Source organism: Triplophysa rosa, linkage group LG5 (genome assembly GCF_024868665.1).
Source record: "Triplophysa rosa linkage group LG5, Trosa_1v2, whole genome shotgun sequence".
NCBI lineage: Eukaryota > Metazoa > Chordata > Actinopteri > Cypriniformes > Nemacheilidae > Triplophysa > Triplophysa rosa.
In genome coordinates, this window is record NC_079894.1 from 527547 (window position 1) to 654314 (window position 126768).

Here is a 126768-nt window from a genome sequence, read left to right on the forward strand (position 1 = left end):
CCTTGGACCACAGTGACGGGTAAAAATAGATTATGACGGATTTTTTATGAGCCTGTTCGTCAAAATGACGGACAATGAAAAAGTCTAGCGCAACCTCTGCCGCAAACCTCTTCGTCACTCCGTCAGACTGCCATCTAGTGGTAGGCCGTAGTTTATGCACGGTTGTGCGTGGATCTGAAGTTGTTTGTGTGTGGATTGTCCAATGCAAAACCGCGTAAAGAACGTCTCAAAATCCGAATGCACAGAACAGGATGAATGGACGCGCGCATTGCAGGATAAACAAATGCACAACTTCTCGTTGGTATGCGCAAAATGATTATACATGAACACAAAATAAAACATTGTATTCACAAATCTGTCTCTATTTGTACAAATCGCCTCATGTTTATTACAATCTAAATTTCACAGATTCAAACCATACGGCATTTGTTTGTGAATAGTAAAATACAAGTTTAACTTGTATCACGTTCACGGATGACTGTGCATGCATTTGTTAATCATTTCGATATTAAATTCATCCCATAATCTCGCCTGTGTCGCCTGAATGTCTCATAATCACAAATTGACTTTCTCATACGCGATTCATCATGAACACATTGGGGGCTTGAGCCCAGGCCCTTTTTCTTCCTCGAGAGAAAGTGCCCTTTTTTCTGGGATTTTTATAAATAAATGAATATATGTGTGTGTGCGCGCGTATGTGTTTCTGTTCGCGCACAGCTTTCCCTGTCAAACAAATAGAACATCTCAGGTCAGGTCGGGAAATGTTGCGAGTTCCGATGCCTTTCTTCCATCCGCGTCTCCACGCAGGCGCGCAGCAGCTAGTGATGTTTCGTTCGTGAACGAATCGTTCTTTTTGAACGAATCTTTTAAGTGAACGAATCGTTCTCGTTCACGAAATGCAATGACTCATATTTCTCGTTCACTGAAATCTCTCCCTCGAGCACAGAGCGTCTTGGCTTAAAAGAGTGTCTAATGCACGAGCCAATGACGTTCGAGTGTGAGCTTTGACAGAGCATATGATTGGTTGAATGTACTGCACGAATACGCCCTTCACTGAACGAGCCTGTGTTTGAGTCTGAACGAGACCCGCTGATTCTCGTTCGTGAACGAGCTGTTACTTCTGCCTCGTAAACGAAAAGAAAGATGAGGTCTCTTGTTCAACAAGTACAGAAACGGAGAAAGTAGATCAGAGACACACATTTTAATAAAGCCTGTAATCAGTTTATACGTCCATTAATACGTTCGTTGACATAACACAACTCTTTTTCGCCACCTGCTGGTGTATTATAGAAATGGTCACTGAACGAATCAGTGAACGAATCTGAACGAATCATTTTGGTGAACGAACTGAAAAAGAACGAATCACTCAAATGAATCATAATTCCCATCANATGCTCATATTTATGACTCGGTTGATGCAGCAGATAATAAAAACTCAAGCACAGGTAACATAATGATGTCATTTAATGTTTTTCATCTCATGACAGTGAAATAGTTTTAAAGGTTTTAATGGTGAAATCATGTTTCTTTAGCAGTGACTGTGAGCAATACCAGTGATGTGCTGTATTCACAGGTCGACACCAAGAAAAAGAAACCGAAGAGCAAAGGTAGAAAGAACCAGAAGAGTTAAATGAAACACTGAGAGGATAAAAGTCTTAATCGTGTCTTTATTCTTTATTGTAGATCATGTGAGTGGAGCAGCTGATGTCACCTATGCTGACATTGAACTGAAACCTAAGAAAGAAGTGAAGAAAAAGAAAGAGAAGAACGGTAAAGCAAAAATCATCAGAGATATTCAAAATGTTTTTATGTATATTATTCACGATTGTTTTTTTTTATTGTAGCTCTCTGTTGTTTTAATTGTATTACTTGGAATAAGATTTCTGATTGCTTATTTCAGATGCTTTCATAGTACAACGCTGCTAAACAAGAAGTTCATATTAGTTCATATTGAGTAACTGACAGTTAGACAGCACTCCTCAGAGCTGGAATTGTTTTTAATGGGGTTTCTTAACATATTGTCAGTTTTAGGGAATAAGAGTGAAAGTGGCAACACTGTGTACTCTAAACTGAATAAACAGAATCTCAGTATTTAATAATTTTTTACATTCATTTGTTGTTTCAGATATTTCTTCTGGATCGAATGATGTGACTTATGCTCAGATAAAATAAAACAAACAGAGGAGAAAAAGACAGCAATAGTCAAACCTTCATGTACATCACAGTAAATGCTTGATCATCTTTCTTTTTTAATAGCCACATGTTTTCTGTTATAATCACCACTGCATTGATTTACTGTTGATTCAGTTCATTGGCTGGAGACACGTGTATGACATGTATCAGGGATCTTTTCACAATCTTTTTATTAACTTTTATGGAATCTGGTTGAATCAGAAGACAACATTTATGTCAAATGAAATATTCAAGCAAGTTATGATTGATATGATTGTTTTCTGTGAGTATGAGTCTTGTAAAAAATACTTTTATATCGCTGCTGTGCTGCAGTAAAGTGTCTGTAAAAGCACCTTTTCACGACACGCCAGAGGAAGAGAGAGATCATGTTCTTCAGATTTAATAATGTCAGTGCTGTGGGTTTGTGTGAGGGTTATGTTTATAGTAAATATAGTAAATATCATGCTCCTGTGTGATATTAGAAACCATAGCCACTGTATGCAGTATAAAGGTCTTGAATGGTATTTGTATGTGAGATAAACAAAATGCTTTTTATTTTCATATAACAACAGGTCGTTTTGTTAGAAGATGTGGTTGTATGTGAAAATGTGTGCATTCGGTGCACAATCTTACTGGTCTGTAGTTTGTCAGCGAGGTCTGTCTGTTTCATCTTCTTCAGGACGTTCAGTGTGATCTTCAGAAACATCTCTCTGACTCTGATCTGATCTTCATCATCCTCCTCTTCTCTCTCAGAGCATGATGGGTAATCTGGACTCAGTAGACTCTTGAAGATCTTCAGCTCTTTCTTCATCAGAGAGATGAGTTTGTGCTCAAGCTCCTGAAAACATTGTTCAAACACAGAGAGATTTATTCAGATGGATTCACAGCGGGGGAAAATATATTTGTTCTTGGCCTCATATAAATCTAAATGAGAGACCACAAGCTCAAAGTTAAACAGTTTTTTCTACATTAATAAGACCCATTTCATGAAACAGATAAATAAAACAAAACTATAAACAAAAAATCAACGATGAGCATTCATTACACACTTAAACCGATAACTGCTACCTTTTACACTATCTATCACGGCTGGCGTGAAAGAGAACCCAATTGCAGGCAGGCATGACAGAATCCACGAGCCAGCTTGAACCCAGCAGGCAGCAAAAATGGACAATGCAGTGTCATCCCTACGTTCTCGCCAAGCCCACTTGCTGCTTGGGTTCCGTCAGGGGAGTTACGGGAGCCGGGAGTTCGCCAGAGCATTCTCGGCGGTGGCTGAGGAAACCGAGTTCAGTGAGGCAGAGTTAAAAGTGAGTTTTGACTGCTGCCTCACTCGGCACCTCACGCCGTCAGAGAAGAGGCTGCTGGGTCCCCTAGGGTTTGCGGATATGGTCAGGTACGTGGCCAACCGGGACACTCCCGGGGGTGAGGTTCCAGTTGGAACTTCCGCCCCGCGGTTGAGTTTACCGGAAGACCTCGTCCTGGCTGCCGTTACCCGGGAGGACTCAGTACCCTCTGGCTCGAGCTCCATGGCTCCCGGTCCTCCTGGCGGCGCCCGTGGTGAGTGGGGGAGGAGAGATTCGGGGATGACGTCTGCGGTCTCCTCCGACGCAGAACTTTCTCCGGTCCCCACGGTTCAGCCAAAGTTGGCCACGGACCCAGTGGTGCGGAGAAGGAGGGAGAGACGTCAGGGAGGAGCGTCCGGTCCGGTGCAGCAGCCGGCGTCCAGTCCGGTGCGGCCGGTGTCCTGTCCTGTGTCCTGTCCTGTGTCCAGTCCTGTGTCCTGTCCTGTGATCCAGCCGGCGTCCAGTCCTGTGATCCAGCCGGCGTCCAGTCCGGTGGTCCTGCCGGCGTCCAGTCCGGTGGTCCTGCCGGCGTCAAGCCCTGTCCAGCCGGCCTTCCAGCCGGTCCCCAGCCTTGTCCCGCCGACATTCCAGTCGGCAGTTCCCCCCAGGACTTTCTCCCCCAAGTCCCCCAGGACTTTGTGCCCTCGAGCGCAGCCGGGGACTAGGACTGTTCCCCCCACAAGCCCTTGTCTGACCCCACCCCCCCTCCCATGTTTATTGTTTTTATTATCCCATCCTAGTCCTGTCATCGTATTGTCATGTTTACCATTGATCATGTTTTCACTGTATTGCCTTGTCTTGTCTGTCACCCAGTCCGCCTTGTCTCGTCTGTCTACCCCTTGGTGAGCACCTGGAGGTGCTCATTAAAGGGGGGCTTCTGTCATGGTTCTGCCTCACCTAGTCTTGGATTTCCTTGTCTTGAGGCACAGCCATGACAAAGTCTTTGATTAGGTGTGGAGAGAAACATATTATTGTCCTTTTGACAATAATATGCGTTCTCTCCAGTGTCTTGTCATTGGCCCCGCCCCTCTTGTCTCATGTATTGCTCTCCTGCCGTGTCTAATGTTCCCCACCTGCCCTCGTTAATTATCCTTCTTTTGTCTACCCTTTAAATAGTCCTCATGTTTCATTGTCTTGTTGCTCGTGGATTACGTATGTTCGGTCTGAGTTCTGTTTGTATGCGTTTCATGTCCTGATGTTTCCCGTATTGCCTCTGCCTCTTGTTGCCGTCTTCCCCTGTCATAGTAAGTGTTAAGTTTAGTCTATGTCTAGTGTATGTTTCTAGTTTAGTGTTTAGTTAGTTTTCGTCCCTGTTTACCCTTATTATTATCTTGTCTTGTTTACACCCCCTCGTGGGTTTTTGTTTTGTGTTTTTTGTGTAAATAAAGTCTGTTGTTAACCCCTTCAACCCCGCCTGCAATTGGGTTCTTCCACTGTATTTCATGACACTATCATTATAAACAATGTTTATAATGTATAAACAATAAAACAAAGTTTTATTGAGATTTTGCATGAACATTACTGTATCGCAGCAAAATTTGTGATGTTAAATTAAACACTACTGGGGTTTATATGGGAATCCCCAGCAGGGTGTTAAAAGTAACACTGAATCAGTGTTAATTGGATACTTAAGTGATTGAGTAATGATTGTTTGATTATTGAAGACAACTGATGATAACGAACAGAATCAGTAAAGGAATGAGAACTACAACTGAAACAAATTAGGCCTAATTGCAAAAGCAAAAGAAGCTAAAAAGTATCTTACCTGAAAAATTGAGTCCTTTGATCCATCTGTTGTGTTTCTGTAATTTAACAACTTGTGCTTACATTCAAACATATAATAAAGTAAATGTAAACATGTGTTTCTCAGTAGTTTGACAGACATCAGCAGGGCCGTGCAGAGACCTTTAAAGGGGCAGGTGCTCAAAGTATAAAAGGGGCACATGGAACAAGGCTTTAAATATGGCTGTGCTCAAAACATCAATACAGCAATAGTGTATATTGCGATGCATTCCTTGCCGTGTACGTGATATCAATACGGATGCTTCTGTAATTGATAAAGCAGCAAATGCCATGATGCTGGGATTATAAACTTAAGTGAATAAAGTTGTCCTAAAACCTGTCCAAAAAAAAGGTATAGTTCACCCAAAAATGAAAATTCTTTCATCATTTACTCACCCTCAGATTATTCCAAACCTGTGTACATGTTTTTGTTCTGTTGAACACAACAAAAGATATTTGGAAGAATGTCAGTAACCAAACAGATCTCATCCCCCATTTACTGCCATGGTATAGGGAAAATAAATACTATGGGAGTCAATGGGGGATGGATCTGTCTAGTTACTGACATTCTTCCAAATATCTTAGCTAATGTTGAGGGGGCTGCTGGGGATGTTGTAGAAAAAATAGTTTTGTCATATTAAAAATATTATTCTGATAATGATAATAAAAAAGCGTTGATAAGTATAAATCGGAGGATGAGAAAATCAGAATAAGGCCATGTTCAGACTTGACTTCTTTTTTGAAGCTGCTAGCGTCTGTTTTACATTATAATCCTATGTAATAAACCGTGTTTTCCAAAAAAGTGCTGAGCGCTTTTTCAAACACCAGCGCCGGCGTCTCTTTCTGCAGCTCAGAGCGTCTTTAGAGGTTGAAAAAAGTTCAACTTTTCTGAAAAAAAAACGCCCAACGTCAAGCTCCCTTTTCACAGCAAACCAATGATAGAGACCTGTCGTTTCCATAACAACATGCGAGGAACGTGATTGGTCGAGAAGGCTCAATCGCGAAAAAATAAAATGGCGGCCGAAACGCCCATTGGAGCATAGTTTTGTATAAATGTAAGTCTTATTTTCACTTTCAGCAACTTCTGATGGCATTTCTAGCGAGAAATAAGTAATGTAGTTTTTAAATATGCGATTAGTTATTGCAAGACGAACTCTGTTTCTAATTCAAATAGACTTCTGTTACGCTCTGTTTCTCTGGGCTGCCTCCGAAGTCATGGCGTTCTGCTGATATTTGTATTTTTTTACTAAAAAAGCGCCTTTGTCAACTTTTTCTTGTTAAAAAAGAAGTAATGTCTGAACATGGCCTAAGCCTGTTTTACCAGTGTTACAGTGATACTGTAAATAATAATAATACTTCAAAGTGTTAATAGTTTTAGTCAAACAATATAAAAAGACCTGATCCCTCGACGCCCGTGAAACTTTTCTCCCCCAAACAGCAAACATCGATTCAAGAAGTGAACAAGCACCTTTGTTTATATCGCTGTGTGTAGAAGTAACATTAGCTGCAGCTAACGTCACGTCAGTTCAGAGCAGGCTACACACACAACAGCCGCATGCTCTCTTCGCGGCGTTCTTGTGAAATACTACTACTTAGTTATAATAATAATAAATACACTAAGAAGTAAACAAGCACACCGCTCCCCTGAAAACACCACTTACCGGCAGCCGCGAACAGTATGTAGATCCTGGAAATGCGCTAATCTATTGAAGGCGTCTGAACGTGAGGAGTCCTCCCAGATGAGGTCATCAGGTGAAAGGTCATCACGGGAGTGATTTATTTAGGGTTAAATTATTATTCATTAATTTAACTAATAGTTAGATTGAGCTGGGTTTCACAAAATGGCCTTTTATTACAAAAAATATATATTTTTTGCCTTGCACCCTCCGCACCCAACCCCCCCCCTGCACGTGCCTGGACATCAGACTGTCCTCACCTCACATCTGCATCACAACAGTCTCCTGAACTAAACTTAGGTGGGTCACCCATTGATCCATCACTCCTCATGGACACACAGCTGGATTCAGGAGATCCTCCACCAGTCAAACTAAAACAACATTTATGTCATGAGTTTCTGCAATGTATCAGTAATGTGATAAATTACTATAGTATATTAGAATAAATATAGGATATATGAACAAAAGTTATTTCTCATGCAGGCTCAGATAATAAAGGTAGAAGTTATTTCTGCTGAGATAAACTATTATAGTTCAACATGTTTATAAGGACCACTAAATTGCGCACATGAAATATATATTTTAAACAGTTTTGCTCAAATCTCATGAGTCCCCGTTTGAAGCAAGAAAACAAAAGCTGTCTGTAGTCCAACCTGCTAAAATCACTCTGCAAGTGACATAAAATTTCATTCCTCCTCTGTGCTATAGTGAGATATGTACCCTGCTTATCTAAAGAGAATTGAATCAAACGTACAATCAGTGTTGGGTAAGTTACTCTGAAAAAGTAACTAGTTACTAATTACATATTCAATAGTGTAATTAGATTACTGTACAAATTACTCTCTCCAAAAAGTTTTTAGTTACTTATTACTAATTACTTTCTATATCCTACATCAACCCTGATTAGTTAAGTGATTCAAAGATAGGCATGAAAGGGCTCTTTTAATTCATTCAAATAAATAATATTAAACTACATAAAGTACTTTTATTAACTGACCAAAGTATTACAAATGTGAGAATTATACATTAAACACGGATTTTAAAGTTAGACTTTGAATTTTGATGTCAATTCCACTATTACACACACATATATTACACAAAGTATTTAGTTTAATTACAGTACATCAAAAGTAACTGTAATTAAATTACAGAAAAAATCTGAGTAATCCCTTACTTTACTTTTTCAAGTGAAAAGTAATTAAATTACAGTAACTAATTACTTAGTGACTAGTTACACCCAACACTGCATACAATAAAGTAAACCAAAGCAACCCCACACAAACCAATATTAATTTGTTATGAATTACTTTGCATGAAGCTATTAATCCTAGATCACAGAGTTGTTTTCAGTATTAACTTTGACAGCTACATATCAGACAAACCAAATACAGATGTAACACATTTTTCAATTACAGTTAAAAAGGACAATATTTGTTTATTCAAATCTTTTAATCATCTCACCTTTTAGGCTTTCTGTAGAGACTCATTGTTCCTGCAATAAAAATACTGTGTGTTAGACACTTTAAATCAGTCGTATATAATGTATAAGATGCACATTTCTTCTTTTAAACAGTGAAGTGTCTCAGATTATTGTTGAACTGCCCTATTGTGCTTTAATTTCTAACATGGACTGACCTACTGTCGACTTTATTCTGTTGCCACAAAATGGTGCAGGACTGCAATGAACAATTCCACTTTCACTTATACAGTATATGTTGTGTTTTCACAATAAAAACAGCAAACAAGTCACCTATTACTATTTTAGTTTATAAAACTATTATTATTATTTAAGTTCATTTGAAAGGGACCATGTACAATTATAACATTCATGTTTCCATATTATGCATTGTACCGAATTTAATTTCCATCCGCAGTGCCTCGGCAGGTAAACATATATTTAAAACACACATACATACAAAACACTAGAGCAATATAATATAGTTACTTATACACATCCCATCAGAGCAAGAGAGAGAAAAAAATCTAATCAATAGTCACAAAATTGTGTTAATTTTAAATAAGATTTCAATTTTAATTTAAACAAATCAATAGTAATTTTCTTAATTGGTAAGAGCTTTCACTAAGAAGGAAGAAAGTCCAAAAGCAGAGCGATGAAGTGGAATCACACAGTCACTATAGAAGACACACACTTCCTGATTCCAAGTATAACACACATTTCTTAGAAAGTTCTTAACCAATAAACGTGATGTACATTAAGTTAAACAGTCAATTGAATCTACTGAATAAATGTATGATACTCACGGTATTCTTCTTATCTTTAATAAAAACAGATATTTTTCTCCCAGTAAAATGTCTGCTGCTGTAATAGTTTCACTTTCATCTGTTGCCTGTAAAGGAGGAGGAGCCTTAAAAGAGCTCAAACATAATGTTACACACGCAGTGTGGTGTTAAGTGTTTCCTTTAGCTGTCGGCTTTTCAACTGGAATGATAGTTTTACTCAAACATCACAATAATACTTCTGTAAGACATATTTAGTTTGGTTAAGAAAACAAAGATGATGTGAAATCTGGGGCCGGTTGCACAAACCGCTTAGAATTAACTGTCTTACAAGTTAGTCATCTAGCCTAACTGTTTTTTCTTTTCTTTTGTGTCTTGTGTCTGGATTACCCCACATGATGTCATCATAAATGGATTGAATGTAAATTGAGTTTCACTACACAAGTTTGTTTTGACAATTTTTTACTCCACTTATTTTTTGTCTTGATTAAAGTATATGTAGCTATTTGTAAAGTAATAGACTACTTTAAATGATTTAAATATTAATACTTTTATAAACAACCTCGTATGCTAAGTACATGTATGAAGCAGTCAAAAGACAGCAGTAGTATCGTAAGGCTTTGGCGACCTCTACTGGAGACTTGATTCAATGACACATCTGCTCACTCGAGTCGAAGCCGGTGTTCTGACAGGACTTGCGTCGCATGAATTTCGGTACGTCACCCTGTGGACTACAGCTAACTCGTTCAGACAAATATACCAAGTTAAACGATTTTGTCAGAACTACACTTAACACGCGATATTCACCTTACACGATGATTATAATAACAAAGCTTTTCTGAGGTAACGTTACATATGAGAACCCGGGTTGTTTTGTTGGTCATTCAGAGACGACATGGATTGGTTTCACTGTAATAACTGTTTTCTGAGAGGAGGAAAACCATTTGTAGTGTCCAGCTGTGGTCATATATTTTGTCAGGACTGCATGAACACAAGTGAGTGCGGGATTTACTTCGGGATTACTACATGTGATTTCACTTTTATTTACTACCTTCTTTAGCCAGGTAACAATGCCTCGTGAAAACATCGTCGTGTATGTTTGTCTTACAGAGTTCAGTGGTCAGTGCAGAGTGTGTCATGCCAACTGTAACTACCTGACAATATCCGAGCAGGTGAGTGAAACTAAAGTGAGAAACTGCATCTGCAGCAGAACATCACAATCAAACATTGAGAGTTATTGAGTTCATGTGTGATGTCTGGACAGAGTTGCTCTGTCACACCTGCCCTGCTGTGAAAAAGGACAATCGTTTGCAAATCTGCACAACAGCTGACAGCCTGAGTGAACGTTTTCTTAATTTATCCGCTTTTTCCTTCTCGTCTCTTTTTTTGTTGCCTGCACATTCCTTTCATTTTTGTGAAGATGAAACCTCAGGAAAAGATGTTTTTCACAGATCCGGTGAAACTCCTGCAGACTCGACTGGAACACATCGCACAGGTATCCGTCATTTTATCAGCCACTTATTACACGGCTCGTTGGAATGCTCGATTCTGATTGGCCAGTCGCGACATCTGCAGGTTCGTTATTCCCAGATAACAACCCCTCAAAACTAATAACACAGTAACCCGGATGCAGCAAATCATCTTGATAGGTTTTTTTGGACTAATTAAATATAAATCTTTCTTTTAATAACATATATGACGTTATATTTACAAATGATTAAACCTAAATGCTTATTTCTGCGATAACAACCGGCTGCCTGTACATTATCCCTTACTTATTAAATGTACTTTCTTACCATTCATTTATAATCGACGTTATATTGAATAACACCTCTATTTGTTTTTCTTGACGACATGAAACGATCGAATGCCACACTGACATCAAGCCCTAAGCAAACACAGTTCTGCCTATTGAAAGTTCAGACGTGTTTCAGGTTGCTGTTTTTCAGAAAAGGCAGAAGGAACGTGTCATAGCTTTCTATAGAAGCCAGTCTGCGGAGCTGGAGCGAAGGCTTAAAGAAGTCAATGATCAGCTCTACAGGTGCTCATTCCTTGATGAATATCTGAAATAGTTTCATCGTACTTCAAAACTGCATTTTGATCTATTTGTGTTTTATTAAAGGCAAGTGTCTGAGCTGAAAAGAGAGAATGAAGAGCTCAAGAAACCTCTTTCTCAAAGGAGGGTGAGAAATATCAGTTTACTTTTGGAGATGTATTCGCTCTGGACTTTTAACTTACATTTTATTTCAATGTTCATGTGTTTTTGCCCCCACACAGACATCTCCTGGGAGGTTTCAGATTAATGGGTAATACAGATTATTGTCTACGATCATATGTGTGGCCATAATATTGTTGAATATTGCACAGAATTCAGGTCTTTTTCCATATATAGAGGTACTCCAAGGATGACTCTTCCGGTGGCTGTGACATCACCAGGTACTAAAGCTTCGTAACTTGAGAAATAAACTGCACTTATTAAACTCAAAGACTTCATGTGTTGTGTTTTTACTTCCCACAGTCACACCGCGCTCTAGAGCTCTCAGGTAGATTGTATTGTAGAATCTTAACCATGTTTATTTAGTATACCTGCTCTCCCCCAAACATTATAACATGTGGAACTCTTTCCTTATCTTTGATCGGCACACAAGTTCGGGTGACACTTTGGAGAGATTTAGACATTCCAGACTTGGCATGACAGTGAGTTGATTTCTCTACTATACTCTTAGTTTTCCAGTTGTTTGTCAGTTATTGAACTGTAATAAAATAATCGCAATCTTTTTGTGACTGTGTGGTGCACATTTTATTTATGTCTTAGACTCCCACAGGTTCATCCATCTCTGTGTCAAGCATGAGTTCAATACATGAACAGACTGTCAGTAAGTCAAGTACAGATTTTATAACCTATTGTTTTGCTATCATAAAGTATACATTTATGAACAGTTATTCATATTGACGATCTCATGGTTTACGCTGATGTTCTCCTCTTATCTTAAGGGACACCCAGTTCAGTTCACACCCCCACAAGGTGACTTTTTGTCAGAAAATAAAAAATGATACATGTTCCGATGTCTGAAAATAGAAGCTTCACGGTAAGCAATTTTACCTTTCATCTGCAATTTGTATAGGTCCCAACATACAACCCCAAACAACTTTCAGTTCCAGTTTTTGACTAGACCTTCACTCCAGTCACCACGGCCATAAACATCATTTATTTGTAGCTTATTCTTAGAAAATCATTAGATTATTTACTTACAGTTAAAAAATGTAATTTACAGTTAAAAGTGGATATTGAATTGCAAATAAGTGAAAAATTAATTGCTGGTATTAAAAATATAAATTTACTTTTTCGTGTCACAGTTACACTAAGGATGTGAAAAAGGTACAAGATGTAATGGAAGTGAGTTTCATTCACGTTTATTTTCAAACAAAAGAGAAACAAACATTGTGAACAGAAAGATGAAGAGCAGTACACCGTCTCTCACTGTCCACTTCACTTCTGACTTCATCGTGCTTCTGTGGTTTGGGTAAAGCTCCTGGCAACAGAGGCATATTAAGACCTCATGGTGCCCCCCCATCCAACCACACGCAAGAATCCACTCATTCAAATATTTATATATTCAAAGATTTTATAAGAATGAAACTCGGCAATTTACAATATACTATTTTACAAGAATTACACATGAACATGACACTTTTGTAGAATAGAACACAAAAACAACTCAAGTATTTTCATCAAGTAGGCCGACTGTAGTTAAGGGGAACCTGCTTTCTGTTGTAATCTTACATTTCTTGTTTTGATGTAGTGAAAATAAATCACTAACCATTTTTTAACAGCTGTAAATGTTGTGCATGCCACAAAGTGGATGTACAGGGACACATATATATATATAACCTATGTATAGTTTGCATGTATGTATTCACATTATAGGGGGACAAAGAACCATGTACAGATTTTCAGGACTTTAATTCACCAAAGTGGCATTCACCAGATTACAATGTATAGCAAGATTATTTATAAACATAACATGAAACGTTATCATTACTATTTTAACTGCTAGAGAGACGCACGTAACAGACGGGTTTCATTGCACATACAGCTGTTCAAACGCTCTTTTTAAGCACAGTATGTGTCTATTCTTCTTACAGACTCCTAACGATCACATAAGTACTGCGATAAAAGTGTACTCCACTAAAAAGGACACATATGAACTGATTGCTATAGTGATGACACCGTTCTTCACTTTCAGTTTGGACCTTAAATAGTGCCCTTACCTCCACGTACTATTAGCATACATTATCGGCACTATAACATCTTATCTCTGACGCATGCCATGTATATATATACCTTTATTAACCAGTGCTAATCCCCGCATTTTCAGTCGTCGCTATACAACAATGCGCTCTGCACCGTTCCCGCTTCCATCTGTTTGAAGATTAAAGTGTACACGAAAGACGACTGGCCTCATAACACTCACTTGTGATTGGCTGAATGTTACTCCACTCAAATCTATAGCTGTGTCTCGTTTCGGAAGGCTGCGTCCTGCGGAGGTCTCATTTGAAGCCTGCTACGTCACCGAGGCTGTCTCGTTTCATAAAAGCAGGTAGGACACTCCGTATGCACCCTTCTAATGCGACCTACTTTCACCAGAATTTGGAGGACACGTGAGGTGTATCCTTCAATGCTAGAGATAACCCACAATTCTTTGCGTCGGCCAACGTCTGTTATTTGAATAAACGGCCACAGCTGCACATTCAAGCAAATATGTGGTGTTTAAATGTGAACAGTTTACAATTTGTGTCAGGTTTTTTAATCTTAGCAGCATATGTAGTAAACAGGTTTACAAGTGTTTAGTGATTTTAAACGTTTAAAACAGTAAGGCAAAATGTTTTATATTTGTTTAACTCTTTTGGCATTGTTTAGGGTAGAAAGTAACCAACTTTTTACCTCTTAAAATCATGTAGAAATCATTTGAATTAATTTGACAGGTGTGAGTGCAACGTGTTGTCATAGCAACGTGGTGCTTCCTGTTTCCTTTTCTGCCAGTATGTCCTACGAAGGACGTCTCGTTTAATTCTAAATTGAGGATTCTCTGTATAGCGCATCCTTTAGAGCAGGGGTGTCAAACTCATTTTAGGGTAAGGGCCGGATGGAAAGAAAAGTGACAATGTGCGGGCCGAATCACCTTTCTTAAACCATATTGCACCAAATTACAAATTAATGAGCAAAAAAATAGAAAATACTGTTCTGTAAAAGGTGCATTTAATAAATCCTCAGAACTGTTCAATAACACTCTTATTCCTCTTTGAAAAAAATAAAATGTTGTTTAAGTAAAGGCAATCAAAACCCTTTCCTTTAAATATGAATATTTTTTGTCAGATACTTTTTAAACTAGTAATGACAAAATAAGAAAAAATGCAACAGACTCTATTTGTGTACAGACGCGTTACATTAAATATGAACCATACAAGCTATACAATATAAGTCACTAACTAGAAAAACTGCCTTAACATATTTAACAACTCAGTAGTACAGTAGTACAACTTCACTTTAGATATGAACATTAAATATATACTAGAAATTTCCTTTAACAAAGAAAAATATATAGATCGCATCTGTAATGCATTAAGTTTGACTTCATAAAGCAGACGCATGATTTTAATTCCTCCTTCCTGACACCTGACATCTCTTCTCTTCAACCAGTGCATCCACATCAGCAACCAGTTTTTGAGCAGTTGCCACTCTCATAATGTCATTTAGATGTCTGTGTGTGAGTCGAGAGCGCAGGTTGGACTTGTTAATGTTCATTACCGAAAATGCCTGCTCACAGAGGTATGTAGTCCCGAACATGCTGAGAATTTTAGACGCAAAACCTGTCATTTTGGGGAACGTCGGTCCGAGGTGTTGGTAAAATATATCCACAGTGACCGTTGCGAATTTGTCTTTCAAAGATGTGTTGCACTGCAGTTCGATTAGTTCCAGTTGGAGTTCCTCCGGTACATCTGTTGCGCTCGCAGTAAACGGTGAACGGAAGAGAGAGAATTCCTTCTCAAGTTCACTGAAGACCTGGAAACGATGCTGAAATTCATTCTGCAGACCAAGAATTTTTTCTTTGTATTTGTCCATGTTGTCTTTGTCGTGAGCGGTGTGCACAGATTTTAAAGTGGGAAAATGAGCTGGGTTGCCTTGGGAAAGCTGCGTCGCCCACAGATCTAGTTTCATCTCAAATGCGCGAATGCAATCGTAATATTCGGTCACGACTTTGTTGCGGCCTTGAATCTTAGTATTGAGCACATTTAAGTGCTCAGTTACGTCCACCATAAAAGCAAGATCACGAACCCACTGGGGTTCATCCAGCGCAGTCACAGGTTTTCCCTTGTCTTTCATGAACTGACTGATTTCTGCGCGCAGTTGAAAGAAACGTTTGAGTACGGCTCCCCTGCTCAACCAGCGAACTTCGGTGTGGTAGGGTAGACTGTGAGAAATAGTTTTTTCAGATAAAAAGGCCTCAAATTGCCGATGGTTGAGCCCCTTTGCTCTGATGAAATTGACCGTTTTTATTACCACATCCATAATATTGTCCATTTTTAGGGTTTTGCCACACAAAGCTTCCTGGTGTAATATACAATGAAAATTCCAGAATTCCTGGGTTGGGTTCTCTTTTTGAATTTTCTCTTTTAATTTTGTTACCACGCCTGCCTTTTTCCCGACCATGCATGGAGCGCCATCCGTTGCCACACTAACAGCGCGACTCCAATCAACCTCCAGTCTATCCAGAGCACCAATGAGGCTGGAGTAAATGTCGTTGGAAGTAGTCCTGTCTGTCATCGGAACCAGCTCGACAAATTCTTCAGTGATGTTCAAAGATCCATCAACTCCACGAATAAATAACCCCAGCTGAGCTACGTCGTTAATATCAGTACTCTCATCGAGTGCTATAGAGAAAGCAATGAATGACTTAACTTTGTCTTTCAGCTGACGGTTCAGGTCTCCTGCAAGGTCCTCAATTCTTTCAGCCACAGTATTTCTTGACAAGCTAATACTGGCAAATGCCTGTTTTTTCTCAGGACACACAAGCTCCGCCGCCTTTACCATACACTTCTTGACAAATTCTCCCTCTGAAAACGGCTTTGACGCCGCTGCGATTTCGTTAGCAATCAAATAGCTGGCCTTTACAGCTTCATCCGTCCCTGTTCTTTTTGTGAACATTGATTGCTTTTTTTTCAAAGCTAAAGCTAAATTATTTACTTTTTCTGTTCGGAGCTGTCCAGTGTATTTATCATATTTCTCTGCGTGTATCTCATAGTGCCGTTTAATATTGTACTCTTTTTGCACAGCCACGGCTTGTGAGCAGATTAAACATACCGGTCTGCCGTTGACCTCACAGAAGAAATACGTCTCCTTCCATTTCTCCTGAAACATCCGCCCTTCCAGATCAATTTTTCTTTTTTTGGACATTTTTAAAATCACGAATCCTTGCCGCGCAATTTAGCCGTATGTTTTCGAAATTTAGGCGCCGCTTTAGAATGCGCATGCTTGTTAGGGGTTCCGGCAGAAGCCCAATTAAATGATCAATGATAAAATAAAAAAGGAATAAAACCAAACATAATATGGCAGCGAAAAACTAGCCATAAACTTTATTTAATAAAAAGTAAAAAATAATAATAAACTTTTATTTCATATTTGTATTATTTTTCAAATCATCCCGTGGGCCGTATTGGACGTCTTATGGGGCCGTATTCGGCCCGGGGGCCGTACGTTTGACACCCCTGCTTTAGAGGAAGAGACCTCCGGAGGACACAAGGACGCAGCCTTACGAAACGAGACACAGTTTATGTAACAAACCAGATAACACGGGCGAGAATGTTGGCGGAGGTGTGTCGAAAAAGTGCGGGGGACAGAAGCATTTTTATCTGAAAGTGGGGGGTATTCCCGAACACGGTGCCACGCCTATTTAGCTCAGATGTGTGACTTAAGTCTTAAAAACAAGTTCTTATGTACATTTATAAAAAATATATATTTTGTATTGCTGGTTTATTTGGTGCCCCTAAAGTCTTGGTGCCCCGGGGCACTCGCCCAATTGCCCATATGGTTCATCCGCCCCTGCCTGGCAACAGAAAGCAATATGCTCTGGTCTGCACAAATCAGATCTGAAGGGGGGAATTTTCCCTTTTCCCCTCATGGCACTAGGCCTGATAATATTGTGTTTCTTTGTAAAAAGTTCAGTGAACAGACATTGTTTCTCAGCATAGATTTGCCCGTCCGAGAACAATACGAACTGTGATGCGTGCTGTGATCAGACTGCTTATTGGCCTTGTAGCCACACCACGGTGTGTAGATGATCGTTACCATCAAGACTCAATACTGTAAAACATCAGAGAGATCAGATATTAAAATACACTCATCGCATTCATTATCTTTAGACATTTCAGAATTATTTAATCCACAAATCCAAATACACACAAGTATAACTCACAGTAGTTTGTGTAGTTGACAGTGTGGATCCTTCAGTAGATCAGAGAGCAACTTCACTCCTGAATCTCCTGGATTATTACATCTCAGATCCAGTTGTGTCAGATGTGAGGGGTTTGATCTCAGAGCTGAAGTCAGAGCAACACAACCTTCAGATCCAATACTGCAGTTACGCAGACTGAAGAGAGAAGAAAAACTCACAGTCACAGCAAATAAAGTCATGAATTATAATGAAACGGTTGTGACTATTATGAGCAGTATATATAAATGAGTTACAATTGAAAGCATCTTTTACAGTGTAAGAGAGATGACTTCATGGGCTTTTATGTGAACTCTATTCAATTTACAAACACATGTTTAACTGTATTGCTTTAATGATTTTCTTACTTCAGTGTCTTCAGTTTACAGTTTGTATTCTTCAGTCCATCAGAGAGCAGCTTCACTCCTGAATCCTGCAGTTTATTGTGACTCAGATCCAGTTGTGTCAGACTTGAGGAGTTTGATCTGAGAACTGACGCCAGAGCAACACAACCTTCAGATCCAATACTGCACTTAAACAGACTGAAGAGAGAAGACAATTAAATGAGATAAATTATAAAACGGTCAGTTCTGGTCCTTGATTCTGATTTCCTGAGCGGAGTTCTAAGCCGTTATAAAATACCTCAATATATAACGGCTGACCGCACCACATAGCCTAAATATCATTTTATTTACTTTATTTTATGAAACCTTGCTAAGCATATGGAATAACCGTTTTATAAAAGCAATAAGCCCCACGAAGCAGTGGGTTACAGTGCATTTTATATAATGTCGTTTTTAGAATAATACCAAGAATAGCTTAATATAATATTCAGGTTATTTGTTTAAAGATTTATAACAGTATGTTTTTGGTAAAAGTGTCTCATAGTAATTTCTAAGGAATTTCATGATATGTCTTTATGTTTTTGATCTGTCTTTATGTTTTTGATCATTATTCACTATGTATTGCTCTTCGTTTTAAACACATTTGTATGAGATTCTGAAAAGCACCCTGCACAGCTGTGTTTTTCATGTCTGGCAGTGTTTATGAAATCTGGGGACTTTTTCCGGCCCCAACCCTACAGTATGACCAAATCTGGGCATGTTCCGCCCCGTTACTATGACTATGACTATAATCTACATTGAGCAAGGCCACAGTTTTACCACAGGAGGTGAAGAAGGGGAAACAGGTCATGATGACCATTACATAATTGTGGTGGGTGAGGATATATAAAAATATATTAAAAAAATTAGGTAATAGCCAGCCTACCACGAATAAATACGCACCTTGTTGCCTGGGATATATTGGTGGCAGAAAATCAACAATTGGTTAATAGAAATAAGAGATAACGGGAATCTACTTGATTGGTTTTAGAAAGGACCACCTTTCAGAAGTTTCACTATAACTGTAGACTGAAAACACTTGGTTTTTAGATGACTTGGAACATCTCACTTTGTTTGGCTCGAGCATATAAAGTTAACTCCTTGACACCCGGACCTTCTTTGTCTGAGAGATTTTTTGAACTACAAGACTGATATTTTTCCACAACAGGGGCAGGGCAGGAACCGTCCCGGATCGACCAACCAGTGTGGAATGGGTGGGGTCGGGCCCGATGGTATTCTCGATCTCCTCGGTGTCTTCCCATGAGGGCCGCTGCTTTTGCCGCGGCTGCTGACAGGGCGATGGTCTCCTCCTCGATGTACCTTCCGGAGGGCCGCCTGAGTGGGGGGCGCCAGAGTCGGAGGGCGTCGAAGAGGACCAGGGCTGCTGGGAAGCAGACGGTGCATGGGACTCGGCGTCCGAGTCACGGCGCGGGAGGATATGCTTGATATCCTCTGTCTGCTTCTTTACTGTCGAGAACTGCGGGTCAACAGTATCACCAAACAGCCCCCCCCCCCTTGCGAGATGGGTGCGTCGAGAAAGCGGACCTTCTCGGCGTTACTCATCTGTGCAAGGTTCGGCCAGAGGTGTCTCTCATGGACCACAAGTGTGGACATCGCCCGACCCAGGGCCCGCACGGTCACCTTGGTTGCCCGTAGAGCGAGGTCAGTGGCGGCGCGGAGTTCCTGCATAAGCGACGGTCTTACCCTCGTGGAGCTCTCTCAACGCCTTGGCCTGGCAGGAGCCATAGCGCGGAGAGAGGAGGCAGCTTGGTCCGCCGCAAATGTAAGCTCTCGGCACCAGAGATGCCGAGACCCCACCTGCTTAGGACGGGAGTCTAGGTCGACCCTCCAGGTGGCCGCCGCCTGCGGGCACGAGTGCACCGCGGCGGCATACTCCACCTGGGGGACATCGACGTATCCTCTAGCTGTCTCACCCTCGAGGGCAGAGAGGGTGACAGAACTCTGTTTGACGTGAACATGCCGGAAAGGGGGCGTTCCAGGTCTTACTAAGTTCCTCATGCACCTCCGGTAAACACGGCACTGGGGGCGGGCACCATGTAGCCAGCCACGAGCGCTGGGAGAGGCAGTGGGCGGGCACTGTAACCCAACGCCCACAGCGGCCCGGGAAAGCATGGCTGACATTTCGACGTCCGCTTCTTCCTGGGCTCAACCCCCCGAAGGAGGGAGCCCGAGGAATCGTCGGGAGTCGGATGGCAGTACGTCACCCCCCCGATGCTGCAAGAGACATCTCATCATCACACATCGTGTCCGAATACGTGGTTGAGGAACAAGACGGTGGGACCGTCTCCTGGGGAACGGTCAGACGAGCGAGACGAGGTGCGAACAGTCCGTGAGCCAGTGGCTGGCGGATTATCGCTCACAGTGATCCTCATATCACCCTCGCTGCTTGCTGTAGCGGGCGGCAGGGCCGTAGTCCTGCCGTCACGGAACGGGGAGCAGACGAGGTGGTGGCTGAGTCCCGTGGGAACACAGCCACCCTTGACGCAACGTCTGAATCGACAACCGCCCGCAGTGCGGGCAAGACGTATCCACAACGTCTGCCCCAGCATACTGGAAGCAGACATTGTGTCCGTCCCCCTCCTCGATGAGTGTGTTGCACCCATGAGAACAACGGGACATGCCACGCTGAAGAAATTTGCTTTTTTAGAGAAAAAAAAACTCGAACTCTTCTGGCACTGCCGAGACGCCCAGGGGAAGTCGCTGCAGGAAGGGACAGTCCGCTGCATACGTCATAAGGTTCCAGCAGTAATTCGGCGTAGAGATGACGTCTCGAAGTCAGTCAGAGTGAAGGCTCCGAAGAACAAAAGGTGAATGAATGCAGCACGCCGTCTCCCTTTTATACCCGGATGTCCGGGGGCGGAGTTCGGCATGCAGATTTCATTCACCAATTTCATTGGCCTTTTCTAAACTAGTCAGAAGTTGATAGGTTCTCAACAGCGAACTCCAATCTGTCGGTTCGACACAGCGTCAAGAGACCGACAGAAAGGGAACCTACAGTATTTGCTTAATATTAAATGTAATTTATGTTGTTTTGTGAGGTTTACTGCTAAAATGTAAGAAAACACACAATTTAAATGATGCAAATGTACATGCTTGTATTGGTTTAAGAATGTACTTACTGTAATATCTCTAGTTTACAGTTTGTATTCTTCAGTCCATCAGAGAGCAGCTTCACTCCTGAATCCTGCAGATTATTGTGACTCAGGTTCAGTTCTGTCAGACTTGAGGAGTTTGATCTGAGAACTGACGCCAGTGATGAACAACTTTCCTCTGTCAGATAACAGCGACTCAGACTGAGAGAGAAATAACAACACAACAGTGAGTTAATTCAGTTATAACAAAACAAGTGCAAATGGATGTACAATGTTAAGCAGCTGATGTGACAAGAGGATCATCAAGGGAACTACTTTTATTTGGTGTTTAAATACAGTTGTTTATCCACTAGGGATGTTGCGGAGACGGAATTTTAACACCGGTTAATCGACGTGTAAAAGCACCGGTAGAACGGGTTTGCGTGTCAGCGATTTCGGGGCGGCCGAAACTGCGGTCGTGCACACGTCTTGATTTACTTTCACTTAAATTCAGCGTCATTTGCTTGAATTCATGATGGGTAATAAAAATACACAAAACAGTAAGACACTCGTTTATATTACACACACTTTTATTGCAAAACGAAGAATCACTGCACACACACCATGCAAAAAACAAACAGTTAAGAAACCATTTAAAAAACATTCACGTTAAATAAAGTGCCTTTATCAACAAGACGAATAATCACTGCACACATCGTGCAAACATCAAATAAGAAACGAACGAATATAAAAAAACGTCAGGTTAAATAAGGAGACTGCATTTATTTATTCATTTATTTATTAGATATTATTTAGTCTATAAACACCATGCACTGTGCTGTGTTTTACCTTTCTGTGTTTTTCTGTTTTTTCTGTGTTTTCAGGTCAAAATTGAATTGAATTAATTAATATTGAATATAGGAATTTATAGTCTGTTTAATATTTGACCTGTGCTTCTCTTTCCTTTATCTTAAACGTGTGCTTTTCACTCTGCGTGTGTGCGTGTGTGTGTGTGTGTGTGTGCATATTGTGTGTGTGTGCACGTGTGTGTGTGTGTGTGTGTGTGTGTGTGTGTGTGTGTGTGTGTGTGTGTGTGTGTGTGCGCGTGTGTGTGTGTGTGTGTGCATATTGTGTGTGTGGAGTGTTTTGTATGTGGGTGTCTGTCTTCTGTGTTTTCACCTTTATTGTTTTTACATGAATAACTTTAAATGTTTTGCTTATAGTCAATATGTTTCATGTGCAGCTGCTTTGTAACAATGAAATTGTAAAAGCACTATATAAATAAAGTTGACTTGAGTTGAGAATGCTGATTAAATTACTACTACAGCTCTTGTATTCTTATAGATTGAGCCACTTAATTTTGCTCTTAAAATGCACCAGATTGCAGCATTTACCTTTAAAACATGCAAAATAACTTTAGCACCCAAAGTCTCACAAAATTCTGTGGGAATGTTTCACAAAATCCTAGCTGAAACACTATAGTTTGTGGTTGTAAATGTCCCATTTGGGACAGAGCGTGTGCGGTTTTCAACGAGTTTAAGTAAATGTTCATTTTAATATATTTTTAATATATTTATTAAAAATGTATCTGCTTGTGAATCACATCACAGAAATCACATCACAGAAATTTTCAAAGTATCTGCAAATATCGATTTTGTATCGTATCGTGATGAACTGTCAGACTTACTCCCCTAATTTGTGTGTTGCTATCAAAAGACAAGGATGCATTTTTGTTGTATTTCAATGTCTGTGTGAGCGTTTCTGTAAAATAATAGAATAGGTCATTGAAAATTTGGCAGGTTATTATGGATAATGCTGTTGTGGTACAAAAGATACTTTGATGCAACAGACACACATTTAGACATCTACACTCATTATACAAACCTCAAGAAAAATGAATAATTCAGATGAACAGATCAACTCTGAACATCCTTAAACAACCTATTAAAATCACAATCCAACACCAAAAATAAAAATTCATCCGTTTAATTTATNATAATTCAGATGAACAGATCAACTCTGAACATCCTTAAACAACCTATTAAAATCACAATCCAACACCAAAAATAAAAATTCATCCGTTTAATTTATCCGTGTTGCAATGCATGCTGGGAGTCATGAATAAGGTTGTATGTGTCACGGTTCTCGGGTGAGGTGAGAGACAAAGGACCCAAGTGCAGACGGGAGGTAAGGGGTTAAACAAGACTTTAATAATAACAAAACAAAAAACCCACGATTGTGTTACTAGTCTAGTCCTGTTAGTTTTGTTAGTCTTCGTTCCTGTCATCACATAAACACAAAATAAAATAGACTTACTGACATGACATGACATGACATGACACAAACACAACAGTACAATGATCCAGCACAAGACAGAGGACACAGGGGCATTAAATAAGGGGACAAATCAAGAGGGAACAGGTGTGGGGCATGAAACCAATAACGAGCAATTAAGGAGACGAAATGGCAGGAACAGAGACGCTACACCGGAGAGAAAGAGAATGTGGAAGGCCAAGTGGGCCAAAACTTCTCTCTCCACGTAAAACAAGAGGTTATGTCATGGCTCTGCCACAAGGTCAAGACAAGCAAGACAAGATGGGGCAGAACATGACAGTGTGACATTGGTTCTCAACATGTATTGCGGTATAAAACCGTATCTCGCCACCGTTTGCATACTTTTTTTGCACTATCTGCCTGACCGGGGGGGCTGCTTTAGAATTTTAAAGTTTTACTTAATTAATATTGCATATAGGAATTTATTATCTGTTATATTTGACCTGTGCTTCTCTTTCCTTTATCCTAAATGTGTGCTCTCACTGAGCGTGTGTGTGTGCGTACTTGTCTGTGTACGTACGTGTGTGTGTGTGTGTTGTGTGTGTGTGTGTGTGTGCGCATCCGTGTCTGTGTGTGTCTCTGTGTGTTGGTGCGTGTTGTGTGTGTGGAGTGTTTTGTGTGTGGGTGTGTCTGTCTTCTGTGTTTCAACCTTTTCTTGTTTTTGCAGGTACAACTTTGATTGTTTTGCTTGTAGTCAATGTGTCTCATGTGCAGCTGCTTTGTAACAATGAAAATTGTAAAAGCGCTATATAAATAAAGTTGAGTTGAGTAGAGAGTATAAAGCAGTTTTGTTGATTGTCACCAAAGTTTCATACACTGATTATTGATGTCTGAATTCAGTTGCAATTTTTTTTTTCATAATTTTCAATACACTGGAGTCTTACAAGGTGCAAAACTTAAACTTCATTATAAAAACCTACAGTATTTGTGCTTAATATTAAATGTAATTTATGTTGTTTTGTGAGGTTTACTGCTAAAATGTAAGAAAACACACAATTTAAATGATGCAAATGTACATGCTTGTATTGGTTTAAGAATGTACTTACTGTAATATCTCTAGTTTACAGTTTGTATTCTTCAGTCCATCAGAGAGCAGCTTCACTCCTGAATCCTGCAGATTATTGTAACTCAGGTTCAGTTCTGTCAGACTTGAGGAGTTTGATCTGAGAACTGACGCCAGTGATGAACAACTTTCCTCTGTCAGATAACAGCGACTCAGACTGAGAGAGAAATAACAACACAACAGTGAGTTAATTCAGTTATAACAAAACAAGTGCAAATGGATGTACAATGTTAAGCAGCTGATGTGACAAGAGGATCATCAAGGGAACTACTTTTATTTGGTGTTTAAATACAGTTGTTTATCCACTAGGGATGTTGCGGAGACGGAGTTTTAACACCGGTTAATCGACGTGTAAAAGCACCGGTAGTACCGGTCTCACCGGGGTTGCGTGTCAGTGATTTCGGGGCTGCCGACATCTAGAGGCGAGTAACACTGTGTAATATAAGAGTGCAGAAGTCACATGCAGGCAAAATAACAAAATGAGTTACACAGAAATGTGTCAAAGACATCTTAGTTCGCCATCTTTAATGGCCATTGAATGCAATCTTGTGAGGCAGCTGGATTTGGATTACGTTGTGGAAGAGTTATCTCGGAGGAAAATCACCTTTGAAAACCTTTAAAACGTCCATGCCCAGAGCACATCAAAGTCATAATCCATAACTGCTGCTATATGCACATTTACTACAGGCCTACTGAAATATTTCAGTTCCTTTCAGTCATTGCCAAAACTGATGGTAGGCTAAGTTCTTCCTATTTACGATAATACAGTTTATCTGATTTCTTTTCAAATAGATATATCCACCTACCAGGTTTAGGTGCTTGCATCATCGAAGATGATTAAGATGATGATGTCCTGAACTTACAATTACTACAGAATTTTGTCTCACTAGGGGGGTCTGTGGGCATGCCCCCAGAAGAAAAATGTGTATATTTTAAAATTAAATCTATAAATGTGGTGCATTTTAAAAGTAAAAATAAATTAACAAGTTTGTGCTCTTATAAACAATTCTGTTTGTTGTTGCACTGTTTTCTTTATAAAAAGTGGGAACCTTTAACACAGATGAGAATACAGATTATAATATTCATACTGACAAACTTAAACTTTGAACCCTGAAATCGAAGTGGATTCTGTAACATTAGTTAAAGTTAAAATAATGTTGTGTTCTGAAAATGCTCTGATATTTTTAAAGCAGCCAATTGGTGTTTGTGTTCGACTTGAAGCATACAAATAGGTTGTTGAGTAGGAATTCACTATCACAAACTCAAAATACTTATGTTTTGTGTTGTTTATGGTCGTTCAAATCGATCAAACCATAAAACCACAAGGCACTTTTATTGTGTAGCAAAAGTTGTTGTTCATGAATGGAGAAATGCGAGTACTGACTGAAAAACAGAGGAAAAAGTGGCTTGTAAACTTGAATCTGTGGTCGAGAGTAGCTGGGTAAAGGGGAGCGAGTAATATGGTTTAACGACCTAAACAACGACCAGGGAAGCACAAAATGTTGTCAAACCTTACTGGTAATAAACACTAGCTGCTGTTAAAAGAGTGATTCCTTATTAAAGGGATAAAAATATATATAAGTGAAAAATATTGCGCTAAGCGTTTCTCCCCTAGAAGTCCATTATAAGGAAACAGCTTACCGCACCGAAACAACGACCACGCAAAACCAAATTATAATAGACTTTTGCTACACAATAAAAACACCTTGTGGTTTCATGTTTTAACTGATTTGAACAACCTTAAATGACGCAAAACATGGGTATTATGAATTTTTGATAGTGAATTTCCTATGGAGAAAATCACTTGCTGCCCTCCATCTGCATGTCGCGCTGTGCCGTGACGTCACATGCAAACAACCGATTCTCAGAGGTGTATGCAGGGTCCCAATTCACCTACTTATTCTAGTCACTAAAAGTATGTGCTGTTTTGTTATGGAAAAGTATATATGTTATAGTGTGTAGCAAAACTATATGCACGTACTGGGAGATACTAACACAAAATGGAAGAGGCCGTTGTTGCCTAGACAAAACAGTGTGATCATTAATTGTCACGAACATCAAAATAAAGCTCTTCTTTGCATTTAAGTATTTCTTCATTCATTGTTTCTTATGCAATCTTTACTGTATACTTACATTTATTAATTTAGTGAAGCATCTCTTATTTGATTTTATAAATGCAGTGTATCGTCACTAAACTCCGCCCTCTCGCGGTGCGTTTTGGGTAATATCAGCCGTTGGAGTGTCCATGGTTCTACACTTTGAATTTTCACCAGAAACTGTAGACCGTCCTGGTAATTTGAGACTACTCATTTCAGCATACTACGATCTGGGACATACTAATTCTACTTTCGAATATTATTTGACGGATAGTATGTACTTTAACCACCCTGCAAACCTTTAATAAATATTGAGCAGTCTAATATTAGGCAAAGAAATTATTCCTCCTCTTCACTTTATAATTAATCGCAAAATGAAAATAAGCAACGCTGATTTTAGACTTATGTAAATTTATGAATTAAGCATGTTTACAAATGTTTATGAATTAAGACTTTTTAAGATCTGTGGAAACCATGCTTAACATAACATTTTATTCATGTGATTTAATGTTGAAAGCACAGAAAGGAGAAAAAGGTTACATAATGAAAGTCAAGAGTCAAGGTCCCAACTAAAGCAAACACTGATCACAATAATGGTGGTTTGTTGAAATTTCACATTTTTTCAACATTAATTGTTGGTGCAAAATGATATTGATTCCATGCCAATAACATTTCAACAATTTAATTCTATGATTTTCATCTGCTCTCTTGCTATCTGGGCAATGACAACACTGAATTCTAACTGTATGTATATTGTGGTGGGCAAAAAGACATATTTTTTGTCACTTACACCATAAAACCAAAGAGACTGTTTATGATATGTTGTTCCAATTGCTTCCATTGTTAACATCATCTGTGAGTCGCTTTGGATAAAAGCGTCTGCTAAATGACTAAATGTAAATGTAAATTTATACCATGTCTGTTTGAATACTGGATTCTGATTGGCTGGAAGGTGTGCATTAAAACAAATGTAGTTCCAGTCAGTTTGATCAATGTTTGAAATTAACTGATCAAAACAACGTTTACTTTCACCTGTCTTATCAAAAATGACACTGTTAACATCAATAACAACTTTAACTTGGCAAATGACCATGGTATAAGTGGGATAATCCACAGCTAGCCCAGCGTTAAAGGATTTTAATGCACTCCACTCCGCATCGGCTGGTTCTTGGCCTCCACATTGTGTATTAAAACTTTATCTCACTGCTAGATGTGGATTATCTCTTACTTATTTACAAACTACACATTCCTCAACTTATTGTTTAGTTATAAAATGAAATGAAATGAATAAAAAGAGGTAAATGACTCACTGAGCTGTTCTGGATGCTTTGATCACTGGCAGAAGCCTCAGAAGACATTCATCTGATCGATCATATTTACTCAGATTAAACTCATCCAGCTTCTCTTCTGAGTTCAGTAACACAAACACCAGAGCCGACCACTGAGCAGGAGAGAGACGGACTCCAGAGAGACGAGACTCATCTCCTCTGTTCACATATGTTTGTACTTCCTGCACTAGAGAATGATCATTGAGTTCATTCAGACAGTGAAACAGATTGATGGATTTCTCTGGAGAGAGATTCTCTCTGATCTTCATCTTAATGTACTCGACTGTTTCCTGTTTACTGTCAGAGCTTCTTCCTGTCTGAGTCATCAGATCTCGTAAGATTGTCTGACTGGACTCCAGTGAAAGACCCAGAAGAAATCTGAGGTGAAGATCCAGGTGTCCGTTCTCACTCTGTAAGGCCTTGTCCACTTCACTCTTCAGTAAATCACTCATATTTGATCTCAATCTGCTGAAGAATCCTGATGTTTGCTGAAGAAATGACAGAAACACAAATAAAGCGGCGAGAAACTCCTGAACGCTCAGATGCACAAAGCTGAACACCTTCCCCAGGTTCAGTCCAAACTCCTCTCTGAAGATCTGAGTACAAACTCCTGAGTACACTGACGCTTCTCTGACATCAATGTCACACTCTCTCAGATCCTCCTCATAGAAGATCAGGTTCCCTTTCTCCAGCTGTTGAAAAGCCAGTTTTCCCAGAGACTCCAGACTCTTTCTAGCCTGCTGAAGATCTACCTCACATTTCCCATCATACTTCTGACTCTTCAGTTTGATGTGAAACATCAGGAAGTGTGTGAACATCTGAGTGAGAGTCTTGGGGATCTGTGCTGGACTCTCTGCTTCACTCAACATTCTCTGGAGAACAGTGGCTGAAATCCAGCAGAAGACTGGGATGTGACACATGATGTACAGACTTCTGGATGATTTCATGTGTGTGATGATTCTGTTGGCCAGACTCTCATCATTGATTCTCTTCCTGAAATACTCGTCCTTCTGAGGGTCACTGAATCCTCGTACATCTGTGATCAGATCAACACACTCAGGAGGAATCTGATTGGCTGCTGCTGGTCGAGAGGTGATCCAGATCAGAGCAGAAGGAAGCAGATTCCCCTTGATGAGGTTTGTCAGCAGCACATCCACTGACGCTGATTCTCTGACATCAAACAAACTGGGATTCTTTGAGAAATCTAGAGGAAGACGACACTCATCCAGACCATCAAAGATAAACACAACTTTATAATCCTCAAAGTCTGTTGATCTCAGTTCTTTTGTATCTGTGAAGAAGTGATGAAGAAGATCCATCAGACTGATATTTGTCTCTTTGATCAGATTCAGTTCTCTGAAAGGAAGTGGAAATATCAAGTGAAGATCTTGATTTGTTGTTTCTTCAGCCCAGTCCAGAATGAACTTCTGCACAGAGACTGTTTTTCCAATTCCAGCGACTCCTTTAGTCAGCACACGTCTGATGGGTTTGGTTTGTTCAGGTGAGACTTTAAAGATGTCATTACATTTGATTTGTGTTTCTTGTGTCTCTGATCTTCTGGATGCTGTCTCAATCTGTCTCACCTCATGTTCATTATTGATGTCTTCACTCCCTCCCTCTGTGATGTACAGCTCTGTGTAGATCTCATTCACAAGTGTTGAGCTTCCTTGAGCTGACATTCCTTCATTCATTCTCTGGAATTGCTCTTTTAGTCTGGATTTGTGTTTCTTCATGTATACAGGGGCAAGTTCTGATAAACAAAGGGAATATATGTATTTATAAATAAAAATACATCTATACAATTTGGAAAATCCTTAATTCTACTGTATGTACAATGTTTCTTATTTAATATAATTTTATGCTTATTAAACCAAATGAATATTTTGCCTAATCTGTTATTATATTTGACTCAAGAGTGTCTTAAGATTTTGATGATCATGACATTAGATGAACACAAAAAGCTTCATGGTTCTATTCTGTTGATTTATTAACTGTAAATGTATTTTCACTAATAATCATCAGTAAATACAGACACTGTGTCTGTTCGTCTGAAGGTAAAGTGATGTAATAGTCACATGACTGAGAGCTCTTACTGGTCTGTAGTTTGTCAGCGAGGTCTGTCTGTTTCATCTTCTTCAGGACGTTCAGTGTGATCTTCAGAAACATCTCTCTGACTCTGATCTGATCTTCATCATCCTCCTCTTCTCTCTCAGAGCATGATGGGTAATCTGGACTCAGTAGACTCTTGAAGATCTTCAGCTCTTTCTTCATCAGAGAGATGAGTTTGTGCTCAAGCTCCTGAAATCATTGTTCAAACACACAGGATTTGTTATCTTATAAGGGCAGGAAAAGGTTTAAATGCTCATTTTAGTGAACACAGTTTTTTTCTAAATTGCTTAAACCCCATTTCATGAAACCTATAACACATTTCAACACTATTACAACACATCAAAACTACAGAAATCAAAATCTTACACAAAGAAAATCACATTATCTTTAATTCATATATTGTCTTCAAATGATTCACAAAGCATCAAATACACATCAGCATTGATTACACACTGAGATCTATTTAAAATCAATATGATCGTGACTTCTTACTACAATGAATCAGTTTGAATCTAGACATGTAAACATTGATCATAATCATCAGTAATGATAACAGTAATCTGTGTAAAGCTGCAGTACGACTGCCAGTAAAAGAATCCCATGAAACGCTCCTTAAACATACAGCTTTGTTTTTGGGCTTATAAACATATTTTGGGGTAAAATCATTTTAAAGCATCATTTGAAAAAGAGCATCTACATTTCTGAATAAACTGTGTAAATGAACATGATATTGAATGTAAATCAAATGTATGTACAATAAATGACTAGAAAAACTAGAAAATAAACATTTTTGAAAACAAAATACTGTAAAAATAAATAAACATTTACATAAAAACGGTTGTTACACAGTAGTTGCTTCACATCCATTTCTCATCTTCTCACTTTCGCACACACACAGACACTCACCTGGAAAACAGAATCCATGTGCTTCCCTTTGAAAGATCCATTTGTTGTGTTACTGTAATTTAACAATAAATGAAATATCTGTTTACATACAGTGAACACATGGATTAATGTGTGTATCTGTCAGTAAAGTGTTGAGTGAATATCTCCATCACAGACTCAGATCAGAGAATAAAGACTGATGAAGTGATTTACTCTCTAAACCATCAGACTGTTCTCACCTCACATCTGTATCATCACAGTCTCCTGAACTGAAGTTAGGTGGAATACCCATTGATCTATCACTCTTCATGGACACACAGCTGGGTTTAGGAGATTCTCCACGAGTCAAACTAAAACAACATTAAACAGACTTTACTTCATGATCAGTGTTATGCATTTTTCAATAAAGCATTAATAATAATTTATATAAATGATAAAAACATATTTTAATATAATTCATAAAAATAGAATTAGTAATTGTGTAAAAAAATTACATTTACACATGTCTATGCATTTTAATTATTATACAAAAACAGAAATAATAAATTAAACTAAACTGAAACTATTTAATTCAATACAAACTGTCAGAAATCTGTCAGACCAAAACACATCTAACTATAGACAATAACACATTTTTGTTTATTAAAATCTTTCAATATTCTCACCTTTTTGTCTCTCTGGAGAGATTCATGATGAACACACAGTGTCAGAACGTAAAGAGTTAATCTTAAACCTGTAAACAAAATACTGATGTGTTATTATTCCTTCACATCAGTCCGTCCACAGCATTGAGCTGCACATTTGGTCTTTAAACAGTGAAACTACATTTCTAAAACGTCACTTTTAATGTTTAAAACACACTTCCTGATTCCAAAAATAACACAATATTTCTGAGACAGTTCTTCGGTCCGTGTACGTTTTATTCATTTGATATCCTATTTGAAATCACACAACGAGAAATTGAAAAATGACTAGTTTCTCGTTTCTTCGTTTAGTTCACCAAACGGAAATTTCGTTTTTGGCCCGATATTTTATTTTTCGTTTGCCGTTTAAAAAACGGATTTTGGACTCAATATGGCATTCGTACATGTGGGTGGCGCTGTAACGCCTCTATCACCCGATTGGTCAAATCGCTCACCATTCTGTACGGCCTTAATTCTGCCCAGCAGAATAAGAGTCACCGCCAGTCCTTCAGTTTAATACAAGTTATTGTCGCAACGCGAACCACCGCTTGCTGTGAACTGTGCATGATATTTAAGCAGAAATATGTGTTGCAATGTACGCCATGCAGTGTGCTGTATACAATATAACTTCCACATCTAACACCCCTTTCACCTACGTTGATCCCAGAAAATTACTGCAAAATTGCTATGTGCTTTCAGTGGGATTGATTTAGAAAGGTACATATTATTAGTAGTAGTAGTAGTAGTATTAATAACGTTGCCTGCATCAGAAAGCGCCCTGTGTGAACAAAAGGCAGGAACAATGCCGTAAGGGGTCCGTATTTGTGATAACAAATGAAGTGGCTATAAAAACAAGTGAATAATTTATGTTCGTCAATTATTCTAAAAAAACACGAGAATCTGCGGCTAAACGCAGTTTTAAAATTTGAAACTACTTTAAAATTAATTCATACAAAGCGCTTCAAAGCTCGATCGCTTCAACCTTTAAAACACGGCTTTATCTGCATGTAAGCTATGTCGACACCTTGGCAACAGACTCAACTTTCACCCGAACATTTAGATGTGCTTGTTTTTCTCAACAAAAACATTGTAAACGCCATGATGTTCATATATGACTTATATCATATAAAGTGTTTAAGTGTGGTCCTTTAATCTGCTTTATTAATGGGTTCTTCATTCGGTCTGCATGAGCTTTTTCAGAAATTGTTACAAAATCTAAATGATAAAACTAGGCCTATACATATACACACACACACACTGTCCGTACAAAAAATTCACACACTCCAATATTTCGTTGGACCGCCTTTAGCTTTGATTACGGCACGCATTCGCTGTGGCATCGTTTCGATAAGCTTCTGCAATGTCCAGAATCTCCATTTATTCCCGTCCAGAGTTGCATTAATTTTTCGCCAAGATCTTGTATTGATTATGGGAGAGTCGGACCGCTGCGCAAATTCTTCTCCAGCACATCAGCACATTCGGTAGTAAGACATGTAATCTGTAGGTGACTGCATGTAGGTGAGTGCATGTTAAAAGTTACCAATCAAATGCGCGGAGACCTCATTTGATTGGTAACTTTTAACATGCATTGTCCCGCCTCCAAAGTCTCAGAAGTCAACTCAACGAGCGAGCAAGTGTTGAGCAGTTGCGAGAGCATAGAGAGAATCGCGCGCGCGCTCGTCAAAGCCTCTGCTCGCGGACTGAGTTTTTACTCGCGGAGCAGAAATGCGAACGCGCGAGGATTCTTTTCCGCTTGCGGATACTGTTCTGCTCGCTCGCGGAGTTTAAATGCGCCCTCGCGGAGCAGCTTTCCGTGCGTGGTTATCATTATGCGCGCGGATTCCATGCGCGTGAGTTTTGGATCCATTTAAACTCCATAGTTTAAGGATCGGCTGTGTTTCTGATTTCCGATGCAATTTCTATAATTATTGTTATTGTGCACTGTCTTTTATTTCAACTATTTATACTTAATCCGTTGTTTCAACCAATAAGAAAACATAAAAAATGTTATCAACAAAAGCCATCCAAAAACTGCAGCAGCATGACATGGTTTATTCCTGTTTAATGCTGCTCAAATATGCCATATTTACACCTATATAATGTGATAGATTAATGTAATTTAAAGAGTATACAATAAATATAAATGATAAAAAAGACAAAAACAAAGTTTAAGGCTGATGATCATGTCTTTGAGTTGAGTTAGAGGAGTACACGTCATATAAACAACAGGCACTGCAAGATTTAAACAATGTTATTATTGCTCTTGATATTAATCATGATAGTTCATGTCAAATAATACATTAAAACGTGCGTGTCATATTCTTTTAGACTATGCAGAAAAAGTATTTATGGGTTATTATGCTCTGGTTTAAAAATATATATAATCTGAATTGTATTGGTGGGCCGCCTGCCCTGGACCCAAAACGCTTTGCGAGTCTGTTGCCATGCGTGCATGGAAGCAACGGGAGATTTTTATCAGATGCACGCACATCAAAACAACATTTAATTCGTTCATTGAGTTTTCGTGGTGAGAATATATTTTATTCGTTTGTTATATGTTTTATATTTTGTCAATATAGAAATATCAATAAGACGTAGTGTCATTTCATTACATGGTCGATCTGTAGTCACGATTTAGCCCTAAATCGGATGGGCTGTTTATTTTTTGAAATGCAATTACAAACTCCACCGCTAGATGGATGTAGCAGGTTGTCACTCCTCAGATAACGAGACACCGCTGCAGAATTAAGGCCATACAGAATGGTGAGCGATTTGACCAATCGGGTTAAAGAGGCGTTACACCACCGCCCACATGTACGAATGCCATATTGAGGCCAAAATCCGTTTTTTAAACGGCAAACGAAAAATAAAATATCGGGCCAAAAACGGAATTTCCGTTTGGTGAACTAAACGAAAAAACGAGAAACTAGTCATTTTTCAATTTCTCGTTATGTGATTTCAAATAGGATATCAAATGAATAAAACGTACACGGACCTTCTTCAACCAATAAACTTAATGTGATGTTCAGAGCAAAACAATATTGAATCTACTGAATAAACATTAGACTATTGATACTTACTGTGTTTTTAGCTTGTTTATGTTTATTTTCTTGAACGAGGCTTTGCTGTAAAATGGCTCCTGATGTAATAGTTTCACTTTCACCTGCAGCTGTCGTGAGGAGGAGGAGCCACCAAACATGAGAGGCATGTTCGACTTGATGAAGCGCCACAAGATCCGACAGGCGGTGACATCAAAGTACCGCGAGAGCGATTCGAAAGCAAAGTTTTTATGGTTTTAAGAAGCACTCTCGCGGTACTTTGATGTCACCGCCTGTCGGATCTTGCGGCGCCGCATCAAGTCGAACAAGCCTGATGATGCATCACACACACGACCACACATACACTTCGATATTTTGATTATGTTCTACAACTATTGTAAATTAAAATCCATATCAAAAATGTGCTTTTAAAGTGAACCAACTGAGGTATAAAATATTTTGATAACAGCAGATTATCCACGTTTATGATAAAAAAACAAGCACTACAAAGTACAGGTTTACTTCTTCCACACAAGAACAAAACAGCAAAATCTGCAATGAAATATTTACTATGTACAGGTTCATTTTAAGACAGCATCAGATGCAGATGAAATATTCAAAACATGTTTTAACAGAATTGTGACAAATATTAAGAAAATTCATAAAAATACATTCTTAACTTTCACTAGTATCAGCTTTATTTCCAGATATGAAAACAAGGCTTTTTCATAAACAAAATATTTTCTTCATAAACATTATTTTCCAATTGACAGGAGCAAAATATCCATTAAAATCATCTGGAAACTGGAGATAAAACGAATAAATTGACATTTCAACATAATTGTACAGTATTAATATGAAACATTGTTATTAATGTCCTGATAACATCACAGTCCAGCAAAGAGTCAATGAGAACATTAAGACTTTCTGGTGTAATGCTTCTGGAGACAAATATCCCTGAATGTGAATCACAATAAATAGCCAATAAAACAGATATTTACATGAATGATCATTTAATAAGACACAAAATGTTCTGTAATGAATCACTGAAGAGATTTTAATTGTACAATAACTCCTGACTGTCCTTTCAGCAATGATTTCACGCCTTACACTCTGCTAATATGTCTGTAAAGGGTTAACAGAGATTAAAACAGTTCTTCCACATTTTTTTCAACTATACTTAGTTTTTTCTTCAATTAAAAATGATTAAAATCACAAATAAAACAAAACATTTCACAACTATGATTAAAATCTGAATGATTTCATTACATGTTAAATGTATGTTAAGCAGTATCTCATAACATGACTGTTCAGATCATGTTAGTGAAACAGTGATCACTGTCCATCTGAAACACAAGAGACACTAGAAGAATAAAATGTCATCTGTATTTTCATGATCTTTGGCTTTACGGTGTCCTGGCTGTGTTGTGTTTGTGTTGTGAGGCTTCCTGCTCGTGTTTGAATGAGAGGACACAGAGCTGGACAACTTCTATGGATGAATAAACATATCTGCAGAAACATCACAACAATACAGTTACTTATAGGACCGGTTTCCCAGACAAGGATTAGTTTAAGCCAGGACAAGGCCTTAGTTAAATTAGGATATTTAAGTTGTTTAAAAAAAACACACTTAAAAAAACATTACTGTGTGCATCTTGAGACAAAACAAGAAATATTTTGAGATATGTCAGTGTAAGTTGTTTTTGATCAAGATACCTTTAACATTTAAGTTAGTCTAGGACTAGGCTTAAGCCCTGTTGAGAAACCGCCCCATATTGTACGTATTACCAGAAACACACATATACAATATTGGTAACTATGACATATTTTTATATTTCAAACTAATTAAGTGATGACAGTTATTCACACACTTAGTAAAGTCCTCAACCTGTGCCACCATATATACTGCTTTTGGTTATCCCTCTTTCTTTAAATTACACACAAGATTATTTCTGACAACTAAAAACAAAATACTACTATATAATAAAGACTCAATATTTAATTATATTTATACAGTATGTTCACCCAGTCCCAGTTAAGTAAGTAACCTCCGTTCCCTGATGGAGGCGTTGTGTTGATGATGTGACACCAGATGTTTGCTCTTGGGAGCCTAGTCCCCTCTGATCTTTCTAGAAAGACCAATGAAAATTGGCAAGTGAAAATTGCATGGCATTCACCGCCCCAGATATCCAGATATAAGAGCAAGTCTGTATGCTTCATGTATTCAGATTAATGCTGTGGCAGGAGGAACACAATGTCTTTTTCCCTCAATCTGGGAACAGATGTTTCATATAATGTAACAGACATTCCCTTTCTGTCACTCAATGACTAAACTACACACCACATGTTGAACTGTTCTACTAGGTACAGCAGCGCAAACATGGGCAAGCTAATATGTGCCTTGTTGCGAGCGCTCAGTCTTAAGGCAAACTTTCAGTAAAGAGCAAGTTGACTTTCTGCCCATATGGTTGGAGCAAGACGGTGGCATTCTCAAAAAATAGTTAGCCACCTAGCATGAAACAAGCTGGGAGAAGTTCTCCCTCACCTAGAAGAAGAAAAAAGGGAGACCACATCAAACAGGATATGGAAAACCTATGGGATGGACCCTATTACAGGGTGAGGGTGCCCAGCCATAGTGTCCTAGGGCTACCAAGGGGAAGACCAATGGGACGGCACACATATGGAGCGCTGAGCTCTGGTACAAGGGCTTACTTAAAGATGGTCAAACACATGAGTATCTAGCCTAATGGAGTATAATAACTCCTTGAGTACTCAAAAGACCTTCACAGTGTCCATTAACTTGGTCCATTAATATGGCACACATTTTGACAGTGTCTACGACTGAGGTGCCCTTGAGCAAGGCACCATATCCCTACTTACTCCCCGGGCGCTGCAGTGATAGCTGCCCACTGCTCCGGGTGTACGTGTGTTCACTACTCACTGGATGGGTTAAATGCAGAGGTCACATTTCGGGTATGGGTCACCATATCTGACAGATAGGTCACTTTCACTATGATAATGCAACACCTCTGGTGGAGTGCACACACACTCCAACTGGGCACTGCAGATCTTGAGACTGGTATGCAAAAATACTGGAATTAACAATCCAGTGGGACAGCCTCTGTTTGGAAAGAGCCATCCCCTTATGCTGTCCCACAAGGCAGACAAAAAGCTCCTCAGAGCATCTAAAGCCCTCTGTGCTGTCCAGATATATGAGCAGTGTGGGCACTAGAAACAACCGGGATAAGGCTGGGTCTTCCTTCCCCTTGAGGATCAGATGATTGCTGATCCCTAAAAGGAGTGGTAGGAACTTTGGGCAGTCCCATGTTCATCTTGGTCTACAGAATGAGCAGTGGGCAATTTAATCACATAACTGAGACGAGTTGTCCTTATCAGCCACCGGCAGGTTAAAGAGTGACATTCACACTCCCAAAAACCAAATGAATGACCCGCTGCACTGTGCCTGGAGGTAAATATTGCACAGCTGCTATGTGGTTGAGGAAGCAACCTTAAACATCGTCATACTTGATTGATATAATGTCTTAAGTGCTGGTGCCTGGTTTGACCCAGGGATAGCTGAAAACTGCTTTTCTAAGAACAATGCAGGTGCCAGTGCCCTCTTGATGCTGTATATAAACTAAAGTCATTCAGTAGCTTTTACCTGGATGGAGCCGATGGGGACTGCTGCATCCCGTGGCTCTTAAACTGCCTCCTTCTTTTCCAGTAACTTTGATGGGTAGGACTTGAGAGACCTCTATGCCAGCTAAAAGTGTGAAAATACATTTAAAACAGTGAAAAGCACTCACAACGTACTCATAGCCCAATAAAACACACAAAACAACATGACAGACAGATAGAGGTCTAATATCAGTTACTACCTGCACTGTGGGTGCGCTGGTGAGAGTTCCTGTGCTTGCTGTGTTTGTCTTTGCCTTTCGGCTGTGTGGCCAGTTTTGTGGGGATCTGCTGTTGGACAGAATTGCCTTTGTATGTTTGGTTGGTGGTGCTGATGAGGTGGATGGGCACTGGTTCGGTCTTGACAGGCAGGGTAGTGATGCTCTCTCTACGTGGTGGTACCAGGGGTGCCCTCTCCTCAAAACCGGAAGAAACTACATTCAGTTTGGGGTATGGAGGAGGTATCTGGAGAGGAAACCAGAATTATATAGTATACCTTTAAACCAAAAACACATTACACAAGTATCAGAAGACTAGTACAATCTTCAATCACAAACCTGGATCTGTTCATTCTCCAGAGTAAAGTTTCCAGTGTTGGACACATTCTCATTCTTCTTGAACTTCTTCTGCATCTGTTCCAGCTTTTCTTTCTCCTTCTCTACAGCACGCATGGAGTCTCGAAGTCTCTCCAGATCCTGCTGGTATTGCTCTCTGCATGTGTCCAGCTCTTGTCTCTCCTCCGCCAGCTGAAACTCCTGCTTGTTGCACACCAGTTCTCTCTCTCTCAGCTCTTTCTCTCCATTCTCTGTCTGAATCCTCTGCATCTCTCGCTCCTGTTCCCAATGCATCTGCTCCTGCCTGTGCTGACTCTGCAGTCGCTGGAAGTTGGCCAGCTCTTCCCGCTGCTTTTCCCAGTTTCGTTGTTTTTCCTGTTCCAGGAGAGTATTGCACCGGGGCCGGGACATCAGCTCCTCGATAATGGTGCGATGCACTTCGATGTGGCTTTCTAACTGCGACACGACAGACTGAAGAAAGGACAGAAAGCAAAGACAATGAAAGATTTGCATGAATGTAGGTGACAGTTGAGCAAGACAAGAGTATTAAAGTGTTAGACCATACAATTAAGGTTTACAAAATTGAAGTGCCTGGCATAGCCAGAGTATTGGATCTTGTGTATGGATCATTAAAAGAAGAGCCATAAAGCCCACACTTCCTTTTGTCCTGGTTTCTTGATACAATCATCAAAAGACCAGAGCCAAACCTGGCTCCAGGGGAACCTGGATTTAGGTTGGTTCTCCCCCCGAAAGTGTTGATAACTTTTTGTTTCTCCATGGGATATTTACGACTCCTAAGCTTCAAAGCAAGCAAAGGAGATGTGAGAAGTTTCTCTGTTTTGTTCCACCTCAAACTTAAGACCTATAGTTGATCCAGAGAAACTTCTCTGACAAAACTACACTAAACTGTCCTTTTCTATAAATATATGTAAATATCCCCGTTATATGTTGGCGCTCTTGCCATTTTAAATCATCTGTAACTGGTAAATGTGCACGTTTGATTCAGGCTTTGTTTGTATTCGTACATCCAAATGAATCACGACTTAATGTGATTCAAACCTGGCATATTTGGTACCTAAATGTTTGTCTCTTGATTTCCGACTTGTTGTGTGACCATAGAACACTTTACTTTACTCTTTATGAAATAATCTGGACTGGTATTTTGTAAAGTGGCTAGGTGGTCATAAAGACGCAAATTAGCTGTCGAGTGGACAAAGAACCTATTCCCTGCTTAACTTTGATTTGTCGATTCAAACTCAGGTGGGCCCTCTCATGAGGTGAAATATCGATAGTGTTCAGTGCTCGAGCTTGGCTTTTCCGCTCTAACTGCCCTCACCGGAAACTGGTTCAGGCATCTCTTCGGAGACTGCCTTTTCCCCCACTGGGGGGAAAGAAGGAACAATGGACTTCTGCTGCCTCGCACACCTGGCTGGTCACGAGTCACGAGGCCCGGAACTTTTCAGCAGGACTGCATTCTGAAACCATTTGAACATTTCCATCTCTCCACGCGCATGCGGATATGAACCAGCACAGAGCTCGCAAGTATCCGTTTCTATATTTAAAATAGCTGCGTTAAGTTTGTGCCTCTTTGTTAAAGATGATTTTGTTGGCGTTCAAAAATGTTTTACCTGGCTCGCTGCCATGCTCCCCCTCTCTCTCTCCCAACTTATTGGGGATAAAACCTAGGGGTGTACCGCGCATGTACACCCCTAGAGAGAACTTTACAACACCCTCTTTGGCAGAAGGGGGAGAAAATGACTTATGGAGGATAACACCAGATACTCTGGGAGTGCTGATGCTCGACCTCTCGTCCTGAGCAGAAGGACGGGTCAGGTAGCACACTGCTTCTTGCCTCCCTGAGGGTTTGCCGGCCATTGTCTAGTTGCAGCAGAAGACAGCTTTCCTTCTGGCTGAGCTGGTTTCAGCTGTGGCTCAGTCTGTTGAGGCTAAGCAGGTCTGGGACGCCTGACCACTGTTTGAGCATTTCTTGGGGGTTTTCAAAACTCAGATGTGCAGATATTGGTGGCTTAGCGGTGGACTTGCAAGGGAGGCAGGTTTGGAAAGCCACGCCCTCTTGTTTTCTCAAGTCACACCGCTGTCACATAGCACTAACTGATGCCCCGAAAAGTGCTTTGGGCTCAATCAGTGTCATGAAATGGCGGGGACAGAGAACCCAGGCGCAGGCAACAAGGAAGGGGATAACAAAAAGGTATTTATTAAATGATAAAATAAAAACCCACAATGGGGGAAACAAACACTATGAACAAAAAGACTCCTTACAAAAGGGGAAAACAAAAACTTCCCTCAAGGGGGGCAAAACGAGAACTAATCATAAACAAACAGACAAAACTCACTTTAACAGGACACCCAGGGCGAGGCAAGGCAGAACACGAGAAACTATGGAGACATGGATGAGGACGAGGAACACTGTACTAGGAACAAGGAACATAGAACAACAACCGAGAAACAATGAACCAACACGGGACAGGAAAAACAGAGGCTTTAAATAGGGGAATACAAACGAGGGATGATAACACAGGGAGGGTGACGGCAGGTGACAGGGATAAAACACTAAGGGGAAGCTAACAAGGGAACGAGAGGGCGGGGCGTAAAGACGCAACACCTGAGAGGGAGGATAGGGAGGATATGGAAGGCCTACACGGCCAAAACGCCTCTCTCCACATAAAACAAGGGATCCTGCCGTGATTCTGCCACAAGATCAAGAAGGACATGACAAGATGAGGCAGAATCATGACAACCAGAGTGTCCAAGAAGTCCACTATCTCTCTGTCCAAGAGCCCTGACAGTCCCAGCCAGAGACCTCGCTCCCCCACCACTGCCAGGCCAATACTCCTGGAAGATCTCAGGTTGAGATCTGCAATAACGCAAATCTCTTCCCAGAGAGCTGGGTTAGGTGCCCAAGCAGCAAAGCACAGCAAACGCACGCACATCAACTTGAAATGGGTGCTCGACAAAAACAAATCACATGAAAAATATATACAAAGTCGGCACACCAAAGCTCCAAAACTATCAAAAGTTTTAATCGACTTTCACAAAACGTGTGACGTTGCGAGCAAAACATGACTATGCATTGACTTTGAAAACAACATGTTATTATTTGAATAAGAAAATCAACAGTGAATTCAACGGAAAAACAAAAACAAAAGAAAACTGATCCAACGTGGGATGTTAGTAAAGGAAAGCCGCTGTAAAGGGGTGCTCTGTGGATTTATAACAAGAAGAAATAAGACAATCCTTCAGAGATAGAATAAGACACAATAATTTTTTTACTGTGACGGAAAATTGTTTTGTTTGAATAGTTGTTGGAAGCCAAAATTGAAAATCGATTAAAATGAACAGAGTATGTGAACAAAGTGGATAAAGGTGAAAAAGATTTTTATCATCAAAAAAATGTAAAAAGAAAAAACATATTTAGCTTTACCTGTAGGCTGCAAAGCTTCTGTGATAGACTAGTTACAGTTTCATAAAGCTGCAGAGATACAAACAAATCATGTCAAAACTAATCTAAAAAGATCCAAGTAAAACATTCATGAACATACAGTATCTCTCACCTCTGCTTTAGGAAAACTGACTGTCCTGCTCTGTAGATTCATCTCCTCATCCGCCTAATGTGTAAAGACAAGAACTGGGCTTACACCAGCACAACCACAAATAAGAACAACTAAATCTGTATGACAGTGATGAGCGTGATGTGCTCACCGACAGCTCCAGACTCTCTCCAGGATAAAGCTCTCTGAGCTGAGGATCTGAGTTACCTCGCTGGTTTCTGTCTCTTATTCTCTTCTCTAAACTCCCAGCACCATCTGCAAACAGTCCACCAGTCAACAAGGGTAAGATTTTATATATTACAACACCACTTATAAAGTATGAAATAAAACAGTATAGCGCAGGAAACTGCAGATTTGCTCTTACTTTCTTGTGGCATGTAGGCATCACCATCAAAACCTGTAAAGCTAGCGGGTCTCTTGGGCAGTGGCATCAGATCCACTCCCTCTCTAGTGGATGAACATCGGTCCATCTCACGTTCTAACAGCAACTGCTGTAAAAGCCCCACTGAAGGAAAATAATTTTAATATTTAGCATTTTGATTAGCATATGAATTTTCTTTTCTACAAAAGGAGTCTCACCATCCTTCAGGGCTCCAGAGAGGAGTTGCTCCCCCTGCTGGGGCTCCACTGCATTACCACACAGCAGACGGCCCTCAGATGATGAGTGCTCTTCAAAACCCGTCACGATGCTGACAAACAACCGGTGCTTCTCTTTGAGGCAGTGCTCTATAACAGCATCCCTCATGTACAGATCCTCTGCTCGGAAAACACAATTAAAAGTAAACACACACAAATATGACACCAGCTCTTAGCTAATGAGGATTATAGATTCATAGATTGTGACAGAAAAGTTGTCATACGTGCAAAGTCCCTGATTCTCTCAGAGAGTTCTTCTGGTTCCTCCTCCTCTTCTTCTGGACAGCTGAAACACAAGATGAAATCTGCATGAAACTTCACAAAAACAGCCTGATACATAATACACATTTTAATCTGATCCATTTTGACAAAACTTGAGGGCAATGTGTGTACATTTTTCCTCCTATATCTGTATAGTATGCCATCAGAAAGCTGACGTCTTTCAATCTTTTGCCATTTCATTTGACCTCTCAAGTGCAACTTTAAATATTAGATTTTAAAGGATTTAGTATTAAATGCCACTGTAGATGTGACTATGAAACGCACCACTCCACAGCTTTCCAGATTTGGTCTGCCCAAGCCTTGCGCACCTCTCTAGAGGAAGTGCGAAACTCGTACATCTCTGGAGTGTCGGAGGAGGCTGTGATCAGTAACAGAGTCTTTTCGTTGTGAGCCGCCTCACGGACGATGAGCTTCCGAAGCGAGATGACCGCAGGCTGCTTGTCCTACAGAAGCACATGTTAGACAGCTGAATGTGAATGATACAGCGACAGGTATGATAACAACAAGTGTGTATAATTACACACATCAAACAGTCTTTTGTCCAAACTCACAAGAGAGGGAAATGAAAGTCGCTGATCTTTCTCCAGTAACAGCAGCAAAACATCAGATAACAGCAGGACAAGAACGTCTGAGATAATATGAACAAATGTAAATATCAATATAGTCAATATATCAATAGTCAATAAAAGACACAGCCCTTCAAAAAAACTGACCCCTGGTTACTTTCTAGAAGTCTAGAAGAACTTCCTGAATCAGTTTTCTTTTACATTATACAAACATTTAAACAAAATACAACCAACAGAATATTATTAACTAAATTTAATTGTTGATTAATACCTTTAAGATTGAATTATATGTACTGTGAAAAAAATGAAACCAAAGGGGCTTCTGGACCAGTGTTTACATCTTGTGAAGAGGTCTATTTGAGAAGCAAGAAAAGAATCCAAACAGATGCCAGTGGCACAATGATGACCTTTGCTTTTGTTAGATGTTGATCTCCAGGTGAGTACTCCCTCGTAAAGCAGCTTCCTGTGGCTCTGTAACATGTCCTCTCTGCGAAACACTCGGCCCTGGGCCATCTTCACCAGGGACTTGGGCTCCAGCCTACTGCTCAGGTCCCTCAGTCTCAATGCTTTCTCAAACTCATCCACGTGTGTATTTACTTGAGCTATGGTTTCTTTCAGGAGCTCCAGACCGCGGACCAGGTCCCTGTGCTCCTCGGAGTCAACTGAAATATTAGTAATATTACAGGTCATTTGTGGACATGCATCTACATATTTAGTGTGTTTATAGGCATTTACCATACACACAAACTATACAAACTATATGTTACATTTAGAGCCAAATCAACTAAATTTAGCAAAGAGAAATAGAAAGACAAGATATTATACAAAAAGTTCTTTAGAACTCCAATTAAAACTGCCTCAGAAATATGAAGTAAAATATAGCTGCAAGCAGCAATTATGGGGTCAAGTCCAACCATGGCCAAGAGGGAAATATTTTGGACATGTCAGACGATCACTTTGAAAACCAAGTTTAAAAACACAGGTAAAGTTAGATAGAACAAAGAAAATTGCCTATAACCTTTGACCACTAGGTGTCACCAAATTGAGGCAGACAAGTTGTGCCAGTGACGATGCATACCCAATTTTGTGTCAATACACAAAAGTGTCCCGAAGATACAGCCACATGACCCTTTGGCAAGCTCACCTTAGAATTACTTGTTGCTGTATATGAGAACCATTTGATCAATCTAAAATCTTTTAATAACTTTTTGTCAGTACTATCTTCAGATGCTACATACCAAATTCCGTGCAAATCAAACAAATTTTGTAGGAGTTTGAAAAAGCTTATTTTGCATATACTTCAATATGGCTAACAGGGAGTAAGGTTTTAAACAATAATAAAAGGATAAGCATTTAAATAAATTTCTTTATATCTCTTGACCACTAGGGGAGGCTGGCCTATAACTTTACAAGAGCTCTCAGAACTTGACCTTGATGAACCATGCCGTAGCGATTCGTAGCGATGGAAGTTTGGACTGTTGGTGGCACTATGGAGTTTGGATTAGAGACTCCATATTTCCCATGGTAACAGGTCAGACTGCCCTCTATGTGTGTGCACACAATTCACAACTTTCCCATGTATGGTTCTATGGGCTGCCATAGACTTCCATGGCAGAAGAAGCAGAATAATAATAATAATAGGAACACTAACGGAAGCAATAGGTGTCTACGCCAGTTCGTGCTTGACCCCTAAAAAGAAGGAAAACATACCTTCGGTGTATTTAATGACACGTTCAACAAGCACAGGATACTTGGTGATGCGTTGGGTTATAAGAAGAATACTCTCTGGTATTCCTAGTCGTCGTATGATGGACAGCTGCCTTAATTTCTGAGAACAGAAAGAATGCACTACTGAGACATTTTAATGACTTGTTTATGTATCAAATGCAATTCTGGCTCCAGCATGTTTCAACAAGGGACATCAAAAAGGCTGAGTTGATTCTTACACTGATATAACTATGGAACTTCTTGCTGTTTTGCATGAGCTCTTTATAACAGTTGACTGCATCAGTGTGATGACTGCAGAATACGCCATAACAGTATCGCAACTGCTCTCTCAATTCACCTGAGAACTACACAAACACACACACACAGAGATCAGAAGCTGCTAAACGTGAAAACCATTCAATAACACTAGCAAAAGTTTACTTTTCACACTTGAAATGGTTAACCCCGGGTTATTCTAAACACCAGGTAAAAAGAATCCTGGGTTATCTGTTTCACACTTCTAATAATTTACCAGGGGTTAAGAGATAACCCTGGGTATGTATAACCTGATGTTTCACACTGTACATCACTAAACCCTGGGTTAACATTCTTATTTGCATATTTGCAGTGTCAACAGTCATGATTGGATAAATACTGCAGCATCAAACTGACTGAATTAAAATAGTGTGTGCTCACTTTAAACAACTGAATACCTCGTTGTTCAGAATCCGGGGAAAAAATTATGCCTCGCAAATCCTTTTTGGCTGTTTTAAGGGTAAAATGCGGAATTACAAGTGTGAAACATTCGATTACCCGGGGTTAAAAGTGGGGTTTAGAATGAAGATAACCCGGGGTTTAGAATGAAGATAACCCGGGGTTAAAAGTGGGGTTTAGAATGAAGATAACCCGGGGTTAAAAGTGGGGTTTAGAATGAAGATAACCCGGGGTTAAAAGTGGGGTTTAGAATGAAGATAACCCGGAGTTAAGCGCAGTGTGAAAAGCCCTTAAGAAGTGTAAAGCGCATATAAATCGAAATATTTTACTTCTGTCAAAAAGACCAATACAATAATGACCAAAGAATGAACAGCACACATTTAAACACACCTGCTTCATAGCTAAAGCACTTGAACAGTGAAACACAATCCATCTTTAAGAGCGAGCACCTGCTGCATAGCTCAGCTCACAAGAATGTGGTTTCAAAGGTCAATTAAAGCACATTAAATATAACGGACAGTTATACAGAAACAAAATCACATCCATGGGACACAGATACAGTAAGCAGTAGAAAAACATGAAACACATGTAGGGCTGAAGGTGAACGTTCACATAACGAAAGCCAAGTGAAGTATTTTGTGAATGAAACCACACACCTGTTCAATGAGGATGTCTCCGATTCTGTGGATGCAGTAATTCTGACTGCTGCCTGCTTCCATGGATTGGATGCGTCGTTGTTTAAGGCGGTTGAGGAAGAACTGGTGAATCTGTAGCAGGTTTTCCACCTGTGGGAAGAGTCTTTCCAGCCGAGTCTCATCCAGCTGCAGGGTCTCGCGCACCTCCCGTACGTACACGCCCAAAACCAGCTTTAACGTCCGCACGTGATTTATCTCGGTCTGGATTAGTTCTGTCATGACCATCATATGTTTGTTTAGTAGAGGCCCTATTATCAAACTCATGGATGCAATCTTTTGTAGACACGTCCAATTTCACTTCGATAAAAACTATCATGAAAATAAAACCACACCGCCTACCGTGAATTACGTCTTGTCTTTTAGAAACATCTTTGGAAAAGGTTGTTAAATACTGCTGGTCAACAGTCAAACTCCAGGTGGGAGCTTCAAAATCTCGTGCATCTGCCTCCAGATCTTCACGCAGGGCATTATAGCGTCCATCTGTGTTGAGAAGCAGTAAATATACATCACATCTAACATCAACTAAATAAGACCTCTGATGATACAGTAGTCGCATGGCCAAGTGAGGTTCATGTACCGTCAATGTTAATGCCATCGGCTGTATATGTGGGCAGGAAGTTAGAGTCCTCTAGCACTGGTTTGGTACGGACACCATCCGTTTCATCCATCTTTAGTTCTGAAACACAACCGCAAAACTGTCAAGACACATTTTTGGATTCTTAATCATTAGCCAAACAGAGTGATGATGGAGTGACACTTAGCTTCCTCTTAAAGAAATCCCTGAGGGCTGAATTATTGTTTCTACAGCATATATGACCAAGAAAAATGTTGTTTTTAAACAGGTTTCTCTAACAATTTCACTGTATTGAGTTGGTGAAAAGACCCGCCCCAAACTCTCACCAGGTTGAGTTCATGTCACTATGTGGCAGGTCGGGATACTTAATCATACACAGGAGTAGAAAGTATTTTATCATAGAAAGTCAAATTCTTAACTTTCACAGCTCCCACCCAGAATACCAGAGCACTGACCTGTTGCCGTAGTGATAAGCAGAGAAGGTGAAAGGCTGAGGTTTATCTGTGCTGTGAGAAGGTCATGTCTGATATGTCACACTGCAGCCACATGAGGATGAATACATGTCTCTGTCAGACGCGAGCATGAGAACAGATAGTTAGCTACAGCGGCAGTGTTTACCCATTCCTAAGCCGTTGAGTACACTCTTAAAAAAGTTGCTTCAAAACGTTCTTCGATGCCGTAGAAGTTCCATAGAGAACCTTTAACATCTGAAGAACATTTCTGTTTCACAAAAGGTTCTTTGTGGCGAAAAAAGGTTCTTCAGATTATAGATGGTTCTTCAGAGAACCTTTGGCTTAATGGTTCTTTGTGGAACCAAAAATTGGATCTTCTATGGCATCGCTGTCAAGAACCTTTTAAGCACCTTTATTTTTAAGAGTGTAATAGTAACACAGTTTACCCAAACGTGAAAATTCATTTAAAATAATTTACACACTGTCACACTCTCATGCCATCCTAAATAACAATTTTATATAGGGCTCAACATGGCAAATTAACAATTAAAAATAAAGGTGCTTAAAAGGTTCTTCACAGCGATGCCATGGAAGAACCCTTTTAGTTCCACAAAGAACCATTCAGTCAAACGTTCTTCAAAGAACCATCTCTTTCTAACTTTTTTATAATCTGAAGAACCTTCTTTCGCCACAAAGAACCTTTTGTGAAACAGAAAGGTTCTTCAGATGTTAAGGTTCTTTATGAAACCAAGTTATTCTATGGCAACAAATAACCTTTTGAAGCACTTTTTGAGTTCATCAGTGAAGAAATCCAAATGACTCTTAGGGGTTCATACAAGTATTCTGAAGTGAAACAAAATGTTTGTTTACAGTAAGTTTTAATGACCCTTGTGTACTGTAGCTATGCAGGTAAAGGTTCGTTATCTGTGTTTGAATCACTCTGGTGCATGCACAGCGATCTGTTTTGGTTTGTCTCCAGTAGGGATGCTCTGATCACGATCTTTGCAGACGATACCGAGTACTGATCTCTTGTCATCGTGATAAGCCGATACTCATCCCGATACTTCAAGCTTGATATAACTGAAACTGAAAGTTGCCTTTGTTATATTTTTATGTTTTTGTTATATTTTTATAGTAATTAAACTTAAAAACGGAGCATGAACATAGGGGATACCTCCAAATGTCAGTTGTTAAACTCACCAGGGCTGTGCAAAAATATCGATACATGTAAGTATTGCAATATTTTTTTTTTCAATAGTGATACCTCTACTATCGATAATTTAATAATGACTTCAGAGTAACATTTATTATTGTTTACAACATATATGATGTACAAGTAAGCTGAGAGTTGTCTCACAGTACTGGCATTAGCATCAAAACACAGCACAAGCACCACTCTTCTGAACGATGGTAACCACGAAACTCAAAAATACAAACAGTATCTCTTCCAAATCTTAAAGACAACTGAACAATTAACACGATCAAGTCTTTCATTTTATTGTAAAGCACATAAAATAGCACTTGTTCATAAAAATGACTCTCCTAATGCTGTCGCATGCAAAGCATGCTGGGAACTCTAAATTCACTGCTCAGTTCATGAAATTAAGGAATTCATGTGTCCCACCACAAAATAACTAAGTAAAGATCCTTTATACAAGTTTAAGTGGGTTCAACATGATAAAATTAAGTTGAATTCACTCAATAATTTGTGCATTTAGAATTGAAATTCAAAAGAGATTTTTTCCTATAATTTTAACTTAAATTGTGGTTAAAAAAACAATTACACAATTGTATTAAGTACAATTTACCCAATTAATTTCATGAAATCTACTACGACACAGAATATTTTTTTACAGTGTGCTCTAGGTCTCCACGAGAAAAACGAAACAAATTGTCTTTTCTCAAGCAAACTGGTTTAAATTTGTCAGATTCCTAAACTCTTGTCAGACGAGGTTAATGAGCAGACTGACTCGTGACAGAAAATAAGCATCATCTTTAGTGAGGGCAGTGGTTTACTTTTCCACTGGTGAAGCAAACTATTGACAAAATCATTGAAATGTACTTACATAGTCCTGCATTGATATAACTAGATACAGTATATACAGTCATTTCACAAATATTAAGTCTGCTGCCTCAGTTTTTATGATGGCGAATTGCATATACTCCAGAATGTTATGAAGAGTGATCAGATTAATTGAATTTTATTGTGAAGTCCCTCTTTGCCATGAAAATGAACTTAGTCCAAAAAAAGGATGGCCTGGTGTCAAGAAGGGCAGCAAAGAAGCCACTTCTTTCTAGGAAAAACATCAGGGACAGACTGATATTCTGCAAAAGGTACAGGGATTGGACTGCTGAGGACTGGGGTAAAGTCATTTCCCTGATGAATCCCCTTTCCCATTGTTTGGGGCATCCGGAAAAAAGATTGTCCAGAGAAGAAAAGGTGAGCGCTACGATCAGTCCTGTGTCATGCCAACAGTAAAGCATCTTGAGACCATTCATGTGTGGGGTTGCTTCTCAGCCAAGGGAGTGGGCTTGCCCTAGAACACAGCCATGAACAAAGAATGGTACAAAAACATCCTCAGAGAGCAACTTCTCCCAACCATCCAAGAACAGTTTGCTGATGAACAATGCCTTTTCCAGCATGATGGAGCACCTTGCCATAAGGCAAAAGTAATAACTAAGTGGCTCGGGGACCAAAACCAGAGGTCGCGTTAACCGAAAATTCTCCGTCATTGACGGATTTTTAATACCAGTGATGGAAAAATCTGAAGGCCGTCCGTCATTTTGACAGATTACAATGAGGGCAGTTTGTAATTCCCCTTTTTGTCGAGTTTGTAGCATCCAATCATTTCCTTTCATCAGAACGTGATCGTAGGGACACGTATTCATTACTCATAAACCCCTCGTCCATTCAGGAAACCCACGCGGGATCAGCGGAGCCGAGCCATATGAGCCAGGGGCGTGTATAATCAAGACGACTATGACGGCCCACCACCGTCTAATTTGTTTCGCCATAGTTTCAAAACGAACTGAAAATCTTTTTGCACTTTTTTATAATAACACAGCGATCTCTAACGTTGTTTGTGGTGTTGTTTCTGGATCTGATTCCGCAAAGCGTACATCCGTCATTCATCTGCCTCTAGTCGCGTGCTCTCATACACACATAGGCGCGCAAAAACCAGTGGTGCGGTGTTTACAGACTTTTTCCCTTCACAGAGCGGTGGGGACTAGCGTCATTTTGGATAAACCTTAACTTTCAAGTGAGTGCAAAAAAGTCTCTGCGTCTTCTCCTTTCATGACCTAAGTGAATAAATGAATGATTACAAAACAGCGTGTACAAGCACCTGTCATTGTTACTGACTGGACATGAACATTTGTCTGTAATTAGTATTTTATGTCTGACAACAGAAACATTAAATATGTAAACGACTTCGGCTTTATTGGGTATTAAAATACAGTAAGTTCAAAGAACGCATGTACGTCGCGATGACGTCACAAACATGCTAATTGGCACTAGGGCTGGGCATGTGACGATGTTATCGTATATCGCCAATGTCTCGCAAATATCCCGATGTCGATTACAACAGACAGATACCAGACGATAGTGCTGGGCGGTATGACTATGACCAAAAATGTATATACTTATGTTTTCCAGATTTATACCGTTTTTTACCACCTTTTTTTACTGATTTGAGAGGAAATAGTGCTGTGGATTGACTTAAAACGCCTGTTTATACTGTCATGGTGACAGTATACCCTATAATAACTGCAATGTTTAGACTTCTTTAACAACTGAATAGCATGCGAAGTTAACTTGCATACACAATATTTAAGCAAATAAATAAAATAAAATTTCCTTGGAAGCACTGGTGCTCCCAACTTCAAGAGTTAGCAAAAAATGTATAGTTGAAAACAAAATAGTAACAATTATACCATTAAACATGCATGTGATGTCTGTTGTGTTTTACATAGTCACAATGGCTTCATGATTTCCTGAAATCATATGTTTTAATCATAAAACAAAGGCGTAAATTAGATATGTGAGAGGAAAGCGATCGCATCACGCTGCCAATCCTCCTTACTGACCCTTATTTATTATCAAAGCATATAGAGAAACAGTTCAAACTAAAAACACATCATATTACATGCTTATATTGAGCAGATATGAGGGGAACACAATCGTTTTTTGAAAATGTTTGTTCGTGAGTATATTTAACATAACGTAATGCGAACTTGCAATTGTTTAACTTGTGCTGCTGTTCAGCCGCGAGGTGCGCGCTCCCTTTGCGACGGGAAAGAAATATGTAACGTTACCGCACATGCGCGAGACGCACGCAAACATCCAAACGCCTCCGTTTAGCGCATGTTTATATAGAAAAATTATGATAAAGTTGTGCCGCGGCATACAAAGACGCATTCTGTGTGAATGGCCGGTCACAGTGCAACAGTGAAAAGGGACTCCACTGAAACAGTGTCGCGCTGCGCCGCGTTCCGCACGTTGTTTAAGCGACATACACCGGTAATGCGGTATATTAAAAATTCATATCATAAAAAAATATACACCGGTATTCGGTATCGATAATAATGGTAAACATTATAACAAACGTTATAACATTATCATGCGATGTAGGCTTTAGCGTGAACGTTAATGTTCATATGCCCAGGCAGTGCGTAACAGTGACAGAATTTTGGAAACGCTGTTTTGTTCGGTCAGTTGAAGTTCTGCTGTTTTCTGTCGGTCGCTGCACAGACAGACCAAGAGAAAGACGAGCTGCGTCGGCAAAGCAAAACCTCACGCTCTACCGGCTGTACCGGTGTTCGAATGGTCCTACCCTGTCAGATTTTCCTACCGCAGGGCAAAACTTAATATAATCTAAACCACATCGACAAAATAAAAGGGTAGGATGATTTTACAATGCAAAATACCCTGTCAGTTAGTCCTACCATCATAAAATAAACACAAAATAAATTTACAGCGTAAATACCCTGTCAGATTATCCTACCATCATAAAATAAACAGGTAGGATGATTTTATAGCGCAAAAAAATGACGTAACATTGGTGTGCGCATGCCTGGTAGGATAATCTGACGGGTAGGATGAAATTTCAGGACACCTGCAACATTTTTCTACTGCAAAAAAGCTTTATGGTTTATCTACGCGCTTTACCTGATGAAAGAAGTCACTGGTTTGTGCGCGTGGCGCGCCTGTGTGGCCCAGAGTTTGATTGACAGCATGCCTGGGCGAATTGCAGAGGTCTTGAAAAATAAATGTGTTACGACCTCTAGGGGTAAGCCGTAACAGAAAAAGGAATATTTTCACACCAAAAAGTTGCCAAATAAACAATTTTATTTTATTTTCAAAGGGAATCTCTTCAGTGGCAGACAAGGCCAAAACAATAAACAAAACAATCCCTTTGTTTGAAAACTAAATAAGCTCAAACCTAAATGAAGAAAACAAAATACCAATCAACTTACCTACCTCCCTCAACTATAAACAAAGTGACAAAAAAGATGTACAGTATATAAACAAAATGGCGTCTAACCCCCTACGTCCCTTAATTTGGCAATTTAGTATATACAAGAATATTTACAGTTATTTACAAAGTTTCAGAGTGTACATAAAACAGAATTAGCATCCAAATCGTAGTAAAAGCAGACAACATTCAGATAACAGGAGATTCAAGATTTAAAGTACAATAATAAACACTCCACAGATTCATGTCTCAGAATATAACTCTCTGGTACAACACTCACAATTAACGATGTTGAAGATATCAACAACAGCAGAAATTAGGCTACCAGACCGCTAGCGAAACACAAAGGTAACAAGAGTCAGCCAGGCTCAAAGGCCCTTGGTAAGCGTTTGGGGCCGTCCTTATATGCTGGCCTGTACATAGTAGGACCAATCACCATCTCCAGCTGTTTAACAGAGGCCACACCCATCTGGAACACAAACACTCTACACACACGAACAGAGATCAAGATACATACAAAAAAAAAAAAACATTCACAGATGCAAAGACTTTATCAAGGTTCTAACAAAGGTCAACACTGCAAATATTGAGTCTTTGCGTAAACTTAATGTAATTGCCAATAAAAGCCTTTGACACTTATGAAATGCTTGTAATTATACAGGGCTCTAGACTAACACTTGAGAGAGGTGGCACTGGTGCTACCAAGTTATTCAGTTGGTGGCACCAGCCCTAAATTTGATAGCACCCGAGTCGTGGGGTGAGATAAGAAAAAATAATCACTAAAACTTCATTAAAATGTGTTTAATACATTCATAAATCAATTAGAAATTAATACAAATCATTGTTTATGATTGAATTATTTTTATTGTATATGTAAACTCTTTTTCAACACTTTACCATAATTAAAGCACATCTTTCTTAAAGCTACTTTCTTCCTTTATTTGTTGTGAACAATTCTTATAAGAGAACACAATTCCTTTAATATCAGTGAGTGTTTTTGGGCCAGTCCGTTGTTGTTTGATGAACATTATAAACAGAGATCTTTATTATGCTGCTGCCCCTTTAAGAGCTCGCGCAATACACTGGAACACTTCAATTCAATTCAATTCAATTTTATTTATATAGAGCTTTTCACAATGTGCATTGTTCCAAAGCAGCTTTACAGGAGCAAATAAGAAAAACACAGAAAGGTAAAACACAGCACAGTGCATGGTGTTTATAGACCAAGCAAGATCATTATAATAAATAATATCTAATAAATAAATGAATAAATAAATAAATAAATGCAGTCTCCCGGTGAGCAAGCCAACACTGCACTGCTCTGCTGTGGCGTGGAACCCAAACTCCAATGATGAATAATGGAGAAAAAAAAACCTCGGGAGAAACCAGGCTCAGCCGGGAGGGCCAGATCTCCTCTGACGTGTCATAGCTGCACTCAGTGACCCCGACCAAAGCCACCGAGCAACGTCCACGAAGAACAGGGAGAGCCCACGAGCCGCGACCCAGGAAGCCCCACCCGCCGAAACCGTGCAGGTCCAACCCGGTCCCATTCCGTGATCAACAACAGACAACAGAGGAACAACCAGGGAAAAGTAGTAATGGCATAATTAACTTTATTCCTCTGTTGTCCGACATCGACCACAAAACAAGACCAACCCGTGTTTTGTTTCCCAACTGTTTGGTCATGAAACTGAATACCTTTACAAGGTTTCTTGTTAATATGGGGATTTTGACGTTGTTTTGTGTTTATATGTCCGTTTCAGAGTAAGAAGTCGTGAAAGAAAACTCTGTTTAGTATTTTGTGCTCTGACTCTCTGGGCGCGCGCATCTCAAACAACCCGCGAGACCGGAAGGCTTTTAGTGATTATTCTTCATGAAAGCTGCATTGATACACGTTTGGATTCTATCAATAGCGACTCACAAATTAATAGTATTTAGCGTGATGTATAACGTTTTGTATGCTTTGCAGTATTGTTAGAGAGCTTTATACAATAGTTTAGATCTTAAAGTTTAAACACATGTTTCCTGCATTAGCTTCACATGCATACATAAATCTTTAATGCACAGATTAAATCACAAATTAATTTAATCCTCCATGCGAGGGACGATGTGTTTAAATACAATTATAAAAACTATTTTAACAGTTTGGTTGTTGGTTGCTGCGACGAATATGGTCCGTTCAATTTACGTCTTCAGGAGGAAATCATCAAGTCCCAGCAATGTCCAATGTTACATCATCCCGACGAATATGGGAATCACAAAGTTAAATCGCTGGAACGTTATTTGGTACGTCGTGGCAACGAATATGGTCCGGTCGTCACTGTGGGAGCTGAGCGGACCCATTAGTGGCATTATTCCTTGTTGATGAACTAGACCGTTATGGGAAGCTTCGTGGATATAAACTACTACATCTGAAATGTATTCAGGCTGGATTTGTTGCCAGTCAAACATGTATTAAATATTCTGGATCCGTAAGTGCAACTCTGAAGAGAAATCGCTGTCTTGATTTTGGCTACACTGTAAAAAAGAAATCTCGTAAAAAACGGATAAAGTACTGGCAGAAAATTACCAGTACATTTTCCTTTATTTTATGGACATTTCCGTTAATGCTAAAATGCAGTGAAAAATGTAAAATACAGGTTAAACAACTGTAAAAATGAATACAGAAAATTCCTTCATATTAATACAGTAGGCCTATATTGTGCCCTATTTTTACGGATTTTTTTTTCGGCCGTGGCTCGAAAACATGACATTTTCCCACTAAACATTAGACGTCTGATGGCCGTGCAGATCATGTCTATATTGCGTCCGTCGGTCCAAAACCAATGTTAACAAGGTCTGCTATTTGGACGTCTAACCATGACCCTATTTGGATGTCACAATGTAGTTCAACATTTGAACGTCGGACTAGGTAACTTTTTTGGACGTCTAAGACACGTGCAGAAAATTGACATAATTAATGGATGTAATGTTTTTTATTTGAGACAAATATCAACATGGTTAATGAATATGAATATAGGTTATTTGTGATAAAACAGTATCTGTTATTTGATTATTTATTTATTGAGTACATGTTTTAAATTTTCCTGTTTTTCCTCTAATTTTCTGGTTTATTTTGTGACTGGACCGCAGTTTGTTTCTACATCGTTGTGTTTTATGTGTCAGATATTATCAATAAAATGGAACAGGTTAGAAAATGACGCATTGTAACTTTTGAGTTAGCCGAAAGCAAATATAGCTATGGCGCGGTGGAACATACTCGTTTTATATGCGTGAAATTCGCGGGGTTGTAGGCTGCGTGGAACCCGACCGTTATGATTTAAACCAGTCAACGCCACTCTGATTGGCTGAGGCAACACGCCAAGCATGCGGCGCGTACTTCTTAAGCAAGTGGACGTTCAGCTCTGTTCAGCTAAAGCAAAATCATGGTTTTCCACTCAGTTGAAGGTAAATTCGGTCAGCTCATTTAATTTTATGTTCATTTATAGTGTTAGCTGTTTTAGCTTTGTTGTCTTAAACTACCTAAACCTGCTATGGGTACAATTAGCATTGCATCTCTTCCCAATATAAGATAAGGCTTCATTCAGTGATTAACAACACTAACGTTACAGGACTGTATTGCCTTCCAAGATGTACAATATAATCATATAACATGTAGTTTGACCTGTTTCTTTGAGAGTTTTACAAGTCTGAAAGTAAAGGATAGCGTAGCATAACGCAATTCAGTGCACTTGCACACAGTTAGGTTCCTCTGGGGAGTGTAGGACAACTTTATCATGGACTTATTCCAACAGGTGCTGCAAATTGCGGGAAGAACAACAAGGACTGCGAATGTAACATCACTAAAAATGAGTGATTGAATGCGCCACTTGCGAAATATAACATTTCTGCGCATTTATAATACGCAAAAATTATATATTGATCAGTTTGGCAGTCGCACCGGTGCGACCATTAATAAAAAAAAAATATCGCACTGTCAGGAAAAATAGTCGCAAAATTCGGCGACCATTTAGTCGCAGTCTAGAGCCCTGTTATACTTCAGTATACAATAGGGATGCACCGAATGTTCGGCCGAAAATAGCGAAAAAGGCATGTTCGGCCATGTATGAACATGACTTGAGAGAGACGCGCGTGCGCTTTATTAATGCAAACAACGCAAACATTTTGGAAGTGTGTGTGGAGAATTTTAAAGTGTCAGAGAAAGACACAGCATGCACTTGTCTCGCGGGAGTAAATTTCCGAATGAAATGCGTCTTTACCGGTCGGTAACTTTACTTCAGACGGAAGCGGGCTGTCTGACAGTAGCCCCGCCGCTCGCGACATCCTTTGACATCATACAGTCGTCGCGTGCACACAGTTCCCTGTACTAAACAACTTGTCAAAGTATGTTCTGTGCATCCCGGCCACGAGTGCACCTTCTGAGAGAACAGTCAACTTTTGTGGGTGGAGTTTGGAGGAGAGACGTGAACTGATATGGTTGTCAGTCAGCATCAGTCAGAATTGCTTGCATTGGATGTTTTTTTTTCCTTAAAATCATTTTGCAATCTAGCCTATAATAATCAAACAGTTTATTCGTATTTTTATCTTATAGGCCTAATGTTGAATGACACTTTTTAATGAACTGTTTTGTTGTAGGGGTACAGAGTAACTTACATTTAGGGCTGGGCGATATGGCAAAAAAAGTAAACTCGATAGTTTTTTTCTATATTGATCGATAACGATATTTATTTCGATATATATTTAATTAAAAAACTGTATTTAAAAGAATCTATTTTAAATACAGTTTACTAACAAAAGTTAACCTTTAACCAGTTAAATTTCAATTAAATGAATGCACTGTTGCAACACAGAGGATATAAGGCCATAAACAACATGTACCAGTTCATTCAGTCTCATTTTGACTCAATTGACTCGTTAAGTAAAGGGAGTGTACATTCAGTACATTCAACCAATGAAAGGGCTCCGTTACTGTGTACATTCAAATGCTATTGGCTCAGCAGTGAGCACCTGCGCAGATACATAACGCTGCTATTACGTCTTGCTCAAGTAGTGGGATTCATTCAATGTATTCAGTGAACCTTAAAGACATCTCACATAAACTGTAGTACATTTCTTTAATCATATCTTACATACAAGGTTCAATATTTTAATGTGCACACAAACTCACTTCATTACATTTCTAATCTGTACAGGGCAGCGCTGGTTTGTTTCATATGCACCAGCTCATGTTAGCAGATATGTTAACGATGGATATAAAAACGTTTGTACTTGAGTTTCGAAGTAACGTTAACTCGCTTGCAATTGCGCCTCAAGTTTGTTTTGTTTAACCGGCGATTGCGAAAAAAAAATAAGACACTTGATAAACCGCGTGATGACAACTCGAGGTTAGTTTCACCTTTGTTTCCGCTTTCCTGTAATGTTTTCCTCCTCATGTTGAGTTTTCTTTGCCAAGTGCAGTATGAAATGGACTTTGTACATTGACGTGCATGATAAAAGCTGCACGCTGACTGACTGTTGTTGCGTTTATTTCTGCGTTCTGTTAGACTGTGAGATTAATCCATATCGAGTCAAAATGCCAATAGCTTATCATCGTTTTTGAAATACATTCTATCGCGATTCGATATGATATCGTTTATCGGCACAGCCCTACTTACATTACATTCTTTTAGCAGTCAGTTATAGGCCTAATATAGGCTATATTCAATTTCAATTTTTTGTTTTAATTGACTTTGTTTTCCTCAATATTATTTTAAGTTGTATTGTATTTTATTGAAAAACAAGACAAATTATAAAAAGCACATTTTGACCATTCAGTTTATGCAATAGTGAAAAAAATGCCTAAATAAATAGAAGAAATGCAAAACACCATGTTCGGTGTTCAGTATTCGGCTATCGGCCAAGTGTTTCATTTTTATTCGGCTTCGGCCAAGAATTTTCATTTCGGTGCATCCCTAATAGTAACATCTGACAAAAACATATAAAAATCACTGAAGCAGTAGACTTAGTGAAAATTAATATTTGTGTCATTCTCAAAACTTTTGGCCTCAACTGTACAGACAATGCAAAATAATATACAGGAAATCCAGTGAAAAATATTGACAAAAGCAGAAATAGATAATGACATTATTTAAACCCTAAGCAGCATATGACTGTGTTTGAAGTAGGGTTGCACGGTGTACCGGTGCTAGCATCGCGATGCTAAAGCTTCAAAATTCCCTCTGTTTTTTAAACGGTAGTATCGTAGTGCCGTAACTAATGTTGTATATGCGCATTAACGTTCACTTGAACACTTTCATCTGTTTGCGTCCGAAATTTCCGCGCGTTAAAAAATAAATACGACCTCACGCTGTGTCAATCACATTTACACACTGCCTCTTATATTTTCGTCCGTCATAAAAAAATTCGGACCGGGTTTGATTTTCTGCGTTTTCGCAGAAAATCTTGAGTTTTGAGTGGCCTTTTATAACAATTCAGAGACACCGTACAAACGAGAGGCAAATACGAAAAAACGCATACGTAAATTTCAGACTGTATGTGCAAAGACCTTAACACTTTCCTTTATAAGCATTGCTATAAATGCAATTTGTCGCACATTTATTGAATTAGTTCCAATGTAAAAATAATTTTTAGTAGCTACTACAGTAAACGTTACTAAAATGACTAGACACTAGTGTTTTCAAATCTTACCACAGTAAATATTATAGTATACTACAGAATTTGCTAAAACTTATCCAATTACTACAGTTAACACAACAAATATTGTAGTATAATACAGTATAATATAGTTCACTAAAACAACATGTTTCATTTGGATCTGTGTATTAAGGAATTTTGGTCTATTTTGTAGATTATAAATATGAACATGACACAGTATCGCAATACTACTTGGTATTGTGATATTTCATACGGTATAGTATCGTAAGATATGTTTATGGTACCTTGACAACCCTAGTTTGAAGGAGAAAAATCTACAGGCCAGATGCTGACAAATCATCATGGAATAGACATTGTTGTCTGAGGTTAATGGCATGGTAGCACATGTTAAGAACATAACCTGCGGGTCTAATACAGAACAAGGAGGAGCCCAAAACGGCTCATGGGATGGTCTGAGGACAACGAAACAATGTGCTACAGTCCATATTCACATTTGTGTGATGTTTTTAGTACATTCTCTTTTAGCTACAGTAAGACTGATATACTTGTAGTCCAAACCTTTAACAAAAAACTTTTTAAAATTAGGGCTGTCACAATGATTAAACAATCGTCTCATCGCAATTATTTATCATAATTCCAATTATTTCAGATAAACGCAATTATTGCAAATCCTTAGAAAACAAGGGTGATCTGCAGCATTTTACTTGCACCGTCCTTGATCTGCACTCGGTTACATTCGAATGACATTTTGAGATTTGCATTTTTTGTGTTTATGAGTTTTATTAAAGTGATTTCAGATTTGCTGCATCTACACAGCAAGATGACATCATCCTCTCAGTCTTTTCCGTTAAGGTCACTCTATAGGGAATGTTAGTTATCTTCACATTTCTTAATCTACATTTTATTCACTGAATAAATTAATTGTAATGAATGGTTATAATTCTCAAAGCCTTTAAACAGACAATTAACCGTCATAATCGCAATTATTTAATAGACAATAAATCGTCAGCTAAATTTCATAATCGTGACAGCCCAGTTTTAAATTACATAGCGTTTGACACTCGTATGCACCAAAGGAAAAGGAAACCCAGTTACTTTATGTCCACTGTGTACTGCGGTTATAGTTTAACTTTCTTTAAAGAACCCAGCTGTTTAAAGTCCGTCCTCCAGCGTTACACCTTATTAATACACGAACAATGCTTAAAAGTACAATGTGCGCCCTGCTATCCAAACAGTGCATTCATGCAGAAAGACTACAGCATAGGACACTGAGGCTAAATGCACTGTACATGAACCAGAAGAGCAAACATCTCACGCTGTGTATGTAAACAAATGACTGTTTTGAAGAGCAGGATACAGACTAGGCTGCACATTTTATCCCCAAATCCTGCTGCACCCTGAGGAAAGACAGAAGAAAGCACTCGGGCCCTCAGTGATTTAAAGTAAAACGCTCTGAGCAGAGCCACGCGTCAGGAATAGGTGTTAGGAATAGGTGTTAGGAATAGGAATACTCGGCTATGTAATGTTAGTTTGTTTCCTACAGGTGGTTTCACTGAACCATTCTTACCGAGTGACAACTTCTTCTGCAGGCTGCGCCTTCCCATGAATCATCTGCTGGATAAAGCTGAACGCAGCACACGGTTGAAGAACGGTTATGATTCACGCTTATCTGTCAAACGGGAAAAGCAGGCTGTCCCGGTCTGAAGCACAGGGTAGAAACAACAATACGCCCTGCTGCTTCCTTTCTGGATATACAACACTAAACAGAAGTGTTTGTGTTTCTCACAAACTAAACCCGTCAACAGCTTTTAGGTTTTACTGGTTTGCGTGGCGTGATGATGGGAATATGAGAATGTTGTGTTTACACACGCTGTAACTGATTTACTAGTGCTGTTTTGCAGACTGCTGACTATGATGCCAACCTCCCCCTCTCACATCAACAAAGCAGATAAAATAAAGAAACCCTCCCCGTTTCTTTCAGAAAATGAGATAAGATGAAGATTACACAGCAACTTAAAGGAAGCTGTCCATTACTGACAAGGCAAGTAAAGGGTTTGATTTCATTAGGAGCACAATGTAATAACACGAATAGTATGAAGCAGTGCAGTAGCTCTCACATCAGCATGTGACTTGAACGCAGTGGATTGCGCTCGGTGTGGTTTAATGTCTGATATCAAACCAGAACACAGGAAAACAGTCATGGCCACTTGGAAGTACTTCACTCTTTTAACCACAAACTAACCACAACAGCCTTATCTAAACCTAACGAAACCGGAAGACGTGCAAGAGACATCGGATCACGAGCGAATCGGTCATGAATCGAAGACAGAATGCGAGGAATGCAGCGGCCACGCGCATTCCTCAGCGTGTAAAACGCATTTATTTCACAAATTCCAGCACTGACCACCTCACAAAACAAGAAAAGCACCACAACACACCTGCGGTTAAAAAAACAACAACATTTATTTCCCATTACGCTTAACACGTTCAGAGCGAAACTTTCTCGGTTTCTGATGCCTCACGTCACTCACTCACACTCTCCGTGGCAACCGCAACGATAAACGAATGATGATGATACGCTATTAAAACCTCCTAAAGTAGCGATTAACAGACGTAATACGTTTCTAAACAACACAAGAACGAACGAATGGGAATGTCTAACGAAGCCGAATAATTATTAAACAGCAATGGCCTCGGTGAACGTGTAAACACAAAGCAGAAACTTTGTCTACAACGTTTCTACTTACCAGTTTCAAGAAATATTACATCATTTCCACTCCGGACGGTTTAGTGCCAAATTGTGACAGTTCTGTCCACTTTTTTCGACGGGGTTTGTTTAATGTAGCATCCGTACCGTACCGGTTACAAGTGCACGCACACACAAGACTACTGAGAGTGAAGCAGTACTGTGTGTGCGCGTCCACGCGGAGCTCCATTCACTCGAGAGCACTGCTCTCATTCACCCACACAGCTCATGTTTCATCATACTTAAATGGATACTTCACCCAAAAATGAAAGTTCTGTCATCATTTACTCACCTTCGAGTTGTTCCAAATATGTATACATGTCTTTGTTCTGATGAACACAGAGAAAGATATTTGGAAGAATGCTATAACCAAACAGATCTCTACCCAGCTGACACAGTACGTTCTGACGACGTCGCCAGTTCGTCTTCATTTGGTCACCGTGACATTACTTTGTGACCACGTTCTGAGGACGTCTTTGCAACGTTGCGTTTCTTAAAATTTTTGCGTATGTTCCAGAAACGTCCTAGCCACGTCCACAAATAACGTCGTGAATTAATCCCATGGAGAACGTCGTAGCGACGTGATGTACTGGTCTTCAGATAACCTGGACACTGGTCCTTTAATTAACGTATCTGGTCATTGCTGCTAACGTTCCAGAAACGTCCTAGCCACGTCCTCAAATAACGTCGTGAATTAATCATTTCTATTTATTATGTTATTGTGTGGAAAATTTATGATCAGAGTAAAATCTGTTATAATGTCAAGACTAATGCAATAAATCCTAATTCTGACAGCGATTAAACAGGAGTTTAATTCGATACCACAACTAAACTGCGTTTCTATTTATTTAGTGCGCGCGTCTGATATGTGCGCGCACGCGCCTTTTCTGTTCTGCAAAGAGCCGTGCGCTCGCATTATTTATAAACGTTAACGGTCATGTCTTTTTTCGTCACTGCCTTATATTCCTTTAGCGGTTTATTAATATTCTTTCTTTACTTTATACCTTACAGATGTGAGAGTAAACACATATTTTAGTGATTTTCGATCGATTTGGCGCGTTTAAATGAACGGACCCTGATGTTTGTGAATGTGACTAAAGAAGCTTTTGATTGTTGTTTTTAAAAACGGACAACCTGCTAAACTTATGTGGTAAGACAACAATATAATGTTAAAGGCGGGGTAACCCATTTCCGAATTACGCTTAGACAACTGAGTCGGGCCGAGTACCAAAACAACCTTGTAGCCAATCAGCGGTAAGCTGCACAGTGCACAGGACGGACATTAGCCGAGCCGAGCGCTCACGAAAGCGAAAGAGGGGGGTAGGGGTGTGTTTGTTTTGGTGATTTGAACATCAACAATGGCTAAGAGAAATCGGACACCCCGCCTTTAAGCTTAAACATAATGTTTATTCATCTCTTTCAATAAATATCTGCTTTAAATCCCCTATATTGTGTTGAAGTCTTTGATTATTTATGTCATATACTAGTATAAATAAAATATCTGGTTGTGATGTACAGTGCTGTGTTGAGTTTTATAATCGTTATACTGTGCATTAATCTTTAACGCACAGATTAAATCACAAATTAATTTAATCCGCCATGTGAGGGATGATAATTGTTTAAATTAAATATAAAAAAAGATTTTAACAACGTGACTGTTTAGGACATGCTCATCACGTCCCAGAAACGTTTTTTTGTTGCGACGAATATGGTACATCCCAGGAATGTCTTCAGGAGGTAATCACCATGTCCCAACAAAGTCCAATGTTACGTCGTCACGACGAATATGGGAATCACAAAGTTACGTCGCTGGAACGTTATTGTGGTACGTCATGGCAACGACTATGGTTCGGTCAAGGTAAGTCGTCACAACGTAACTGTGTTAGCTGGGTACACCCATTCACTACCATAGTAGGAAAAATACGATGGTAGTCAAAAGTGCCCCAGAACTGTTTGCTGTCCTACATTCTTCAGAATGTCTTCTTTTGTGTTCAACAGAACAAAAAAATGATAAAGTAATTTTTCCTACTATGGGAGTCAATAGGGGCCAGATTTGTTTGGTTGTGCATTATTCCAAATATCTTTCTCTGTGTTCATCAAAACAAGGAAATTTATACAGATTTGGAACAACTCAAAGGTGAGTAAATGATGACAGAATCATTTTTGGGTGAAGTATCCCTTTAAAGTTACGCTTTAGAGTTAGTTTAACAATGAACAATACTTACAGTAGCCTATACATACAGTATTTATTAATCTACATTTGAGCATTAATAGCCTTTGTACATTTTAAATCAAAAGATGTATCATAATGTGAACGAACAAACAATAATATTTGTATTAATTAACATTAAACAGTTTAAATAAATGCACTAAATTGCTCGTAGTTCATGTATCCTAATGCATTTATTGTTAATGAATGGGATTGTAAAACAATGACGTAATTATTGCTGAGCAATATGTATCTATTTATTTAAATCAAAGATTTTTTTTTAAGATTATAATGATTACTAAAAAGTATAGTTTACAGTAATTGTGTTCACATTTTTCTGACTTTTATGTTGCACAGCACAGCAGATGGCAGCAAAAGCTTAGTTTTGTTCGTGGCACATCATTTAAGCCTTCACGGTTATATTCAAAGAGAATTACTTTACTCAAGCATTATAAAAGCTTTATCAAAGTATTTGTATTATAGTTTTACCCAAATACTTTAGACATGTGTAAGAGTTATAAACAAAAATACATTTATACTTGAAAAATGTTAATGCCACTAATGTGCTTTTAAACAGAGGGTCATTTAGTTCAGACTGCATTTGGACTCAACAACATTTACGTGTTTTTATTTATTATCTTAAAAGCTTTGATAAAATCGACAGTAGTAAAACCAAACTCAATCATGTATTTGCTCAAATTATATACATGAGTTTAGCTTTGCTTGTGGAATTGGAATATTGCAATAATACATGACCTCACCTTGGAATTCTGAAGTTTAAAAATGAAAAATCTGTCATCATTTACTCACCCTGGGGTTATTTCAAACCTGTTTAAATTTCTTTGTTCCAATGAAGACAGAGTAAGATATTTGGAAGAATGTTAGCCATTTTCAGTTCTGGGACATCATCCACTACCATAGTAGGATTTTTTATGTTTTGTTCTGTTGAACACATACTGAGATATTTTGAAGTATTTAGGAAAACAAAGAGTTCTCGGGCACCTTTGACTACCATTATTCCTACTATGGTAGTCAATGATGTCCCGGAACTGAAAGTTACTAACATTCTTCCAAATATCTTTCTTTGTGTTCATCGGAACAAAGTCATTTATACATGTATGAAATTACAAAAGCGTGAGTAAATGATGACAGAATTTTCATTTTTGGATGTCCCTTTAAGTTATTCACACATTCTTATTCTTTGACAACTTATTTACATTTTGTACATGTTTGGGACTTTTTTTTAAACTGAAAGGTTCTATTTAACTTCGTTCCATTAGGTTTCATTTGTGACTTTCATTAACACTTTGAATGCACACAAGAGGACCAATCAGCATTAGCTTTCTTTGATCCCTATTATATATTTCCCTTTTTTATTAATTAATTCTTAAAATGTCACATTAAGCGTTACAGGTCATACAGTCAAAAATGTAATTGATGGGATCTTAATTACAACAATAAACAGTAGCATGTTATTTCAGCTATAGCTACTGTTTGTGTGTCTTGAAGGTTATTGCTTGAATTAGGGCTGTCACGATTATTAAATTTGGCTGACGATTAATTGTCTAATAAATCACTGCGATTATGACGATTAATTGTCTGTTTTTGAGGTTTGACTTTTAATTCTCATACATTTTTTATTCAGCTTTGAAACGACCATATTGTTCTGAATATAAAGACTATGTTCTTTTTCTTGGAAATACATAGGAAAAAATTGGGTCATCATACTTGAGGTTTAGGCTTTTACCTGTCAATAATACAACCGCCAAATACTTGTAAATGAAGTAAATTGATCAGGAGTGAATTGAAGCCACCATTAAAATACTATCAATCATAGAAAAGCTTCTAGTCTGTATTTTTCTCACTTGCAAGACTACAATAAAAGTTTACTTCTATGTTAATGAGATTTTGGTAGACTGGTTTTCACACTGAAATAATATTAAATTGTACTGCAGGTTATTTTTATGGTATATGCTTTAGTTTTTTTAAGTGATTGTGTTGTGGTGGTACATTTAACAAGTATTACCATGCTTTAGTTACAATATATACACTAAAATATGCAATATGCATATGCACTACAGCTCCCCCTAGTGTCTTCTATAGAGATGTGCGATAATTGCGATGATCTGAAACCATCGCGATGAGGTCAAACAATCGCGATGAGACGATTATTTAATAATCGTGACAGCGGTCCGTGTACTTAGCGACCAACGGATTTCCCTTTTGAAATTAGAAAACCAAAATCGGGAATCAAGCTTTTTTTTCTTTTTGCGTTGATTATAGAAAACGGGAAACGAAAAAAAAAACCCGTTGTCCAATTTTTTCAAACGTGTTTATAAATGGTAATCGGGAATTAAAATACACGTGTGAAAATCCTATGTCTTTATTTTCTGCAGTTTGTACCGACCCGGAAGCGGAAGCAATCAAGGTGGGCGGGGCATGTGGACATGTTCTTAAATTATAATCTTTCACTGTCAAACTCTATTTGTATCATTCATCTTACAGAGTCTTTGATTTGATGTAGCTGGATGTCTAAGTTCGGGGGTGGTCCTGAACCATGGACTTATGGACTTATATTTGTTGTGGGTATGATTCTCATGTGAACAGCAGTGCATTGTAAAAGCCAATCCTACTGTGAATATAGTTGCACTGTTAATGTCAGTTGCCAATACAAATGGCCTATACATTTTTTAATAGGACTTGGAAAGTGTGCATTTGTTGACATATAGATATGCGTCCAAGTGCTCTGTGCTTCTTTGTATTTGGCCATAGATGCATATAAATGCAGTTCATGCTGTATTAACAAAACAGCTCATAATATAATTCACAGCTCTATAATATGTATACCACTATCACATTGTAGTGTATTTCACATTTCTTGGTCCATGGTATTGTTTTTCCATCTGTTGTGGCAAAACAACACATGCATTATTAAAAAAAACTAAAAAGAATGGCTAGTTCTGCAAAAGTAGGTGACAAATATGTTGGGGTCAAGACACCATGCAGATCATTTATATTCAATCAACTCAGACTAACCCCGATGTCACTGCTTATATGATAACCCTTACGGAAATTTACCATGGTTTTACTACAGTTAAAATTGAAAAACCATGGTTTTACTACTGCCCCAAGTAATCAATGCACCAAAAAAACATGGTTACTACACTTGTACCACAAAAAAAACATGTTTAATTTTCGTAAGGGAATGACTACTGCATCACTCAAGCTTTAACATGGGGTGGCCTTTGTGTTCGTGTTGTAACCTTTTCTTTTTTCTGTAATAAAACCTGCATATTCGTGCAACGACATGTTCCAAAGACATCAACAGAACGGTTAATCACACTACTCGATAGCTTCCGCTTCCGGGTCACTACAAACAAACTGCACAAATAAGAGACATAGGATTTTCACACGTGTATTTTAATTCCAGATTACCGTTTATAAACACGTTTGAAAAAATTGGACAACGGGTTTTTTTTTTTGGTTTCCCATTTCTATAATCAACGCAAAAAGAAAAAAAGCTTGATTTTCTAATTTCGAAAGGAAAATCTGTTGGCCGCTAAGTACACGGACCAATAATCGCGACAGCCCTATCTTGAATTAGAGACAGAACCCTGTAATTCCAAGCAGAAAGTGTTTTCAGATTTAGAAGGTTCTATCTGCATTTGACCTGTTCAAAAATCCCCATTTATCTTTTTATTTTATATATTATACATTTAGAATCCAGTACCTGTCCCTAATTTTTTGTTTGTTGCTATATTAAACGCAGAAACTTTAAAAGCTGCTCAAACTGTAGACAGAACTTTCTAATGGAACATTATCAAGGTAAAGATAAGCAGCAAGAAAGATTTGTTACAATGAGTGATTTTATAATTTACAACAAATCATTTTGCAGAGCCCTGGGTGTGGATTACAGTAACTTTAAGAAGTCCTGCCTTAGAGGACAACAACAGGCCGATTTCCCTGGACATTGTGCTGAATGACAGGTGGCAATAATGTGCTTTTCGCCTCCATTGAGATGACTGACCTTTAAACACCCTCTATTGATTATTTTTAGACATGTTTACATGTTCTCAGGAATCTGAGAGTGCAAAAAATCTAAATATTGAGAAAATTGCCTTTGAAGTTGTTAATCGGTCACTGTGGCAGACCATCCACTCAGCCGCAGGCCAAAAATAAAGTTTTGATATATTTAAGGTAGGAAATTTACAAAATATCTTCATGGAACATGATCTTTACTTAATGTCCTAATGATTTTTTCTAACGATAATTTTGACCCACACAATGTATTTTTGTCTTTTACTAAAAATGTTCCTGTGCTGTTTAAGACTGGTTTTGTGATCCAGGGTCACATTTGAGGTCATTGGTGAAACACAAAATGTAAAGATCTCAATTTTGTGTAAAACTACACCTCATAGTATTTAAGAATCTGCACGACCTGGAGCTGTTCAAATCAGTAGAAAAATCAAAAAGCAGATGTTAAAAACATTTCCTCTCGTGTCATTTCAAACCTGTATGACTTTCTTCTGCAACACAAAAAGAAAATACTTGGTTTGATTAAGGTTGGCAACCAAACAACACATTTCTCAAAATATCTTCTTTTGTGTTCCACAGATGAAAGAGTCGTACACAGGTTTTGAGGCACATGAGGGTGAATAAATAACGACAGGAAGTTTTAATTGGGAGAACAATCGTATTAAAACAGCATTTGCTGACAAACTGCACCTCATAAGTTCCTTTGCATGGCATGAACCTTTAACCGTTCAGAAAGATTTAGGTTTTCATGTATACCTGACTATTGGTCCAAATTACTTTGAGATATTCCTGAAACCATGAAGCTTTTATTACAGCAGGTACGCACTTGTATTTAACTTCTAACAAACGTGTGAACGCAATGCAGTTTTTCATCAACACTATCCTGCAGGGTTGATTCCAAACACTTGTGCTCAGACGTTTCGCACGCACACTCGCACAAACACGTTTTCTATTATGCCGTGTTGACAGGCCCACGAGGAAAAACGACAGAAACGCATGGATCGTCTGGTTGAATGCACCTCACTGCTTTATTTACAGCAGTTATTTCCATTGATATCAAGATTAGACATCTGAAGCCCAACACATCTACAATACTCGTGTGCGCGTCAGGGCTGCTGGCTGGTCAGAGGTCCTGGATGATTAGTATGATTTTTGGATTAGAAAAAATAAAGATCCGAGACAAACATGTAAAAACATTTCTACAACCGGCAATAGCTCTCAAATGACAACATATCAACTATGTACAAAAACATTAATAATAATATTTATATATACTTTTTTCATCGTCGTCATCATGTGTACACTAAAGTATATTAAAGCAGCAACTATTGGTCAATCTGAGGAACTCTTTTAGTCCTGAAAACGGTTTAAATATCCTTCAGCTGTAAATGTGTGAACACCAGGAAAAACTGAGAAAAGCACAGATAAGCAAATAAATAAAAAAATAGAGTCCAAAATCTGTTCATTCTGTTTGTGCAGTCCGGAATACTGAGTAGCAGGTAGAAAAGCAGAGGCATCCCCGCCGACAGTTTGTTCTTGGAAAGTTCAACATGTTTGCCACCAAATTCGGACACGACTCCATGTTGCACTGACGCAGGCCACAAACAGAGTAAGGTCACTTTTTCTTAATTTCTGACGTTTTCTGTTCATTGGCGAGTCGGAGAACTTTGTTGGCGGGCGTGGGGAGAGTCTGAGGAGATCGTGTTTAAAGCAGCCTTCTGGTTTGAGGATAATTTCACAGTTTGTTCCATTTGACCAGTCCTTGAAACCTGACCATATAAAAATGACGGGAAAGAAGCAGATGATGTGTATTTTCTTCTTGAAATACAAAAACCACGCCTGCACCCCGTATCGTCCTCATATGGAGGGAGCGAAGAAGAAAACGAAAGTCCTGAGTTTGTTTTCTGAGGGGCGTGCGATGTAGAGCATGATAAAAATGAATCTATAAAAAACATCTAATCTAGCTTGTCAGGGTTAGGAGGTTATATTAGGAGGGGTTGGATCGGGGTAGAGATAAGATGCGGCCGTTTTTCTTGCCGTTCATATGCGTGTATGGCACGTGCTCCTCGTAACTCCCTCGTAGGCCCACGGACGAGCCCTCGTCCCCGTCTAGACAGCTCTCCCTTTGAGAGTACGAGGACGGGTCCAGTGGGATGCTTTCCATGTTCTCCATGTCCATGTCAAAATCTTCCGTCTCAGGCGGCTTGTTCTCCTCGCTGTAGAAAAAGGAGACCTCCTGAAACGAGGGATGCAGGTCCTCGCGGAGCATCTCGATGATTTCCTGGAAGGTGGGCCTCATTTTGGGATTGTAATGCCAGCACATCTGCATCAGATTATGTCTGGAAATGAAGAAATAGATGGAGAAATTCACATCTTCTGACAACCAGGTATGTTAAGACTGTGAACGTCAGCGATATACTCACACTCTGTCTGCGCAGTTGTCTGGTCTGTCGAGGTATCCTCCATCCATCACGAACTTCAGGACCTGTTCGTTGGACAGTCCCTGGTAGGGCTGCTCAGCCAGAGTACTGACCTCCCACAGCACCACGCCAAATGACCTGAACCATTGAAACGGACACGCTGTTGAAATCTCGAGGTCAATTTGGCAAACGTTCTGCGTGCGCTTGTTTATGTCTGTGCACATGGCCGACTCACCAGCAGTCCGAGTGAGCTGTGAAGACCCCGTCTTTCAAGGACTCGGGGGCCATCCATCTGACAGGAAGCAGGCCCTTCCCACCCTTCCTGTAGTAATCGGTCTCGTAGATGTCTCTTGTCATGCCGAAGTCTGGCAGCCAAAGAACACAGGAAAGAAAACATCATTAGAAAGCTCTAACAATAACAGATTACACAATCCGGGTACGATAGACTGCGCCGCATCCTGTACTTCATTAACACTTTCACATTCTTTATTGTCGCAATGTTTTCAACAGCTCGAGTGTTTGGCACTCGCTTGCGCTTGTGAAGGTTTAGATGGCACGGGTAGATTCGCGCAGTTATGAGTCCATCAAAGGCAGAGCATTTCAGAAGTAAACTCTTGCAATTAGCAGAGGTCCAGATTGGAAACATTTATATAAACATACACATCATTTTCAACAGAGAAACAGAGTGTGTGAGGTAGGGTTGGGTGTTCACCCTGTGGAGTTATAAAGTGAGGCGCATCTTTATACAACGCGGGCTGCGCAGACACGAGTCTTCTTTATACAACGCGGACTGCGCAGACACGAGTCTTCTATATACAATGTGGGATGCGCAGACACGAGTCTTCTTTATACAACGCAGGCTGCGCAGACACGAGTCTTCTATATACAACGCAGGGTGCGCAGACACGAGTCTTCTTTATACAACGCAGGCTGCGCAGAGACGAGTCTTCTATATACAACGCAGGGTGCGCAGACACGAGTCTTCTTTATACAACGCAGGATGCGCAGACATGAGTAAAGACACGCAGACATGAGTCAAGACACGCATCTTTATACAACGCGGGCTGCGCAGACACGAGTCAGACAAGCATCTTCTTTATACAACGCAGGCTTTTAGTTCAATGCGAATGCTATATACTGTTGTGTTGAATATTAAGGCGGTTTACCTCCAATTTTCACAGTCAGGTCTTCAGCCACCATGCAGTTCCTGGCAGCGAGATCTCTGTGCACAAACTTCTTAGCGTTCAGGTAAGCCATGCCATCTGCTATCTCGGCTGCCATCTGAATCATCTCCTTCAGCGTCGGAGGAGGCCGGCCTGGATTATTCTGCCATAAAACCCAACCACAACATAGTAAAGCACAAACCCACAGCAGCAGAATAATGGGCTGTAGAGATGGCGAAGGTTTTACATTTTGATAACAGGATATTGTGATTTAAAGGAACGCACGTTATCTTAAAGTCCAGCTATGCAATACTAAAAATGTCAAATCCGGGTCTAACCGCGAATGCATTAGCAACTCTTCAGGTACGGTTTGTTACCTCCGAGTCAGGTCTGAGAGAACGCAGGAAACTCTTTAAATCTCCATGTGTCATCAGCTCCATCACCACCAGTGTGGGCTGGCCTTTAGAAACCACACCCAGCAGCCGCACCTAACCAATGAAATCATGTCAGCAACTGTGAGAAAACAGTGACACACCGCTTAAACAGTCAATGAAACCGATACAAAGGAATTTTTATGCATATACAAATGAACACTCGTTGTATTTATCTGGCGCTTGCAGTCTAAGGGTTGATTCACATTTCCCGTCTTTTGCATGCGCAAGTACGTTATTTTAAATGTAGACACGCCTGTGCGCAAATAGGAAGCGCCGGCGCCGCATCGAGATGCAAATAGTTCAACTTTACAGAGCGGCTCGCGTTTTCCGCGCGGTTTTAGATGTGAAATGTGAATCTCCCTTTATCTTGTATTAAATGTTTCAAGTTGCTTGGAAGAAAGCCATTGTCAAGGTCACAGATTTTGACAGCTATCCCTTTAAGTGTGGAATGTTTTACGCCTCGTAAGCTTTAGACACGGTCCAATTGTAAGAGCCGTGTGTCTCACCACATGATGGCAGCTGAAAGCCTTCATCACAGAAGCTTCGTTCAGGAACTCGATTCTCTCCCTGAGGCTGGCCGACTCATTAACGGTCTTCACCGCCACGCGGGTCTGCGCTTCGCCTTTGATTATGTCCTTTCCGATGCCCTCGTACACCATGCCGAAAGATCCTTGGCCCAGCTCACGCAGCAGATTGACCTTTTCACGCGGCACCTCCCATTCATCGGGCTCGTATACTGCACAAACACAACACACGCATTCTCAATACTATACTAACAGAATCGCACAGTAATGCTCGAGACGAAGCAGAACTCCGCCAGGAGAGAAAGTCGTTTGAAATGTCATCATCTCACTAAATCAATACGACTGTCAATGGGATATTAAAACAAGCCGAACAAAATATAATCTGCATCGATCGCAGGATTCTCTGCCTAGGATCCTCTCCTTCAGTGTATATAAAGGGAAAGTTGCTCACCATCGTCTGGGCTGAAGTACTCGGGATTAGGAGAGGTGTAAAGGCGTCCCGTTGGTCCCTCTGTTTGCCTGGTTATACCAACACATCAAATAAATGAAATCCACATACAATGTAGTGCTCAAGTTTTTTATCGAGGAAGAAACTTCATACTTCTTTTTGAACATGAAGAAGCCCACGCCTCCCATCAGCAGCAGCAGAAGTGCACAGATGACCGGACCGATCACAATTTTCAGCATGTTGGATGGGTCCACACCTGTTCACACAAACAAGATCAACCTCGTCACGGGCTCACACATTAGATGAAATGCAATTCAATTTAGTTCTATTCATCGCACGTTTCAAAGTACATTCTGTCCCTAGCTTCACAAATCCCCCAGTGACCAACAGCCGAATGGATGACTGTGATTCAGAAGCATGACAGACGTGTTTGTGCGTGATGAGAGTTCCTTACGTAGGTCCTGCACATAGAAGTGTGTTGGCTCCGTCCACGATCCGTTCCCCGCCAGGGATGTGGCCCTGATACGCACCGTATAGTTCCCAGGGTGCACCACCCTCAGCTTGCATCCTCCATCTGCAATGTAGTTCTTTCTGGACACGCAATGGTGCAGCTCCTGAGACGCAACAGAGAAATGCTTTTGTGCACAGCCAGACTGAGCAAACTAAACGTTGGTTAAACTTTTATAATGTCCTTTACGTTTTAAAACCCATCTGCACAAAATACACCTAACATTACTCATCCTCGGCTTTTAATGAAACAAAGCGGTGCCGCCGAGTGCAAAAACATCATGTTCCACTTTGCTTTCATCGACTGTGAACCTTTATATAATCAAGCCCTTGTTTATCGGAGGCTTTCGAAAACAACATTAGGAACATTTGCACCGTCTCCGGGAGGATTTCTCCATGGTTACGGAAACACATAAGTGACGCAACCACGCTAAAACAGTCTGTTGATTTAGTGCTAGCACATGTTGATTTCAACAGGATTGATAAAAATCGGATTTAAAGTGCAGCCAGCAAAGTGCCCGGAGAGAGTCCAGGCCACAACGTCTCACCTCCGTATCTCCCAGTCTCTTGTAAAGGACTTCGTAGAGGATAATCATGCCGTTGGGGTCCTTAGGCTCCGCCCATCTGATGTGCACTGTGTATTCTGACAGCTCGTAAGTAATCTTCCCCGAAATATCATCTGCCTTTTCTGTGAGACAACACACTGATGTCATTGCGCGACAAAACGATTTTATTGTGGAACAATACAGTAATTCAGTGGAGACAGTCCTGTACCTTCAGGCATGGTGCGGGCGCTCACGTAGGCCGCCATGCTGCAGCGAATGGGGTCGGTCGGGTGGTTGCAAGCGTGGATTTCTATCTGATAGCTGGTGAAATGGCGCAGGCTGGAGATGACCGTGGATTCCTTGCCGTAAACCTTGAACGAAATCTTACTCGCCTCTGCTTCCTCCTCCGGGCTACGAGTGGCAGTGCCATTGGGCAGCGAAGAGGGCGTGGTGTACAGATGAGAGAAAGTCCTATTGGCCACGCCCACCAGAGATCTGCGTTGTCTTGACGGCCTGGGCACATCAACAGATACAGAGGCAACTGGTCTTAAGGCCTATTCGTTTACAGAGTCATGCCTTGCTGTAAATATTTGTATATACATCTTTTCTCTCTTTCTCATCTTTCACCAGCCAATAAAAGAAAAACGGTTATATATCGCATGTAAAGCTGTATACAATATCCATTGTAACATATGACCGTGCTTCATTTCACATTCAATATGAATTCATATCTAGTTCAATGTCTTAAATACATCCGAGTAGTTAAACCAAAATGTTCAAATGTGCATTTGCATTAAAGCGGTCGCATCGTGCACAGATCAAACTCTCACATGAACTCTCACTGGTTGTGGTAACGTAAAAAAATCCTCTGCCCAACAATCTAATGATCACCTGCACTAAACACATGCTTAAGCGGCAGTTTACAACCCTTTCATTTAGAAAATTAGAGAGCGAAAAGGATGACATCAATAGATGATGCAACACTCTTCTTTGGCTTTGTGACTTAAGCTTCCTCTCAGGAGGTTGAACAGTTCCCATCGTCACTTTATTGTGGCACAGAATGACTGCGTAATTGTGCCAAACTATGGTTTAGGAAATAACTGGAGTCATCCGAGTGAATACACCAACTTCAGATTTGTGCGATATTACTAACGTCACCTCTAGAGGGCGCAAGAGAGCATTGGCGTGGTTGGATTATAATGATTCCAGTGGTAAACCACCACCAGAGTGCCACGGCCTGCAGTTATTTCCTCAAATGTAAGAGCTCACACAGATTCAGCACTTTTGCTGTGCACTTCCGAGGATCATTCACGAAAGTTAATCCATATGATGGAATCTGAATAAAAAACAAGATGCATTTTACTGTCCGCACGACCAAACTGCCAGAGCAGCTGCATCAGACCGTCATAATATTTACACCAATGAAGAGGAGTTAGACAAACCCTCGTTGTAGGAGTCGTAGTAATCAGTGCCCAAGCCGTCTGTCCCCACTTCACAAACAACATCTCCCCAAAACAACGACTGGAAAGCCTAACCCAAGGACTCTGGCACGTGAATGTTCGTGTGGACGTGGAAGAGAGTGCGCATGGGCGTGTGTGCGTGGGAGTGGAACGGATCTTTAGAGCCAGCTGTGAGCTTCTGAAGGCCAACGATACAAAACCCGGTGGAGACGCACCTATCAAAAACATGCACTCAAGGTCTCGGCGGAGTCAAAAACAACCTAGCGTCTGACCGCCGCTGGGACTCCGGAGAAAACAACAAACCACTGGGTCACGTCAGGTGAGTAAAAGCATATTATCCGTTTCATTCTGAGCCATCTACATTAGTTATACCATACGAGGGACTTTACCGGAGTTCAAACACTTCATTATGAAGGTAGTTCTCAAAGGTTTTGCGGTATTCGGACTCCTCCGCCTCTTTCTTCAGCTGTTTCTCTGTTTTGGGGCACGTGCAGCACAGCTTGGCCTGGCCCTGCTCTTCCGTCTGGTTCCACTTGTGCTCTTCTTCGTTGTCCACTTGAGTGGGGGCTCTGGTGGGCAGCTTCATACCTGAACAACACAACATACAGCTTTCTCTTCTGCCAATAAATGCTAAGCACGAGCGCGTATGTGCATTCCTGTTTGTACCTTTCTGACAGTAGTCAAACTTATAGAGCTCGCTGGCTTCCGGTTGCTGCTGACAGAAGACCAGGTAGTGCGTGATGTTTCCGTTCGGATCGTTGGGGGTCTTCCACTTGAGAATGATCTGAGATGAGGAGTTGGATGAAGATATGGGGTCCAGGGGCACAGAAGGTTCTGGTTGGAAAGAAAAGACACACACATACGAGTAAATACAAATTGCGTGAAGAAAACGATTTATGTGAGAAAATAGACCAAAACAAAAAACAGGTTCGCGTCTCCATCGTCCCTTCAATTATTCTTGAAGGAATATGCACAGACTCAGTTCTGGTTAGACCACATTGTCAGAGCGCGTCACAGATGAGACAGAGGAGAGGGATAACGACAGCTTCCTCCCAAGGAGGAAGAAGAGAGGGGGCGGCGGCGATGTCACGGCGTGTGAAACCAAGCCTCTGCCAAACCCTGAACCGCTGCTTTCAGTCCCAGCCAACCAGCTGCCGAAACAATGTTGTCATTTGTGTGCTTTATCAGGAAGCAAAGACAAAACAAGCTCTGAAGGAAGCCAGACGGGCACCTGGCAGCATCCTCCCGACTTCAATCACAGCCCGACCAGCGGCACAATGCTGGATGAGTTCGCACCGCCTAAAAAGCACCAGTGACCTCTTTTCTTCCTCTCCGCTGCCGATCCTGCACATGGTGCACTGGGAACTGAAATCATCTTACTGAAGGTTGTCTTCAGAAATGACTAATGTGTATTTGATGGATTCTGATCCTATTCCTAGCATCTAGCTAGGCTACAGACAACAATGAAACAACCTTTCCATTCAACCCTTTGTTTAAAGGACGGCACTCTTAATGAGTCGTACTGAAGTGACGACTCTTCTTAGACGTAAATATCCCCAACCCCTACTTTTAAGACCATTCTAAGGCCCAATCCCAGGGGTATAAAATAGAATTGGGATTGGGCCTTAAACTTACTGGTAGCATTAGTGCGGACGTAGATGATCTCGCTCTTTGCTCCATGGACCTGGTGTTCATCAGAAGCAGAGAGCTGGGTCTTCACCATGATGGCGTACTGCGTCCACGGCTTCAGAGGCAGGATGAGGTGTCCGGGCTCCTGCTGCTCCTTTCCGTCCGTGGCGCGAGGTGGAGGATCCACGTCTGCTATGACCCAGCTGTTAGAGCCGCACGCGTCCTGACCGTCAAACTCAGTCACGTTCTTGTAGGGCCTGGAGAAGATGGCACGCATTGATTCATTACACAGAAAGTTTTTATCCAGTACACAATACACCGACATTAGAAAAGTGCACTGAAAGTACTTTATTGTGTTATATTTTAATATATAATAAAGACTATTTACTATTTCAGACTAATCGATTTTTAAGATCATGCGAAACATTTTTTCAAGCGATCCTAAACTTTTGACAGGTAGTCGAAGTGTCTCACTGTAACCGTGATCTTTTGTAATAAACAAGGGACTGAAAATCAACAATAAACATTATGGCACAAACACTGTAGATTGAACTTGACTTGAACTGATTTGGGAATATCCAGATATTCTGAATCAAGAAGCAAGTCTGAACTGGCATATTCACTGTAGTCCCAGGCACTTCTACAAAACGAGCCGTTCTACACTAAAGTGAAGCACACTACACACTGAAGTGTGAGAGAGATGAAACTTACGCCTCCTTGTACAAAACCATGAACCCCAGAAGGTCTCGAAAATCCGGCGGCCAAAACGGTTCCCATTTAATGATGATCTTGTCCGAAAGCGTGCGAATCTGAGTGAACTTCAAAACCTGGCTCTCACCTGGAGAAACACCAAACGACCGTCATATCTCATACACATGCTAAAAAATCATTGTGCGAGGTTTGATCTCAAACATCATTAGTCGTCCTCACATGACGCCTGATCTCCATTGGTCTTGGAAGCGATGTCGTTCTTTATCTGCCGGTCCTTGGTGCCCGTCACCACCTCCATTGTCTGGATCTCCGACATGCAGAGTTTGGAGTTGTGATGGAAGAATATGCGGCCCTGTAGGATGGTCAGGTTGTGTTTGGACCAGTCCCACAGCTGACGCAGGTTCTGGTTATCAAAGGCATAGAAGGAATACTTCCTGTTGTGAAAAAGACACAATACACGAGTGAAGATGAGAAGCGGACAGTAGATGATTGTATTGAATAGCAACAGAACAGATCCAAACTCATCCCGTATGATGAGACACGTACCCAAATTCCTGTGCCTCTCCGCGGATGACTCTGAGCTTTCGGAGGAAAGAGAGAGAGACGAGGGCGTAGGAACGTCGCACTGTCAGGTAACCCGTGATCTCCTCCAGTTGACCCAGATTAGCTTCTAGTTCTGCAGCTATGTTATCTGATGGAGGGAGGAATTGGGAGAAACTTTAGTCTTGTGTAAAAACCTGCACTTCCTTAAATTCATGTGTGATATTACATTTATTAAATTCCTGCAGATTGTGTTATCAATTTAGCAAAAACAATTGATGAATGGCTGTTAAATAAAATGACAGCCCACCTTATCCGATAACAGGGTCACAATGTTATTTTCATTTATTTATTTTTTTAGTAATCTAGTGTCCGGTCAATAGGGAACCGCAGAGATGACGTGTTTTTTTAGGCCAACCCAGAAGTTAGCGCCCTCGACAGAAAGCCTATGCATTTTTCCTATAGACTTTTGGAAGACCGCAAAAAAGAAGCTCTGCGATGAACAAAGGTTTATGATGTTTACACGTTTTGTCTATCAAGATAATCTCTACAAATGAACACAACATTTGTTACTTTTGAAGCCGAAATACAATCGGAAGTAAAAAGCTAACACGATGCTTTAAACAGACTACGCTACGGTCGCTCTATATCAACGTCACCACCAAGCCTCCGACAACTCTTTCAAACTTTATTAAAAATCTGTTCCCTGGTAAGTAATTACTCTGTGAATGAATCCACATCTACGTTTTAAGAGATTTGTTGCATTATTTGTGAGCTTTATATGCGCGATGACATCTATCGTCCCCGCCAAAGGAAGTAGTCACTTTTAGCAACTTGTTAGCAACCGCCGTTTTTTTAAGACACAAAAAGGCTTTAAAAAATCACAAGCGGGTTATAATCGTGTGTTTTATGTCATAGAATAAAACGTGAAAATATTTAGAGGTTTTGTTTACCACATACCTTATTTTGGGCGATTTACCAAAAACCCATTCAAAAAAGACTTTGGAGCGATGGAACCGGAAGTCCTAAAATGCTAACTCGCTTCCGGGGTTTGCATACAAAAATACATCATCTCTGCGCGTCCCTATTACACTATGTATGTACAGTATAACTGTTCATGTGCTTTGTTACAAACCACCCAAGCTGCTGATATTAAACTGTGATGCTGTCAGCCACCCCACCTTGGTACATCCGTCAACCAATCACAATCATGAATGAAATCCAACCAATGTTAAAAACACTTTGTTCTTACTCCCTCCGCGGATGTTGATGATCAAACTGCCATTGAGAACGGTGCATCCTCTCAGAGCCTGAGCGGCTGTGACCGAGTCCACCGTCTTCTGCCCCATACACACTTTAGGACAGAGGCCAGCGCAGGGCGTGCAGTTCAACCTGTGGCACAGGACACAAGGTCACATGTACATGAGCGAAAGTCATTCATTCATTCATTCACGCTGCCGACAGAACACGGAAATTTATATATATATGGAGCGTTTCTATTTTCGTTGACGTGTGGGCAGATTTGTGGAATGAAGACAATTATGAATTGTTCCTGACAAGGACGCGGATCCTGTTGCGCAATCCGCCGCCGCTGTTTTGCAGCAGTGACCTCGCGGGGCAGACCGAGGATGCAATCAAAGACGAATGAGACGTTTTCTCAGACGGGTCAGAGACACAACTTAATCTCCGATTGTTTTTGTGGCTGCGTCGGGCTTGACCGAGGGAACTATTTGTGTTCTGTTCTTTCCGCCCTGCCAGTCCTGTGAAGCTACATCATGCATATTTGTGCGACAACTGCAGTAATTGCGGACCTATGAGCGACCTACAGGTGCGGTTTTCACAGCAAAGCCATAATATCAAAATAGAACGTCAAAATAGAGACCTTCCATAATACCAAATCTGTTGTTATGCCAAGAACGTGGAAAATTCCCGTATTGGCAAGTCGCTGTGATTTACAACCCGTTCTTAAGTTTGACACCTGCCGAATAGGACGGAATGTGCTGCGCTTTATCCAGCTAATCTGAAGGAAAGCTGGTGCGTGGGTGAAATTCGTATTGCAGACACATGAGAGAGCCCAGACGGCTGTGTCTCCCTACGGCAAGGATGCAACTCAAGAGTCGTTTATCTGTCAATGGCCAGACGGCACTCCCTGTCTACATGGCTGACAGATAGAGACCAGCAGCAGAGGACACAGAGAGGACAGGAGTGTCGAAACTCCTGATATCTCACTGGAGCCTGGCTAACGTACAGAGAGCGTAACCTCGGGCGAGAGACATGATCGCTGCGTTGTGTCTGTCCACACTATGATTTGTGTCTGTAGAGCGCACTCCTACTGTGCCCAACCCAGGGGTCATAAAAGGAAAACGCAAGAGAACGAAACAATTTTGATTTCATTTCGAGGTTGTGTGAAACCGCTTCATGAGCAGCGTCTTCCGTGATGTCGTGGCTCCTGTGTAAAAGCTCTTTATGTGAACAACAAACGTATACATGCATGCAATTGTATCTCATTGCGATTGTATGCTCTGCTTTTTCTTCGAAGGGTTTTGCTGGACATTATGTTGATCAAATCAGAGAAACCCAACACTTTTGTGGCCAACTGACCATCCGCATACAGCTATGCATGCACGTTTAGAAATAGCTATTTGGGTCGTATATTTCTACACAAACAAACAATGCAAAACTGTGTTCTGTAAACATCTATAAAATGGAGACGCTCTGTGAAAGTCCAGCTCTTCCTGCTCTGACCTTCTTTAAATAGAGGCACAAACTGCACTGCCAAACCTCACAATGGGTCAGCGCGACTCGCACACACATCCAGTAGATGCGCTTCTCACAAGTTCAAGTGATCTTTTGAGTGTACAACCAGTTGTTTGTGGTCAGGAGCGCCCAGATCACACTAAACCATCTACAGAGAAATCATGTTTTCCCAGCTATTTCCATTTAGCGGCAAACCTGCACACAAGGAGACGCCAAGCCTACCTTCATTTTATACAGAAAAAGTAAAGTTAAAGTTCATTTCAGTAAATTGAAGTAAAGTTTCCGACCACCAAAAGTGTGCTTGCAAATCTGATATCAGACGATTGGCTAAAAAAGCGCACTAGCGCAAATGTAGGACTGTCACGTGGGCAGGTAAGAATTGTAAACATTTTTTATTATTATCATTTGTTGGGTTAATAAAATGACCAATTACAACTTTCAGCATAAAGAGTAAATGAAACTAAGTCAACACCCAAACAAACAATTGTGTGAATATTTGCTAGTTTTCTCTACTGTGTGTGTGTTGAAAAACATCGCTGCGTCGCAATTCGCATCCGTCCTAAATAATATTTGAAAACATAATTAGTCTGTCCCAATTCGTGGTATGTTGAAAAGAGTATTCCAAAGATTGCCCACAACTCAACGCAAGTAGGCGGAGTTTAGTGGCGCTCAGATGCATTAATAAAATGAAATAACTGATGCGTCACTAAATTAACAAATGTAAGTATACAGTAAACATTACATATGAAATAATGAATGAATACATACTTAAATGGAAAGAAGAGCTGTGTTTTGATGTGTGTGACAGTTGATGGGCACAATGTTGTCTAGGCAACAACGGCCATTTCTGTTTCCTGTTAGTATGTCCCAGGCCATGCATATTGCTTTGCTACACACTAAAATGTATATACTTTTCCCTTACAAAAACAGTACACACTTTTAGTGCATAGTATAAGTAGGCGAATTGGGACGCAGCATATGTCTGCACGTAGTTCTGGCTGTGAATTTAGCAGGAAAAACACAACATAACAATCCGCAACAGGGGGCGTTTACGCTCTTATTGGAGGATGACAGTGTGCAAGCATTCAGTATTTTCAGGGCGGAGCAATAAAAGCAGGGGTGTGTTTTTTTTGGGTATGGATACAGGTATGTTTGTTTAAGTGTCGATTTCAAATATGAACAGTGTTTCTCAGAAATCCTTTGAAGGTGAACCCATGACGCACAGCATGGTCTTGTGACCAGCGCACCTCTCTCTTAACAAGTTACGCTTTATGCAAAAAAAAATGCTTTTCAGGCCCTTGCATAGAGAAGTACCCTTCAAGACATCTGTGCACGTGCGTTGATGCAAGAGCGTACGATAGCAGGTGACTTACGTAGTGGAGTTTACTGTGGTGTATCCTGAAGGGCACTCTGGGATGCAGGCGCCGTTGTGGATGACGTACTCGTGGCAGTCACTTTTGCTCTGCTTGCACTTGTTGTGGAGCTCCTGGCAGAAGCTGAAGTTGACGCAGCGCCAGCCCTTGAAGGTGTAGTATCCAGGTGGGCATCTGTCCACGCAGGTATTGTTGTGCATGTAGTTGCGGCATGCCACGCATTTGCTGGTGTTGTTGGGCTCCAAGCAGCCACCCAAACACTGTTCGTGACAGCACTGGTTGTCTCTGGTGCAGGCGCGGTGCTTGCATGACGACGGACACACTGTAGGAAGAGACGGAGGGAAAAAATGATGACTAGATCATAAATGCTTCTCTTGAAAATGAACGTTAAGCAGGATATTGCTGACACGGTCCCAAGGAACAAGCCGATATACGGTTCGAGTCCTCTCGACCACATCAATGGCCTACTGATGTTGACTCGAACCTCAGTTCATAAAAACCATCAGAAAACACACTGGCACGTACAAAGGAAACGTACTAGCAGAAATCATAAACCAGGTTATATTTTTGCTCGAGTGCTTTAGTAATTTTTTTTACTAAATCACAGATGCTAATCCAAAGGAAAATGTTCCTGCTCAGAGGTTGCTTCTTCATAGCTAAAAAGATTTGATGGAGTTTTGTTGCGTTTCATTCAAGTATCATGCATCTCTTAAATTTGCTTAGAGTAAATACATTAAAAAAGTTTATTCGCAAAAACAGATGGCTCGGTTAAAAAAACATGATTAAAAAATCATGTTTCTTTGGTTATGTTAACTGATTTTTTGTTATTTGACTTGATCAAAACAACCCAACTGCAGTTTGATTGATATTATTTACAATGCACAATAATGGTGGTGAAATTAAAGGAAGATTCTGTCATCATTTACTAAACCAAACCTGTATGACTTTCTTTCTTCTGCAGAACACAAAAGAAGATATCTTGAAAAACGTTGGTAAAAGAAAACCGTTGGTTTTGTGTCCTTACAATAGAGGTCAATGGGGACCAATGGTTTTTGGTTAGCAACATTTTTCAAAATATCTTCTTTTGTGTAAAACGATGACAGAATTTTCATTTTGAAGGTGAACGGTTCCTTTAACATGGCTGCACAATCTGCCCATTTGCTCTTCGTTTAATTGCATTAATGTCAATTGGGATGCTAAGGAAATAGTGACTTTTGAGTTTCTTTGTTTATCGCTCGTGTTGTAATATTTCACACTTGCTTGGGATCAAAATATCTGATAAATGTAAAAGTAACACAAATGTCATGTAGCAAATGCTTTCCATTCACACACGTCCTGGATAATCCCACGGGAGAAGCTTGTGTTTAAATGCATCAGACTTCTGTCAATATCTAGTTTTTTCCTACCTGCTCCAAAAGCCAGGACAGATTTTTAAACATTAAAACAATGACAAAATGGCTAACTCCGATAAGCAGCTCTTAAAATGGTGTAACCGCATTCCTCTGCCTTTTATGTGATCTCTCTCTCCCTTCACAAAAACAAAAACCTATAAACTCACAAAATATAAACCGAGCAGGACGCTGCTGCCAGCTGTTTGACAAGAGTCTTGTTAGAAGTGTTTCTCTCCCACTGAAGTCAGTAAAAATCACCGGAAAAGCAAAGGTGAAGCAAAGAAAGCATGTGTGAGAGACAGCAAGACAGAGGGAAAAACCCCTACAGATAAATATGGAGAGCGAGGTCACGGAGGTCCGTATGAAGAGAATATATTGTGACCTTTATCTGTCAAACGGCCACCGTGTCAACAACACGAGTTCCCCTGGAATCACTGCATGCGACTTCACTGGCCTCTTTCTAACAACGTGACCCGCGAGCAATTCTCGGTTAAAAATAAACCATGCACGGCTAGCTGGAGCATGCGCCGCTGTGAATGCACATATGAACCCGCTCACGTGTGCGTGTGTGTGTGTTTGAACACGTCCCTCTTACAAACACACGCAGATAAGTTGCAAAGCTGGATTGTGTGACGGAGCGGTAGAAGTGGTCAAGAGTGAGTCAACACAAAACTAGATTAAACCACTTCAAAGAGAGACTGGCTTGCGACCGCAAAGTATATCATGGCACGATACAAACAGTGACACACGTCACCTATACACTGCAATGCGATACCGCAATATCAAAATTGCATCGTGAACGGAACCAAATGTGTGAGAAAGATATAGCGTATTTCATCGCTGTCTGCTTCACTTTTGTACAGTAAAATTGGCCAAAACCATAGCAGTTTCCATCAGAAGAAATATTAAAATATTAATAATAAGTTTCCTGAAGATGAAAGAACTTTTAATTACTTTGTCTATAAATTAACTATACTCAATTGTCAATCGTCATTAAAAGATTTCACGATTTCTCTTTATTTTTAGATCTTTATTTAGACAACTTAGTTAACAGAACCTAGATGTGTGCTATTTTATATTATGAATATTAATAACTTAATAAATAATATATGATTAACAGTTTGTGTTCTACATTTTCGCTACATCACACCATAGGACACATGCACAGTATATACCCATACAGCCGCAGAAAAAATTAAGAGACCATTTCAAAATGATTTTCTGTTTTTCTGAATTTACTATTTGTGCGTTTAGGTGAAATTATCATTTCTGTCTAACTCTGTGGACTACAAACAATATTTCTTCCAAATTTCATATTCAAATATTGTTTCTATTTGCATTTATTAGCAGAACATGAAAACTGGAGAAACAGGTCAAAATAACGGAAAAGATCCTCTTTATTTTTTCAGACCTCAAATACTGCGAAGAAAACAAGTTCATATTCACAACACAACAATAATATTTGTACATGTATTAAGGGCTGGGCCAATAAACTATATCATATCAAGTTGCAATAAAATTGATGTCAATAACGATGATAAGCCCTTGACATTTTGACTCGATATGGATTACTCTTACAGCCAATCAGACAGCAGAAATAAACGCGACAACAGCCAGTCAGCGTGCGGTTTTTACCATGCACGTCAAACTTCAAAGTCCATTTTATACTATTGCACTCAACACGCAGAGGAAAACAAGTCTGGAAGCATCAACGAAAGTGAAACTTACCTCGTGACTTCAAGCGAGTTGGCCCGCGACTCATTGCAAAGGCAAGCACAAACCTTAATTGTTATATGTAACGTCAACTTATCCGCTAACGCGAGCTGATGCGTAACGTGAAATGAAACTCTCGTCTCTTCAAAGAGGAATGAGCCAATAGCGTTCGAGTGTGAGCAGCAACAGAACGTTTTTATTGGTTGAATGTACTGAATGAATACCCCCTTCCTGAAGAGTCAATCGAGATTGAATGAACTGGTACATGCCGTTTATGGTCTTGGTCTATTAGGTAATATTAATAACTTGATTTATTTTAATTCTAGTTAACATTTGTGACCCTGGACAACAAAACCAGTCTTAAGTAGCACGGGAACATTGTTAGTAATTGGCAAAAATACATGGTATGGGTAAAAATGTACGATTTTTCTTTTTGCCAAAAATCATTATGATATAAAGTAAAGATCATGTTCCATGAAGATACTTTATAAATTTCCTACTGTATATGTATAAAAACTTTATTTTTGTGAGTGGATAGCCTGCTACAGTGCCTCAGATTAACAACTTCAAAGGCGATTTTCTCAATATTTTGATTTTTTTGCACCCGCAGATTCCAGCTTTGTAAATAGTTGTTGTTCCGCCAGATAGTGTCCTATCCTAACAAATCATATATCAATAGAAAGCTTATTTCTTCAGCTTTCAGATGATGTAAAAATCTCAATTTCGAAAAATTGACCCTTAAGACTGGTTTTGTCGTCCAGGGTCACATTTGCTTGTCTGTTTTTTAATATAATTTATGAACCTTTTTTCTTTTGGCTTCAGTCATTGTTGGGATACTCTCAAAGCTGGCAACATTAACAAATTATATATTGAAATAAATATCGTTATTGATCAACGTTGAAAAAGTTTACATTTTTGCCATATCGCCCAGCCCTACAAGGAAAAGTTTAAAAATATATATTTTAAGTGAAAACCTGGATTTTTATTCAAGTTTTCACGTGTCTTGTCATGCTGTCAGTCTTTCACGTTGCTGTTGGGTGACTTTATGTCACTCCTGAGGTTTGATTTTATTTAAATTCAACAGACACTGGACTGGAATGACCACAATACATCTAGAAATGCTGATTCAAGGAAAATTTGGAACGGTCTCTTAATTTTCTCGTCATTTGTTTTATATGAATGCAATGCACACATAAAACAATGGTTCAGTAAAATGAAGTAATATATCAAAGCAATATATCACAAAACCAGTCCTACTATGTCCAGACAAAACACACACACACACACAGTATTAGAGCCGTGCACACGAGACAAAAGCAAATCTCCTAATAAAAAGCCCAGAGGACAAAGAACAAGCTATTGAGGAAGAAGTGTCGTAATGAAATATTGGCTCTCACTGTTACCCAACGCAGACAAACACAATCCTGAAGTTATTTTGGCCCACAAAAAAGTCCACCTCCGCTTCATTGAAAACACCATCGCAAGATCTCAACCTTCCTTCAGTTTATGGAGAAAACACTTTTAATCCTCTGACAAGTGTTCAGCGATTTATGTAAATCATTTCCAAACCACCAGGACAAGCTCTGACAAACCCGATCATGTGAAAATGTAAGAGACATGAATTTATGTAGAGCTTCGGAAAACTAGAAGGACTTGGAGTCTGAAAGGAAAAGTAGGAAAAGTTGTCATGGAAAGTGAGAACGCTGGCAGTGATCCGAACTAAAACTCAACTTATATGCCAGTTCATAAGAAATCAGTTTTTCCATTGCAAGCAGCTCAATGCATTTTTTTTCTGAAATGCTGAAAGGTGTTAAACAAAGCTGCTTTTCACACCAGACAACCTTGAACTCAAACGTACTGTGAACGGCGTCCGACGCGGTTTTATTCCACGTAACGATACGGCGCTGGTCTGGTGCTAGGACAACTGTCGTTGTTCGCTCTGATGTCAGGTGACGGCAGGTCAGCCCCTCAAGAGCAAAACAACATTACCCTGTCCCTTCTACAACACAATCCAGGGAGGGCCACCTCACCGCCCGTCGCCAAAGAAGGAAAAGGCGTGTGTGTTCATGTGTGCTAGCGTTCAATAACAACAGAGATGCCCAAGTGAAAAACAGGCAAGCCAAATGCTGTAAATCATCTCGGTTGTAAGCACAATATAAAAAAAAAAAGAGAAACGTTCTCTACTGCCAAGAAAAAAACAAGCATGTTGAAATCTCTTTCCATGAAAATGCATCACCATCTATTCTTCGAAAACCCCTGTATCTCACCCTCCCCTTTTCTCTCGCTCTCCCGCTGAACGAGGCTGTGAGCGACTCCGCACATGTCATGCGAGACGAGTCCCGATCCAGAATCCGTTTCGTTTTACACTCCCAACCAGAGATCCACCCTCGACATTAACCAATGTGTTTGCTGGCTGTGGAAGGTGACCATTCAATGGCCTCCGCCGCCGTCTGTGAGGCAAAGCCACCGCGTGTTAACCCTTTAATGCTCTGGTGTCTGTAACCTTGCCCATATGAATATATAAACATGCTATTATTTTGATCAATGACTGGAATTGAGTGATTATCGACCATCAGAAACACTTTAAGTAATGACTTCATTACAATAATAAGAATATTGTCATTAGGAGTCACTAATCCCTTAAAGCTAAAATACGCTACAAGACTTTTGCTCAGATTTTCTGTCTGCAGATTTGATCAGTTAGTGTGTTTCTATCTGAAACTTTCAAAAAGTCTGCAAGTGCATGATGTCTAGTCTGTTCAGATTTTAAAAGCCTTGTAGTGTATTCCAGCCATTACCCTAACCATCATTTTAAGGGATAGTTGACCCAAAAATAAAAACCTTTTCACCATTCTGCACATTTTGAAAAACGTTGGTAACCACACAACATTGGCCTCCATTTACTTCCATTATATAAACGTAAAACCACCAAGACATTTCTAATAATATCTCCTTTTGTGTTGCACGGAACAGTCATATACATGTTTTGAATGACATGAGGGTGAATAAATGATGACAGATGTTTGGGTGAACTGTCCCTTTAAGGGGTTTCTTGCAACCAGCTGCAGGTCCTTAACTGCCCTCCAAGCAGTTTCTTGCAGCACTGTGTCTCTGTGAACATAAACTGCATTGAAAGAGGGAGCCAGAGACATATTTAGTGACTGGAATACCATTGGCTTATGGGTGCCGTGGGCTCTTTTGAACTGGCCCAGTAAGCAACCAAGTAGCAACGTACTAGCAACAAACACACTAGCAACCGCATAGCAATGCATTACAAAACCACTTCGAACCGCTTCCCAAAGAGAAGAGCGGTTTTATTTAAGTGGCTGACTAATATGGGTATTTTAAATGACCAACACTAATATATTTAAAGCGTCTGATGGCTAATTCATGCAAATATTTATCATACAAGATTTACTCCAACTTTAATGATCTCGAAATAGCCAAATATCAGCCTGGCCAATATACAGTTTATATGTAAATATCTAGTTTCTTTATCGTTTGATCTCTCCACGTGAAGGTCCGGGACAAGTTACTTATTGCTCATTAGCTTTCATTCATGTTGTAAACCAGCGTCTGCTGGATCTGGATCTCATTTCAACAACAGTCCATAAGTGACTAATAATCAGCAAACACGTTTAATTCAGTTCAACATGAGCAGAATCACCCGTTACAGAAACACCAGATTAATGTGTGTGAAAGGAAGCATGAATTTCATTCTGAGACCATCTAACCCACAGCAAGTGCAACGTCTTCTTGTTGGACACGGATCACGTAACGTAAGACGGTTCAGATATTGTCTTTATGACAGCCACGTCAGCGACAAACACTCTCCTTATTGCCATCGCAAACACCTGGCCGTTGACAACGGAGCTAGCTTACAGTACACACCATAGATATTTGCCTGGAGTATACCGCAAAAACAACAGCAGAACGGGAACTGTTTTTTTCACACCTTGTTCTGTCATTATGCCGAAACAACAGATTTGGTTAAGAAACGTTTGCAAACTAGAAGTCAAGAGCCAAAAGAGAAGAAAACAAAGCCCCCGAACAAATGAAGGCAAGACAAACAGATCCCTTAACCGCTAACGGAAAAACACACAAGCTCGACACTATTCGTCGGTGAACTGGGTCAAAGACCGAGAGATAGATGTTCGTCTTAGACAATAATATTCAGTTCTAGGACACTAGAACACAAAAGAAGAGATTTGGAAAAACGGACCCCATTCACTTGCATTGGTTTTGCGTCCATACAATAGAAGTGAATGGGTGCCAGTGCCGTTACCAACTTTCTTCAAAATATCTTCTGTTGTGTTTTGCAGAAGGTTTGAAATGACCAGAGGGTGAGGAAATTATGACAGAATTTTCATTTAGGGGGTAAACTGTCACTTTCAAGCTTTCTGTATACTGTCCTTTAGAAGTCTTCCAAGTGTTATCAATATGTACATGATGCAGTCAACCTTTAATTGTCTGATGCAATGTCATTAGTTATTTAATGAACTTCAATACTTAAAAATGTAACGTAACATAATTATTCTAAAATAATATCATTATAATTTATGTAATATTACATGCAAAACAAATTCTATTTGCACAAAAATGATTTAAATGTCGAAACTGTTTGGTTTATACTGACTTAAGGGAAAAATACAGCTCGTGGTAATGGGTCAAGCAGGCGCAGATCTCAGCCCATGCGGATAATCTCATTAACGTGTGATTAATGGGCCTGGCGATACATATATCAAGCTCTCTCTTCACATGGTATCTCTAAACACAGAGGAGGTTTATGGTCACTATTACCCTGACGTGGCACGTGTGTGATTCGTGCAAATGAGGCGAGATCAAACGCAGGGCTGCTATATTGTAAAAGGAATGCCAGGGGCTTAATCTTGTTGGGTGAATAACAGCAGGATACCCAGCATGCACACGCACACGTACAGTAAAGACACACAGACCTGGAGTACACCTCACATGTGTCAACAAGACTAATTCCTTTCTTATGGGCTTCTCCGACATAGCAACCTGAGACTGATGAACACCTCCTGTCCAAACAACCCGTAATTCCAGAGTAAGGCGTTGGATCGTAGCATAACGGGATGTTCTGTACTTCTTCGGCTGTAATATTTCCTCACCTGTCCGCTGAAGAGACATATTTAAGTGCATAATGAAAACACAATGAAGAGGAATAGTTGTTGGACGATCAAGCAAACCGTAAATTAAATGCGAGTTAATGTAACCGAATGAAGTGTGTTTATGAACATGCACTACGATGAGGTCATGTTTCAATTTCACTTTATTGTTGGAATTTCTTCCAAAATCTGTCTCACGTCCCGCAGCGCTTACTGTCTTACAATAATTCATGTCGATACATTCAAACACATCCATAACACAATAACATCGACAATACCCATAGACCCCCATACATTTGCCATTCACTTCGAACCCCAAGATCTACTTTGATCCCAACTCTGATTTATTAATTTTATCGACTGATACACAAGGGATTTACATAGCCTATTCAGCCTAGCGTATGGTACTCTCAATCTTCTATTTGAAGACAGAAGTTGGTATTCCTCGGACAGAATATGGGAAGGATCAGCCATGATTTTATCCATCAGTGACAACATTTTTTTCTCATACGGCTTAAAGGGGTGATATGACACGGCTGAAACGAATATTATCGTTTGTTTCAGATGTAATACAATGTATATACCTGATTTAAGGTTTAAAAACGCTGTATTTTCCACACACCGTGCATGTTTGTATCTCCTCTTTGCTCCGCCTCTCTGAAAGGTGCAGATATTTTACAAAGCTCATGGCTCTAAAAAGCGAGGTGTGCCATGATTGGCCAGTTAACCAGTGCGTAGTGATTGGATGCATCTTTTGTTCCCACACTTTAATATTTGCAATTTTACGTGTCTAATACATGCTTATAACACACCAAAGACACAGAAAAACACGTATTCACGCCATATGACCCCTTTAAAAAAACTTGGCTCCAACATTTGACCCACAATTTTAGACCACAGATATCAATCTGACCTAGGGCTGTCACGATTATTAAATAATCGTCTCATCGCGATTGTTTGACCTCATCGCGATTGTTTCAGATCATCGCAATTATTGCACATCTCTATAGAAGACACTAGGGGGAGCTGTAGTGCATCTGCATATTGCATAATTTAGTGTATATATTGTTACTAAAGCATGGTAATACTTGTAAAATGTACCACCACAACACAATCACTTAAAAAAAAACTAAAACATATACAAATTACCTGCAGTACAATTTAATATTATTTAAGCAAATCTCAGTGTGAAAACCAGTCTACCAAAATTTCATTAACACACAAGTAAAATTTTATTGTAGTCTTGCAAGTGAGAAAAAAACAGACTAGAAGCTTTTCTATGACGATAGCATTTTAATGGTGGCTTCAATTCACTCCTGATCAATTTACAAGTATTTGGTGGTTGTATTATTGACAGGTAAAAGCCTAAACCTTAAATATATGATGACCCAATTTTTTCCGATGTATTTCCAAGAAAAAAACATAGTCTTGTATTCAGAACAATATGGTCGTTTCAAATCGCTGAATCAAAAATGTATGAGAATTAAATGTCAAAGCTCAAAAACAGACAATTAATCGTCATAATCGCAATGATTTATTAGACAATTAATCATCAATCAAATTTCATAATCGTGACAGCCCTAATCTGACCAGTCTAGTTTTAGTTTGAACAGAAAGACAACCAACCATGCACATATTCCATATTGACACTTTATATCACCGAAAACAAAAGGATCTGTTTGCTTGCACCAAATAGGGTTGGGTACCGGACTCGGTACTTTTAAGGGCACCGCCTGAATTACGTCGGTACTACAGAGTATCGATTCACATTAAATCAATCGGTGCCAAATTTCGGTACCTGAGAACGCATCGGGTGCTGTGCGAGAACAGGTAGGTATTAATTTCCATTTTAATCATTTTTGTCAATAGAAGCTCCGGTTGTATCGTATTGAACACAGACGTAAAATTCAAAAAAGGGCTCAAGTTATTGTTTTAGGCGTAGTATATTTAGAGCGTAGTATAAAATACAAACAGGATCATAAAGAGAAGCACGCTCATTGACTTGATGGGGAACATCAGTCTCTTTAAGAGAAATCCATCCCTGACTAATAGTCAACTGTATGCTGTATAGATCAAACAACCCGGGGAGCTTTTCTCAGCTAGCCAGTCGATGTTCTTCCTACCTGATGTGTTGCACGCTCAACAGCACTGATAAATGCTCACCAAGACTGACAATGTTGACATGTTAATTCAACGTTTAAAATGAAATAAACTTATCCATTCACATACTTTGCGATTTCTGAAAACTGTTCCTTATATTTTTTATATTTATGGACTGTTCACAATTCTCTCTCACATTTTCTAGTGAAGCATTCATGTATGAGTAAATGATGAATAAAGACCCTTTTTACTAGTAATTTATCTATAAATGTATAAGTCACAACCAGACACGCCATTAAAAGTAATGTTATGTGATTATGTGTTTAGAAAGGTTTATTATTATTAAAGCTCTACATCTACATCCACATCAGAGACGTGAGCTCCTGATATGACAGGATGGTACGAAACAAGACAGATTAATAAGATGCTCAACGGACAGTCATTAAAGGGATAGTTCAGCAAAAATAAAACATTCGGTCATCATTTACTCACCTTCAAGTTGTTATAAATCTGTATAAATAAGATATTTGGAAGAATGCTTAAAACCCAAAAGTTCTTGCACCCCATTGACTACCACAGTAGGAAAAATTACTTTATTTTTTTTGTTCTGTTGAACACAAAAGAAGATATTATAAATAGGGATGCACCAATATGTACATTTTGGCCGATAACGATAACCGATAATTCTTTAACATCGGAAGCCGATAACCGATATGTTGGCCGATATACAGTATCTAAATATTAATATAAAATTCCCAAAGACTGAAACAAAAGGAAATGTTATTTAAAACATTGACTGTAGAAAACAAGGTAACCATTAGTTCTCTTTTTCCCCTGAAAATCAAGTACCAAGCCTACTTAACACTAGTTGAAGATTCTTTAACCTTCAAACTTTTCTGGAATATTTTTTATTTAATAAACAAATGATAGATGTTCTTCCAGAGCAACCCAGATCAATGTTCTTAATAGCCACACAGGTCTCAAGACAGAAAGCATTCAGACAACAGTCTGATTCAAACAATATGCTTTTGATCCTATAATTTACACATTCATAAATACTGTATCTACATACTGTACCTACATCAACAATGTTTTGCTAATAGCAGTAAGTGAACGATCACGACAGAAAGATATACTATCAGTATACAGTACCGTATGTATTTAACTGTGAGCAGCATGCAACTGAAGTAGTTTAACCAGAGGAAATCATTTATGATTTATCGGCTATAATATATCGGCCTAAATTTTATTATCGGCTGATACCGATAACATTAAAAATGGCTATTTATTGGCCGATACCGATATGGCCGATAATTTATCGTGCATCCCTAATTTTGAAGAATGTAGGACAGCAAACAGTTCTGGGGCACCATTGACCACCATTATCATTTTTCCTACTATGGCAGTCAATGGGGTCCACGAACTGTTTGGTTACAAGCATTCGTCCAAACATCTTTCTCTGTCCCAACAAAGAAAGACATTTGTACAGATTTGGAACAACTAGGGAGTGAGTAAATCATGACAGAATTGTCATTTTTGGGTGAACTATCCCTTTAAGTCAGTGTTTTAGGTTAAATGTGGTTTCAGATCGGTGACAGCGGTGTGGCACGTCACGACTAGTGTAACGGTGGTTAGCAGCATTAGCAGCAGTAAAGGGGTGAGAGTAAATGCATACGCTGTGAACAGTTTCATTTAGCAGTCGGCTACCTGTAATGGATGAACAACACTCCAACATCACGATCGCTCTCGCTCGCTTGCGCTGACAGACAGGAAATCGAATTAAGGTACGACACGACTTCAGGATGACAAACAGCACTGCATTAACCGTACTGATTTCCTGATGAATGACAAATCATTTATTTGCTTTCTTAGAATTTGAATAGGCAGAAAAATGATGATAAAATTTAAAATGGAAAACCTAATGTCTGCACGCGGGGCATCTGTCTCTCATTTTTTAAACATCAGAGAGGAATGTAACATCCACTAAGTGTACCACACCCCAAAATCAGTCTGGACAACACACCCCTAAGGCTACTGAAACAATAGCATCATCTCCCTTCAGATGCGCACCAGTGTCATTTATTAGTGATTTGAACCATTGAGAGAAAGATTGGTACAGACTGCTAAACTCTGGAGCCAAGTAAGGCTAGTTTAAGAGGTTATAATATATTTGATGGACATTTTAGTAAAGGGGTCATATGGCGCGAATACGTGTTTTTCTGTGTCTTTGGTGTGTTATAAGTTGCCCATGCATGTATTAGACGTAAAATTGCAAAAATTAAAAGTGTGGGAACAAAAGATGCATTCTATCTAAAAGCGAACGCTCACCCAGACCTGCCTGAAACACCTCATGTAGCCACACCCCCACAAATCTACATCAGTTGGTGGTCTGATTTGACTAAGACCACCCAAATGTATACGCAAGTAAGGTGGGCGTACCTGTCAGTACCATTGAAGAGGAACCTGATGTTCCAAATATGGTAAGAGGCGTTACATGCGTCACATGCTTGCAGTATTCCACCAATCACTACGCACTGGTTAACTGGCCAATCATAGCACACCTCGCTTTTCAGAGCCATGAGCTTTATTAAAAATCTGCGCATTTCTTCGATACATCCTTCAGCATTTCTTCTGTTGCAAAAAAGAAATTCACTATAGAAGTGAAAAATAACTGAATTGACATTTTAGTGGACTTTAAGTATTTATATGGGTCAAAGACGTTAAGATGTCCCCATCAAAAGAAATTTACAAAAGTGATTCTATGTCCATAGAAAGCACATTAAATGCAAGTAAGATGTTTACTTTATGGTTTCAACTAAATTTTGGAGAATAAAATGTCTTAATTTGGTTGAAATTATGTTAAATTGTCATTCAGTGTAACACAATATTTATGTACAAATTAAAATGCTTATTCTGACTTGTACATATTAAAATATATAAAAGAATAAGGGAGCATATTACATTTTATTGTGCTTTAAATGAGTAAAAAAATCGTATTGACAAATGGGCAAATGGCAAATAAATAAAAATGTAAAATTACAACTAATTAGCATTTGGGGTGAAAGTAATTAGTCTTTTAATATGTCATAAATAGATTTTTGTTGTAAATATGCCTGACAAGATTGTTACACTGAATGACATTTTAGTGGGCGTCTTCGGTAAATCAGGGGAAAATGTATGATATTTATTTTTTACTCAGAAAAACAAAAATGCAATTAAATTAAATTAAACCGAAAACGTTTTACTTTTTTGTTGAACAACAACAATTTACAGCAGTTTATGCTTAAACCCTTTTTCGTCTTTGACCCATAACAAATATTTGAATTCTGCAGGAAATAACCCCAAATTAATGGCAATGGGGCTTACAATGGCCTCGTAGAAACATTTGGACTAAAAGCAATGTTTAGAAGCACAGAAATAAAATTGCAATCGACAATGCATTTAAGAAAACTATAAGATACAAAGACAATCCGTGACAGAAAGCTCGTGAGTAAAAAAAGATTACAGGTCTGTGGATCTGCAAAAACTCTAGAGACTTAATAGAAAAAAAGAAGCCGTAAAAATGTGATTACTGCTCAAGAATTTGGTTGCTGCTGCTTTGCATATAATCTTAGATCAACTTACTAAACCTAAGATATTGTAAATTCAACCACCCTGCAGTTAACCTCAAAAGCCCTTGATGCTCTGACAGTTTACGGATACATTTCTCTCATGAACATTTAGAGAGAACACATTTATTGTGGAAAATATGAGACTATATCTAAACACTAAATCGGTACTTCATGTATCATGTTTTCCAAGCACTAGCTCTTTTGTAAGAACGCACAAAATATGGAAAAACACTGCCAACTCCTGGTCTAAAATAAAACTCATGTCATCTTTCACAATTCTCCGCTCAACCAAGCAAATCCGATTGCCACAATTAAGTTAAAACACTATTCATTCAGCATGAAAAGGGATGGGGAACATCTAAAGGAGCCTAGCCAGAGGTCTCTTCACAGAAGAGCTTTGAATACAACTTGAACACTGTGATGTAATGCTTGTCTGCAGATGTTTAATGAATGCTTCAGATATCTGAGATTCCAGGGGAAGAGCCCGAGCACTTGAGCTTCACAATGAGTTAATACCTTTAACTCGGTGGGTTTGTTCACGCGAGTATATAGATTTGATTATCAACCTATGAGAAAGACCCACATTAGAAACTGTGTTAATCAGATCTACGTGAAAACTCATTAATAATCAATAATTGCCGGGTTTCCATCACTCTGGTTTTATGCGCATTTTGAAGTTTCGCATTAGAAATGAGTGATGGAAACGCCAAATTAACGCGAAATAAAAACCGTTAATTCACGGAAAAGTTTTTACGCTCGCTTGTGGTGGTTTTTCCTTCTTGTGAAAAACAGTTAATGCGAATAACGGGAGATGGAAACACATTTGCCAAATAAATTCTGACGTAGCGAACATTAAAGCCACGAGACGAAGCGGCTGTTACCGTCTTTTTCGCGTTCCCAGATCTTTTTTATTTTCTGTTGGTTACCAGGTTACCAATACCACCGTGATCCGCTCGACGTATTTGATGGAAACGCACCAATTTCGCATTAGTCTTTCCTCCTGTTATTGCGAACTTTGAAAATATTTGCATCACGTTTGGATGGAAACCCGGCTAATGATTCCTTTAAGTGGCCGAATCAAAAACAATCCCTTCTTCAAGATCATAGTGACCTAATTATAAGTGGGAAGATAAAACCTTTCAAATGGGATTTTAGGTTTCTGCTTAAAAGCGGAATAAAAACTCCATCTTATTTGGATCCACAACATGCTGCACAGCCCATTTAATTACAGTGGATTAATTCTGGCCGTAGCATGATTTATGTCCTGATGTTACAGAGGAACTATATTTAGGAATGTTTGTTCGAAAGTCATGTTCAAACATGACAGAGGACAGATGTGATTTTCACAGTGCAGAAGAACATTTTTAGTGGGTAGGAGAGTGAAAGAAAAAGATAAAAAGTGATTCATCTAATGGCAATGAAGTACATTTGCCCGAGCTCTCGGACACGTTCTGTGTTTTAAAAGACTACACTGTGTAATGCCAACTTGCTACGCAAAGCTTTGGAAACTGGCGAGCGCTAAAGTTCTGCATGTCGAATAGACCTCAAAAAACTTCTTAGACCCAAAGAAAAGGTCATTGGAAAATCAAATGCTCACCATTTTACTAGTATAGTAGAAGGTAGAACACTAAAAAGGAACCCGTTTCAAAAGTATTAACATATTGTAAAGAAATTCCATACGAGAAACATCTCAATATGAGAAACAGTAATAGTGACACTACAAATGCTCAGTTGACTGTTTGGTGAATTTGCACTAGCATATCTATTAGGCAGGTGAAATAAATGTGGATGGTGACTGATGAATTATATTGATGGACTCCACCCATTCAGCCACATTTCCAAGCGTACAGATCCCAACACTTGCCCTTCCTCTCCAACACTGGGAGAAAACAATCTTATCCAGCTCATGTTTCGTTGGAAAAATCAGAATGTTTGTTTAAATTGTACAGAGCCTCTCTGGTCATCTGCCGGTGGTCCTGTCTAATAGTGGTGGTGGTGATGGTCAGAGGGCCTGGGAGTTCTGGCTTTGGGACCATTCATAATCTCCCAGTAGGAAACCGTCTAACAATGGCCGGAAACAATTGGGACGAACATTCTGTGAAGTTCGGTGACAGCTATTGTTCCATGCTGAGATTGAATTGGCGCCAGTGTATCCTGTAGTACCGGACTGTCGGGCTACTAAGGAGGAAACGGGAGCCTCGATAGTGGACCATCCTGTAGTGTCCTGTAGTGTCCTGTCCTTCCTCTGGGATACACCCCTGTGTGCACTTTCCAAACACTTTCACCCCCCAAAATTACGCACGTCGCCCAGCAGGAATGAAAAATACTGTACTGTATATATCTCTAAAGGTACATAACACATAAATTCTGCTCTTGCGTTGACCCGTATGACCCCTGAGAGATTGAAACGGATGGAGACATGTTGGAGACATGATGCTGGTGTGTGCAAACCTGGAGTCGACAAACGTGAATGAAGCAGGATGAATGTTCCCACTCCTCAAGGTCTACACTTGAGAGTGTTAAAAATACACCAGCTCCATTAAAACACTTCCTCATGACTTTATCTTTGTTTCTCATGCTATTAATACATTCGACTTGTTCTCACAGTGAAGAACGCGTCTGTAGACTAAGAACTACCCCCTCAGACAACCCCACCCCATTAAAATTTGCAGCCCACTGGGGCCAAAACATTTTTAACAAATGGAAATTTGCTAAGGATGAATCATGAGTCCTAAACTCACACTCGTTCTCTCTCTGTGTTTGTTTAGTGAATTTGTTTGCGAATTGATTTAGTGTTCAAATGCTTCATACGAATAAACCAGTTCAAATAAACAATCACAGATTTTAGACACTGTGTTGTCTGTTATGTAGTAAATATCTATCATTGTTTTTGACTTCATCAACTGATGCATTTTGTAATTTTATAAGTGCATGTCAACTTATAAAACCTATCAATTTAATGCGGTCATAAAATGAGTTGGGCAATTCCAGCGTTATGGATGTGACATTTTGCGATATGGATGTGACATAAAAGCACTCAGAGAATGTATTTGTGACCAATATACTGAACTATTTGTTTATATTTTACTAAACCCTTGTTGATCGAGTTTAAACATCAGAAAAATATCAGTCTATGCACAAGTTTTCTATTTTAAAAAGGGGAAATAAACATAGGCGTTATGGATGTGACAAAAACAGGACACGCTTTTTGGGAGACGACAAACTTTGTAGGATTTCTGTGAATTAAAATGCACAAACCTGAAACAATTACACCCAACAAACGGAGAAAGGATACCTCTTCGTAGAACATAAAATAGTTAATTTATTTTAATTTCATGTGCCCATTTATGAGGAATATGTAGCGTTATGGATGTGACAATACTTAAAATGTCAATTACCTGACTATGAAAAATCATGCACTAAAAATAAAACAAATACTTTAAAAACTTGGAGAGACCTCACATATGTATTTTGACCACCAAATGTTAATATATGTGCTGTTAGAATAGTAAAAACCTTTGGTAAAAACTTAATTTTTTCATGGTAAGGTTGACATTTTCACGCAATTGTCACTTTTTACTGATTTCATGCCTGATTATTACAGATTCAAGAAATAAATATTCATCATCATCATCTCGTATCCACAAAATTACAAAAGGCCCTTTAAATGTATTTATCTAGTAGCAGCTGAGACGGTTTTAGTGGCAACAACATAAACAAACGTTATGTGGCCCAAACGTAACTTCCAGTAGACCTCCGCAAAAAATCACTAACTGTTGAGTAGTTTTACTTTAATTTAATACAGTTAATATAGAAGAAAATATTCATATAAATTAAATCTAATATAAATTGTTATATTATAACCAAACACATGTTAACGGGCCTGGTGCAAGCCTCCGATGAAACCGTCTATAGTGTAGTGGAGACTAACATAGTGAACTACTTTTTACAGCGGCTGTAACCCAAACTGAGCCGAGCCCCATCACAAAGGGCTATGCAAAGCTCATTTATCCATTAAAAGAAACATACATTGCAAGCCAATTAAATACGTTTCGTGTACAAGCCAAATAAAACATCCCTGAGGAGGTAAAACTAAGTCTCAATATGCATTTATCGCTTGTCATGTCTGCACACACTCCCCATTGTCTTCACTCCGTCAAACTTTCTCCATCTCAGCTGTGTTTCTAAACCCCTCTGATCACAAAGATCATTTTATAATGTGTGTAAAATACTTTGCGCCTGGGGAAGCCCAGTCTCGTTCCAAACTGGCCGGGAGCCTAAACAAAAGCCTCGGAGCTCTGCGAACGGATCTAACACAAAACACGGACTTTACACTGACAGCAAACTTCACGGGTCGAAAAGATGCTGTGAGAAATTGTTCACAGGCCAGCGATGTTCTGCTTGAAAATAGCTTGTACTGCAAATTTGCTTAGCATTTAAATATCACTGTCCTTCAATATTCGTCCTGCTTAACCATTATTTTCCTATTTAATGCCTCAGTTCACCAGAGGGCTTATTGATGTGTCATTGTGCCGGACGGTGCTCAGTTATTTAAGTCAGCATTGTGAGTTGGGATGAGTATGTGGCAGACATTAAAAAATACCAAATAAGAACCGATTAGTTCCTCAACAGTAACAGACTGAAATCAGCGTTACCACCGGCCAAATCTCCTCAAGAAAAGCAGAGCCAATACTCCCAAAAGTATTCCAAACATGAAACAAAACCTCTTTTGTACAGCTGCCAACGAAACCAAGGAAATCTGCGAAAGAGACATTGGCAGTGCGTCTTTGTTTCTATCCCTCCCCTGTTCTCTCCCCAGGCAGCTGCTCAGTCTAAAGGCCTGCTGATCTGGCTGCGCTCTTTCGCTCTCTCAGGGTTGCAGTTGACCGCTCCCAGCTGATCACCTACAGACAGAATTAAGCAACGCAACCCTGCAACTCCGTCCATTTGGATCAGGATTGAGGGCGAGGGACATGTCTGGGTCTCTGTTAATATACAGTAGCTGGACAGATGTCACCCGGAGTGTGAGTGTTAAAGGGATACTTCACCCAAAAATGAAAATTCTGTCATTATTTACTCACCTTTGAGTTGTTTCAAATCTGTATACATTTCTTTGTTCTAATGAACACAAAGATATTTGGAAGAATGCTTATTACAAGACAGATCTTGCCCCCCATCTCCCATAGTAGGAAAAAATTAGGGATGCACGATAAATTATCGGCCATATCGGTATCGGCCGATAAATGGTCATTTTTAATGTTATCGGCCGATAATAGAATTTAGGCCGATATATTATAGCCGATAAATCATAAATGATTTCCTCTGGTTAAACTTCTTCAGCTGCATGCTGCTCACAGTTAAAATACAGTACAGTACTATCTTTCTGTCGTGATCGTTCACTTACTGCTATTAGCAAAACATTGTTGGTGTAGGTACAGTATGTAGATACAGTATTTATGAATGTGTAAATTATAGGATCAAAAGCATATTGTTTGAATCAGACTGCTGTCTGAATGCTTTCTGTCTTGAGACCTGTGTGGCTATTAAGAACATTGATCTGGGTTGCTCTGGAAGAACATCTATCATTTGTTTATTAAATAAAAAGGTAACACTTTACAATAAGGTGCTATTAGTTAACATTAGTAAATGCATTAGCAAACATTAGCTAACAATTTAATTTGTCATCATTTATTAATCCTTGTCAATGTTAGTTCATGTCAATACAGATATTCATGTTAGTTCATGGTGCATTAACTAATGTTAACTGTGACAACGTTTGATTTTAATAATGTATTAGTAAATGCTGAAATTAACATGGATTAATATTAATAAATGCTGTAGAAGTATTGTTCATTGTTAGTTTATGTTAGCTAATGCATTAACTAATTGCTAACAAATAGCACCTTATTGTAAAGTGTTACCAATAAAGAATATACCAGAAAAGTTTGAAGGTTAAAGAATCGTTAACTAGTGTAAAGTAGGCCTGGTAGTTGGTACATGATTTTCAGGGGGGGAAAGAGAACTAATGGTTACTTTGTTTTTCTGCAGTGAATGTTATCAAACAAAAGCAGTTGTCCACTAGTCAGTCTTAGAGAATTTTACATTAATATTTAGATACTGTATATCGGCCAATATATCGGTTATCATTATCGGCCAAAATTTACATACCGGTGCATCCCTAGAAAAAATACAATGGTAGTCAAAAGTGCCCCAGAACTGTTTGCTGTCCTACATTCTTCAAAATCTCTTCTTTTGTGTTCAACAGAACAAAAAAAATGTGTTCCTACTATGGTGGTCAATGGGGGGGCAAGATCTGTTTGGTAACAAGCATTCATCTGAATATCTTTCTCTGGGTTCATCAGAACAAATACATTTAAACAGATTTGGAACAAAAGATTTTTTATTTTGCTCCGTTACTGTCTCATGTCTTGTCACACTTTTAATTGCAAATTACATTACATCACTCACATAAATGACATATTCTTCATATAAAACAGCTTTTTTTTCAGCATCAGTGGATACTGTCGGTCAACATTTCTATTGTTAAAAAGTTAAAAATATTGGATGTTTAGCCACTTACTGTACGTTTTGCGGTGCACTCTGAATCTTAACTGTCTGCTTTGATTTGATTGGTCACTGCTCGGCTCTCTTAACAGTAACTCTCGCCTTCTTACATTTAATTGGCCACCTTATTTTGACATTGAGGTCTACTGCTAGACCGCCGAGATGTAAAAGTTTGTAGCACCAAAACACAGATAGGCATTTATTTAACAAATGTTATTACAAACCACATTAAAAAAATGTCGGGTGCAACCTTTCGTGAGAAAATGGATGTGGCGTGAGAGCGTGAGAAAAGAGAACGAATACATTTTCATTTTTGGTTAAACTAGCCATAAAGTATAAAGCTGGCAAAGATAAAAAACAGATTAGGTAATTAAATGAGCTAATGATAAAACTTTTCTAAACATCTGCCTGCTGACACTTACTGTACACGCAATAAAAGCTATTGAAAAAATATACACATTTTTCTATAAGAGTTTATAAGAGGCAGTTTCAGCCATGAATTTAAAATATGACAGTTGCAAACATTTTAGGTATATAAAAATCTATAGGTATCTAAAAACATAGGGGAGGGGCCTAAATACCATGATTTTTTTATTTCAACAAGATTGAGGTCTATGTAACATGCACACATTTAAGCCGTGTGAACATAATAACATTCATCTTACAGCAGGGGTGTCCAAAGTCAGGCCCGCGGGCCAATCACGGCCCAGGGATGAATTTTAGGCGGCCCGCAGCGTGTCTATTAATTTCTATTTAAGGCAGCCCGCAACACAAATCATGCACGTTTTACAATGTCAACAGAAGGTGGCAGCACTAGATTTCAGGGCCAATTGTAGTGAGAGGCCGAGTGAGTGACAGTTGAACCGTTAGGATGCCACAATGGCAACGTCAAAAAAACGCAAAGTTGATGAGGAGGGCCGTCGATTTAATGAGCGCTGGAAATCTGAGTATTTTTTCACAGAGAGTCGTAATAATTGTGTTTGCCTAATATGCAACGAGACTGTATCAGTTCTGAAAGAATATAACGTGAAGAGGCATTACGAGACAAAGCATGCAAACTCGTATCAGAGCTTCTCCGGCAGCGAACGAGAGGATAAAGTTAAATAGTTAGAAGCCTCTCTAGTTGCCCAGCAGCGATGGTTTATCAGGGCAAAAGAGTCCAATGAAAACATTACCAAAGCAAGCTACGAGGTGGCAATCCTTATCGCTAAACGTGGAAAACCTTTCTCTGATGGCGAGTTTGTTCAAGAATGTGTAATGAAAATTGCGGAAAACATCTGTCCAGATAAGAAGCAAGAGTTTGCGAATCTTTGCCTTGCTCGCAACACTATCGCACGGAAAATTGAAGAAATATCATCCGACATCAAAAGACAAGTGACAGAATGCGGGCATAATTTTGATCAGTTTTCATTGGCATGTGATGAGAGTGTTGATATTTCAGACACTGCCCAACATGAAACTGCCCTGGGAGAAATTAAGCGGAATCGTTACCGATGGGGCGCCCGCTATGACGGGAGAAAGAAGTGGATTAGCATCACTGCTATGCAACAAAGTCAGCGAGCAAAGGGACAATGCCGTTAAACTACATTGCTTAATAAACCAACAAGTACTGTGCGCAAAATGTCTGAAGTTTGATCATGTTGTTTCACCAGTGGTAAAAGCCATTAACTTCATTCGTGCCAAAGCTTTGTACCACCGCCAGTTTCAGCAGTTTCTCTCTGACATAGAGGCGCAATACGAAGATGTTATTTACCACAACGATGTAAGGTGGCTCAGTCGGGGGAATGCTCTGCAGCGTCTTTTCTTGCTTCGGAGAGAGATAGGCCAGTTTTTGGATGAAAAGGGACATGCAATGAAAGAACTGTCGGACCCTAAGTGGCTCGCGGACCTTGCGTCCGTAATTGACATCAACAAACACCTGAATGCATTAAATGTCAACCTTCAAGGAAAAGACGCAGTGGTGAGTCAGCTGTATTCTCACATCAAGGCGTTTGCAACTAAACTTCAACTGTTCAAAAGACACCTGTCACAGAGTGAAATCAACACTTCACATTTCCCTGCACTTAAAGAAGTAATGGACTATTTCCCAGAAGAAACAAGTGGGCAAGTAGGGAATTATGCAGAGGTGATCGAAGCCCTCTTTGCTGAGTTTAACTGGCGTTTTAAAGATTTTACCATAATCGAGAAAGATATGCATCTCTTCGCGTCTCCTTTTTCCGTGGATCCCGTTGATGCTCCGCATGAACTGCAACTAGAGCTCATTGACTTGCAGTGCGATGATGAGTTGCGCTTCTGTCATCATCAGCTCTCACAATTAGACTTTTATCGACAACTAAACAAAGAGAAATTCCCCAAACTGCGAGCACTTGCCAAGAGAATGTTGAGCATTTTTGGGTCCACGTACATTTGTGAACAGACTTTCTCTGTTATGAACTTGAACAAAAACCGTTTTAGGTCCAGAATAACTGATGCCCATCTGCGAGACGTTTTGTGGGTTGCGACCGCGGCTGTCCAGCCAGATCTCGCAAATGTGCTCCAGTGCAGCGCAGTTCCATCCATCGCACTGATTTGTTCAGTTTTCAGGTGATGATTGTTACAGTATTACCCGTTTCATTCAATACTTAAAATGTATTCGTTTCTAGTGTCACTAAGCTCAAGCTATACATTTTCATCTGTACATTTAATCCATATTTTACATTAAAGCAGTTTACATAATTGTTTAAAACCCTTGATGTTTTGTTGAGTTTGCAGGTAATTGTTACAATGTACAATAATTTATTCATTTTTTACTTGCCACAATTTGTTGAGTTATAACTTTCTCTCTATACATTCTATCCATATTTTTATACTAAATCAGTTTGTAATTGATTAAACCCTGATGTTTATAGGCCTATCATCCCTCCATTGAGGTGTTGAATTTGCAAGTGACTGTTAAAATGTTACCTAAAATCTTAACCTTTTACTGCTACAGTGTCACACTTCGCTCACACTTGAGCTACTGTATACTTTCCATACACACATTTTCATCCATATTTTATTAAATTTATGTAACGCTGATGTTTTGTTTTTATATGTGCTCTGACCTAAAAATAAATCATTCTTAATTAAGAGTTAAGACCATTATAGGAGCAAATAAGAAAAACACAGAAAGGTAAAACACAGCACAGTGCATGGTGTTTATAGACCAAGCAAGATCATTATAATAAATAATATCTAATAAATAAATGAATAAATAAATAAATGTAGTCTCCCAGTGAGCAAGCCAACACTGCACTGCTGTGGCGAGGAACCCAAACTCCAATGATGAATAAATGGAGAAAAAAAAACCTCGGGAGAAACCAGGCTCAGCCGGGAGGGCCAGATCTCCTCTGACGTGTCATAGCTGCACTCAGTGACCCCGACCAAAGCCACCGAGCAACGTCCACAAAGAACAGGGAGAGCCCACGAGCCGCGACCCAGGAAGCCCCACCCGCCGAAACCGTGCAGGTCCAACCCGGTCCCATTCCGTGATCAACAACAGACAACAACCAGGGAAAAATAGTAATGGCATAATTAACTTTATTCCTCTGTTGTCCGACATCGACCACAAAACAAGACCAACCAGACCAGACCCACACAGTCCCAACAATGAAACGCCCCGAACCACAACCAACAAGCCCCCCCACTCCCTACAAACACCCACCCAGCAACCTCCAATCAAAGTCACTGAGTGCAGCCATAACTTCAAACTGCTGTCATGTGATGTAAGTTTAGCATTAAATACCAAGTATTGTAAATTAAGCATTAATGTGACAAGTAGTCCGTCTTTGCTCTCGGTTGGGGATGGAATTGGAGCTCCACAGTCTTAAAACGAGCCAATATTTTTCTTATAACAATATAAATATATCTAGCGTTGAATTCGTAGCATCATTATATTCAGCTTCCAAATTACTTAAAGCTAAAATAGCAGTCTGCTTATAGGGACATTTGACAAACACCATATCTGACGTTTAAAATGTGCAGTGCATCTACAGTACACAACGGAGCTGTAGCTTACGCATCACGCGCACCCATGATATTTATAATGATGATCTTTCGTATATCCTCTAATATCCGTATTTAGCGCCAAAAGCACTTCGTTTAACCCTTTCCATATCGCTCCGATGGTGCTTCAAGCTAGAGCCCTGCACGGGCCTCAGATTTAAGACCTGGCCCGAGACGCTCAGGCCCTAGCCCGGCCCATGTCCCACAACTTATCAGAATTCTCAGCCCGAGTCCGACTGAAGCCCGTCCTGTTTTTTGTACCTCCGCATTACACAAGCTGTTGCAGCTATTAAAATAGTTCATTTTAAATTAGTCATATTTAAATTAGTCATATTTCTTTTTGTTTCTTTATCAAGTTAATTTAGAAAAATGTTTGGTGCGGTGCTGCTCAGACCAATCGGTGTGTACTGAAGGAGAAAGAGTCTGTCATTAATTGTTCTTGTGTTACTTTGACATAAACTGATAGGTTTGCGCAACGAGCAAAAAAGTTGAAAACATAATAAATCACAAATTTAAACATACATTTTTACAAGAAATCGCAAAATGTATCCAATTCATTTATTGTTTTATCTAGCAAACGTTAGAAAATGATTCACTGTGTTATTACCACTGGATCTTAATATATGGTAATAAATAAATTAGTTCAACTGTTAAACACCTTTTTGCTTCATTTTTTGATGGCTCATGCTCTACATGTTTTGACTGTTTGTGAACTTAATAGATTGAGTCACTTAATTTTGCTTTTAAATGCACCAGGTGGCAGCATTTACCTTTAAATTATGCAAAATTTTCATACGGGGGAGCATCTCCCGGACCCCCCTAGAGGAAAATACGTTTAGCCCTCATAGTCTCACAAAATCCTGTGGGAAACACTGTGCTCTGTTTTGGAAAGTTGGGATTAGAAGCAAGATTCTAGAGCAGGGGGTTTTTTACATGTAAAGGAATAAAATGTGAACGAATTTTGCCCTTGAAAAACAGTGATGCAATGATCATTTTTTCAAACCAGGTGAGCAAGAAAGCATCAGCTCAGCAGACGCTGGAGTTAAGGACGCTAACCAAATAAAAAAGTCCATGTCCCAACACACACACAAAGCCATACAGTTGGTCGAAAGAACAGAAGCTACATGCGTAACATGTGTTGCGTAATCGTGCTCTAGGGCTTTGCACTAATATGCAAAATTCTTCGGTACGCTCAAACCTGAGCTAATTTGTACTGCACATTGAACAGATTTGTAGTTTTAAAGCTTGCCTCATCTCATTGGCTATTCAGCTGCGTGACCAGCTAACGCCGGATTTTGCTACAAAAGCTAAATCATTCAGGTAAAAACACGCTCGCCCACAAACATCCCCACACACACACACATCCCCGAAACAACTGCACAAACAGGACTATTGCGTCATACTCTGGAACACGGTTCAAGCTTTGACACAGAGAGTTGTCTTCCTTAACCGCTGAAGATCACCTGACTGTTCGCTGCCAGAATGATTGCCGTTGCTGCTATTGCCTAAAAAACCCAGTGAAAGTGCTGCCAATGTTCACGACACACAGCCCTGACAACTTTCCACTTCTAAAAAACATTTCAGGACTCTATGGTAATGTAAATATTATTACCCTAATGCACCAGTGAAAACAGATATGGCCATCTGAAACGATTATCTGAAAGCCAGCAGGATTCCTGGGAGGGTGTGACGGTGATGGGGTAAAGAAGCACAGCTAAAATAACAGACAAACAAGACAGTACTTCACATTACGTACTTCTCTGGCAGTGCCTCTGGTTCCAGCAACGCTCGCCAAAATCCCCATTGATGGTGGTGAGGGGGCAGGTAGTTTTGCCCTGAGCTGTGCCGGGGCAGATGTCGCCACACTCCCGGTCATTTTTATTGGCCACGATGTAGTTATCCTCCATGGAGTCGAGGATCTTGGACCAGTCGAGGGTGGCGAGGTAGCAGAGGTCGGGGTTCTTCTCCACACGCACGGCTCCTCGTGTGATGTTCATCAGGCTGTGAAGGCCGATCTCCTTGAGCTGGAGCATCTCGAACAGCACCAGGGCGTAGTTGAAAAAGAGGTTGGTGCCCCGGATTACCGTGAGATTAGGAAACAGGTCGCTGAGGCTCTCCAGCCCGTAGACGCGGAACAGGAGCAGGTAGTCCGTCACCACCGTCAGTTTGGGGAAGGACAGGCCGCGGAAATCTTCGGGTTTAGTGGTGAACATGAGCAGGATCTTCAGGTGGCCTTCGATCACCGTGCAGTTCTCCAGCACCCGCAGGTTGGTCACGTTATTTTTGATGTTCTTACTCGAGCAAACTAAAAAAGAAAACAAACAAAACGTTATTGAGTTTTGCAAAAATCTCCTGCAGAAAATTGTTTACAGATCCTTAAAGATGATAACAACAAGCAAAAACACACAAAAATACAAATATTCTATAGAAACAGCAAACGTAAACAGCCATAAAAATGATCAGAACTATATCAGTGTCGCACTGTTTTCTTCCTTTGAGCTGATGTCTTCCATATGCCATTACATGCTTAATGAAGACTATAAAAACTTTTCCTGCAGCTTTTGACATTCCAGTCGTGGTTTACTAAAGTATGAGCGCTTCAGCTGTGGAGATGCTGTCTACGTTTGCTTATCGGCAAGTGAGAAACCAAAACCATCAGGAGAGAAGTGATACGGGAGAAACACGTTTCGAACGTTTTGAATATATGAATATATTAGCTTAAAAGAAAAACACTGAAAAACACTAAGCTCTATAATGTGAATGAATTCAGTGTTTGAATAATGATAACATTATGGTAGAAACTTGTCATCTTGTGGTATAAATTACATTTTCATTTATGCATTTAGCAGACACTTTTATCCAAAGAGACTGACATTGCATTTAAGGGATACATTTTCATCAGTCCGTGTGTTCCCTAGGATTCGAACCCACAACCTTTGCCCTGCTAACCCAGTTCTCCTTGAGCTATACAAAAACATTAACATGTAGATAAGAGATAAGTATTCACAATCCCTAATGCACAGCAAATGCAACTGTAATCAGCCTAAAAAACGTTGAAACACTAAAAATGTAACGCACCAAATTATAGGGATGTAACAATATTATCCATTTCATGGTATCGCAATAGCAAAATTGTCTCGATATTATCGTGGTCACATGACTGTATGAAATGATAGGTCTTCCGGGCCTTTAACATGGAGAATGTTAAACAATATAATAGATATTACCTCGGTCAAGGTCCATCTGGTGCAGTTTTTTTATTTTATAAGAGGGAGTTTTAAGTCATTTGACCTATCTCATACTATACATACTATAATCATAACTGTTGCTTTGAGGTATGAGTTAGAGGATAAAGAAAAGAGGACAGGATATGACATGGTTAATTTGTACATCAGTGCAATGTTCAATTAAAGCCATAAGCCACGCGAAGCAGTGGGTTATAAAATGCACTGTAACCCACTACTTCGCGGGGCTTATTGCTTTTATAAAACTGTTATTCCATATGCGTAGCAAGGTTTCATAAAATAAAGTAAATAAAATGATATTTAGGCTATGTAATGCAGTCAGCCGTTATAAATTGGTGCATTTTATAACAACTTAGAACTCGGCTCGGCCAATCAGAATCAAGGACCAGAACTGACAGTTTTATAAAATTGTTTCTGAATCACTTATGGCACTTTTTTCCAAGTCTTCATTTTTCGTTTTAAACATCGCAATAAATATTGCACCGCAGACATTACACCGAGGTATTATCGTACCGTGAGATTTTGACATCGTTACATCCCAACCAAATTAATTTTAAGTTACCACATAAACATTACACATCAGCCAAAACATCTCCAGAACAACTGCTGTCTTTATCCTGTTAGTGGACGCGTCCCTTTAAAAAGAAAATGGCTCCTGCAGCACACGACTTGAAAGATTCCACGACGGGATTCATGAATTACACGCAGACACGAACTTTGATGCGTGCCCCCGTCCCCGTCCCCACCACCATCTATGACTGAGACCTTTTAGACGCAGCCAGAGCAGTCGATGCATACCAACAAGAGGGACCAGAAAGGTTGAAAGTCCCCTGGCAGTTTCATTCTAACAGCGACCTCACCATAGGGATTTATGCAAATCCCAAATGTTTTGGAGCATGAGTGGGAGCTGAACCATGTAGAGTAAACCTACTGACTTGTGTGTGTTCCCTATCACACACGCACAAACCCCATCTGCAATACCTCATCGCTCCCAGCCGGAACCTTATTTTTAGCTCTGCCCTCCTGATCGAGAAACCAATACACGATGTACAAATGGTTTGCCAGCCAGCAACTTACAAACTGGAACAGTGTGGCAGTAAAATGACGGCCGTGTACTGACCTAGGTGAGGGGTAGTCTGCTTGACTATGTAGTCAATTCATAAATGCCAAAAAAGAATCACACTGTTCAACCCTGAACATCAAATGTCGGGGCAATGCAAGCAGATGTTAAGGACAGCTGTTCTCAGATTTTAGTATAAAAGCCCACAAAACATCCACACAAGCGTTTATCCTTAGGCAGAAGGGGAAGACAAAAATATATTTAATATATAATATAATAATATAAAAATTACTCTTAAATCTTAACTTTAACTTCAATCTTTGCTAAAGATCAAATGGTTTTATATTGAGGTAATGATATCAGGCAATATTGCTATAATATGAGATCGCTGTAGTACATCTCGGCACAGTTTGAGCAGCTACGTCCACTTCATTACAGACCTGACACATGTTATTTAGACCAACACCTCGATGGAAATCTGTTAATGTGCAAATGATGAGGATGAGGATGCAGCGACCATGTAAAAACATCTATATACATTTTGTGTCACATAATGACAAGATTTGTAATGTAAATGTAGCGTCATGGCAAAAAAATAAAATGCGACTCTAAAGCCACAAAGTGTGCACTTCACACAAAAAGAGAACGAACAAAGAGAAACGTTTGAAGCCGGACACAGAAAATTGTTTATGTGTGAACGTAAAACCAGAAGTCTTCAGAGGGGGCGTGACACCACACACATTACCCCACTTCCCTTTTGAGGTCGTTTCACCAGTTTGTATTCATCTGCTTATTGTTTTTATACCACTAAAACAGAATTGTAATTGATCAAGCAAATATCGGTAACCTACTCATTAACATATTTTTACCTCAAGAAGGTTCTGCAGGCATCTTAACTTAAATTCGCACCATATAAAATATACTTTAATAATACTTTCATATCCTCCGGCACATTGGACCAAAACACTACTTACATACCTTTTACGGGACAGTTTTACAGCATATTTACATGATATATGGGTTTAACTTTCGGGGCATAAAAGTGACACATATAGTGACAAACTGACAACTTCCTTCCACCCCTCACCCCCTACAAGAAAAATGGCAACAGGGTTACAGGGAATACGTTTAGCACGCAGGGTGATATTGGGCAACCAATAAGAGTCTAGAGAAGAGAGTCTAGACACACAGGATGATTTAAAGATTCACCTGCACACCAGCTGCTCTCGCGCTCACACCGGGCGAGGAGAACAATGTCACCGCTGGGGTTTCCACCTCTTAACTGTGTAAGTCTCAGCCCACACACACGAAATTAGATTTAAACATAAAATGGGGTCTAACGGATGTTGCTCAAATGAATCGAGAGAAAGTTTTGATTTGAGTCTGTGCATAATTTAAAACTTGTGAGGCAAACGGCATGCGCAACATCCCACTCGCTTGCAGGTGGAAAGTAGGGCTGTCACAATTATTAAATAATGGTCTCATCGCAATTATTTGTCGTCATCGCAATTATTTCCGATAACCGCAATTATTGTGAATCCTTAGAAAACAAGGGTGATCTGCAGTATCTGCCGCATTTTGGCCCAATCCCAATTCTACCCCTTACCCCTACACTTTCCCCTACCCCTCCGTTTGGCGCGTTCACGTGAAGGGGTAGTGGTGTCTCAATTCTCTTTTGGTTGGAGGGCTAGGGGTAAGGGCCAGATAGCCCTTCAAACGAAGATTTTTCGGGACCTCACTTCAAACGAAGGGCTAAGAGAAATTTCCAACATGGCCGCTCACTCGAGCAAGCAGACCCATAATTGTAAGTCATTTTTGCCATTAATAAGGATTTTTATGACAATTTTTCCTTTTATGTATGTTACATTCAATCTTGTGTTAGTATTTACGGTGATGTTCTTTTAACGTTTGCAAAAAAATCTCTAAAGTTTGCTAGCGGACAGCACTGATTGCACGATACTAGAAAATATATTTTTATGTCATATACCCGGTGCATCGGCACATGTCCTCTGACGTGACGAGCTAGCAACGACGTATATGATGACGTATAACAGTGTAGTAGTGGTGTCCCATTTCTTAGCGGAAAATTTGTAGCCCTTCCTCATGCCACTTTGTTTCAAGAGGCAAGGGGAAGGGGCGAGGGGTAGGCGAAGGGGTAGAAAATAGAATTGGGATTGGGCCTATATATCCGCTGTCCTTAATCTGCACTCGCTGTTACGTTCAAACGAAATGTCCCCGTCATTTGAGTTGTGTTAGCTTTGTATTTTTTTCTTGATTTGTTTTGTTTCCAGACTTGCTGCACCTACAAAGCAAGACCCTTGTGTCTAGTTTTAGCGCTCAAGACTCAAGTCTTCTCTTTTAAGGTCACTCTACAGTAAATAATATTAGTTATTTACAACATTTTCACATTTCTAAAGTAAACATTTTCTTCATTGAACTAATTAATTTTCATCAATAGTTACATTGTCAAAGCCTTAAAGCAGACAATTATTCGCCATAATCGCAACTATTTAATAGACAATTAATCATCAGCCAACCTGACAACCCTAGTCGAAAGCTAACTAGTCTTTGCGTTAAATGCGTGAAGAAGTATAACTGCCCACAACTGCACTATTAGAGACGAATGCGCTTTAAGTTAAGATAGACAGACATTGCGAATTTCATCATATATTTAGCTCAACCAATTGACTCTAAATTATCTCACGCATGAATGAACCTTAATAATGAAATAAACAATGAAAGTAAACGCTTCACAAACAAACCAAACTTATAGAGTATAAAAAGGATGTGGCATGCATTGTAAAAGGATATGCTTTAAACCATTCACAATGTGTGTGCATTACTTCGTAACCTCTTGACGGACAATCGGACCACCTGAATAGCCATGACAGACTTCAAAACAGGGCAAACAACAGGCTAACTTTAAACTACGCTTGAGGGCAAGGTCATAATCGTACATCTGAACGATCCACAAAAGGAATTGTAATAAAACAGACAATGTAGAAAAAACACAATGGGACGTAAGCTGCGACAACGTGTTGTATGCGGTGCTGTAGCTACAGGGTGTGGCGGATGCAACCGAAATGATTTCTCGTCATTTTAATGGTCGTGTCAACTAGGACTTGACAGGGGTTAAAGTAGCAATTACAAAATTACGTACGACCTGCTTTCGGATATAAACAATGTAAGCAGGGTGGTGACTGCGTCGAATAGTTTCAGATCTTAAGTCTGCAAAGGCATAAATTATGTTGTCATGTGCTGTCTCCAAAGATACACGAGTGACAAAAGTAAGTTTAGGGCTACAGCCGCTCTACAGGTTTAATCAAATGACAGATAAATCGACTAGCAGGACTGGTAGCAAAACTAGACAGAGTCACATTTCACTTTGTTAGTTAACACAGAATTTACAATTCAGTTTACTAAAGCAAGACGTACAATTTAAATCTGAAAAATGCTCCAAGAGCTACGATTGAATCTAAGATTTTTATATGGATTGTAAAATGTAGGACAGACGTTGAACTCCGTGTTAATAAATGTTCCGAGACGACTTGAGCTCTGTGCTGATTTTCAGTCCTGGCCAGGCTGAACTGAGGCCCCAAAATAGTTTCACTCTTCCCTACAGTGGTTCACTACAAGTCAGAGAGGAGCAAGAAGGGGGCCAACCTAGCAATTACACAACTTGTTTATGTTCAATCGGCCCACAGAATCTCGCACAAACTGGTTTCACGTTATTACTCAATATTTTCTTTTGCATTAAAAGCTGCCGTACACACACCCTCAGGTGAGAACTATCTGCTAATAAACTACATCTTAACAAGACAAGGACGCTGCATGCTTACTATATGTTCTAGACAACTGAAAACAACTCGCGCCAATGTGACTGTTAAAGAAGCTTAGAAACGTAGGAAAATAATTGATTACAGCCACACACACAATTTTATTTCACAGACAGAAGGCCAACAGGCTAATGATCTGAAACACATCTTCGCTGTGTTTTTGATACACTGGATGTCCAAATTCGCTGTTTTAAAAAAATGGAAAACACTGTTCCATCATTGTTTAAATGATTAAATACTATGTTGTCAAAGTTAAAGCACGTCTTGTTACCTTTTATTGGTTAAATGTTTGCAAAACAAACTAATAATAATGTGATTTATGCATTCACAAAATATGGAGATACAAGGTTTTAGAAGGACAGCTGCGATATTTAATACAGGGTGTTTCTTAGGTTTCTATATCTGTAGGCCTTAACTTAGAGCCTAGCATTTGTACACACACTAGCATACAGTAGCCCAGCCTTCAGACACATGGAACCGAGTCCCAAAATGGAAACTGGCAGAACTTTGAACGCATAAATTTAATCCAAAACAAGGCTATATTTAGCAATCTGCAAAGCAACAAGATTAGAAAACTGCACTTGGTCTTTCACATAGTCTGCTTCTCAACAAACAAAGCCCAGACTCACTTGAAATCATTCTTATGATAGCATACAATCTTAAGTATTTTTTTATAACGCATATTTTTCAAACTTCTAAGTTTGGAATTCACTTGAAATGAGGATAAGACAATGATCTGGTTGGACCACAACACAGCCAAGTGTGTCAAAAGCATGCTTTTATTTATTTAGCTGTTGCAGGAAGTCTTTCAAGACCACTGAGAAACAAAACAAGTGCTACTGTATTACACGACAATGCAAATGACTAAAACCAACCAGCAATTAAGAACCAATAAAACAAATGTAAGTGGCGTGAATTCAAAATATTAAAAGAAACAATAATATTGCAAGACAATAGTCTTCATGTAAAAATAAATTTAAATAAGATTTTTGCAATATGTTTGTCATGCATTGACAATTTAACTAGGGATGCACGATAAATTATCGGCCGTATCGGCCAATAAATGGCCATTTTTAATGTTATCGGTCGATAATAAAATTTAGGCCGATATATTATAGCCGATAAATCATAAATGATTTCCTCTGGTTAAACTTCTTCAGTTGAATGCTGCTCACAGTTAAAATACACACGGTACTGTATACTGATAGTATATCTTTCTGACGTGATCGTTCACTTACTGCTATTAGCAAAACATTGTTGATGTAGGTACAGTATGTAGATACAGTATTTATGAATGTGTAAATTATAGAATCAAAAGCATATTGTTTGAATCAGACTGCTGTCTGAATGCTTTCTGTCTTGAGACCTGTGTGGCTATTAAGAACATTGATCTGGGTTGCTCTGGAAGAACATCTATCATTTGTTTATTAAATAAAAAATAGTCCAGAAAAGTTTGAAGGTTAAAGAATCGTTAACTAGTCTTAAGTAGGCTTGGTACATGAACTGATGGAGACCTTGTTTTCTGCAGTCAATGTTTTAAATTAAAGCAGTTGTCCACTGTTTGCCTTTTGTTTCTGTCTTAGCGAATTTTATATTCATATTTAGATACTGTATATCGGCCAACATATCGGTTATCGGCTCCCAATGTTAAAGAAGTACCAGTTATCGGGCAAAATTTACATATCGGTGCATCCCTACATTTAACAAAATATAAATGACAAATGACAAAAAGACGTTATTTATCAACTGTTCTGCTTCAACTCATTGGCAAAAAGTTGTGACCTGATGACATGAAATTACAATAACTTTATTGCGCTTACTGAAAAACTTCTAAGGTCATAAAATGACTTCCAGCACAACGTTTGCCAAAATAATCAACTTTATTTTTAGCAAGTCATCCAAATGTAAGCTTTCCTTGATCAATAAACACAACGACAGGCCTTTATGTTGCGCTGATTTGATGGGGATGGAAATGCTCGTGTCCCTCTGTCAACGCTGCAAATGGCTGCATCGAACGGGCCTGGTTAAACTTGAAAACCATTCCCGAGCCTCACTAACGTTAGCAGGTTGAGCTACAAATAGATCAATACTATCCTCAAACGATCGCTAATCTGGCTTTAGGGTCAAAGGCACGCGCTCTGCGCCATTAAAGCGATTAAAGCGCCATTAAATACGAAAAGATGTATCTACACCAAAACGACCCAAAATTGGATTCATACGGCCCTTGCCCTGCAATGTCCTTCTGTACGGCCGTTTCACCAAATGTGTCACAGTGGTCAACATCTTTTCCCTTTCACGGTAGCCAGTTAACAGTTAAACAACAGAAAACCGTGTGCAACGTTACATCTTAATGCGCACGAAAGAAAAAACAAAGCGGCATAGTTACACTTACTTTCTCCATTTGTTTGTTGACAATTGCAAACGGTGTAGACAGACGCGACCAAAACAATCAAAGTCCGCAGCCGCATTTTGACCTCGGGCGAAGCCAAAAATCCGTCCAAAGTCCCCTCCAAATATCTCTCCGTTGAGGTAACTCTCGGTTTTAATACACCAGCGTTGTTTTGGAAGATAGAATTAAAAAAGAAAAGAGGAAAAAAGGCTTCTGTCACTCCTCTCAGACAAATGGGCGGAGAAGAAAGTCCAACGTGTTCAATCCGCTCGAGCTGCTGCTCTGCGGTCGCGCGCACAGAACGCTGCTGATGTTATGCACGCGCACCGAGCTGAAGTCAGCTTTCGTCACCACTTTAATTCAACGTGAAACAGTCTACACGAGCAACGATATGTGCGCATGGCATCGTGTACAACGAGCAGTTGGATCTTCATTTCCGATCGACTGCATATATGGCGAGCACTTGCGCAGATTGCTTTGAGCCTTGAAAAAAAGGAAAACGGCCGCGCGCATGCAAAAATGAGCGCTTGCACAAGGCGCGCTAACTTTTTCCAATTTTGATCCTCTTTTCTGTTACGCAGATTAAACGCTGTTCGCAGACGTGCGCGTTGCCAAAATGTTTGTTTTAATTTTGTAGTAGTTCCGGAAGTCGTAATAGGCTTATTTGACTCTTTCCAGGTCCCTGCTGACAGCGAGCACTCGCCGTTATACGTTTACGGGTCACCGGGCTTCTCCTTTACCGTATGTGGGCATCTGGTGAGCGTCTGCTAAAGAGAACACTGCAGCCGCTGAGATTTCAGCGAGATTTCCAGCTCAGGTGCTCCACAGACACGCAGTTCTTCTGCGTCGCGTTGCCGACGAGCGGTTGCGTGATGAATGTGAAAAGGAGCCAGCGCGTGTTTAACATTCAGTTCCTCGTGGATCGCGGCGAAGGACGGGGAAAGTAATATCCAAAGGAGAAAGTAGGATTTTCCCCACGCTGGTTAGAGCTAACGTTAGTGATTTGACACATAACCTCTCAGCAAGGATCCCCTTTCGTGTCTGTGCGCCAGTAAACAAGAGCAGGCAGAGAGCGCGCAGGGAAACGTGGAGTGGAACCGCGGACCGAGCAGCGAGCGCGCGCATGACGTCAGACGAGCGCACTGTAAAATAACCTTCGTTAAAACCTTCTGAACTATCAAACATTTACGTTTTTAAAATGCAGCTATTCAAAATTAAAGCGCATAATTACCATCTGACTATGTATCAAATTACGCACAGAATATATGAGGAAATGTGGCATTAGCTCATTTTTGATGTAAAATGAACACAGACTCAAATGTAATTAATGCCCGGTTTCACAGACAAGGCTTAAATGAAACTTTGAGCTGTCTTAACTGAAAATAAATTGCCCTTCGTATCTTAAAATATAGTGCCATTGTTTCGTCTCAAGATGCACACCAGTCATGTTTTTATCTAAGGCGTTTTAATAAAAGTGATTTAAAAATCCTAATTTAACTAAGACATAGTCCTGGTTTAAGATGAGCCTTGTCTGTGAAACTGGGCCTTGAATGTATTACAAAATTATTTATTTTTTATATTCAGTATGTGTTCTTCGACACTGTGGCCCATAACAATTGTTTATAAATTGTTTGTAATTTAATTACTTTAATGTTCACTTTATTGCTTTTCTATCTTGCCTGTATTTCTGTCCACTGTGTTTATTTATTATCTGTATCGCAGTGCTCGGTTATGGTGTTGTTGTGAATGGTGTATGTAGATAGTCTAAACAATTGCACCAAGGTTTTCTAGAAAACCACATTTTGTTTTTTTCTCTTCCTCGCGATGAAAAATTGACGACAAAACTGCTTTTGATAACTGACATAGTTTGTAGATCCGAAGTGCCGTAAACATCAAATAGCAGCTCGAAAGACATTCTCAAGGGAAATTATTCGTTTGCTTTTGAGGATGTAGTGGCATAACTGTGTTGGCTTAACCGGATCCAACAAATTACCAGCCCGGTACATTTCAAACGATTTGGTGGACCCTTTAAAAAAGTCATCATTGGTTTGGGGTAGAGTTCATTCATTCATCATGGATGAACTATACCCCAATTTGATTATATATATATGTGATCCTTAGGAACAGTGTAGATAATCTCAACAAACATTCTCGCCACTGTAGAAAGTTTATTGTTCAAGCCAATAAATATGTTTGTGTTGCTGCACATTCCTGAATGATAAGATTAACTGCAGCCACACAAGTTATACAATGTTACCACACATCTTTTTTTTCTGTGGTTTATGAAGCTATAGGACTCAAAATATTGAAGACATTTGAAACTTGTCTGTTTTACTCGGCCAAATCACGTTGGTTTCATTTCTGAGTGTAAATCGGCACAGCAAGAAAGAAATGAGGCAACGCACTGACGGATGTCTTCCTCTCCTAATGAACATGAGGCAGGGGAGAAGGAACAATAACATCCCCAATCCTCTCTGCCCTACAACCTGTTTACATCCTTGGTTCCCAGCATGATGTGTTAAACCCTTCCAAATGTCAGGTACACGGCGCACAAAAAAACACCTATCATCGTTGCCAGGTAGAGTGAAAAAACACACCGAAGCCATTCTAAATTCAATCTGCAAATTGTGGATTTAAATACAAGTGACTTCTCCGAAGCAGGCAACATCCATTAGTCATAAATGGAAATGTATTCACTGAATAAGTGACATAATCAAATTGTTTGTCAGGAAATGTAATTTAGGAAAATAATAGATCTCACGACAGACAGGGTTGGGTGATGAGTATGTACCTCCGCAAAGAATCAACAACTGTTGAGTAGTTTTAATTTAATACGATTCATATACAATAATGCAAATGAATATGAATCTAAATTAAATATCAAATAAATGGTTATATTAAAACCATACACGGACCTAGAAGTTAACTTTGGGCCACGCGTCCGATGAAACCATCTGTCATGAGGTTATGCTGTGGTAAAGCTACTGACATGACATGATCAACCCTCTGCTGACCAATCGTCATGTTATTGATTATCTCAGATTACTGTTCAAGGGCGGTCATGTGTTTGCCTGTAAGAAACAATGCCCCACAGCTGGACACGGCCATGGGCTTATAAAACTGTTGTGTCCCATCAAACAAGAAGAGTTATGTCCCGTATGATTTCAAATCATCATTTCCTCTAAAATGATTCTCTTACCTTTAGAAACATTTATAAGAAGCATTACCATAAAGAGGGGAACTGTGGAAGTAAAATGCTGAAGATAACTCATAGCTTATTTACTATATTTGATGCAGGGTCTCTATGGCAACAAAAGTGCATTTGGGATTGATTAGACGATGTTGTGCATGAAATGGTCAGTAAAAATACACGATGAAATCGGTCTAAAAATGAACATCAAAGAGGACAGGATGTTGTTTTTCTGGTCGTTTTTCACGAGACAGACATAAAATCACAGGATATGTCCTATTAATTGCGTTATTAAATGTGTACTTTCCTGGGTAAAAAGAGAACGTGATTTGTGTAATAAAAGTGACTTTTAGGCCATGTCTTTGATCTTCAGGTCTTCGGAGCTTGGAAGAAATGAGTTGGTGGGACCGAGTCTTGCGTGTTATTACGACTCAACCGAGAGTCACAGGGGCTGTGTCAAAAGTCAAAAGTCCAATAGCAAATGCTTGCCTTCTCTAGCAGGTATGATAAGGTTTAACATCCCAATTTAAACCTTGTTCAACACTCATAACTGACATTATTTTGACGTTCGTCTTCCAAAGAAAATCCTATTGTCGTAGTGGTTAGGGAAACCAGAAAACACGATGAAATGAAACTAGAATGCAACGAGAAGAATCAATATCATGACATGATAAAGAAATGTTCTCGTGTACAAAATAAGGTGCTACGAAAGATTGGGTTATGGAAGATAGGGTTCAATCATTAAGGTTCAATTGAGTCACTTCATTGTGCATATGACTGATAAATTGCATGTTGAGACTCAAACCAATACATATCCTGATAAATCAAGCAAACCCAGAAACCCAACCATGACCTGACATTAGAGTCTCAGGAGCTCTGGCTTCTGTTGTCAAGCGGACAATACATGGACTGATGGTTAATGGTCAACCTCTGCCCCTGAAGGGAAAAGGGAGAAATCTATACATATCTGCTTATAGGACAGGAAAGGACACAGAACAGGAGGAGACAAAGGACAGGTTTCCAGATTCACACGAAAGGCCCTCCGTGCATCAGTATTTTGAATGTAAATACATTGGTTGGGGCTGATGCTGATTGTGTTTTTATCACTATAGTTTCCTCTGTGTACAGTATGTGGTCCGCCGGGCAGATGACAGCAATCTCCTCCTGAAAACAGAGCGTATCCTGTTCCTGACCCGCTTTCTATAGCACTGACCCCAAAGCTCTCTAATAGGATTACATGTGCTAGCCTGGCTTGTTGTGCGGTGTTCAGACGCTATATCTGCCACGTCCAAAACCTTCACAGCGTGCCATTCTCATATCTCTCATATATAGAGTGCCATCATCGACCATAGTACTGCATGTTCCTGTAAATCATAACACTTCAAATAAACACAATAAATTAAAAATAATCCTGTTCTGTTGTTTCACTCTATTATAAGAATGAAATATAAATCATTATTCTTTCCTATTAAAGGGGTACCAGCAGGGTAAAAGGGGTGTATGATGGTACCAGCAAGGTGATCTTTATTCATTTGGAATGTTTGTTAAGGTGCTAATAACAGCAAAATGGGACAGGACTTCAATTATACAAGAAATGAAATTAATTTTAATCAGTAATTAATTAGTCCATTTCATTTTAACTAAGAAAAATATAAGTATAAGTAGCTCCCGAGGGAACACACACACACTGGCAAAAAAGAAAGAAAAGTACACATTAATGCACTGCAAATGCGTAAAAGCAATTATGTCCAAATGATAAATACGCAGTTAATGAGACAATAATGTGACTCTGCTGCCCTCTGGTGGATAAAATAGGCCCGTGCTAAAGTGAACATTTCAAAAGAAGATACACAGCTGTGGAAACCATTGCTATTTTTCATTTATAGGTACGTGTTTAGGGGAAATGATTGTTTTTAGATTTGTATAGTTTTATTCTGTGAACTACTAACAGTATTTATTCCAGTACTTCAAATAAAAATAATGTTTCTATTTGCATTTTGGGTAGTATCAAATAATGCATAACAACAATTCATAAACATTATATAAATACTGAGAAATCATGCAAAATCACGTACAAGCAAACGCATATTAACACACAAACATGATGTTATTTCAAACGTAAGGCAAACAGAAAGCAAGCCACTGGTCCAGGTTACCACAAATGTTAAGTTATCCAAAAACCACAGATTTAGATAAGATGAATGTAAAAGATTAGTCTTAGTTCTGTGAGTATAGTATTCATCCATCACGTTAACAACTGTATCCACATTAAGCACAGGACAGGTCTCCAGACAGGTCAGGTGTAACAAAAGGGTCAGATCCAAACGCAGCTTTATTAACAGGGGTATTCCAAGTCATAATCCATAAAACAGGCAGCAAATAGTCACAAAACAGGAACAGGCAAATGGTCCAAACATGGCAAGGATGAACTTTACCAATGAAGCGCCAGACAAACAATACTCAACAGTGTGTAATGGAGAGAGTGCGAGTGTTTGTGTGATTGGCAACAAGTGAAGGTGTACTCAGAGGGGATCTTGGGAAATGGAGTCCAGGGTGAAACAATCAGTGTGGTGTGTGGCGGCCCCTGGTGGCAGGGAACAGATATGTGACATCAGGGACAAAGTTGTGGAGAATAACAGGGCTGGGTTAAAACAAATATTTGAGACTTCGAACATTCCACAGAGCACCATTAAGTGTATTATTAAAAAATGTAATGAACATGGCACCAGAACAAACCAGCCGAGAGTGGGCCATCCACCAAAACTCACGGACCGGGCAAGGAAGGCATTAATCCGAGAGGCAACAAAGACACCAAAGCTAACCTTGAGGGAGCTGCAAAGCTCCACACTGGACATTGGAGTATCTGTCCACAACACCCTTTTGAGCCATACATTCCACAGAGCTGGCCTTTATGGAAAAGTGGACAAAAAAGTGACCAGAAACATGTTTGCCATTCACCAAACATAAGGAAGAAGGTATTGTGGTCAGATGAGGCTAAAATTGAGTTTTTGGCCATCAAGTAAAATCCTGTCTACCACAAACCCAACACCTATCATTACCCCCAGAACACTATCCCCACATTGAGACATGGTAGTAGCAGCCTCGTGCTATGTTTCTCTTTGGCAGGGACTGGGAAACTGGTCAGAATTGAAGGGATGATGGATGAGGGGAAACCCGTGTGCCAGAGAGACTATTGATGAAGGTTCTCCCAGCATGACAATGACCCAAAGAATACTGCAAAAGCAACACTTGAGTGGTTAAAGGGGAAACATTTAAATGTCTTGGAGTGGTAAGCAATGGCTTACAGATTGCCGTCCACTACAGGAACCCAACAAACATGAAGTAGCTGGAGCAGTTTTGCCTTAAAGAATGGGCAAAAATCTCAGTGCCTAGATGTGCCAAGATTATAAAGATATACCCTAAGCACCCTAAGATGCTTCTGCAAAGTATTACCTTTAGCTGGAACTAAAACAAGTCGCTCAAGACATAAGAAAGTATGACAAAAGGAAGTATCAGTCCCTTCTCAGGACCTAGGGTTACAGTTGAGACGTTCCCTCATTACTCAACACTATACCATACCATATGATGACACTGGGGAACGAAACACCCACTGCGCCATACTTACTAGTCCTGTCCTGGATTGACAAAGTGTCTGGCACAGTTCAGGACAAGAGTGCCAGGGAAATCCCATCAAGAACCACAGCCAAACCCCAGGCCAGAACTCTAACATGTATTGCATACCTTATCCTCAAAGTGCCACTGAAGAAACAAGTTATAGGTGAAAGGCAGCAATGGCGGCCACATAAACTATTAAGACTAGAGGGAGAAAGACTAGCAGAGAAGTGGTCTTAAAGGAACTGCAGAACTGAGGCCACTAGGCAGTTTACGGACCACATGACGCACTCTGCACCATAAAGCGAATACTCTCTAGTCTCTACTTTAGGGCATAGTTCCCTTGTGCAGGGATCTCTTAAGTTTAGAATGGTCCCAACTATACCAGACCTTCATTTAAAAGTTGTTCCCCCTCAGGGGCCACACCCACAGCTTCCACATTTCCGGCAATCTTCCAAAGAGGGCCTGCTAGGAGAACTATGAGTTCCAAAATCACTGTAGCATCACATCCAACCCTAGTGACACTGGATGTCTAAGAAGAACCATAGACAGACCATGCATCATTTCTAGAGATGCAAACTGATTTCTGAACGTCCAAATGTTCTCCATATAAACTCCACTGGAGTTTCCATTCTCCTCAGCGCCTTCCTTCACAGGATGTCTGCTCTCACATTATGGTCTCCAGGAATGTACATCACTCTGAGCGATAGGAATTTATTTTATGTTGACAGGGAACGAAGGCCTCTGCCTGTAACCCTAGAGTGGATTTCCCCTAAAAAAGGCAAACCCCTTGGTTCTGAGCCACCATTGTACAAGCCTCATGTGTAGCAGAGGGTATAATGTTGGGAGCAACTGCCATCAGCCCCAAAACCCTTTTGAATGTATTTGACCGTGAAGGCCTGGCCCAGCTTGATTCTGGAATTCAGATCAGATCTGTTGTGACAAACCAGTCCTCGGGTCTGATTTGGCTCAAAATAATAGGCATCAAGAATCATAAGTTCATTGAACTTGAACCATTTTTTAGGTTTAGATGCCTCAGAATGCGACGTATGCCTCCATCCTTTTTGGAAATAACGAAGTACCGGCTTTAAAACCTGGCTTCCCTATCTGGAGGACAAGCTTATTCTTTGGCCTCTTT

The 126768-nt window shown here is 39.7% G+C and overlaps 4 protein-coding genes and 1 long non-coding RNA gene across 7 annotated transcripts; 2 read left to right on the forward strand and 3 right to left on the reverse strand.

Annotated features, from left to right (window-relative positions):
• The first annotated feature begins 1510 nt into the window (after positions 1-1510).
• Positions 1511-2793, forward strand: LOC130554257 (uncharacterized). Its single transcript, XR_008962954.1, has 3 exons — positions 1511-1607; positions 1684-1770; positions 2126-2793. It is a non-coding gene; the product is annotated as an uncharacterized LOC130554257 (long non-coding RNA).
• Positions 2794-9885: 7092 nt separating this feature from the next.
• LOC130554234 (RING finger protein 212B-like) lies at positions 9886-12428 on the forward strand. Its single transcript, XM_057333746.1, has 13 exons — positions 9886-9928; positions 10103-10209; positions 10325-10386; positions 10635-10709; positions 11149-11255; positions 11337-11397; positions 11492-11520; positions 11607-11650; positions 11733-11757; positions 11863-11911; positions 12030-12090; positions 12209-12239; positions 12340-12428. Exons 2-13 carry the CDS (start codon positions 10110-10112, stop codon positions 12413-12415), a joined length of 720 nt encoding a protein of 239 aa, XP_057189729.1. The 5' UTR covers positions 9886-9928; positions 10103-10109; the 3' UTR covers positions 12416-12428.
• A 4256-nt stretch (positions 12429-16684) lies between these two features.
• Positions 16685-98628, reverse strand: LOC130554158 (NACHT, LRR and PYD domains-containing protein 3-like). 3 transcript variants are annotated; one of them, XM_057333628.1, is made up of 11 exons: positions 34757-34859; positions 31659-31726; positions 31233-31343; positions 31015-31066; positions 30093-30297; positions 27982-29749; positions 24559-24732; positions 21227-21400; positions 18072-18245; positions 17689-17862; positions 16685-17576 (listed from the first exon to the last, which is right to left on the reverse strand). In XM_057333628.1, the coding sequence occupies exons 2-11, from the start codon at positions 31682-31684 to the stop codon at positions 17564-17566; spliced, it is 2871 nt and encodes a 956-aa protein (XP_057189611.1). In that variant the 5' UTR covers positions 31685-31726; positions 34757-34859; the 3' UTR covers positions 16685-17563. The 3 variants fall into 3 exon arrangements, with proteins under 3 accessions (XP_057189611.1, XP_057189609.1, XP_057189610.1); XM_057333626.1 differs by lacking the exons at positions 16685-17576; positions 17689-17862; positions 18072-18245 and adding an exon at positions 98616-98628 and having other exon boundaries at positions 21208-21400; positions 34757-34775; XM_057333627.1 differs by lacking the exons at positions 16685-17576; positions 17689-17862; positions 18072-18245; positions 24559-24732 and having other exon boundaries at positions 21208-21400.
• On the reverse strand, positions 35225-63402 carry arhgef18a (rho/rac guanine nucleotide exchange factor (GEF) 18a). Its single transcript, XM_057333619.1, has 19 exons — positions 63305-63402; positions 47690-47788; positions 47452-47592; positions 47074-47324; positions 45943-46068; positions 45707-45824; positions 44404-44658; positions 43982-44058; positions 43695-43873; positions 43373-43434; positions 43092-43268; positions 42877-43017; positions 42664-42767; positions 42516-42569; positions 42386-42433; positions 38947-39414; positions 38593-38854; positions 38376-38477; positions 35225-36223 (listed from the first exon to the last, which is right to left on the reverse strand). The coding sequence occupies exons 1-19, from the start codon at positions 63330-63332 to the stop codon at positions 36204-36206; spliced, it is 2712 nt and encodes a 903-aa protein (XP_057189602.1). The 5' UTR covers positions 63333-63402; the 3' UTR covers positions 35225-36203.
• insra (insulin receptor a) lies at positions 70261-120090 on the reverse strand. Its single transcript, XM_057333596.1, has 21 exons — positions 118832-120090; positions 110055-110603; positions 83768-84089; positions 80890-81029; positions 79644-79788; positions 79317-79531; positions 79098-79224; positions 78393-78643; positions 77424-77591; positions 77147-77345; positions 75527-75810; positions 75301-75440; positions 74700-74859; positions 74399-74501; positions 74249-74316; positions 73780-74009; positions 73217-73327; positions 72843-73002; positions 71912-72041; positions 71680-71814; positions 70261-71595 (listed from the first exon to the last, which is right to left on the reverse strand). The coding sequence occupies exons 1-21, from the start codon at positions 118905-118907 to the stop codon at positions 71244-71246; spliced, it is 4065 nt and encodes a 1354-aa protein (XP_057189579.1). The 5' UTR covers positions 118908-120090; the 3' UTR covers positions 70261-71243.
• Between the last annotated feature and the right edge of the window lie 6678 nt (positions 120091-126768).

Bases quoted from the DNA above. Each gene is read 5' to 3' on its own strand.
- LOC130554234 (XM_057333746.1), top strand. From the start codon at position 10,110: ATGGATTGGTTTCACTGTAATAACTGTTTTCTGAGAGGAGGAAAACCA. The intron at 11,398-11,491 runs GTGAGAAATATC...GCCCCCACACAG, and splicing joins AACCTCTTTCTCAAAGGAGG to ACATCTCCTGGGAGGTTTCA. The intron at 11,651-11,732 runs GTACTAAAGCTT...TACTTCCCACAG, and splicing joins GGTGGCTGTGACATCACCAG to TCACACCGCGCTCTAGAGCT.
- LOC130554158 (XM_057333628.1), bottom strand. From the start codon at position 31,684: ATGAATCTCTCCAGAGAGACAAAAAG. The intron at 18,246-21,226 runs GTAAGTACATTC...TTCTCTCTTCAG, and splicing joins TGTAAACTAGAGATATTACA to TCTGTTTAAGTGCAGTATTG. The intron at 17,863-18,071 runs GTAAGAAAATCA...TTCTCTCTTCAG, and splicing joins TGTAAACTGAAGACACTGAA to TCTGCGTAACTGCAGTATTG.
- arhgef18a (XM_057333619.1), bottom strand. From the start codon at position 63,332: ATGTATACATATTTGGAACAACTCGAAG. The intron at 47,325-47,451 runs GTAGGCGGTGTG...TGGTCATGACAG, and splicing joins AAGACAAGACGTAATTCACG to AACTAATCCAGACCGAGATA. The intron at 39,415-42,385 runs GTAAAGCTAAAT...TCCTTTCTTCAG, and splicing joins AGAAGCTTTGCAGCCTACAG to TCTGTCGTGTCGCAGTTAGA.
- insra (XM_057333596.1), bottom strand. From the start codon at position 118,907: ATGCGGCTGCGGACTTTGATTGTTTTGGTCGCGTCTGTCTACACCGTT. The intron at 81,030-83,767 runs GTAAGTCACCTG...CCTGTGCCACAG, and splicing joins ACCACAGTAAACTCCACTAC to GTTGAACTGCACGCCCTGCG. The intron at 77,592-78,392 runs GTAAGTTTAAGG...CTTTCCAACCAG, and splicing joins CGTCCGCACTAATGCTACCA to AACCTTCTGTGCCCCTGGAC.